The sequence below is a fragment of the Lepidochelys olivacea genome, assembly GCF_965140295.1.
Source record: "Lepidochelys olivacea isolate rLepOli2 genome assembly, chromosome: 9".
In the NCBI taxonomy this organism is placed as follows: domain Eukaryota; kingdom Metazoa; phylum Chordata; order Testudines; family Cheloniidae; genus Lepidochelys; species Lepidochelys olivacea.
The window spans coordinates 61,360,853-61,475,330 of record NC_140419.1 but is presented as its reverse complement, the minus strand read 5'-3'; the positions used below and the strand labels follow the sequence as shown (position 1 = coordinate 61,475,330).

The following is a 114,478-nucleotide window of genomic DNA, read 5'->3' as shown; positions in this document are numbered from 1 at the left end:
CCCCTCACCCCCTGTCCCAATGTTTTACATTGTTGTCTGGTCACCCTATCCAGCTGATCCAACACAGCTGGCTTCCTGGGGAGGGGTGGGGGGGTGGGCCATCCATGGTCCTTGGTTGCTAGGTACCAAAGTCCCAGTGATTGGATTTGCCATTGTCTGAATGGATTCTCCATTTACATTGGGGCCAGACCGAGATGGGGAGATGCCATTCACACCTGTGTCAGAGCCTGCCTGAGCTTTTCCCAACCACCAAATTAACAACACAGCATATAGGAGAAAATGAGGCACACACAGTATTCATACAAAATATTGCAGAAAATTCCCACTCCGTCACAATCCTGTAGTTAGATGATTATATCTTTTAACATTCCTTCTAAGAATACAATATACAATACGATATCTAACTTCTAGAATACAACACCATTTCCCAAGAAAACAAACTCCCTTAAAGTCTTCTAAATCTAGTGGACACGACCCACACCTTCTTTGATTATATCTAATAATTTTCATTTCATACCTTTTGTCACGGAGTTCCCGGGCAATGCTCTGGAACTGCTCCCTACGAAGCCAGTCAGGACTCTGGGGAAGTCTCCTTTCTGTGAGCAGACTGTCTGCAAGACAAACAGCTCACACAACTTCCACCTTCCTGGGTCTGACCTCAGAGCATTCAGCATCCTTTGCCCCTCCGTGTGCTTCCCACAGCGAGTCCACCCAGGTGGGCTCCTGGGGAAGCCAGAGGGTCCTGCACCCCAGCTTTGCAGTCAGACATGACTCTCAGCCAGCCAATAAAACAGAAGGTTTATTAGATGACAGGAACATGGTCAAACACAGAGCTTGTAGGTGCAGAGAACAGGACCCCTCAGCTGGGTCCATTTTGGGGGACAGTGAGCCAGACAACCACATCTGTGCTTCACTCCATGTCCCCACCCAGCCCCCAGCTGAAACTCTCTCCAGCCCCTCCTCCTCAGGGCTTTGTCCCTTTCCCGGGCCAGGAGGGCACCTGATTCCTTTGTTCTCCAACCCTTTAGCTCTCACCTTGCAGGGGGGAAGGGCCAGGCCATCACTTGCCAGGAAACAGGGTGTTGGCCATTCTCTGTGTCCAGACCCCTGCACACACCTGCCCTCTAGGGCTCTGCAATGATCATACACCCTTATCCCACCACCTAGATACTTAAGAACTGCATAGGGGAAACTGAGGCACCCCCACAATATTCAGAGGAAACATTAAGAACAGTCCCGCTTCATCACACCTTTCAAGGCTTATCATAGGATATGAGACATTACATTAGGAACAAGATAGATTATTTACATAAAGAGATGTATATCTGGTTCATAACACAAACAAATGCACAATTTCTAAGTTGGGGTGAATAATATATATTCTTCTTGTGGTAGCAGGAGGACCTCTGGAACGTTCCGGTTTTTGGGGCACCAACCAAGCTGTTTAGACCTACATTTTGTTTTCCTCTCTTCTTATTCTTAATTAACATATAAAATACAAGTATCAGAGGGGTAGCCGTGTTAGCCTGTATCCACAAAAACAATGAGGAGTCCGGTGGCACCTTAAAGACTAACAGATTTATTTGGGCATAAGCTTTCATGGGTAAAAAAACCCACTTCTTCAGATGCATGGAGTGAAAATTACAAATACAGGCATAAATATACTGGCACATGAAGAGAAGGGAGTTACCTTACAAGTGGAGAACCAGTGATGACAAGGCCAATTCAGTCAGGGTGGATGTTGTCCACTCCCAATAACTCATGAGGAGGTGTCAATACCAAGAGAGGGAAAATTGCTTTTGAAGTGAGCCAGCCACTCTCAGTCCCTATTATAACCCAAATTAATGGTGTTAAGTTTGCAAATGAACTGTAGTTCTGCAGGTTTATTCTGCAGTTTCTCTTTGAAGTCATTTTTGAAGTTTTTTGTTGTTGAAGGATGGCTACTTTTAAATCTGCTATTGTATGTCCAGGGGGATTGAAGTGTTCTCCTACTGGCTTTTGTATGTCACCATTCCTGAGATCTGATTTGTGTCCATTTATCCTTTTAAGTGGAGACTGTCGCGTTTGGCGAATGTACATGGCAGAGGGGCATTGCTGGCACATGATGGCATATATCGCATTAGTAGATGTGCAGGTGAATGAGCCCCTGATGGTGTGGCTGATGTGGTTGGGTCCTATGATGGTGTCACTAGAGTAGCTATGGGGACAGAGTGGGCAATGGGGTTTATTACAGAGATTGGTTCCTGGGTTAGTGTTTCTGTGGTGTGGAGTCTAGTTGCTGATGAGTATTTGCTTTAGGTGTGGGTGGCTGTCTGTAAGCGAGGACTGGCCTGCCTCCCAAGGTCTGTGAGAGTGAGGAATCATTTTCCAGGATCGGTTGTAGATCGTTGATGATGTGCTGGAGAGGTTTTAGCTGGGGGCTGTACGTGATGGCTGGTGGTGTTCTGTTATTTAACTTGTTGGGCCTGTCCTGTAGTAGGTGACTTCTGGTACCCATCTCGCTCTGTCAATCCGTTTCTTCACTTCTCCAGGTGGGTATTGTAGTTTTAAGAATGCTTGATAAAGAACTTGTAGATGTTTGTCTCTGTCTGAGGGATTGGAGCAAATGCAGTTGTATCTTAGGGCTTGGCTGTAGACAATGGATCATGTGATGTGTCCTGAATGGAAACTTGAGGTAAGTATAGCGGTCAGTAGGTTTTCCGTATAGGGTGGTGTTTATGTGACCATCATTTATTCACACCGTAGTGTCCAGGACATGGATCTCTTGTGTGGACTGGTCCAGTCTGAGGTTGATGGTGGGGTGGAAATTGTTGAAATCCAGGTGGAATTCTTCTTCTTCCCATAGGTCCATATGATGAAGATATCATCAATGTAGCACAAGTAGAGGAGGGGTGCTAGGGGAAGAGCTGAGGAAGCATTGTTCTAAGTCAGCCATAAAAATGTTGCAAAAAGAAAAGGAGTACTTGTGGCACTTTAGAGACTAACCAATTTATTTGAGCATGAGCTTTCGTGAGCTACAGCTCACTTCATCGGATGCATATGCATTCGATGAAGTGAGCTGTAGCTCACGAAAGCTTATGCTCAAATAAATTGGTTAGTCTCTAAGGTGCCACAAGTACTCCTTTTCTTTTTGTAAATACAGATTAACATGGCTGTTACTCCCATACAAACTTGTGTTACTAATGTAAACATGTTAAGTGGAAGCCATTAAGGGTGCTTCAGAATCAATGAACTGTGCATGGGCTTGTTTACCTGCAGGCCTTCCTGTGTACGTGTATTCCAGCTACTAGTAATGAAGAAGGAGGTCTTACAGTGACATGTGATCATGTCACCTGAACTGGAATCCATCTTAAACCTGGTGCTTTTCCATTTAGAAGGAGGGCTGGGGATTCAGAGAGACAAAAGATTCCCGCCTTGTGACAAAGCTATAAAAGGGGGTAGAACAGAACAAAGGGGGCTGCCAGTCATGAGAAATCCCCTAGTTACCACCTAAGCTGGAACTAAGAAGAACTGTACCAGGGGAAAGGATTGGGTCCAGACTAAGAAGGGGTCTAGTCTGTGAAAGAAGCTTATTGAAACATCTCTGAGGGTGAGATTTACCTGTATTCAGTTTCTTAAATGTATTAGGCTTAGACTTGCCTGTTTTGTTTTATTTTGCTTGGTAACTTACTTTGGTCTGTCTGTTATTACTTGAAACCACTTAAATCCTACTTTTTACACTTAATAAAGTCACTTTTGCTTATTAATTAACCCAGAGTAAGTGATTAATACCCGGGGGAGCAAACAGCTGTGCATATCTCTCTATCAGTGTTATAAGAGGGTGGACAGTTTATGAGTTTACCCTGTATAAGCTTTATACAGAGTAAAATGGATTTATTTGGGGTTTGGATCCCATTGGGAGCTGGGTCCTGGAGACAGGAGTACTTGCTGACCCGTTTTCAGTTTAGTCTGCAGCTTTGGGGGTATGGTTCAGACCCTGGGTCTGTGTTGCAGCAGGCTAGCCTGTCTGGCTTAACAAGGCAGGGTTCTGGAGTCCCAAGCCATCAAAGAATACGGGCTCAGAGGTAATCTCAGCACATTAGGTGAGAGTCCCAGGGGGTCTCTGTGACCAAACTCGTCACACTAGGCAGGGAGCAAGAAGGCTTCTGCAGGGTCCTGAGTCTACAGGGAGAAGCTCAGAGCAGGACAGGAAGCTGACAGGGAAGAGAGTGAAAAAGGAAAGCTCTCCAGGCAGGGAGGACTGGGAGAAGCCCTGATAAAATGGGGAAGAGCCTGGGAGACCCACAGGGAAGGAAAGCTGAGATAGGAAGTGGCCCAGGGAAAACTGCAATAGAGGTATAAGCAGGGTCTGTATTAGCTTCCACCTGGCTTCAGGGTTATATGGGTAAAGGAAAAACAATGAGGAGTCCTTGTGGCACCTTAGAGACTAACAACTTTATTTGGGCAGAAGCCACTTCATCAGATGCATGGAGTGAAGAATACAGTAAGCAATGTAGATATATACAGCACATGAAAAAATGGGAGTTGCCTTACCAAGTGGGGGGTCAGTGCTAACAAGGCTAATTCAATTAAGGTGGAAGTGGCCTATTCTCAACAGTTACTTTTGTAGTGCTAATGAGGCCAATACAACCTTAGTTATGCAGTGCAGGGCCCTGGGCCAAAATATGGAGTCCAGGGTGGTACTGGGGTCCCCTGCTGTCCCCAGGAAGGGGGTGCACAAGCATTTTTGAGTCCAGCAAGGGGGCAGCAGGTGGAGGTGAAGGTTGGTTGAGGAAGAGCCCCAGAGAGGGTGGAAGGATTTTTGTTTCTGTTGATGACATTTTTGGACTCTTAATTTGGGACAGTTGGGAGCCCAGCAGGGGTGGACTAAAGATGACCTGGCCAGAGGGCTGAATTCCCAGGCAGACACTGCTGGAGTGACTGTTGGTTGGGGGCGCTAGCCCAGCAAGAGATCTGTGAGGCCATGCCCAGCCATGAGGGGGCACCTAGCAGTGAGTAGATTTGGTTACAGGTAGAGAAAGACGTTGTCAACAACATAATTTCAAGGAATATTTTCATGTCTGTACATCTTACAGGGCCAACTGCCACAGTTTCCACTCCAGAAACCTGGTGGTAAAGGACTCTGAGGTAGAGGGGATGGAGGGTGGGTAGTGGACTTGTTAACCCTTACAGATAAAGCAAGTAGAGAACAGCTACCGAGAGGGATTTTATAGCTAACTGACTGGGTTGTACATAAAAGGGAGCTACCCCTCCATTTATCACATCTGTGCTGTGTTTCTAGGTGACACCCCAAGACAGATTGCCCTTGATGGGCCATCAAACAGGCTAGACAGTGCTGATGCCAATTAGCTGTACAATGAACTCATTGAGAGAAGCCAAGGGCTATGCCTAGGAGTCAGCAGGCTATGCCAGGACATGCCTGTGGACAGGGGACTCCAAGAGTTTTTCCATGCCGCTGTGCTGTGAGCTTGTGTGTGGGGCAAAGGATATAAAAAGGCAGCTGCATCTTCTCCATTTTGTCTTCAATCCTGCTTCTCACCTCTGGAGGAACTTCTCTGCAAACTGAAGCTTTGAAGAAAGGACTTAGACCCATCCAAGCTTTAGATGTGTTCTAGAGGGACTTTCCAAGCCAGCAAACTCTCCAATGCTATTAAGAACCTGATATATGGACTCTAAAGTCATATGTATGTATCTGATTGCTTTGGCCATTGAACTAATCTTATTCTATTCTTTTCTAATAAGCCTTTTAATTGGTGTGACGGGGTGCAACTCACCACTGTGGCATCTCCTGCTGGCTCTCTTGGAAATTAACTCTACACCCTCTTCTTGGCATGTCTCACCCACCATCATCTCTGCTCCTAGACGCATGTCACCCCAAGGACCATGGCAACCTCTTCAGGACACAGCCCTCTGGCTGTGCTACAGTCTGTGCTCCCCCCTTCTGCAGGAACAGCAGTCCACGGTTCAGCCACTTCCTCAGTGGCGTGTGGGGATGGAGGGATCCAGGCCTACCCACTACTCAGCATTCCAGCCCAGGGACCCTGTAGACAGTAGCCACGTGCTGTGTCCCCTCCAACCCCTCAGTCTACTTCCCTGGGCCACTTCCCAGCACCTTCTCCGCTAGCATTCTTCCTCCTGCAAGGCAGTCAGTTCTCTCTCCTTAAGCTCCAGGGAACTACCAAAGCTGCTCTGCATCCCTTCTTATATGGGCAAGCCCAGCCCTGATTGGCTGCTCCTTGCAGCCCATCTCTAATTGGCTGCCTCCTGCACAGCCTCCCTAGAGCTCTATTAACCCCTTATGGGCCAGTGTGGGGCAAACACCCCATGAAATTTAGATACTAAAGGATTGGCTGGCAGCATGGTATTTTGGGTAAGATCCAAACTAGTATTGATCTGGTAATGTGGCTGGCCCTTTGGGGATCAGAAGAAGATTTTGTACAGTGAGCAGAGTTTTTAAATAACTTCTCACTTTACTGGACCTATTTGCTGATTGCATTCCAGTCTCTGGCTCCCAATAAAGAGGGCTGTGTGCTTTATTTTTTTCAGCTTCTTGATTACCAGTGTGGGGGATCAGAAGCACAGTTTGTGACTGTTTGGTGAATCTAACTACAGAGTTAACTACCCATTTGGGGAGAATCTGCTCTCCTTTTTGCAGCCTGTCCTGACCTTAGCATTTTCAGTGTGGGCTACCCTAGGCACCGGGGGTCAAAGGTTGTATTGTCAGTCATTAGCTGGACAGGTTGACCTCGGATGGAGAAAGTGTGGATCTAAACCTTTCATATGTTGAAGGATTCTAATCTGTCTGAGAGCTGAATAATTCTGACCTTCCAAAGGGCAAGTCGTCCACCATGTGAAACCAGATCCCTGAAGCCACAAGGCCCTTCTCACCACTGCTGTAGCCACTGATCTTGAAGAGGTGTCTGCCACATTTAGAGCGGCTTGTAGGCTGGTCTTGGTGACCATCTATCTTTCAGCCACCGGTGAACAGAACTCTTCCCTCACTGGAGGCAGTGGTGAGCTGGAGCTGATTTGCACCGGTTTGTTGGAACCGGTTGTTAAATTTAGAAGCCCTTTTAGAACCAGTTGTCCCTTGCAGCCGGTTCTAAAAGGGCTTCTAAATTTAACAACCGGCCAAAAGTGGTGCCTTAGGTGCCAACTCCGTGGGTGCTCCGGGGCTGGAGCACCCCCGGGGAAAATTTGGTGGGTGCAGAGCACCCAGTGGCTGCTCCCCGCCTGGCCCCAGCTCACCTCACTTCTGCTCCGCCTCCACCCCGAACGTGCCACCCCGCTCTGCTTCTCCGCCCCCCCGCCCCCGCCTTCCCACGAATCAGCTATTTGCGCGGGAAGCTGGGGGGGGCTGAGAAGCAAGGTGGTGGCTTCGCGCTAAGGCCCAGGGAGGCGGAGGCGGAGCGGAGGTGAACTGGGGCGGGCAGGGGGGTGCGAGGAGGGCCGCCCGTGCCGCAGCAGGTAACCCAGGGGGTGCGCAGGGGAACCGCTCCCCACCCCAGCTCGCCTCTGCCTCCCTGGGCCTGAGCGTGAAGCCGCTGCCTGCTTCTCAGCCCTCCCCGGAGGTGGTGCGGAGGTGAGCTGGGGCTGGGTGCACGGCGGGGAGCTGCTGGTGGGTGCTCTGTACCCACCAAATTTTCCCCGTGGGGGGTCCAATCGGTGCCTTAGGCGCCACTTTTGATGTGATCAGTGGGGGGAGTGGCCGCTCCCCCTGCTCCCCCCCAGCTATGCTCCCCCACCCCTAGGAGCCAGAGGGACCTGCCGGATGCTTCCTGGGAGCCGTCCCAGGTAAGCACCTCTGGGACTCCCTACCTCGCCCCCCGGCAGGTGCCTTTGGCTCTTAGGGGTGGGGTGGGCACCCACTACGGTGGCCCACGAGACCCTCCTGCCCAGTTCTGGGGGCAGTCAGCAGAGGGGGGTGGACAGGGCAGGGGTTCCGGGAGGGAGGGCATCAAGGAACGCGGGGGGTTGGATGGGGCAGGAGTCCCCGGGGGAAGGGGTGGGCCACTACCCCCTCGTGGGGTGAGGAGGGAATCGGTTGTTAAGGTTTATGGCAGCTCATCACGGACTGGAGGCACCTTATCAGCAAACACTGATTTTTTTCAGAGCTCTCAAAATCATACCTGGCCAAGGGAGCCTGACAACTTGCAATTTTAGCATGACAAATTTAAGTGATGAGCATGATTTATGGCCAAATAAATCCAACATTTGAGGCTTCTCTTCCATTGGTATGGTCTTATTGTATTGCTGCAACTTTTCATTAGCAGCTGTCACTACTAGCAAGAGTGATATAGGATGTGTGTAAATTAGATGCCTGGGGTGCGTTCCTGGACTCTTCCCCAGAAATCTGCAAAGAGTCTGAGACCTTCTTAAGTATTCTTGAGACCACTTAAAGTCATCAAGCCGAGGTTGTGACATTCCCCTCTGGTGTTATCTGGACCCGTGGTCTGCTAGGCCTCTCCAATCCTTGACTCTGGGAGCCAGCCTTACCCTGCTCTGTTGTGAGAGCCCCCACTCCTGGGCTGTTCACGCACAACCTCTGGCATGTAAGCTGCTCCCAGCTACCTGCAAGCGAATGACACTAGCCAATATCTCCGGGCCCAGAAACAACCCTAGGAACCTCCGTCTTGCAGTGTCCGGTTGTGCCCGCTGGACCCTGCAAGCTTCTATAAGTTCATCAATTTAACAAAGAAATTGATCTGTACCAGGGTTGTTCTCCCAAGGGGACCCTCTGACACACTGCAAACCAAACGCACTGCTTCAGGTAGAATAAACAAACAGATTCATTAACTATAAAGGTAGATATAAGTGATTATAAGTCAAAGCACAAGAAGTCAGATTTGGTCAAATGAAATAAAAGCAAAACGCATTCTAAGATGATCTTAACACTTTCAATGTCCTTAAAAACTTAGATGCTTCTCACCAGAGGCTGGCTGGTTACTTTTCAGTCAGGGTCTCCCCTTTGATCAGCGTTTCAGTCGCTTGGTGGTGGTGATGTCTGTAGATGTAGGTGCAAGAGAGAGAGCATGGCAAAATGTCTCTCCCTTTTATCATGTCCTCTCTTTCCTCTTGGCTTTGCCCCCTGCTTCAGAATCAGGTGAGCATTACCTCATCACAGTCCCAAACTGCCCAAAGGAAGGGGGTTACTCCCTCGAGGGTCTAACAGATTCTTTTGCTGCTGCCTAAGCCAGTGTCCATTGTTCCTGTGAGGCTGAGCTGGGTTTGTCCCATCCATGCCCTGATGAGGTGTGAACTGCCTCTGTTTTTGGAGAGTTTTTGCATGGGCTTGCTTTAAGCCATGAGGATACATTTTCAGCCTCATAACTATATACATGAAATTATAACCTTACCGTAACAATTACTATAACATCACTATAACAACCATGTTCAGTGCATCATGAGCCTTCCGAAGACACCCAACATGACAAACTTTGCACTGGATACCACACAATCTTGACAAGCTGTCAAGAACAGTATCCCTGATGAGGCAACAGCACACCTGGTGGCTGAGCTTTGTGACTTTGTCCACACCCACAACCATTTCAGATTTGGGGACAATTTATACCTTCAAGTCAGTGGCACTTCTGTGAGTACCCACATGGCCCCACAGTATGCCAACATTTTTATGACTAACTTAGAACAACGCTTCCTCAGCTCTCGTCCCCTAGCACCCCTCCTCTACTTGCACTACATTGATGACATCTTCATTATATGGACCCACGGGAAGGAGGCCCTTGAAGAATTCCACCTGGATTTCAACAATTTCCACCCCACCATCAACCTCAGCCTGGACCAGTCCACACAAGAGATCCACTTTCTGGACACGACAGTGCAAATAAGTGATGGTCACATAAACACCACCCTATACCAGAAGTCTACTGACTTCTATACTTACCTACATGCCTCCAGCTTCCATCCAGGACACTTCACATGATCCATTGTCTACAGCCAAGCCCTGAGATACAACTGCATTTGCTCCAATCCCTCAGACAGAGATAAACACCTACAGGATCTTTATCAAGCATTCTTAAAACAACAATAGGCACCTGGGGAAGTGAGGAAACAGATTGAGAGAGTGAGATGGGTACCCAGAAGTCACCTACTACAGGACAGGCCCAACAAGGAAAATAACAGAACACCACTGGCCATCACGTACAGCCCCCAGCTAAAACCTCTCCAGCACATCATCAATGATCTACAACCTATCTTGGAAAACGATCCCTCACTCTCACAGTCCTTGGGAGGCAGGCCAGTCCTCGCTTACAGACACCCCCAAACCTGAAGCAAATATTCACCAGCAACTACACACCACACCACAGAAACACTAACTCAGAAACCAATCCCTCGAGGTAACAAACCTCGTTGCCTACTCTGTCCCCATATCTACTCTAGCAACACCATCATAGGACCCAACCACAACAGCCACACCATCAGGGACTCATTCACCTGCACATCTACTAATGTGATATATGCCATCATATGCCAGCAATTGTTATGCAGACAAAGCCACACAGGATCGTTTCAGGGCACAAGACAAGATGTCACATTTATTATAACACAATTTAATTTATGGCCAATAACTAATATCTAATACCAATGTATATACACACACATCCAATGTTCTGCAGCAGCTAGATAGTTACCAGTCCTGAATGTAGCTTGAGTTCGTGGCTTGGGTTCGTAGTTTGTTGCAGCTAACTGTCCAAGAAAGCCAGGCACAAGGAAGAGCTGGGTCTCTGTTGGGCATGCACCAATGCCCTTCCATGTTGGCAGCAGAATGTTACCCTCCAAAGTCTTCCATCTCATCCATCCTTTTCGTAGGCTTTAGTTTGAATCCAGAGTCTATAGGTCTTGCTTTGTCACGCTGCCTCTGCGTTCAGTGTGATTGATCACCTATCAATTGCAGACATAACTTTCAGCCTAGGACCTGGCTTTGATGTTTCTTCAATTGTACTTTTGTCCTTTTCTTTTGAGGGTGGACTCCTCTTACTTTGTCAGGGCTGTTGTCTGCATCTTCAGCTGTTGGTGTTTACACTTTATTTCATCAGGACAGGCTGGGGCTGGAGGTTGATTCCATCATCTATAATACCTCATTCACACATCTAAACTATACTAATAAGATTACATCAGGGTTTTGCAAAATGAAGGCTGCAGCAGGGTTTACAAAATGGAATGAGCATTTTAAAATGGAGTTTGAGTTACAATATGGACAAGTATAAGGAATGGCAAACAGTGAGCAGAAGTTACAATGTGTAACAAACAGTGTAAGTTTCAGCGATTTAAGCAGCAATTGGATTGAAAGTGACAGAAAAGGACAAGGAACAGGAAGTCATTCCAGGATCACTTTGCTTCTGAGGCTAATGGGGAAGTACACAAGAGATAAGTGCCAATGCACCGATCTGTCCATGTGGCTGAGCTGCTCCCAGCCTAACTCTCCCTGTTCCAGGGGTGCCCCTGAGGAAGTGAGCTGTAGCTCACGAAAGCTCATGCTCTAATAAATTGGTTAGTCTCTAAGGTGCCACAAGTCCTCCTTTTCTTTTTGCGAATACAGACTAACACGGCTGTTACTCTGAAACCAGTCCTTCCAGGGAATCCTAGCCCTCCAACAGCAGTTCCACTGATCACAATACATCATTGACAGCATAGCCAACAGTGAAGCTGGCATAGAGGTAATCCCTGGCAGGAACCTCGCATCCGATGAAGTGAGCTGTAGCTCACTAAAGCTCATGCTCAAATAAATTGGTTAGTCTCTAAGGTGCCACAAGTACTCCTTTTCTTTTTGCGAATACAGACTAACACAGCTGTTACTCTGAAACCCCCTCAGGTTCACTCTCAGTGGGACAAGTCTCCTTGACTTCAATACCTCCTGGGAACAACCTCAGAGCCTTTAGCCCCCGTTTCACGCTGTCATGCTGGGAGCTCCCTGCAGTGAGTCCATCTGAATAGGATACCTGGGAAAGCCTTGCACACCCCCAAAGGGGAGCAATGCACCCCCCCTTCCTCAGTCAGCAGCAACTCTCAGCCAGCATTGTAAAAACAAAAGGGTTTATGAGTTGTTTGGAACACAGTGTAGAAAATTCTTTGTTAGCACAGAAAGCAGGAAGTTACAGCAAAGTTAATTTGGGTTAGTCCTGAGCCCAGCCGCTCTCTCTCCTGACCTAGTCCGGAAGCTCTGTACAGCAGCCCATGGCCCACCTGTTGCCTCTTGCCTCGCAAATTGCCCTAACCCTAAATATTGATGCTAATTCTAATCCTCACTATACCCTTGATGCTAACTCTAAACTGTAGCCTAACTCTCATCCTGTCATTACACCTTGCCCTAGGCTTAAATCTAACCCTAAATTTAATCTAACTCTATCCCATAACTCTAACCCTGACAGTAACCCCATCACTCCCCTTCACCATACTCCTTAACCTGACTCTAATTTCCTAAACTAGCTCTCAACCATATCCCCTACCAGCTATTGCTAACCCTACCCCAAAGCTTACCATTCCCCCCACCCTGAAGCTAACCTCAGTGCTAAACCTTCCCCTAGCCTGAAGGTAGGGACATTGTGGGTACAGACTGAATTTATGACAATGTCAGAGGGAACAAATACTTCTCCTCACATTTGAAAAATCTGCCAAAGAGGATCCTTGCAGATCAGAAAGGCAAATGAATCCCACGCTTGAGGAGCTGCCACAGAGAATGCTCTGCTGCCCACCCCATAACATCTAGCTGGGGCACAGACGTCAAGAGCGCTGCAGCTGGGGAGCAGTGGGGACAAAAACCTTAATTGGCTTCAGGACTGAGCGTGATAAGTTTATGGAGGGATTGGTATGACTAGACTGCCTACAATGGTGTGTAGCCGATCTGCAACAGCTAGCGGCAAAGATCTCCAACAGCTGCTGATGGGATACTAGATGGAGAGGGCTCTGAGTTACTACAGATAATTCTTTCCCAGGAGGCTGACTGCAGGGTCTTGCCCACATGCTCAGCGTCTAACTGATTGCTATATTTGGGGTCATGAAGGAATTTTCTCCCAGGTCAGATTGGCAGAGACCCTGGGGTTTGTGTCTTCCTCTGCAACATGGGCAGGGATCACTTGCTGGTTTGAACTAGAGTAAATGGTGGATTCTCTGTAACTTGAAGTCTTTAAATCATGATTTGAGGACTTCAGAGTAACTCAGCCAGGGGTTAGGGGTTTATTATGAGAGTGGCTGGGTGACGTTCTGTGCAGGAGGTCAGACTCCATGATCATGATGGTTCCTTCTGGCCTTAAAGTCTATAAGCTGAGTGGAATTAATGCACAGAGAGTGAGGCAGTCTCCGAGGTAGCCAGGTCCCAAAAAGCCATTTTGGGCTTTCTAGATAATTATCAGCTCCTGGAACTACACCTGGAACTAGATGGGAAGCCAGAGGAAAGAGCCCAGGAGTTGTGCACTCATGGCCACCACACTCATTTTAACCCTACGTGGACATTTGGCACTAGTTGCAGCTTCTGAATTTTCTCCCAAGGAAGCTGTAAGCAGAATAAACTGCAATATTTCATCTTGCAGAGAACAAAGGTTACTTCATTTCCTGAAAAATCTGGACCAGTGACCTATACCAAGTGGTGAGCAGTTGAGTGAGCACAGCTCAGAGTGAGGTTTTATTTCCGTCTGCTCTGTGGATAAGCTAGCTCAGATCTATTAAATTCTCTGTGGCACTGGGGACAATTCTGAAGCAGAAAGGGGAAAATGGGCTTTCTTTTTTTGTTTGTGTCACTCAGGCTTACTGATGGATGTCCTGAATGTGCTGGGGGAGGACTGCTTGGCAGCAACCTTTTTGTAACAGTCACCAAGCTTCAGGCCCTATGGCTGAGTTTTCACAGGTGCCAGGGTATGACTTCAGCTGGGTAGTAGAATCCTTGCCCCCATGCCAGTCTTATACAGGAGGGTGGTCTTGGTGTTTGATCCTTTCCACATTGGGCAGGGATACCATATCTTAGCCTTTCCAATCTCACTGTGTGCTGAAGACAGGGAGATGGGAGAAAGGAGCCCACTGGCTCCACCAGAAGATTCATAGGGTAAGACAGAGCTGGAATCAGGGGGTTTGATGAAGGGCAGGGTGGCAGCAACACCTAAAGGAAGGGAGGTGGGAAAGGGGGCAGTACATCAGGCAGGGGCACATGGGAGAATGGGGACATCAGCCATCCCAGGGGAGCTGGGTTGTGTAGGAGCCTCAGTGGCCAGGCCCTGAGCACTCCGGTGAAGGGACAGAATGGCAACATCTCCACCCCTCACACATGGGGATGGGGAAAGCGGGAGGAACCAGAAAAGGCTGGGAGCTCAGCCTGCTACAACTGCTGGGGGAATGGACTGTCCATCAGCCTGGGCAGCAGCTCTGATTGGCTGTCTGTTTTCATAAGGCAGGGCAATGGGGAAAGGTAGCCTATCAGACAGGGGTTCCCTGCAGGCCCCAGAGTTGATGGCTCTGAACTGCATGGGGCCTGAGGCATGGCATGGTGCTCAGCCCAGAGCTTTGGGGGCCTGCTAGGTAACTTGGGCCCAGGCTTTTGGGCACCTTCAAGATGCAGACCAAAATCTCTGCCCCCAGGCCTGCCCCCGTCCTTAGACCCCATGCCCCACCCCCAGACTCCTGCCCCCCATCCACTTGCCCCTATACCCAGGCCTAGGGTGACCAGACAGCAAGTATGAAAAATCGGGATGGGCATGGGGGATAATAGGTGCCTATATAAGACAAAGCCTCAAGTATTGGGACTGTCCCTCTAAAATCAGGACATATGGTTACCCTACCAGGCCCGTACTGCCAGGCCCTATGCTGCACTGCCCAGTCCTGTGCCACCCCCCCATCCCCTAGGCTGTGCCTCCCTGACCCTGTGCCCCCTAGCCCCGTGCCCCCCATCCCTGAACCCCTGGGCCCGTGGCCCCATCCCTGTGCTGTACCACTTGGGGTGCAGGCCCTGGGCCCGTGCCCCCGATTTCCTAGTCCCTAGGTCGCACCCCCGGACCCGTGTCCTGGGCTCCCCCATCCCTTAGGCCGCGTACACAGGCTCCCTAGTCCCTGGGCCGCACCCCCGTCTCTAGACATTTCTCTCTCTAGGACCCAGTAATGTAGGAGCGGGTCGGAGGTGAGAGTGACACACGTCTCAGCCAATAGGAATGCGTTCCAGTGGTTGGGGGCGGAGCGACATGTCGAGTCGGGCCAATGGTAGCCGCTGTCGTGCCCCACCTCACCGAGGTGGCCTCTCCCGAGTCCGGACGCCGGAGGGAGTGAGCGGCCCGGCTCGGCTCGGCCTGGCCTGGCCTGGCTCGGCTCGCGGAGCCGGTAGTGTGACCGGCCGCCAGGTGAGGGGACCCTGGGGCCGAGCGGACCGGAAGGACGGCAGCGGGGTGGGGCGGCTCCTGGTGCCTGGGGAGGTGTCACGGCTCGCGGGGAGCGGAGTACGGGGAGGCGGGGGGCGTCGTGGCTCGGGGGAGGAGCGGAGTCGCGGGGGGGGTCACAGCTCTGGGGGGAGGGGAGAGGCGTGGGGCGGGTCACGGCTCGCGGGGGAGAAGTTGGGGGGTCAAGTCTCGGGAGGAAGCAGAGTCGGGGGATCACGGCTCTGGGGGGAGGGGAGAGGCGTGGGAGGGGTCTTGGGTCGGGCGGAGGGGAAAGCTGTGGGGGGGTCACGGCTCGGGGGGAAGCGGTGTGTGGGGGGGTCACGGCTCGGGGGAGAGGCGGGGGAAGGGTTGGGGGGAGGGGAAAGGTGTGGGGGGGTCACGGCTCGGGGGGAAGCGGTGTGTGGGGGGGTCACGGCTCGGGGGAGAGGCGGGGGAGGGGTTGGGGGGAGGGGAAAGGTGTGGGGGGGTCACGGCTCGGGGGGAAGCAGAGTCGGGGGATCACGGCTCGGGGGAGGAGGGAAGAGGCGGGGGGGGTCTTGGGTCGGCGGGGAGGGGAAAGATGTGAGGTGGTCACGGCTCGGGGAGAAACAGAGTCGGGGATCACGGCTCTGGGGGGAGGGGAGAGGCGTGGGGTGGGAGTGGGGTCATAGCCAAGTGTACCCAGTTGGGTGTGGCTGGGTCTGGGAATTCCGATTTGGCTCCTTAGACGGAGCAGCCTGGCCCGGGGTGCAGTAGAGCCCCAGTCCCCGGACTCCTTGGCTCAGGGCTTAGAGGCCATTAGTGTGAGGCCTAGAGTTCCCCGTTCCAGTGGAGAAGGTATTTAGCTCCCACCCCCACTTTCCGCTCCCCACCCATTGTGCTCCTTTTCTCAGGTGAAGGGCTCTGCGAGGGCTGAGGTGTGTGCTGCCACTCTCCCTGCTCTCCTTTGGATCTAGCTTGCCTGCCATGCGGTATCTATAGATGCCTCTGTACTATCCTGTCTGGCTGTGCAGAAGAAAAGTCCAGAGATCCCTGTGGGATGGTGGGTTGTCTCTCCTTGTGAGCTGGGGATAACATTCTTCTCCTCTGTTCGTGAGCTCCTATCTCTGTTGTCTCACCCACCAAATCTGTGGTTTTTGTTTTGCTGTTTTTGTTTGTTCCCTTTCTCTGTTTTTCTTTGCTGAAGGGGCTTTGTGCAGATCCTGGATTTGCACACGTCCGAGTCCATGTGTAATGTAGCTACATAATTGTGCTCTATCTTTAGCTTTCATTTAAAAACAAATTCTCCACCCAAGATGAGCGAGTGACATCTGCCTCAGCCCACAGTTATTCTGATGCTATAGGAGAGGTGTGAAGTGTTCCCTTCCCTTATCTGGGTGGGGGATGGACCTGAAACCTAGTGATGGCAGCTTAAATGTAAACATTGTTAACTGTTTCTCTGCCACTTAATGTACTTAGAGAGATTGTCTGCTGCAGTGAAAGATATTTGGGTAGGGAGGAGTCTAGTGCAGAAACTGCTTATTATTGAGATGAGAAACTAGAAGTTGCAACCCCTCAGAGTTACTCCTTTCAGACCTTTCTCACAAGAGGCAGGGAATGAAGGGCAGCATCTCCTCCCACATGCTAGAGGCATCCCCAAACATGTTTTACAAAGCAGTTTTTATTGGTAATATCAAAATAATGCTGCAAACTAAAAACTTGGTGGTGATGTAAAATAGTAATATATTTTTAAGAAACAGGAGGAGGATGCTATACTGATTGTATTTTCATATTGAATTAACTAGAAACCTCAGTTGTACATTTGTATGAATCTGCCCCAGAGTGTCCAGGGTGCAACGCCAGTCTGCCCTGCAAACCAAGGGGCCGTGTTTCTAAGGTGGTTGGATGTGAGGCTCCTCTCCTGCAAACTTCAGGAGGTCTGCAGTGCTGTAGTTGGCAGAGAATTAGAAAAGCAGTAGATGAGGGAAGAATGGATAGACCAAAGAAAATCCCACAGTTCCACCCCTTATGAGTTCACTGTGTAAATCTTTGTGACTAAAGTAGCTTTAGCTATGGGGCGCATGCTTGTCTTTATTCCCTCTATGCACCCTGCATCTTTAGCAGTTGAGGAGGATAGTTGTGATGGGAAGAGAACTTGGGGAGGGTCTTTGCTGCATGAATCTAGGGTTTCTAACACATAATTTAGGTCTAACATGTTGCATGGGGATACAGGGTCTGAGTCATCTTAGAGGGGCCATAATGGACCCATGTTACCAGGAAACCCCATCCCAGACTGTAAAGTGTAAGTACTGTGGTCTGCTGTCAAGGGTCCAGAAGGTGGGAGTCGGGAGGCCTGGGTTCTAATCCTGCATCTGCAAAAGCCTAACTATATGTGTGACTTTTGTTAAGTAATGTGAGTTCCATGGCTGAAAGAGGGAAGAGAGAGAAGGGATGGTTTGATGTTTAGGGGCATGGGACTTGGACTCAGGAGACCTGGTTTCTATTCCTGGCTCTGTCACAAATTTCCTGGATGGCCATGGGCAAGTCACTTAATTAGTCTGTGACTCAGTCCCCTTTGCAAAATGAGGATAATACATCCCTACCTCCCAGGGATGTTGGATATAACTTCACTAATGTTTGTGTGACACGTGTATTCTAGTGATGGGGCAATATAAGTACCCAGACAAAGTGCAAGATATTAAGATTTCTCTACAAAAATATGCTGTGTGCCATGACCTCATGAGGGTGGATATAAAGGCGGAACTCCAGAGCTACAAAGGCTGTCCTCTCCCCATTAGGCAAGGCTGACAACTCCTGTTAGCTGCAGATATCCTGCATAGAATGACTTAAGCTGTGAGAGCTGGTTGTGTGTGGAGGAGCTGGATTTGAGGTGGTGGGAAGAATGTTGTGCCTCTAATTGTAAATTGGACAGCTCCCTTGATCCATGTGCTGTTGGAGGGCACTGCTGCATAGCATCCAAGCCCATGGTAATGTCCTTGTCTCTGATCTCTTTAGTGGCCGTGGCTGGACTCTTGATGATGCCGTGTTTTTCAATGAGGGTGGAGCAGAAGCTGGACTTCACTTGGTTGCCCTACGCCCTCTGAAGGAGCAGTCATGTCGGTGATGGTGGTGAGGAAGAAGGCGATGCGGAAATGGGAGAAGCTGCCAGGCAGGAACACCTTCTGTTGCGATGGTCGGATCATGATGGCCCGCCAGAAGGGCATCTTCTACCTGACACTCTTCTTAATTCTTGGCACCTGTGCCCTCTTCTTTGCTTTTGAGTGAGTTCGTGGTGGGCTGAGATCACTGCTTTTGGAGGGGTTTATGGGGCTGAACTAATTGCCATAACTTGAGGGTGAGAGAAGGAATTTGCCCCCCATCCTGGGGGCATGTGGGTTGGGATTTGGGTTAAGGAAAGAAGGAATTTCCTGCCAGCCTCAGGTTCTTATTAGGGCTAGCTAGTATATTGGGATCTTTGGTGTAGCTCACCAGATTAAAATCCAGTTTTTGCAGGGAACCTGCTGGGTTCGGCTCAATCCTTTCTGGAAGCTAGAAATCTCTTAGGGAGTCTCAACCTGTGACATGAGACCATTCATTGGAGAGATAGAACCAGTAAGTATGTGAGGTTTTGGGCTCATCAGGGTTGTGTCTTTGGTCGTGCATTACACCATATTACTGTGCTACTCCTCTTATGATTAGTATAGACACAAAAGTTTTGCTGGTTTAAAAATGTCTCTTGGTTAAACCAGTGTAACTTTCAAGTGTAGACATGGCCTTGATTTGTTGTCATTGCATTTCTCCCTCCTCTCCCAAGTTGAGAGTGGACTGGCACTCTGGTCTGGTGTGAAGAAGGTTGCTGGAGGTGCCACCTCTTTGGCCAGTGTGGTGTACTGTGTCACGGTTACTGTGAATGGAGTGAAAGTTAGTTGATCTTATGTGGCCTGCTTCAGGGGAAGGAGACTTAATGAAACAGGGCTCAGTTTGTGAATGGCCTGTGACTGTCTCAAGATTGTTACAACTCTGCCATCTCTTGAAGGCTTATTTACAGCTGCTTTCTGGGGGACCAGCTTTGCTGAGCCTTGCCTCCTTCAGGGCATTTGTGATGCTGGCAGGTATCTGATTGTCCTGAATGATACTCTGGGTAACATGATGGGCTTTCCAGATATCTCTGAGCTGATGGGCCAGTACATGCATTAGAAAGCAGAGGAAGGGGACCTCTCTTGAGACCATTTTCTGCAAACTAAACCAACTGTTGCCACTTCTAAAACCTGCTTGTTTGCTGCAGATGATGTATGGTGTTTGGCAAACAAAATTGCCACTCTGGTAACCCAGGCATTTATGGCTTGCTCATTCACTGGACTTCTAGAAATGTCACCCCAGTTAGGTATCTTCTTGACGTCTTCCTCAAAATTTTATCTGAACCTGGCTTGCTTGTCTAGATAAAGGATATGGCTGAAACCCCATCAGTGTTGAATGGCCTTTCTGGAACATTCTATAGAGAGATTTGCCAGATCTCATGTGTCTTAGCAGTAGCAATGAAGGGACTGTCAGATCATAGACAAGCTTGGACCTGTGAAACTAGGGTGACCAGATGTCCCAATTTTGTAGGGATAGTTCTGATATTCGGAGCTTTGTCTTATATAGGCACCTATTACCCCCCCACCTCTGTTCCGATTTCTCACTTGGTATCTAGTCACCTTATGTGAAACTGGCTTCTCTGCTTCATTGACACTGTCTGTTTCTGTATAAGGGGTGTAGTGTAAGTATGACATTGGGAATCGGGACTTCTGAGTACTAATATTGGCTCTGTCGCTGACTCAGTCTGTGTCCCTAGGCAACGATACTTACCTCTCTTTATTCATTTCCTCCCCTGTAAAATGGGCTAAGACTTCCTGCCTCGCAAGGTGTTGTGAGGATGAATGAATGTGTATAAAGTGCTGCTGTTGTGTAAGTGCTTATTATGATGGATCCCTACAGAGTCTGGCCAGCAGTGGAAGAGCAAGCCATGTCACTCTGCCTCACACAGTCTGCAGGCAGTCATTATTATTGGTGATGGTGTATTGAGGCCGATTGAACCAAGCTTGCGTTTGACTTTTAAATGTGTAAGATGTGTGATTACCTCCCCTCCATGCACTCAGGTGAGCAAAGGCTTCTGGAGGGCTCCCTTCAATCCCTCCCTGTCAAGAGAATCCATGAGACACACCTCTCAAGGGGGGAAAGGAGAGAAATCTCTCTCTATCTAAAGATATAATCTCTCTTGTGTGAGGTTTCAGAGTAGCAGCCGTGTTAGTCTGTATTCGCAAAAAGAAAAGGAGTACTTGTGGCACCTTAGAGACTCACCAATTTATTTGAGCATAAGCTTTCATGAGCTACAGCTCACTTCATTGGATGCAAGTGATGAAGTGAGCTGTAGCTCACGAAAGCTTATGCTCAAATAAATTGGTGAGTCTCTAAGGTGCCACTAGTACTCCTTTTCTCTTGTGTGAGAGGCTCAGGGCAGTCTAGCAGCGTTAACCTTTCCTATGCTCTGGAGAGATGCTGGGGGCATTTTTCTTTTTCTGCAGTAGTTTGGAGTTTCTCTCTTAATGCCATAGCTTCTGAAGGAAATTCCATCTGTTACAACTGATTGTTTTTGAAGAGAGGGGATGAATGTCATGGGCGGAAGTGGCTTTTCTAGTATCTCCTGACCAGACCCACTCTAATGAGGGGTGTGTATGTTTTGAATGTTTGTTTCATTCAGCTGAAGCATTTGTTTGGTCACATCTTAGCTGGGAGGTAAACAAATCTTTGGAATCCCTGGAATGGGGAAATGTCAGATGCAGTTTTTGAGCCAGCAGTGCCTTGTGAACTTTGTCCTGCACAGGCTGTCCCTGGGCAGAACCTGAACCCGTCAGCTTGGCTCTGATTAATGCCTCTGACTTCTGGGTTAATGTTTTCAACACTTCCCTGTTTTAGGGTCTTTGTTTTCCTCCTGACCCCCAGTTTGGGATTGGTTAAATCCCAAATGCTGCTGTCTCTCTGGTCAGATGACTTGGGGACACATCACCCCCGTTTGCAAAAAATTTTTTGCATTCTTCCACTCTGAGGACCTAAGTGTTCTCTCTGGAATGACATAGGAGACTGGCATTTGGGCTACCCAAAGTGTCCTTTTGAAATTGTGCTGAAGCAATGTAAGTGTTCACTGTAACTCCTCAGGCAATGACCTGATTGTCATTGCAGACAGCTTTGTGAAAATCTCCATTCACCATGTAGGGATGGCGAAAAAAGCAATGTTAGGCTGAAAGGGATAGACTGAGATCCTGAAAACAGTATTGGAGGCCATCCCTTTGAGCGATATGGCATTGTGATATATTCAGAAATTGGGGTCCAGAGAAGGGTGGCATGGGAATCCTTCTGAACAAAGAGCGGTTTAATAAAGAAGATAGAGAAATAAAAGGGGAAATGAGATGTATACAAACTCATGAATAGGATAGAGAAGGTAAATTGTGCACTTTTATTTATCCTTTTTCATAATATAGAAATAAAAGGACATCCCACATAATTGATAGGCAGTAATTTAAAAACTGTTAAGGATGTAGATTTTTACACAATACATTGTTAACCTGTGGAACTCATTGAGGCCAAGCATTTAGTCAAATTCTTCTGTTAATTTTGCTGTCCTATAGATTGAGAATATTCAGAGTTACATTAGGTGAAAATGTGTAAGGAATGCAAACTCTCCTGCTGCAGAGGCTGGTCTTGATGATTGTCATGTATTTCTTGTACACGGTAGGTTGCAACGCTGCTACTAGGAGGTCAGGCTTCTGTACCAGCTATGGACTGGCCACAGAGCTTCCTTCCCAGAGAGAGATACGAAGGGCATTCACTATAAGGTCCTTTAATGTTCTGCTAGGTATGGCTGAGGCTAGCTTAATAAGGTGTTACACACAGGACCACCTTCTGTCTGAATAATATAATAAGTCTTAACATTCCATCACATCTCCCCTATTAAGTTCTACATTCCTACCATTTACAAAATTTTCACTATTACACTATCTTTGAAGTTCAGTAAGGATTAGTTTAAGTGTCTCTAAATTGTACTGGTTTTCTAATTACATTACCTGAATGCATAATAACTTCGTCATTGGACTATCCATTAGTTGGAACAGCTGGCAGTGGTAGGTTTCGAGTCCTTGAGACTTCTTGTTCTGTAGAGTTTGCTCTGTTGATTGTTCTTTCTGAGGGACAGTCTGTAGCCGTTGACGGTTTCTGTTGAACGCTCCATTTTTGGTTTTGGTCTCTCATGCTCTGAGTGCTGAATTCTTTTTCTTTACAACCATTGGAGTTGACCATCCTTTCTTTTTTTTTTTTCTTTTTTTTTTAATTGCATGTGTAGGTTCCTTGAAGCTACCTCTGGAGGATGGCCTTTCTCAGAGGTGGGATACTGGCTTAGATTACTCTCTAGTCTGGCAATTCCTGTGGTTACACAGGGAGGCCAAAGCCTAGGGAAACATTGTCTTCATTAGGGAAAAAAGGAGTTAACTAACTCGAGGTAAAATCAAACTATAAATTGACTTATCTTCACTGGGACTTTTACCTCATTAATTACCGTGTTAGCTAACACAATTAAGAACTATATGTCTGCTGATAGCCCTCCAGGGATGCAGGCAGGTAACCAGCCAGAATACAGAGGTCCAGTGCAGTCTGAACTGAAGGACAGCCCAGGTGCAATAACCCTCCAGTATGGCACTCCAGGCTAACCTCAAGGGCTGTGAAGGGTATAGGTAAAGGAGTGAAGTCTTGGATGGAGGTGCCCAAGAAGCTAGGGTAACTTGGGGCCAAACCTGTATGGGCAGATCAAGATTGGGGGCACCTGGACATCAAAAAGGGGCCACCCCACTGGGAAAAGCCTCACCCACAACTTGGGGTATACCTCTTGTCTAGTCCCTAGGGTCTGCTTTTCATGTGCACAACCAGGACAACTACACCGAGATTGCCTCTTTATCAACTGTAGCTATAGTCAAGTCTGGAGGGCAGAAATCCAGATGCAGAAAAGGGCCCCTGCCAACCTATTTGAACCAGTATGGATTGAATGGATTGATGGGAAGGCAGTCATTGGGCTGGTGGACTTGGGGTATAGCCAGATCCTAGTGAAGGACCAATTAGTTGGTTTGGCGACATCCTGAAAGAATGGGGTGGCTGGCTGGCTACCTGATGGAACAGCTCACTTTCACAGACAGAAGCACTTTTGGAACCATCAAAACTGGTGGTGATAGGGGAGGGAGGGGACTTCCAGCCAAATCAGGGAACCTTCAACTCCCCAAGCGTCAGGAGCTTGGGAACTCTCTCCTGCTGGAGGCTGACATTCTGGCCCAAAACACCAGTTTTGTTCAAGAGCAGTGAGCTAATCAGATGCTAAGCTGGGCTGTGATGAATGGAGTTGGTGGTACATCCCCAGTGGCTAAGGCAGTGACTGCACTTTGAGGTCAGGGATGAATGGATTTACAGCCTTGAATGAAATGGGCAGATGGGAGGTAAGAACTCAACTCCTAGCCCCTGGGAGTTAAAGACAAGAAGTCTTACAAGTAGCCCATTCAATTCCCTTTGCAGGACACTTGGGGAGGGGGGGAAAAAACATCAGTTGGGTAGTGGTCCAGGTCTACAAGCTCAGTGTATGCAGAGAGGTCGGACTACTGTTCCTCATGCCAATTAGCCATTCTCACAAAGCACCCCTTGTCGTGCTCCCAATAGTTGAGGACCCTTTTGAGATAATAGGGATGGGCTTCATGGGACCCCTGAAGAAGAATGCTGTGGGGGTATCAGCACATTCTGGTCATCTTCGACTACGTGACCTAGTATCCTAAAGCCACCCCCTTGCACTCTACAAATGCCACTACCATCATGGTGGAACTCATGTAGCTCTTTGTCCAGATAGCAATTCCACAGGAGATCCTGACCAGTCAGGGAACTAACTTCATGTGCAATCTGATGAAAGAGCTGTGAAACCTACTAAAGGTCAAGTCAACAAGGAAATTAATATACAGCCCCCGGACAGATGAGCTGGTAAATAATTTCATCAAATGTTGAAGGAGATGAAGAAATTCATAGCCTCTGGTCATAGTCTCTGGAACCAGCTGCTTCCTCACTTCGCCATACAGGAGGTGCCCCAAGCCTCCACTGATTTCCCCTCCCCAACCCCAATCTTTCAAGCTCCTATACAGCTGGCTGTATAGGAAGAGCAAGGCTGAGGGAAGAGCAAGGACCACAGACAATGAACATAGTACAGTATGTTCACCAGCTAGGAGAAATTTAAGACTTTAGGGAAGTGGTGTGCAACCTGTGGCATGCAGGCTGGAGCCCGCCAGCAGGTTACCCTGATGGCCTGCAGGTTGCCCACCACTGCTTTTGCCCAGCGAAAACCTGCTAAATGCCCAGCAGGCCCAAAAAAGCCTACAACTGAGGGGCCTGATTGTGGTGTTCAAACCAAATGATTGGGTGCTATTATAGCTGCTTAGCTCAGAATCTAAATTACGGGCCTATGGCAATGGTCATTTGAGGTGGACAGGTTGGCCCCAAGGTCCAGCAGCCAAAGAAAAGACAGGAAAAAAACAAAAACCCACAGATACACCACCAGAATCTTTTTAAAAGCCTGGAAAGTCTTCAGGGGGCTTCATAGCCCGTTTATCCTTTGGATCCTGAATTAGGACCCCAGGCACCCTTGACCCAAACAGTTAAACCTGCACAGATGGGAGAGCGACTTCAACCCAGATAAAAAGCTGAGGTACAGCAGCTAGTTGACTCATTCCCCACTGTGTTCTCATCCTTACCAGGACCAGCCAACTTGGCATACAACCATATCGAGATGGCACCATGACAATGTGCCCGGGAGACTCCCTGGATGCACCCCTGTAAAATGTGGGACACAGTTTGGGATGAACCATAGGCTATGCTTACCCTGCGAAGAGTCACACAGTGCATGGAGAAGCCCCACTGTGCTTGTGCCAAAGCCAGAAGGCACAATATGTTTCTGTATCGATTTTTTTGAAAGATCAGTGCAGTATCAAAATTCGGCACACATACAATGCCAAGGATAGATGAGCTGTTGGAAAGTCTGGGAGCTGCCAGATATATAATTGCCTTAGATTTCACAAAAGGATATTAGCAAATACCCTGGACACCAGGATCCTGGAGGGGGGTGGGAGGGACCTTCTTTTTCCATGCCCTTTGGCTTATATCAGTTAAGATCCCTGCCCTTTGACCTTCATGGGGTAGCAATAACTTTCCAGAGGCCGATGGACCACATTCTGCAGCCATACAGACAATACACACTAGGATGATTTTACAGCCAAGACTGGGTTAGCCATGTAAGGCCAGTCTCAGCAGTCCTTTTGTCCCTCACAGATGCAGGTGTGATGGCAAACCCAGCAAAATATAAAGTGGGGAACCGCAACGCCACATATCTAGGCTATACTATTGGAGAAGGCCGAATACAACCACGGGTCAACAAGGTGCAAGCTTTGGCAGCCTGTCCCAGTCCCACAACAAATAAACAAGTATGGTGCTTCTTGGGACTGGCAGGGTATCAGCTGAGGTGTTTGTCACTGTTGTAGCTCCGCTCATGCATGTTGTAAAGGATGGATATTCAAAAAAGGTTCAGTGGTCTGAGGCCTGCGACAAAGTCTTTAAGACACTAAAGAATTGTATGGCTCAGGAACCAGTTCTTTATAATCTAGACTTCTCAAAAAGAGTTTTATACTACAAACACAGGCCTCAGAGGTAGGGCTAAGGGCAGCTCTTTGTCAAGAAGTTGAGGGAGAACACGTATGCTCTACATATGTCAAAAGCTGTACCCTAGAGAGAACCTATTCTGTCATTGAGGAAAAAGGCCTTGGCAGTGAAGTGGGCCATGGATCCCGAGGTATCGTCTGCTAGGGAACCTTTTTCTCTGACTGTAGACCATTTAGGTGGTTGAACACCATGAAAAACACCAGTCCAAGGATAAAGTGTGGGTACTTGTCCCTACAATCCTATAGCTTCCAAATAGTCCACTGGACTGGCAAGGTGAATCGAAATGCTGAATTTTTTTTATGTGATGGAGATCTAAACACCAGCTAGCAGCACCCTGGCCCTATTTCAACCCTCTTCCCCCCTCCCCGCGCACCCCCCTTGTTCTGGACTGGCCCCACCCCACTGCATCTGCAAGTTATGTCAAAAATGGAGGAGTTCAAGAGTGGGGAAGCTCAACTGAGCAGTGAGCAGCTCTGAGTGTAGGTCTAAGCTGTGAGCTAGGGATGTGATTCCTTTGCTTGTGTACACATACATTAATGCTGCTTGAACTAGCCTGAGTATAAAGAGTAGTGTAGCCACGGTAGCACGTGTAGCAGCAGCAAAGGCATGGCTGAGCCATGCTGAGTACTTACCCACCCGTTTCAGGCTGGGCTGTACTCAGCACAGCTGACCTGTGCTTTCCGCTGCTTGTGCTACCATGGCTACACTGCTATTTATACTCTTGCTAAATGTATGTGCTAATGTATATGCATACACGCCCCTATCTTGTAATGTAAATGCAGACTGAGAGCAGGGCAGAGTGCTGGGCCTCCCTGCTTTCAGGGAGAAGCCTGGCAGAGGACAGAGCCTACCCCCTGCCTAAGAGGAGGCCTAAGACCTCTGAGATGAAGGAGGTTGTACCATATTCCTCTGTTGCTGGCACAGCGGGCTTTGAACTAGTGTGCAGCCAATCCATGTCCCCTCTGAAGGAAGAGAAGCCGGCAGCCCAGCTTGAACTGGTTGCATGTTTTTGTTTGTTTTCCTACTCCTCAGTTGCTTTCTGAGCATCCAGAGGGAAGAGGCTAGAGGGCTGAGGCTGCTTCCCTTTTAGGGTGCTACTGGGCACCCCCACGTGAGCAACTATACCACCCCCATCAATACTCCAAGGGGGTACTGTTGAAGGACCAGAACCCTAACAAGGCTAGTTCATGTTGTCTGTCACTCCGGGGGGGAGGTTGGTAATGTGGGTATTGGTGCCCTTCATTACACATATTCCCTTCATTGCTCCCCAGGTGACCTGGCTGAGAGTGTCTATGTCTGCTCTGTGTTAAAAGGAAACGCTGAGTGAACTCTTGCTTGCTGATACTCTGAATCTTGCACTCTCTGCCCTGTGTAATTAGAAGCAACGGTGACTGGGCTGCATGAGAGGATGAGCTCTCCCATTGCTCGCTGTACTGCTTTAAACCTGAGGGGAGAATGGCCCTGACATTACCGAACACTCTCATTCTTCCTGCACCCATCTAACCATACACCCAGAGCAGATACACAGGCCTATCTCCAGTGGGGAGATTTGCTTCAGGCTCAAAGTGCATATAGATAGGATCTTGGCTTGTGGTGAACCAAAATGTGATGAAATGCTTCTCACTTTTGTAGCAGAATCAGGCCACAATAAGTGGAGTTTGCATATGGATCACTTTAGGTATCATACTTTCAGCTTGTTGGCCCTTCTACTGAGGTTTTGGTTTCATTCTCCATGTGTCATGCATTATTGTGAGGGGGGAGGAACCTATGGGCTTCCTCCTGTGGCCAAAATAATCCCTCTGAATTTCCCCAGTGAAATAATTAGATTGCGTAGCTGAGTGGATAAGGTATATTTCAAAGTGAATTCATATCCTGCTGAGGTGAAGTCTATATAACTTGTTTCCATTCTCCCTTACCCCCATCAATGAGATATAAGTGAAATCATACCAGTATTATAAAGCAACAAACAAAAATCTGGTCTAAAATAAGCTGTTTCCAAAGGTAGCTGTCTTTCTGCACGTCACTTCTCCATGTGCCTGAATGCTTTCATTTGGCATTTTTATGTAGGTGGTGTTTTGGAGCCTTTGAAGGGCATGCTACAAATTCACCTCTGTCCCACATGTCGTAGTTACCTTTTGGCTTCTTCCATCATATCTCCTTTCTGTGGTGGTTTATCTATCAGGTGTTGCTCTGACTGCATTTCCGCTCCGCAAAGTACCAGTAACAGTGATGCTGCAGCAGCACGGGCTTTAATGTGAGCTGCACAAGCCGGCTTGGGACCCATGGCACTTACTTGAGTGGCTAGTCTGTGCTGAAGTCTATGCTGCTACAGCTCCAAACCTACGAGTACCCCGAGCTAGACAGACTAAAGCTAGTTTGGGTATGTCTACCCATGCTGCCAATCACACCTTTATTGCACTTTAGACATACCCATGATTCCTATACTGAAATCATGCAGGGGAATTAGCGATTCTAGAGCTCACGCATCAACAAGGGATGAGAACCATATTCTCAATAGAAACCTTGATATGGCTTCATTACGCAGAAACCAGCCTATCATCTGTGCAAGCTGTCACTTTTTGGGAATCCAAAATAAGATGGTGGCTTGGCTAAATAGAGAAAATATAAATCCAGCAACTAGCCAGTAAACAGGTGTCTAAACAAATTGCAGACCAGCTAAGAATCCCTCCAGTGCTTTCTAAGGGACTCTTAGACAGTAGGGACAGATAGTAACATACAAATACTAAAGGCCTTCTCTACCTTTCCTCTTATTCGGGAAAACAGTTCAAGCAATAAACCACTAGATGGCAACAGTGTAGGCTGTTTGGAGCTGGTAGCTATGGTAGAAGCACAGGTCACTCTGGCAGACACATCACCTATTGTCATGGGTCAAAATCTATCTGGGAGACAGGAAGTAAAGAGTAGGAATAAATGGTCAGTTTTCATCAGGGCAAAAGGTTAGAAGCGGGGCCTTGAGTTTCCATACTACAGCCTATGTTTAATATATTTACGATCTGGAAAGCAGTGGGTGAGCAATGAGGTAGCAAAATTTGCAGATGACACAAAGTTACTCAGCAAAAAGAACGAGCAGTACTTGTAGCACTTTAGAGACTAACAAATTTATTTGAGCATTATTTGAAACAAGGATATCCACCCTCTTCTATAAACATCCAGTCCCTCTCTGAATCTTACTAAGCTCTTGGCCTCAATGACCTCCTGTAGCAGTGAGTGCCCAGTCTAATCACACAGCATGGGACAAAGTCTTTCCTTTTATCAGTTTTGAGCTTGTCACCTTTCAGTTATTTAACATCCCTTTACTCTTGTGCTATGAGACAGGGAGAGCAAACTTTCAGATATCTCTTCTCATGAGTTTTTCCAGACCCCATCTCATTCTCATCACTCCTCTCTGAACCCCGTCTAGTTCTGCAGTCTCCTTGTTGAGATGGGGTGACCAGCGCTGCTTATAGTAATCCAGATGAGGGTCCACCATTAATTTATAACCACTCTATAATACTCTGTATTACTTTTCATCCCATCCCTCGTGCCTCCTAACAGCTTGTTTGTTGTTTTGACCACAGCTGCACATTCAGCAGAAGTCTTCACAGTGATGGCCAGATCCCTTTCCCAAGCCGATACAGTTAATTTAGAACCATGTAAGATGTGAGAGTTCAAAACCACCAAGCAGAGTTTTGAACTTGAAAAGGGAGAAGTGCTAGAGATTCCATGAAGTCCTCTAGGAACTTTGCTTCTGATTTTACATGGAAGGCGCTCAGATTCTACAGTGACGCACGGAAGTATAAAACAGACATTCTTCCCTCCCATATGCATTACTTTGCACTTATCAATCATTAATTCACTTGCCATCGTGTTGCTCTTTCCCCTACCTTGGTTAGGTCCCTCTGAAGTTCCTCATAGTCCTCTCTGGACTTGACTAACCTGAGTAACTTTAGAGTGGTAGCTGTGTTAGTCTGTATCAGCAAAAAGAACGAGGAGTACTTGTAGCACTTTAGAGACTAACAAATTTATTTGAGCATAAGCTTTTGTGGGCTAAAACCCACTTCATCGGATGTATGCAGTGGAAAATATAGAAGGAAGATATATAAAATATATACACACACACAGAGAACATGAAAAAATGGGTGTTGCCATACCCACTAGAACGAGAGTGATCAGTTAAGCTGAGCTGCTATCAGCAGGAGAAAAAAAAAACCTTTTGTAGTGATCATCAGGATGGCCCATTTCCAACAGTTGACAAGAAGGTATGAGTAACAGTAGGGGGGAAAAATAAGTATGGGGAAATAGTTTTACTGTGGGTAATGACCCATCCACTCCCAGTCTTTATTCAAGCCTGATGTAATGGTGTCCAGTTTGCAAATTAATTCCAATTCAGCAGCGTCTCGTTGGAGTCTGTTTTTGAAGTTTTTGTTGTTGTTGTATTGTGACTTTGTGCCATGGCATGTATATTGGCCAAACTGGACAGCCTCTACGTAAAAGGATAAATGGACACAAATCAGACGTCAAGAATTATAACATTCAAAAATCAGCCGGAGAACACTTTGATCTCCCTGGTCACTCGATTACAGACCTAAAAGTCACAATACAACAACAACAAAAACTTCAAAAACAGACTCCAACGAGACGCTGCTGAATTGGAATTAATTTGCAAACTGGACACCATTACATCAGGCTTGAATAAAGACTGGGAGTGGATGGGTCATTACCCACAGTAAAACTATTTCCCCATACTTATTTTTCCCCCCTACTGTTACTCATACCTTCTTGTCAACTGTTGGAAATGGGCCATCCTGATGATCACTACAAAAGGTTTTTTTTTTCTCCTGCTGATAGCAGCTCAGCTTAACTGATCACTCTCGTTCTAGTGGGTATGGCAACACCCATTTTTTCATGTTCTCTGTGTGTGTGTATATATTTTATATATCTTCCTTCTATATTTTCCACTGCATACATCCGATGAAGTGGGTTTTAGCCCACAAAAGCTTATGCTCAAATAAATTTGTTAGTCTCTAAAGTGCTACAAGTACTCCTCGTTCTTTTTGCTGATACAGACTAACACAGCTACCACTCTAAAGTTACTCAGGTTAGTCAAGTCCAGAGAGGACTATGAGGAACTTCAGAGGGACCTAACCAAGGTAGGGGAAAGAGCAACACGATGGCAAGTGAATTAATGATTGATAAGTGCAAAGTAATGCATATGGGAGGGAAGAATGTCTGTTTTATACTTCCGTGCGTCACTGTAGAATCTGAGCGCCTTCCATGTAAAATCAGAAGCAAAGTTCCTAGAGGACTTCATGGAATCTCTAGCACTTCTCCCTTTTCAAGTTCAAAACTCTGCTTGGTGGTTTTGAACTCTCACATCTTACATGGTTCTAAATTAACTGTATCGGCTTGGGAAAGGGATCTGGCCATCACTGTGAAGACTTCTGCTGAATGTGCAGCTGTGGTCAAAACAACAAACAAGCTGTTAGGAGGCACGAGGGATGGGATGAAAAGTAATACAGAGTATTATAGAGTGGTTATAAATTAATGGTGGACCCTCATCTGGATTACTATAAGCAGCGCTGGTCACCCCATCTCAACAAGGAGACTGCAGAACTAGACGGGGTTCAGAGAGGAGTGATGAGAATGAGATGGGGTCTGGAAAAACTCATGAGAAGAGATATCTGAAAGTTTGCTCTCCCTGTCTCATAGCACAAGAGTAAAGGGATGTTAAATAACTGAAAGGTGACAAGCTCAAAACTGATAAAAGGAAAGACTTTGTCCCATGCTGTGTGATTAGACTGGGCACTCACTGCTACAGGAGGTCATTGAGGCCAAGAGCTTAGTAAGATTCAGAGAGGGACTGGATGTTTATAGAAGAGGGTGGATATCCTTGTTTTTAAAAAAATGTTTTTATTTAAATCATATTTTTAAATTTACATACATTTTAAAAAGTTATATCCTCTGTTAAGTCAAGCTTACTATAATCTATTAAAATCACTTAAATGAAATTTTAATAAATCAAGCAGTACATGTTTACTGCTGAAGTTTTAGAGAAAGTCAAAGCACTGAATTAGTGGAAGTTACTGGCTGAGCACCTGAAAACTAGAGTTTGTTGAAGTGCTAAACCAGCTTTTGACAGGAGTAGTCTCTTCTGCAGGTGCAGAGAACACTTCCTTCATTTCAGTTTATTCAACTAGTTCAGTTCAGTGACTGGTTATTCAAAGTTGAAAAAAGCATTGTGAAAACAAGGAAATACAGAGTCAAGGTAAAGGTCCATGCAACTCTGCCCTCCTGGAATTGGCGATAGCCACTAGCTGCATGATCTCCTGCTGCATTCACGTGTAGCTGCATTGAATGGTAGAGAAATTAGTTGGAGCAGATTGGAAGAGGTGATCTGGATGTCTGTGGCCCTATGTGGGTATATTTGAGCCCCTCTCCTTGACCCCCTGTGTGTGTGTGACAGAAGGAAAGAGGTGCATCTGTACCATGAGAGATCCAGGATGTCTCATATCAGCACTGTGTCAGTAGCAGGGCACGGGCCTTCTTGCCATGGGGGTGTCAGCAGTTAGTGGGAACATATGTGGCCCGTGGGTTTAATGATAGCAAGTGAAAGTTCAGTGTGTTGGTATGTGCATAAGGGTAAAGGATTTGAAGGAGTTGTATAATTTAGGTTACTCCATGAAAAGACCCCCACATCTACTAAGTGTATGAGTGTAGGAAGCTCCTGTTCAGTACAGGGCAAAGGCAGAGTGTGAGTGTGTGTGTTCTGGGCTTATTGAGACATTGTTCAAAGAGGGTAGAGTTAAGGGTTGCACCTTGACTCTGTACTTCCTGGTTTTCATAAGTTTGAGTTTTACTGACCTAGATATTCTGGAAGGGCATGAGCTATCACTGGGCAACCTTCGCTCTGCATTAACAAATTATTTTGCCATATAATTTCCTAATTTTTTTTAACAAAGAGAAGGGTTGGGTGGAGGTAGTGGTCATGTAGGCAGCTGTAGTTATCATGTAGGAGTGCAGCCCAGATGTTTCTGTGGCCAGGTGATGATAATACCTAGATCTTACTTAGGGCTAGTAGCATTAAGGAGGGAAACATCATTATTTTCATTATAGAAATGTATGAACTGAGAGACAGAGAGAGGAAATGACTTGGCCAAAGTCATCCAGCAGGCCAGTGTCTGAGACTGGGACTTGGGTGGTTGTGCCTAGGGGTTGGATCAGGAGTTGGTAGCCAGGAATCAGAGCCCAGGATCGCAGAGCCAAGAGTCAGAGATGAAGTCAGGAATCTGAGCCCAGGGTTAGAGCCGGTAACCCGGAGTGAGGCAAGGCTGGGGGCAGGGCTGTGTCGGGCGCAGGAAGAGGGCTGGAACAAGGTGGGAGCAAGGCTGGGAACAAGCAGGCACAGGAACTGTCATAGCCATGGGTGAAAACAACAAGGAGTCCTTGTGGCACCTGCCAAACTGCTTCTGAGCTTGAGAGCTGGTTTGCTGACTTCCACCCAATCAGGCAGTGTAGACAGTCAGGCAGCCTACTACAGGCTAGTTGCACTTGTTAGGTTGGCCAGAGACTGGCTCTGCTGCAGGACCTGATTCCTGACAGTACTCCCCCCACCGAAGGGTGCCTCCTAGGGGCCTCGTGACCCCGTTTCTCGGGGTACTGCTAGTGGAATTCTCAAATATGTCCAGGGCATGGATATTCCCTCCCAGTTCCCAAGACTGCTTGCCTGGACCATAGTCTCCCCAGGCCACCAGTTAGTGGAGGCTTCCCCTAACTCGCCAAGAGTCAAGGATTTGGTGGACCAAGTACTCCTGCTGTCTGCAGATTTGCGTGGGGTGAGTTAATCAGTTTGGGTATAGGATCCCATTTTAGAGCTTTAACAGGTAAGGTGTGAAAGATGGGTAGATTTTCAAGGACTCTGGCAGCTGTAACCTGAAGGCTTTTGGGTTTACCCATTCTTTAATATTTTAAAGGGTCCAGGTATTGGTAGTCTAGTTTGGCAGATGGGCAGAGAACCATATCTTGTCCCCTATGGCCAGATTGGGGCCAACCTAACAGTTTTGGTCTGCCTGGTGTTTATAGGCTTCATTGGTGGACTGAAAGTATTCCTTGATCTCCTGGTATAGGTCACTTGGTATAGGATGGAGGCTAGTTCATGGCAGTTGGTACTGGGGAACTTACCATTAAGTCTGAGTGGAAGCAGGGGTGAAAGCCATAGTTTGCAAAGAATGGGCTACGTTGGACTGAGGTGTGGATTTCATTGTTAACAAGCAAATTTGGCGTAGCACGGTAGGGGGAACCAGTTGTCCTGGTGGTAACTCAGAAAGCAGCAAGGATACTGTGCCAAGATTTGACTCTCTCTGTTTGCCCATGAGTCTGTGGGTGATAAGTGGATGGGGCAACGGATTCAATGCCAAAGAGTCAGAATTCTGCCAAGAATCAGGAAATGAACTGGGCTTCCCAGTCCTATACAATATCTGCTGGTAACCTGTGGCTGCAGAAGACATTTTCCAGGAGGAGCCAAGCCGTCTCCTATGTGGTAGGAACAGTAATGGTATGGAATGAAAGTGTGCCATCTTTAGTAGGAGGTCAGTGGCAACCAGGATTACTGTGTGTGCCTGGGAGTGTGGCAGTTCTACAGTGAAGTCTATGGGGACCAGGGGGTTTTGATGGTGCAGTCTTGGTACAGGCACAGAGGCTGCAGGACTTTTTATATAATCCTTCATGTAAGATCATTGGCCTGGCCACTAGAAGCAACTTGAGATCAGATTCCAGGTCTAGAATTGGCCAAAATGGCTCACAAGTGGCAAATCATAGCATGGCTTCCCTACCTGAAGCATAGGTTGTCCCTCCAGAACATAAATACAACGGTTGCAACAGAGGGGGCTGTTCTGTTGTTGGAACTTGGCATTAGGTCTGGTACCTGCATAATTCAGGATCTGGTGGATCTGGGTTGCGAATGGGTCATCAAGGAATGGAAGGAGGATGTCAGAGTGCTGTTGATCATCCAGTTGACAAAGTTGGACACCTTGAGCATAGTGGAAGAGGGCTCTTCACCAGGTTTGAGATCTTTCTCTTTGTGGGATAGAGCATCTGCCGTCCTGTTTCTTGTTCCTGGGCGAAAGGTTACCGCAAAGTCAAAGCGAGCAAATCTGGTGTTGGTGAAGGTGTTTAGTAGGCATTCCAGGTTCTTGCGAGCTGTCAGGAGTTTGGACTGGGAATTGGGCTCCTTGTAGTAGGTAACTCCATTCCTTGAAAGTCACCTTGATAGCCAGTAGCTCTTGGTCCCAAATGTCATAATTTTTTTAACTCGTGGGGTTAGCTTCCAAGAATAAAAGTCTCAGGGGTGGAGTTGGTTGTGGGGGCCCTCATGATAGATAAAACTGCACCAATGGCAAAATTTGAGGCTTCTGCTTCGATCCTAAATAGTTTAGTTGGATCTGGGTGAATCAGGATTGATGCTGAGGTGAACATCGTCTTCAGCCAGTCATAGGCTGACTGAGCTACTGTGCACCGGGTGAACTGGTCCCCCTTTTGCAGGGGTGTCATTATGGGTGAAACCAGGTTAGAGACTCACCTGTAGAAATTGGCAAATCCCAGGAATTGCTGCACCCCATGTACATTCTTGGATGAGGCCCAGTCGGATATTGCAGCCACCTTACGCGGGTCCATGGTGAGTCCCTCAGGCATGATGAGATAACCCATGCATTCCACTGTGTCCTTATCAGACTTGTATTTCTTAAGCTTCACATAGGTATGGTTTTGGCAAAGTCTCTCCAAGACCGTGCAAACATGATGATTGTGGAGATGCAGAGAAAATGGGGACATCATCCAGCTAAATGACAACAAATTGATCGGTTTAAGAGTAACAGCCGTGTTAGTCTGTATTCGCAAAAAGAACAGGAGTACTTGTGGCACCTTAGAGACTAACCAATTTATTTGAGCATAAGCTTTCGTGAGCTACAGGTCACTTCATCGGGTGCATACTGTGGAAAGTATAGAAGATCTTTTTTACACACAAAGCATGAAAAAATGGGTGTTTACCTCTACAAAAGGTTTTCTCTCCCCCCACCCCACTCTCCTGCTGGTAATAGCTTATCTAAAGTGATCACTCTCCTTACAATGTGTATGATAATCAAGGTGGGCCGTTTCCAGCACAAATCCAGGTTTTCAGGTTTGTGACAAATCTTAGGAGACAGGCCAGTCCTTGCCTACAGACAGCCCCACAACCTGAAGCAAATACTCACTAGCAACCACATACCACACAACAGAACCACTAACCCAGGAACCTATCCTTGCAACAAAGCCCGTTCCCAACTGTGCCCACATATCTATTCAGGAGACACCATCACAGGGCCTAATAACATCAGCCACACTATCAGAGGCTCGTTCACCTGCACATCCACCAATGTGATCTATGCCATCATGTGCCAGCAATGCCCCTCTGCCATGTGCATTGGTGAAACTGGACAGTCTCTATGTAAAAGAATAAATGGACACAAATCAGATGTCAAGAATTATTACATTCATAAAGTAGTCGGAGAACACTTCAATCTCTCTGGTCACGCGATTACAGACATGAAAGTTGCGATATTACAACAAAAAAACTTCAAAACCAGACTCCAGCGAGAGACTGTTGAATTGGAATTCATTTACAATTGGATACAATTAACTTAGGCTTGAATAGAGACTGGGAGTGGCTAAGTTATTATGCAAGGTAACCTATTACCCCTTGTTTTTTCCTACCCCCCCCTCCTCAGACATTCTTGTTAAACCCTGGATTTGTGCTGGAAATGGCCCACCTTGATTATCATACACATTGTAAGGAGAGTGATCACTTTAGATAAGCTATTACCAGCAGGAGAGTGGGGTGGGGGGAGAGAAAACCTTTTGTAGTGGTAAACACCCATTTTTTCATGCTTTGTGTGTATAAAAGATCTTCTATACTTTCCATAGTATGCATCCGATGAAGTGAGCTGTAGCTCACGAAAGCTCATGCTCAAATAAATTGGTTACTCTCTAAGGTGCCACAAGTACTCCTTTTCTTTTAACAAATTGATCCAGCATGTCCCAAAAGATGTCATTTAGGAAATGATGGAAGGTCGCCAGGGCATTACACAACCCAAACGGCATAACTGAATATTCCAGGTGGTCATACCTGATCCATTCATCATATTCTCCTTTACCAGGTTATAAGCTCCACAGAGGTTCATCTTTGTGAAGAACAGAGTCTTTAGAACAGTTCATTAATAAGTGGTCAGGAGTATTGATTTTGGGATTGTAATCTTGTTCAGAGCTCTGTAACCCACACAAAGCTGGAGGGAGGTGTCTTCACCACAAAGAAGTTTGAGGCCCCTCCTGGGGTTGTGGAAGAGTGAATGGATCCCTTTTACAAGTTTTCCTGCAGATCGCACCACGAGTGACAGTAAGTTTGAGTTTGGAGAAGGAGTGAATGCGCCCCAGGGAACCTCTGCTCCTGGCTAGAGGTCAATGGGGTAGATGTAGCTGCAGTGGGGTGGTAGAGTGTCAGATTTTTTTTATTGTCAAACCTGTCAGCATAATGTTGATATTTAACAGGTTTGCTGGGGTCCCCTTTATATTGTCTTTGTGTCTCTGAATTCTTTGGAGGATTGTGTAAACTGCAAAGGGTTGCTGGTCCCGGCTTGGCTCTTGGCAAACAGGATTATCAGCAAGACGGGGAATCAAAGTATACTGTGCCTGATCACCAGTGGATGCCAGATATCAGAGCCAGGTTACCTGGTGTGGGGCAGGAACAGGGCTGGAACTAGGCAGGAGCTGGACTGGGAACAAGCTGGCACAGGAGCTTTTGCAGTTGTGGAGGAATGGTTTGAGCACCCGCCAAATTGCTGCTGCTGCTGGGCTTAAGAACTGGTCTACTGACTCTTCCCACCAGTCGGGCAGCCTACTGCAGGCCAGCTGCCCTCCTTGGGTTGCCTGGTGACTGGCGCTGCTGCAGGCCCTGCTTCCTGACAGCCAGTGTCAAACCTGGGAATAGAGCCCAGGTTTTAGGAGTCCCAGTCCAATGTTCTCTCCACTAAGTCACACTGCTGCTATGTGATTCTTAAGTGCCCCCTAATCTCCCAGGTGTATGGCTACACTATGGAGACTATACTGGCATTGCTATGCTGCCCTAACCCCTTAGCATAGATGCAGCCTATACCGGTGGAAGGGGTTTTTCCAACAGTGTTGAATGAAGTTATCTAGGTCGATGTAAGCAGCTATGCGGATCTAGCCTGTGGCATAGACTGTGTGTCAGGGCCAGGGGTGTGGTGTGTCCCACCCCTCCCCAATGTAGCTATCTCAGCCTAGCTTTTAATTGTAGATATCAAGCCCTAGTTGTAGTGGGATGGGGAATAGTGGTTGTGCTTTTGGAGTGTGTAGTTGATAGCCGAGTCTGTGGGAAATCTCAGGCATGGTGTGTGTGTCCCAAGAACTTGACAGTTTCATTACTGGTGGTTACAGTAACTTTTAAGCATGTGAGAGAAGACTCTCTCTCTCTCGTCCAGTTCAGCCTCTCCTTCCCAGCCCATTAAGCCATTAGCATTTTAGAAGCTATGTGTACAAAAAAGTTGGTGGAATCTATGAACTTCAAGAAAAGCTGTTTGGGGGCAGTGAGGGTTGGGGGGGGGCTGTATCATAGGTACCTCTTGCTCAGATGACCTCTGATTTGGATCACTAAGCCTACCCTGCACCACCACAAAGCACAGCAAATTTCAAGACTAGCCAGGTAAGCATACAGATTTTAGAACACTTAGAAAAAATACCTTTAAACAGAAAGATCCCGCCACCTTAACTGAAGCAGAGAGGTTGTTCTGCTATAATATTTATGAAATTAATCAGCAACTGCTTTGCTATAGTCAAAGCCCCAGCCCAGGATAATCCTGAAAGCATGGGAGTCTCAGAGATGTGACATAGCCCATTCACCTAAATGTGATGGTCTCAGCTGAATGAGAACACTCTCTATAGCCTGAAACAGTAGCTCTGAGATGTGTGAACTGCTCCATTCTTAGCTCCTCACCCCAGCAGTGATTCTCAGACTTGTAGGGGTCAGGACCCATTTGTAAATGTTTACGGTCTGTCTTGACCCAGTAAATAGTCTGGGGTTGGAGGCCCTAGAGTGGTTTCGCTTGGGTCCTGCCCCACTGGCGGGGTTGGGTCCTGCCCGGCACTCACCCAACGTTGGCAGCTCCTGGCTGGGCTTATGTCTCTGCTCCGGGAGTTGCAACCTCTAGGGTTGCTGCATCGCTAGGTTCCGCCCCTCCCCGACTGGACCAAATTTGTGTGAGTGGAGTTGTGACCTGGCCCATAAGATTGCAGGGCCACTCACTCAAATCCAGCCTACCTGGACTCCCATCATCATGGTGGCAGGGCCAAACCTGAGTGGTGCTGGGACCCGAAAGGTTGCAGTGTCTGGAGCAAGGAGGCGAGCCCAGCCAGGTCCATGGGACAGTAGCTGCCATGCCACCCTTTAAAATATTCTGGTGACCCAATTATGAGTCCCAACCCCCAGGTTGAGAAACCCTGTGCTTGTGCATGTTCCAAATATGCCTGACCTCAGCTCCCCACCCAGCAGGGTAGGGCTTCCCCAGATCCCAGCTCACATGGGGGTATGGAGAGAGTTCAGTCCAGTCCAAAAAGGCAAGCCCCTCCAGAACCGGTGCACATGAAGGGCAGCCATGGGGGTGGGTCAGAACCCAAAGATGGCAGGGCCACCCCAGATCCTGGCGTATACACAAAGACTTCGGACCCCCAGATTTTGGCTTGCACACTGTAGAGAATGTGGGGCTGAAGCAGCCCTTGCCCCTATTCTCCCCCAGTTCCCCTGCCACTTACTCCCTTGTCCCCTTCCCATGTCCCTCCCCATCCCCTCTTTACCTCCCTTACCATCTATCCTTATTTATTCCCCTCATTTCAGCCCCATATGCCTCTTACCCCATTCCCTCCCACTCCTCTGGCCCCTAAAGTCACTCTCCTCCTAGCAAGCATTCACATTTAATTTTTTTCACAAAAACACTTTGATTACGTGCCCCCCTCCCCCCCCAAACAAACAAAAACCTTGCCAGAGAGTTTTTAGTAATATGTCCTTGAACCTTTTGCCCAACTTGGGGCTTGAATTGACACTGGCTGTGTGGGTCAGGTTCGAAGCACTGCTGCTTATCCCCTTGACCCATCCAGTTGTGTGAAACTTTCACGACTACAAACCCTGATGGCTTCTCTGTCCGGGCATGGTCAGTGTAATCAGTTTAGCGCAAGGACCCAGGTCTAGTGCAGCAGGCTGATGTCTCAGCAACACTGCCTTTTGGACTGAATGTGCCAAATCTGTGCTTGGCTAGTCTGTCTGTCTAACCAGCAGACCACCCTTTTCTTCCAAAGTCAGGTGTAGGGGTCTGGAATCTCAACCTTCTACTGCGATCTAGCAAATGGTTATGTAATGCACTTGTAGAGTACATTTAGCCCAAGTGGTAAGAGAGTCTGTGGTGTAGAGCTGAACGTTCCGTGTCAAATCGTGCTGTCAAACCATGTTGGGAACGTTGTGGTTCCATATCAGATAATTTCTGTCTTTCCAGTTCAGTTAAAGTTGCAGTGAAACTTCTTTTTAAAGTCTTCCCCCAAAAGTCAGATCAACCTTAACGTTGATAGGTCAGGGGCTTGACACAGGTGCCAGAGTATCACTTCAGGCAGAGCTACAAATAGAGTTCAGGTCCCTCATATCACAACAAACTATTGTCCGCTTAGCTTTCGGAGAGGCAGCATTGCTTAGGCCAAATGTGTGTGTTCAGCTAAACTGTACAAATGGGCTACTCCTGCGTCTGCAAAGCACTCTGAGACACACAGGTGAGACTGTCTAACAAAGAGTTGCATGTGATGACGTGTGTGTAGGGAAAGACGGGAACTGCAGGAAGAAAAAGGATGGTCAAGACATTGGGCTAGCACTCAAAGCTAGGTTCTGTACCGACTCCTGCCACAGGCTTCCTATGCTTCCTATCGTGCCAGGTCACTGACACTAGAATACATGGAGGTGGCCGCTAATTTTTCCTTATTTGTTCGGTGCCTCAGTTTCCCCATCTGTAAAAGTGGATCATACATTCCACCTCACAAGTGGTGTAAGTTCACTAATATCTGTGAAGCAGTCCGATACTGTGCTGAGGGAGGCCATATAAGTTCCTAGTTAGATCATTCGCCCCTTTTGTGAACAATTGGGGGCCACCCCAACCCTCCAGCCTTGCACTCATTGGGGACTCACCAGCCCTTCTGAGCCTTAAGAAGCTAAAAAGAGCCAACTCTCCATGAGACTTAGGCCATTTTGATGCTTTGGGTGAACACTAGTCTTTCTTGGCACCCCCTAGAGATGGCAATAGGAACTGGAGGCATCATTGTACCTTATCCCACTCTAACCAGAAACAAATGTTATTTCCGCTGTACCCAACGCAATGACAAACCAGACTCCTATTCACAGGGTCCAGCTGGGTCTTCAGTGTGGCCTGTGCAGCAGCATTGATACGGGAAGTACTTGCAGCCAGCTACCAGATATGACCCTGGATTCAGTGAGCACCCTCTCCTTGGTTTCTAGCTGCATGATCCTAAATACAGAGGCTAACGTGTGTGGCGGAGGGTGTCCTACAATTAGGCCATGTCTACATTGAGAGAACTTGCAGCTGAGTAACTGCATCATTACTGAGCAGCTTCACTTGCCTAAATCCTGCTGTGTTTCAGTATAGCCTGTCTACATGGGGAGCTTGCACTGGTGTAACTAAACTGATGGCATGACTCTGGTGCCGATTTTCATGTAGACAAAGCCTTAGTTTCCTGCAGCTTAGGCAGACACTGCCTACTCCAAAATCCAGTAGCAGGTGGTGGCATCCCAACAAGGGGAGAGTTAAGGTGTTACTCCACATACTTCACAACCTTAATTGTGCCACTCCTGGTTTTGTAAGCTTGTGGCTTGTGTGTTTGACAAGAAATTGCAATCTTTGGGGGCGGGGGGATTGTAAGGAGATGTGAAGAGTCTTTCCTGCTTTTCTCTTGTTTGAGTGTGACGCCTGATGTCCCGTGTCTCAAAAAGGTACGGGGGAGCAGAAGGCCCTGTTGTGCAGCAACAGCCCTAACAAATTCCTTTGTAAGTGACTCTTCCGATAACGAGTGGAGGGCTTGGGAATATTATTGCAGTTACTTTTCAAGGTTTGGAATAAACTCTCTGGGTGGTAAGCAGGAGAGTTCAGTGAAGCCAGTCCCCTCCAACCTTGCCCATTCTGTCCTGAAACTTTTGGGCTCCACTGTTTCACTCGCCTCTTAAAGGGATAGGGCCCCAGGAAGCGTTCTCTTTAATATTTCTCTCATTTTAGTCATACTCTTTCTGGACAGCCAGTGCCTTCTGATTGCATTGCACTCCTTCACAGGAGAAATTCCCGGGCTGATTGGTAAGGAGCTGGCTGGTCACAGGGTTCTGGTTGTCTTTGGTTCCGGCTGAGAGAAGAGATGGAAGTATTTACTGCATTAAAATTGACTAAGAATACGTTATCACGCTTCCCTGGTTATACTTTCCATGGTAACACTTGCTGTAGCTGCCCCAAAAGTGTTATGCCCTGGTGATTGGGATGGGAGATGAACATCAGACAGTCTCTCCAGATGTGATCCATTGGAGAACTCTGGCATGGCTGCGTCTGGGCTCTGAGACCTTGCCAGGCTTTGAAGAGAGAGTTTTGCCCGGGCCATTGTTTGGTTTGATTCAGCACCTCCTTGCTTCTCTCCCTCTGTAGGTGTCGCTACCTGGCAGTTCAGCTGTCTCCAGCCATCCCTGTCTTTGCAGTAGTTCTTTTCCTATTCGCGATGGCTATGCTTCTGCGGACAAGTTTCAGTGATCCTGGTGTGATCCCCAGAGCCCTGCCTGATGAGGCAGCCTTCATTGAAATGGAGATTGGTGAGTGAAGAGGCTCTTGTCAACAGAATCTGTGCCAGAGTACCTTCCCTGAGGCCTTTGTGAAGGAGTGTGAGTGTGCGTTAGAGCCTGGGTTGGTGTGGGCAGTTTGCTGGGGAGCATATCTTCCCTACTGACTCTGTGAGAGGAGTGAGTGTGCCTGGAGAGTGGCGGTGGTGCCCTGCATGTCCCTCAGTTCTGGAAGGTGCCCCGCCTCCCCAAAGTACCCATCCATTAGCTCACATGAGTTCTTTCTCCTCCTGCAGTGCTGGGTTTACCCAGGGAATTCCCCTCTCCCTCCCCAACACCCCACTCACTCCCACGCAAGACCATGATTGGGAATGGGAGCAGTCTGGGTCGTTCTCTCCCTTTCTGGCAGGTGATGTCGGGCGCAGGTACATCCTAGCAATGGTTTGCCCCTGTTCCTTCACTCAGCAGAGTTCTTGGCGTCTCTTCACCTGGCCCCAAGTTCTTAGAGCTGTGAACAGAGCTGCTGCCGATGGCTCTGAGCATTGCAGGCTCTCCTGGTCTTGGTGTTAGTGAGATGGAACAAGCAGTTATTGCTGAAATGGAGTGGACTTGGATTAACAATTCTGGTGTCTGATTGGCTATTGCTTTCAGAGGCCACCAATGGAACTGTGCCTCAGGGTCAGCGCCCGCCTCCACGTATCAAAAACTTCCAGATCAACAACCAGATAGTGAAGCTGAAGTACTGTTATACGTGCAAGATCTTCCGGCCCCCCCGTGCCTCGCACTGCAGCATCTGCGACAATTGTGTGGGTGAGTTAAGACAGCACGATGCCCTTGCCATGGGGGAGACCTCAATCCAGCACTCATGCCTCACACGGTAGCATTTGGGACATAGGAACTGCGAGATGGGATCGGATCAAGCGTACATTTAGTCCTGTATCCTGTCTCCACCAGTGGCCAATCCCAGATGCTTTGAAGGAAAACCCCACAACAGCAGATGGGGGATAATCTGTCCCCTATGAAGGCCTCATTCTAATCCTAAATAGTCAGAGAATGGTTTAAAATCTGAAGCTGGAGGCTTTATCTCTCTTCCAATACATTTTTTTAAGCATTACTATTTTAGCTCTGGATATTCTTGTTATCCATGTAATTGCTCAGTCCTTCTTTGAGTCTTGGTAAATTCTTAGCCAACAACTTTTTGTGGCAATGAGTTCCACAGTTTGTGTTGCACAAAGTATTTCCTTCTATCAGTTTTGAATTTGAGATTGGATGTGGAGCCCAGTGACGGAGGCTAGGACTGGGAGGTATTTTGTGTGTGTGTGTGTCGGGGGCGGGGGGAAACAGATCGGATGCAGTGCGGGAAGGGGAAATGGGACTGGTGGCTGGGCAAGGAGACTGGGACTCGGCTGAGAAGCCTGAGGAGTGGAGAATGGGACTGGAACAAGGTGCCAGGGATGGGGAAGAGACAGGACTGTGACAGAGACAGGTTGCGGAGGACAGGGCAGAAGGCGGGAAGCTTGTGAGGAGTGGGCAGAAGACTTTGTGCCCGCTAGAGTGCGCTCTCCTCCTGTTTCTGGAGTAGAATCCAACATTCCTGAGTCTCACCATTCTGCTGCTGTCAGCAAATATCTGTGAAACTCACTGGCAAAGTGCATATTTGTTTTCTTCCCCATCTAGTGGTGGGCCAAATAGAGGATAACAACCTACTATTGCTATCAGTTACTCCATTAGCTCAAGCAGCAAAGGTCTGGGGATGGATTTAAAGCTTCCAACCCTGCTGAAAACCCATGTAGGTGTCAATGTGATGGAACTTATTTTCAGATTGCTTTTTAAAAAAACCTAGGAAATTATACACACAACTGTGTTAAAAGAACATTAAGGTTGCAAAGTCAAGCAGTTGAAAGATAGGAAATGCCACAATTTAGGTCACCTGTGTGTATGCATTATGGTAGTTTTTAATACTATTTTGGGTGCAGGTTCCCTGCCTCATTCAGTGCACAGGATGGATGGATGCTCGCTTCATAGGCAGCTATTCAGTAGTTTTTCTCATTGCTTAGTGAGTGTCCCCTGTCTTTTTTACTGGATGCTATTCAAACTCTGCTTTGGAGATAGAATTACTAATTTTTGTGGGGGCTTTTCTGTTGCACTCATCACTACAGTATCGGAGTGTTTCGCAACCACTGGTTTGACTTCCCCACACCCCATGAAGTGAAGGGGTGGGATTATCCTCATTTTACAGATGTGGCTGAGGCACAGAAAGATTAAGGTCAAAGGTGTCGGCTAATTTTGGGTACGCAATCTGAGACATCTAGGGCCTAATTTTTGCCAAGTATTTAGCACTGCACTTTTTATTGTTACCTCCTTTTGACTGGAGTGGCTAGTCAAACTTTGGGGCCCTGTGGGTTTTTCCCACTAGGAGGGAAAATCTTGTTTATTTACAAAGATTATACATAAAGTCTCATAGATTTATAGACTTGAAGGCTGAAAGGGACCATCATGCTCATCTAGTCTGACCTTGTGCACATCACAGGCCACAGAACCTCACCCACCCACTCCTGTAACAGACCCAGAACCTCTGGCTGAGGTACTGAAGTCCTCAAACCTTTATTTAAAGACTTCAAGTTACAGAGAATCCACCATTTACACTAGTTTAAAGCTGCAAGTGACCCCTGACCCATGCTGCAGAGGAAGATGAAAAGCCCCTGGGATCTCTGCCAAGCTGACCCAGGGGGAATTCCTTCCCAACCCCAAATATGGAAATCAGTTAGACCCTGAGCATGTGGGCAAGACCCACCAGCCAGACACCTGGGAAAGAATTCTCTGTAGTAACACAGAGCCCTCCCCTTGTAGTGTCCATCACTGGCTGTTGGAGATATTTGCTGCTGGCAGTCGCAGATGGGCTACATGCCACTGTAGGTAGTGTAGTGCGACCATTGCCTCCATACACTTATCATGCTCAGTCCTGAAGCCAGTTAGGTTTTTTTTATTCCCCATTGCTCCCCTTGGAAGGCTGTCGCAGAACTTCAGTCCTCTGATGGTTAGAAACCTTGGTCTTATTTCAAGCCTAAACTTGTTGATGACCAGTTTATATCCATTTGTTCTTGTGTCCATATTGGCACTTAACTTCTCTCCCTCCATGGTATTTATTCCTTTGATGTATTTGTAGAGAGCAATCATATCGCCCCTTGGCCTTCTTTTGGTTAGGCTAAACAAGCCAAGCTCTTTGTCTCCTCTCATAAGGTAGGTTCTCTATTCCTCAGATCATCTTGATAGCCCTTTTCTGAACTTGTTCCAGTTTGAATTAATCTTTCTTAATCATAGGATACCAGCACTGCACACACTGTTCCAGATGAGGTCTCACCAGTGCCTTGTATAACGTTACTAACACCTCTTTGTCTTCACTGGAAATACCTCAGCTGATGCATCCTAGGACTGCATTAGCCTTTTTCATGGCCACATCACACTGGCAACTCATAGTCATTCTGTGATCAATCAATGCACCATTTCTTTCTTCTCCTCCTCTGTCCCTTCCAACTGATAAGTCCCCAGTTTGTAGCAAAGAATCTTGTTCTTAGTCCCTAAGTGCATGCCCTTATACTATTAAATTCCATCCCATTTCTATTACTCCAGTTTTCAAGGTCGTCCAAATCTTCTTGTGTGGTATTCTGGTCCTCTCTATTAGCAACACCTCTCAACTTTGTGTCATCTGCAAATTTTATTAGCACACACCCACTTTTTGTGTGAAGGCCATTAATAAAAATGTTAAATACAATCGATTTGAAGACCAGTCCCTGAGGAACTCCAGTAGTAACCTCCCTCTGGCCTGACAGTTCACCTTTCAGTATGCAGTCTCCCCACTAACCAATTCCTTGTCCACATTTAAATTCTCATATTAATCCCCATCTTCTCCAATTTAACTAATTATTTCCATGTGGAACTGTATCAAATGCCTTACTGAAATCCAGGTGGATTTGATCTGCCTCAGATCCTACCCCATTTACACTGATGTTCACTGTTTGTTATCCAGTCACTGTTAACTTTTTTGGTGAAAATTGAAACAAAAAAGGCATTTAATGCTTAAGCCATTACTGTCTTTCTTTCCTCATTGAGTAATGGACCTACCCTGTCTTGGTCTTCCTCTTGCTTCTCACATATTTGTAAAATGTTTTCTTGTTACCTTTTGTGTCCCTACCTAGTTTTATCTTGTTTTTTGTCTTGGCCTTTCTAATTTTGACCCGACATGCTTTTTTTAATACTCATAATAATTTAATAATTTGACTTAGTTTCTACTTGTATCACTGTTTTTTGGGTTCGAAGATCTCCTGGTTAAGCCAAAGTCATCCCCTACATATTTCCCATCTTTCCTATGCATTGAGATGGTTTGCTCTTGTGCCCTTAATAATGACTCTTTAAAATGAAGTGGATGTTCTCTTGGGGGAAGAAATAGTATGTGATCATGGAATTAAAGACTGTCATAATATGTGGCATACAGGAGGCAAATTAAGGTTGCATGGGAAAGCTTAATTCTGGCATTTCCTATCTTTTGAGTGTTTGACTTTGCAACCTTAATAACATTCTTCTAAAGTTGTGTGTGTGTGTAATTAATAAATATATCCTCCACCTTTATCTGCAACAGCTGTGAGCTGCACACTGTGGGAAGCTAAGAGGATGAAGGGGAGCAGTTGCTGATTTTTGTAACTGAAATAGACATTAGGTTAATGGGGCTGAGTGGGTTATATCTAATACCAGAAACAAATAGCAGTGCACTCTGGGAGCAGGAACAGCAGTGCTCAGTATACTTCCCATAGAGCTGAATACCCCACTAGAAGTGACCTCAGTGCTTCAGGAGCACTCTGCTCAATGGAGGAGCTTTGCTAGCCCCTTTGCCTGGTTCTGTAGGAGGATGGGGTCTCTACCTGGGGACACGCTCAGGCTCACGTATCAACCACGCTCTCTGTCTTTGTGGTAGATGGAGGGGGTCCTCAAACTCTTCAGTTGTGGCATGGGGTGTTGGTCTGGAAAAGGCCAGGTATCTCCACGCTAGAGGCCTTCCTCTTCCAGGGCTGCAGCATGGTGGAGTGTTTCCTGTGCAGAGGAGCAGGGTAGGAAGTGTTCTTCCCACAAGATCCTTCCCCCTGGAGACTTAGCCTGGTACAATCTGGGAGCGCTTTCTGCTGATGGAGGCACAGGAAATGGAAGCCCCTTGCCTTGGGCTTGGGCTAGGGCTTCCCCAGCTGTGCTGGTGGGATGTGTTGGCAGGGCTTGGGTGCCCCGCCTCGCCCCACGCTGCAGGTGTGCTGACATCCTTTTCTTGCTCCCCCAGAGCGCTTTGACCATCACTGCCCCTGGGTTGGGAACTGCGTGGGGAAGAGGAACTACCGCTACTTCTACCTCTTCATCCTCTCGCTCTCACTCCTCACCATCTACATATTCACCTTCAACATCGTCTACGTGGCGCTCAGTGAGTCCTGCCGGTGGGGGGAACAGCATGGGGAGCTGTGCTGTCGGGGTGGGGGTTGGGTCAAGATCAGCACAGAAATCAATAGATTGGAGGAGGCACGAGACCTGTCTTCTTGGACAGCGCTGTACATTAACCTCTCTCATTTGTGTTGCCCAGAGTCCCTGAAGATTGGCTTCCTGAACACGTTGAAAGAGACCCCTGGAACATATCTTTCCCCGCCGCATGGAGCATACCTGCCTTTCCGACCCCTCTGCCCTGGTGGGGGAGGGAGGTGTGTGACTTGTGTGTAGCGTCTCCCCACAGGCTTTCTGGAGGCTTTCTTCTTAATTGGGGGGTGGGAGTGGCTATAGGCTGTGGGGCGATGGGAGAGGAGACGGTCCATGTGTTTAGGGGGAGCAGAGGGGAGCGACACAGAGTGTCATGAAGCAGGGTCAGTGGAAGATAGGTGCTGTGCCATGGGGTTCTGAATCCTTAACCAGCTGCTCACGGTCCTGGAGGTGCTTATCTGTTTCTTCACCCTCTGGTCAGTGGTGGGGTTAACCGGATTCCACACCTTCTTGGTGGCTCTGAACCAGACGACCAACGAAGACGTGAGTGATGTTCCCCACTCTCTCCTATCTGTGTGCTTGCCTCTCCCCAGCTCCTCTTCAGAGCCATCTCCTCCCCGCCCCCCACTTCTCATCAGTTCATCACTGGGTGAATTCCCCTCACACACAGCAAGGCCAAACCCCAGGCACAGGCTGGGGTGGAGGGAGGGCATACATCCAGGGCAGCACACGGGTTCAATGCTGCCACAGGCCCCAGAAATGCAATTTAGGTCAACCCAAGCTTATTCTGAGGCCTCCTTAGGCCTGCTGCTCAAGAATGGGGAGGGCCCAAATCCCCTCTCTTCAGCCCCTGCCCAGCCAGTGGATGCACAAGGAGTCTGGGACCCCACTTTCAGTCCCCAGGGGGCTAGGTTCGTGCTAGGACTGATGGTCTCCATGTGTCAGCAATGGAAATAACAGGGTCCAAGCCCTGCTCTGAGAGGCAGCCAGAGCCCATGCAGTGTGTAACCGTGATGAGGGGCACCTGTGCAGTGCCCCAGTGCATCAGTCAGTGGAGCTGAATGCTCGAGAGCCGTGATCTGGCAGGGAGCTCATACCCAGTGTCTTTGGAGTATTCTCTGCTTGCAGATTAAGGGGGCGTGGACTGGGAAGAACCGGGTGCAGAATCCCTATAGCCATGGGAACATTGTGAAGAACTGCTGTGAAGTGCTGTGTGGGCCGCTGCCCCCCAGGTAAGAGCTGGGGAGCAATTGCAGGCTTGCATGGCACTTGGGGCTGGAGGGGCACTGGGTCACAGATGCAGATGTCTGTGGCATAAGCCCTTGCCTTGCCAGCCCATTACACAGTGGGGGGCTGTTCAGCCATGCATGGCTTCCTCTAGGGGAAAGGGGAGTGGTGTCTGTACTCAAAACCTGAGGGAGAGGGGGCCTTCTGTATGCGCTTGTAGCGAGGCAAGCTTGTGCTGCCCTTCATCCTTCCTTAGCCAAGGGGCAGCTCCTCTCCCTAGGGGCTTCGGCCTGGCAAGAGACTTTGTCCTGGGGAACTGGCCTTTGCTCCTGGCCTCCCAGCCTTACCTCGAGGTTTCAGGCCTTTGCTCAGGAGTTCGGTGCACTGTCTCACATGGGGCTCTGGTGCTGACCGGGGAGCAGAGGAGCTTCTGTTTCTGTGAGCCATGCAGCCAGAACAGACACGTGCCTGTGGCGTTTGCCGCATTAGTGCCCCTCCCCTGGCAGTCGCCTTGTTCCTGTCCTCGCAGCAGGGATTGCCTTGGGCGAGGCCGGGCTGTGCTCTCAGGCCCTCCCCCGCCACCCCCTCCCCAGGCCTGCCTCGGGTGAGGGAGGGCTGTGCCCTCAGCCTCCCCACTCTGTTCCTTGCAGTGTGCTGGACAGACGGGGCATCTTGCAGCAGGAGGAGAGCGGTGCGCAGGGGGACAGCAGCACGCGGGGGCCCAGCACTCAGGAGCCCGGCGCACTGGAGAAGAGCAGCACTCAGGAGCCCGGTGCTGCTCAGGTGCTCAGTGCGCAGGCAGTGGGCAGCACTCGGGAGGGCAGCAGCAGCCCCACGCGTCAAAGTGCAGTAAGTGACCCTCTTCCCCATGCAGCCAGATGCCCTGTACTCCGCTCCGGCTGGTGATGGTAGCCATAAGCTCCAGCTCTAGTCAGGAGGACAGACAGGGGCTGAGAACAACCTGCAATAGGGAGAGTGAGGCAGTTGTCCTTGGAGTAATGCTAGGTCCTGAGCTGAGGGATCTCCTGGAAGGAGTCTTGCTGCAGAGATGATGCTGGCAAGGGGGTGTCCATGAGTGGGGGAGAGCAGGGCAGCTGCAAAGCATCTTCCAAGCAGCTGGGCTCCTTTGCACTCGCTTGTGGCACCATGAAGGCAGGTGTGGTCAGCTGGGGGCTATCATCCTGGGAATCACCGCCTGCCAGTGTTGGCAGTAGCTGGCCCAGGTCCGGGCACTCACTGCAGTAGGAGGAAGCCGTGGTGAGTGAGCAGGGGGCCCAGAAGCCTGGGCCCCGGCCTGATTTATCACTCGCTGTGGAGCCCTTTTTCCTCCCCATGTTTCCATCTCTGGGTGAGGGTGTTATGGCAGCACCTGTTTCTGCAGGGCAGCTCTATCTCTTGGAAGCCTGAATAATCCACTTGTTCCCGGTTCCCTGGGCCCCTTTCCCCCTCTCTGATCTGGCTCCTCCACTCGCCCTACAGCAGCACTCGGTGGTGCCAAACCTGAACTGGGAGTGTAACCTCATGAGAGAGAACAGTGGCCAAGGGGGCTGCTGGGCTCGTTGGAAGGAGGGGGGTAGGCAGGGGCAAATAGAGAGTTCCCTCTTCCACTCTTCACCCGGCCCCTCTAACCTTGGCCTGCAGGTGAAGAAAGGCAAGCAGGAGCCTGAAGCCATTGCTGGCCATGGCGGAAGCAGCAGGGAGAGAGAAGAGGTGTTGAAGCTATAGGACAATGTTGGGGCAGGAACAAATAGGGATAAATTGTCCTTGAACAAACTGAGTTTAACAAGCAGAGGAAGGAGGCTCTGCAACAGTCTCTCAGTAGGAGCAGTGGGGCAAACAGCCTAGCCTGATAAATCAAATAGGATTACATGACAGGATGGCCTGCAATAGCTGGGACTGAACTGAGTGATGCAGGAGGGTCCTTCCCGTCCCCTGTTCCCATCCCTGCTTGACCTCAATGGGCGGGGTTGTCGAAGGCAGACTGCTGTTGCCTGTGGTTTTGGAGGGAAAGACACACTGTGGGTTTGGGAGTGTCTGCTCCATCCCATTACTCTCTCCTCTTCCCAGGTCCCCATGCTGCCGCTGAGCCCTACTGGGATGCCAGAGGAGACTCAACCTTCTGCTGTGGAGCTCCCAGCACAGACCCGGGACGATGGGCCAACTGAGCACTAACCTCTGCTCAAAAGGAGAACATTGTTTGTTCTGTCCAATCAATGCCAGAAGTGATTGCCAGGCGGAGAAGGCCGGCTGGCTGGCAGGCAAGCAGACCACCCCTCACTGAGGGGAGCAGATGGGCTGGCTGGCAGGCAATTCCTCATGGCCATTTTGCTTTAGTCTTTATTCACCTTGATTGTGGACAGGAGTGCGCCTGGCCCAGGTCATTGCCAATGGATTCAAAGAGTGAGCAGAGCATGTCAGTCATTGGTACAGACCTTTACCCTTGCAGCTGGTCTCGGAACAGGCTGAAGTAGGACTTCTCACTCTGCAGTTGGTCCTTAGTGCTAAATGCTAGCCTGGCCATGGCCCTCTCTTTCTGCCCCAGCAGTCATCTCTGACGTCGGCAGCTGCCCTGCAGTGGAGTGGCAGGATTGAGGAATCATGATGGGAAGGTGACTGTGACCATGGCAGTGTTCGTCTCTCTCCCTCCCCCTTCTCCCTCCGTCTCTGGCATTATTTTATTGTGTAAGGTGGTGGGGTGGCCAGGAAATACTGTCTTGGTGCCAACAGGGCCAGAAACACCTGGGCAGGCAATCCACCTGGAGATGGTTTTCTGTAGCTTCCTTCCCAAACTTCCCCATTAGTGACTAGCAGGCATTAGAGGTCCTTGAACAATCATGGAGTGGGCAGCCTCCTTTGCCCTTTGGGGAGTGCACCTTTCACTGCAGGAGTGTCAGGGGAGAGCAATGCCAGGGCAGAGCTCGCTACTCTCTGGACCCTGCACCAGCTGCAGAGCAGTTGCACCAGGGAATCACGAGGGAAGAGCCCTCTTGGGTCATTTGCACTCTGTTCCTGGGGCCAGGGCAGGATTTGTTCCCTAGTGCCTTGTCAACTCTTGTGTTTGCTGCCCCAGGCAGTGGGGCTTCCACCCCTTGGCTGGGGAGGCTGTGCCCCCATTGAAGTAAATGGTGAAAAGCTCTTTCCCTCTCTCTGCCCCGGTTGGCTCTGAACTCCCTTTGTCAGGAGGAGCCTAGGCCTCAATGCAGCATTCCAGGGCCCCCACGTGCTTTTCCACCTGGAGCAGCTCTGGCTGCAAAGGGTTCCGCCAGCTGGGGCAGGGGACAGGCGGGCCTTTCACGGGGGCTGTTGCCTTGGGAGAAGGAACTCTATGGAGTCTGACTCCTTTCTCCTCCTGTCTGCATGAGCGAGGCTCCTGGGGGCTCCCAGTCTCAGCTCGAGGGCTGCTGTGAGGCAGCTTAGCCATCTCCTTTGTGCCATCTTCCCTCCCGTCTGCCACCAAGAGATGTTGGGTGTGGCTAAAAGGAGGAGCCCTTCTGTGGCACCCCCCATGCGTCCCTGGGGGAGGGGTGTCCCCTTCCCGTCTGTCTGTTGTAATTCTCAGTCTCTGCTTAGGGGAAATGCCTGATTCTGCTCAAGAGGGCACTCTTATTCCGCGCCACTTGTGGTATGTCCTAGGGTGAGACCCTGGCGTGGAGGGAGGGAGGAATTGGGGTCACTGAGGCGTCTGACCTGCTTCCCCCCAAGCTTGAGGCAGGAGCCCCCCCATCTTGACCCACATTTACTGGCCTGTTATTAACTAGTTCTCAGAACGGTCTGTCTCAGCTGGCATTGGAGGTGATCCTAGCATGAGAGACCTGCACTGTGCCCTGTCTCCCAGCACTCCCTGTACAGCAGGTGTGTGCTGAGAGTCCTGAAGGGCAGTGCTCTGCAGAATAGAGGGGAGGTTGGAGCTGCCCTACCTCTCTGGCTTGAGGGCAGCACTGTTGAGATCTGGGGGCAGGATCCTTCCTGTTCCTCCCTTGGCTGTGTGGCCTGGCTTCTTGTCCCATTCAGCCTTAAAGCTCCCACTCTATGCTGGCTTGATGCAAGTGGGATGGCCAGGGTAGAAGGCACAGAGGCATTCCCACTTACCCCCCCATCTCTATAGTTGAGCACAGTTCAAAATTGCTGCCTCCCTTAGCTCCAGCTGGAGTGTGTTGTCCCCTCGAGAACTGTCCCCTCTTCCCCTGCTGGGAGAGCACAGAGGAGGAGCCTTGAGTCTGGCTGGCCCCTCTGAGTTCACCCACCCTGTGCCAGGTTCTGGGCTCTCCACATCCCTCCCCACGGAAGCCTTAGTCCTGTGGGTGGGACTTGTCCCGGCTGCATAGGCTCAGCGCTCTGCCACTCCAGTGGTGCTCCACTCCCTGCCCATGCTAGTGCCCCCTGCCTGCTGGGGACTGTGTTGGAGGCTACAGCCAAACTTTTCCACCTGCCCCCAACATGCTACCGACCAAATCTCAAACTTGTTGCAAAAAATGTATTTTTGTTTTTACTAATCTATTTTCTGATGTACTGTGTCAAACTCTGCCTACTGGAGGGGCCCTCTGGTACCTCTTGCACGGTGGCTCCTTGTCTGATCCGTTAAGTTTCTCAATGAAGGAAGTTTTTTTTGTTTTTTGGATTTTTTAAACAAATGAAGGAATCCTAATCAGTTCGAAAGCCTCTGAACTGTGGTCTCTTCCTGTGTATGTCTGTCAACTCTCTTTCCTGAGGCATCCCTTACTCCGGAGAGCCAGAGGGACTGGGCCCTGTTTGTAAAGAACCATATTTTCAGATTTTACTCAGTGTGTTTTAATGTCACTGGGGCAGCTCCGCACCCTTGTGGGGAGCTCTTGGCAATACGTGGCTGAAGGGAAAGTCAACTGGTTGGGTGAGCTTGTGGGGTGGGGATTGAGAATGATCTTGTGCTAGCTGCACACGGTGGGATTGTGGGGGAGAAAATGGAGCAGGTTTAAAAAAAAAAACCTGTTCTGAAGAGAGGAAGAACAAAGGCTCCTGGACCTGCTGTAGAAGTGGGGAGCCCTTTTGCCAAGAAAATCTTGCATGCTGGGGGATAGGAGGGAGGCAGCATCCTCTCCACCTGGGGTCTGTCTTCCAACTGGCTGAAGCACAAGGAAAAATGGCCTTGTACTAACTTCCCCCTGAGAGAGGGGAGATCCCAAGGGTCCCAAGCCCTTTCACTAAGCCTGTGGTGCAGGCAGGAGGCCAACACACAGAGTTGCAAGTTAGAGCATGTTTTATTGGGGTCAAGCACAAGGGAGTGAATTCAACACCCAAACCTACATTACTGCAACAGAAAGGCAGAGATTTTATGGGCACAGGAGTCCTGGAATTCAGGGCTAAGCTTGCCACAGACATGGTGCCAAAGGTGACTCTGCTGTAAGCAGATGTATCTCCCATCAGCATTAGTGGGTGTTGTAGCCTTTTACTCCAGGACTGGAATTGGCCCATTTCCCAGTCACTCAGCATATTCTGTGGGTAACAGCATATGGGTGCAGCTCCAGTGCAAGACTATTTCCTGCCCTTTTAACATAAGCTAACCGAAGAACTCTTGGTGCAGCCACATTGTGCCAAAGCTGGTCCAGCCCTTTTGCCCTGGGACAAGCCCCAATAGAACCCAACCTGCTTGCTGTCTAAAGCTAGGTGGGCTCTTGCTGCTCTTAATGCAGCACCCTCTTGCATCCATCAGCTGCATCCGTAATCGACGTGCCCCAACGCTGCAGTGTTAGTCTGTCAGGGACAGCCCTGAACAGGGGTGTGAGCTCTGTAGGGAACACATGAATTCACATTGGGGGTGCCCCCATTCTCTGTTGCACAGGGGGCTCTTGAGCAGTTGTGGGCCCGGGGACTAAGCACCAAGGATCACTTCAAACAAACCAAGTCAGTATCGGCTTCCTCGGTGCACACGCAGTGTGTGCCTTCCCAAGGCAGCTGTTCCAATGCACAGCGCCCGCTGCAAAGCGAGGACTCTGCCCACACGAAGGCAGAATGGCCACACACTGGGGAATGTTGCGAGCACAATGCAGGGCCTTTCCAACACAAGGTGCTGTCTTTCCTACCAGCTTCCCAAACAAGTCTGCTGGCCTGAGCCAGGTTGGCCTCAGTGGGCATGTGTGGCAGGCTGGAGCGATGGCCTGGTCTGTTGCTGTAGTGAGCTGGCCCGCGCCTTTGGCTGGGGGAGCTGCTGCAGCCTGGCCGTATTTCTAATAACTCAATGTCCTGTGACGAGGAATGGCAAAGCCCCTGGAGCCAAACCCTCTGCTTTCTGGCCAAGCTGGTCGCCACATGGCTAGGCTCTGCCTTGCAAGGGACTCGCCCCTTTCTGAGGAATGCCAGCTTGGGAGGCTACAGACTTCGGCTCCCAGCGCTTGCTGAGTCTTGATGGCGAGGATCCTGTGTGGCACCCATCGCCCTGCTCTGCTGTCTGTCCCCCTCCACCACCCTGAGAGTTGCATTAGAAACACAATGGTCTCACTTCTTGTTCAGTTCCCGGCTCCCTCACCCTGTTAGCACCAGCTCCTAGGTTACCTGTAGCCTCCCTTGCAAAGAGCCTTTGATGCCAGGGAGCTTCAGCTGAAAGTGGGCATCTCCCATTGCATAGCCTCAGACACCCTCTTGGATAAACTGTGTGGCTTTGCATTGCCCAGGAGCTTCCTGGATCCTTCCCATTCGAAGGGTGTCCTGCTGACTGAGGCCTCGGCCATTTGGTAAGGCCAGGCAGAGGGTGTGAGCAGACCACAGTGGGTGCCAGGCAGAGGGGCAGGAAAACACCTGTTCATGGCTAATGCACAGGCTCTGAGGCTGGAGTTTCTAACGGAGATGCTGGAGGCTGAGCTATTTGCAGAAGCAGGTCCTTTGTCTTTGATAGGAGTGCAGAGAGGGGTCCCGTGCAGCTCCCAAAGGGGAGATGTATCCTGGGGTGGGGACCTAGGCAGCTGCCCCATGGAACCATAAAACAGCCCCAGTGTCTTCCCCTGCAGGGCTCACATGAGTGTTCCCAGCATGGGGGTGGTCATCTGTGGTCCAGGAATCTCCCCAGATGTTGGTCAGGGTAGAGTGTGCCCCTGGGGTGTCATGTCCTGTCCTCCCTGCTCTGCAGGCTCAGTCCCTGATGTGGTGTAGTGCTGGGAGGACAGTGCTGGGGCAGGGAGGGGGCAGGCTCAGGAGGACTATTCTAGAGAGAGGGTCTGAAGTTGCTCCTCTGTGCTGTTCAGCTCCATCTCATCCCGGCCACTCTCCAGTGTCTCAGATCCTTCGAAGCAGCCCGAGTCGCGGGGAATGTCCCCTTTGGGGTCTGAGGTGGAAGGTTGCGGCTCCGAGCTCTCTCCTTCCTCAGCCTCACTGGCCGCTGCAGGGGGGAGAGAAGCCAAAGCGTTAGAGGCTAAAGGGCATGGGCTGCTTCCCAGGGAGCTCTGAGCAGGGCCCAGCCTGCCCTTGGCTGGGCCAAGCTGGGGGTGGGAGGGTGAGGCTGCTCCCTGCATGCTTAGGGGCTGTGCAGAGGCATTCTGGGTAATGAGATATGACTTGCTCTAAATCTAGCCAGCTGCACTGGGTGAGGCCCCCTGGCTTATTCTGTCACTTGTGCTGCTTCTCCCCCAGGTGCACAGAGCAGCTTGCAGCTAGGATGTCTCCTGGTGGCTCGCCCTTGCTTGGCACTGGGGTGGCTCCTTGGCAGAGCAGTTGCCATGTGGGATGTAATTTGAACACTGGCTGTGGTAAAATGCAGGGCACTCCTGGCTCTGGCTGCCAGCTGGGGCCCTGTAGGGGAAGTCTGTCCTAGTGGCTAAGAGTCAGTGGATACAGCCCGCCTGCAGACTCCTCTGCTTCCCATGTCCTTGAACAGTGGATGTCTGTGCCAATAGCAGCAGGTGGATTCCAGGGAAGGGCCAGACCTGGCCTGGAGCTTACTGGCTGTTATAGAGCAACTGCCCAGAGGGGAGAGGTCTCTGGGTGCAGGAAGGTAGCAGAGCGGGTGTTTGCCTCTTACCGTCATAGTCCAGCAGCAGGTCAGCAGCTGTGAGCAACTTGGCACGATGCTGGGGGTCCATGATGTTTAGCTCATTCAGGTGGGTCTCCCGCAGCTCCTTGAAGTCATCCAGGGTCTGGTAGCCATTCAGTAGCAAGGTGGAGATGTGCTCCTGGGGACAGAGACAATCAACCTCACACAACAGCTAAGCCTGTAGAGCGTATATCCTTGGAGACACTCATCTAGCCTTTGCATCCCTCAGCTGAGAGCTTCACCCTGGGCAGACTTGGACTACAGAATCTCAACTTTCATTTAAAAACCCTGTTCCTAGCACATGAGGCTGCAAAAATCCCTGTGCAAAGAGGAACAGTGTGACCACTGCAGTGAGATCTGCCAGCTGGGTATTGAATGGCCCTCTTACTCCAAGGGCCAATGCTAGTCTTATCATGGCCTTTAACCCTTGTCAGTATTAACTATTTTGTTGTCAATTTGATTAACAGGAACAGATGGGGCCAGATTCCAAGGCCAGAGGGGCCCACTGTGATTGTCATAAACATACAGCTAAGGGTAGCATAAAATCCCTCCTTTACCTGAAAGGGGGTAAGAAGCTCAAATCACCTGGTTGGCACCTGACCAAAAGGACCAATAAGAAAAGAAGATACTTTCAAATCTGGGGGGGGGGGCGAGGTTTTGTTTGTGCTCTCTTTGTTGTTCCCCCTCGGAACAAAGAGAGAGACCAAGCAGGTAACCCAGCTCCTACTGAAATGATACATCTAAAATTACAGAAATTGTAAGTAATAGCAAGGAAATCTTTTGTTTTAGCTTGTGAATTTTTCCTATGCTAAGAGGGAGGTTTATTCCTGTTCTTGTAACTTTGAAGTTGAGCCTAGAGGGGAATCCTCTGTGTTTTAAATCTTTTTATTATCCTGTAAAATTACTTTCCATCCTGATTTTACAGAGGTGCTTCTTTTACTTTTTTCTTTATAATAAAGTTCTTCTTTTAAGAACCTGATTGGTTTTTAGTGTCCTAAAAACCCAAGGGTCTGGTCTGTGCTCACTTTGTTAACCTATTGGTTGGTATATTATTCTCAAGCCTCCCCAGGAAAGGGGGTGAAGGGGTCTCGGGGGGATATTTTGGGGAAATAGGAACTCCAACTGGCCCTTTTCCTGACTCTTTGTCTAAATCACTTGGTGGTGGCAGCAATACCGTCCAAGGACAAGGAAAGGATTTGTGCCTTGGGGAAGTTTTTAACCTAAGCTGGTAGAATTAAGCTTAGGGGGTCTTTCATGTGGGTCCCCACGTCTGTACCCCAGAGTTCAGAGTGGGGAGGGAACCCTGACAGTGATCATCTAGTCTGTCTTCCTGTACAGCACAGACCAGAGAACTGCCCCAGAATAATTCCTAGGGCAGATCTTTTAGAAAAACATCCAGTCTTGATTTAAAAATGGTCAATGATGGAGAATCCACCATGACCCTTGCTACATTGTTCCAATGGTTAATTACTCTCACAGTTAAAATTTACAACTTATTTCTAGCTTGAATTTGTTTAGCTTCAACTTCCAGCCATTGGATCATTTTAGACCTTTCTCTGTAAGACTGAAGAGCCCATTATTAAAGATTTGTTCCCCATGTAGATACTCAGACTGGGATCAAGTTACTCCTTAACCGTCTCTTTGTTAAGCTAAACAGATGGAGCTCTCTGAATCTGTGACTCTAAGGCAGGTTTTCTAAGCTTTTAGGGTATGTCTACACTGCAATAAAATACCCCATGGCACTGAATCCCAGAGCCCGGCTCAATTGATTCGGGTGCACAGGGCTAAAAATAGCAGAGTAGACTTGGGAGGTGAAGAGGCATCTACATTCCTCTTTTTAGCCCCACAGCCCCAGTCAATTGGCCGGGCTCTGAGACGTGGTGCCATGGGTCTTTTAGCGCAGTGTAGCTATATCCTTAGTCATTCTTGTGGCTCTTCTCTAAACCTTCTCCAGTTTTCCAACATCCTTCCTGAACTGTGGACACTAAAACTGCACACAGGATTCTAGCAGCGGTCGCACTAGTGCCAAATACAGAGGAAAAATCACCTCTCTGCTCCTACTTGAGATTCCCTGTTCATACATCCCAAGATCACATTCGCTCCTTTGGCCACAGCATCATCATGGGAGCTTGTGTTTAGCTGATTAGCTGCCACAACTCCAAATCTCCTTCAGAATTCATGCTTCCCAGGCCAGAGTCCCCCATCCGGTAAATATGGCCAACACACTCTGTTCCCAGATGAATATAACACGTATTGTTTGCTTGTGCGCAGTTTACCAAGCAATTCAGGTCACTCTGAATCAGTGACCCTTCCTCTTCATTATTTACTACTACCCCTATTTTTGTGTCATCTGCAAACTTTTTCAGTGATTTTTATACTTTTTTTCCATGTCATTGATAAAAAGGTCAGATAGGAAACACACCTGCTCAATGACGATTCCCTGTTTACAGTTACATTTTGAGGCCTATCAGTTAGACAATTTTTAATCCATTTAATGTGTGCCATGTTAATTTGATGATATTCTAGGGCTTTTTTTAAATAAAAATGTGTGGTACCAAGTCAAATCCCTTACAGAAGTCTATTACATCAACACTACAAGTTTGTTGATCAAGATAATAATCTCATCAAAAAAAGATATCAAGTTAGTTTGACAGGATCTATTTTCCATAAAGCCATGTTGATTTGCATTACCCTACTTTAAATTTCTATTAATCAAGTCCTGTATCAGCCACTCCATTATCTTGGTGGGATCGATGTCAGGCTGACAGGCCTATAATTACCCAGGTCATTCCATTTTCCCTTTTTAAAAATTGGAACATTAGCTTTCTTCCAGTCTTCTAGAACTTCCCCAGTGCTCTAAGACTTATTACAATCAACATTAACATCCAGTGAGCTCCGCAGCCAGTTATTTTAAAACTCTTGGATGCAAGTTATCTGTACGTGCCCATTTAAAAATGTCTGACTTTAATAGCTTCTATTTAATATCCTCCAGAGATACTACTGAAATGGAAAGAGTGCTATTGTCATAATATGATGAGACTATATCATTATTTTTCCTTAGATAATGAAACCTTTTGCCTTTTATACATTATTATTGATAATTCTACCATTTCCCTCTAGTATGGACCAATACTATTATCGGGATTCTTTTTGTTCCTAATGTATTTGAAAAATTCCTTATTGTCCTTAATTCTGAAGGCAATTGAGTTCACCTTGTGTCCCTTTGCTTCCCTTATCAGTTTTCTACAACACGTAACTTCTTATTTAAATTCATTTCTATCAACTTCCCCTTTCTTCCATTAGTTATATATTATAGATCAAGCTGATGTGTTTATTCCACAATCCCAACTGCCTCCCATTCTTTCTCAGGTGCCAGAATTTCCAGCTGTCTCTGCCTGGCTACCCAAACCTCCAGCTACCTCCTAGCAGTTTCTACTGCATTGTTACTCACTATCAATATAATTGCTGGTGGCAGCTTTAGAGCTGAAAATGTGGGGGCAGGTGAAAATTGAATTTAATCTAAAAACTAAATAAACTACTTAATCAGTTAATGCAGAGATGAGGCTGCCTAGTGTCCCCCGCAGTATATCAAGAATGGTTAAATTGAAACCTCTATAAACCAGCAAATGAAGAGTTAAGGTAACACAAACTTAAACCTCTGAAAATCAGGAAATACAAAGTTAAAGGTACACCGCCCCCCATCCCAGGCCACCTTAACTCTGCCCCCTGGAGCTGGCAATATCCACTGGGGAGGGTTTAGTAATGGGGCATGTGTGATGATAATAATGAGGAACAAATGATTAAGCAGACATGCCATAGTTTGTGTTGTGGTCTATAGATAAGAACTGCAGCATTCTGACGCCTTGCACTGCAGCTTCATTCCCCGTGTTCGCTGTGGCTGCACTGAATGGTGCAGGGATCCTATGGAGCAGGTTGGCAGAGCTGTCACTGGTATGAGAGATGAACGAGGCTGGGGCTGGTGTCAGTACCGCTGTTTGAGCCCTGCCTCCCTCCCTGGGCGGGGCTGGCATACCCGCTTGCCCACCCTGTTCCTGCGCACCCCGCTTTTGCCAAAAAAAGTCAGGGTGGCCGGGACAGGGCTTAAAAAAAGAGACTGTCCCAGCCAAAACAGGACGTAATCTCCATGCTGGATTTTAGCACTGAGAGGGAAGAAAACAAAGTAAGAAGGGATACAGCCGTGGGTAGGAGAATGGACATAAGGAGGAAGGGCAGTGTGGATACCAGTCTAATAGGTCATACTGGCTGTAGAATGTCCAGGCCTAATCGGGTAAAGAATGTGAGCGAGGCCAAACAGCAAAATGAAGATGTTTGTACCCCAGTGCGAGGAGCCTCGGTAACAAAATGGAGGAACTCGAGCTACTGGTGCAGGAAGTGAAACCAGGTATTCTAGGGATAACAGAACCATGGTGGAGTAGTTGTCATGACTGGAGTTCAGGTATGGAAGGGGATGTGCTGTTTAGGAAAGACAGAAATGAAGGCAAAGGTGGCGGAGTAGCATTGTATATCAATGATGAGGTAGAATGTAAAGAAATAAGAGGCGATGGAATGGATAAGACAGAGTCTGTCTGGGCAAAAATCACAATGGGGAAGAAAACTACTAGAGCCTCCCCTGGGATAGTGCTTGGGGTGAGCTGTAGACCGCCGGGATCTGATTTGGATATGGATAGAGCCCTCTTTAATGTGTTTAATGGAGTAAATACTAATGGGAACTGCGTGATCATGGGAGACTTTAACTTCCCAAATATAGACTGGAGGACAAGTGCTAGTAATAATAATAGGGCTCAGATTTTCCTAGATGCAATAGCTGATGGATTCCTTCATCAAGTAGTTGCTGAACGGACTAGAGAGGATGCCATTTGAGATTTGGTTTTGGTGAATAGTGAGGACCTCATAGAAGAAATAGTTGTAGGTGACAACCTTGGTTCAAGTGATCATGAGCTAATTCAGTTCAAACTGAACGGAAGGATTAACAAAAATAAATCGGCGACTAGAGTTTTTGATTTCAAAAGGGCTGACTTTCAAAAAGTAAGGAAATTAATTAGGGAAGTGGATTGGACTGAAGAACTTATGGATCTAAAGGCAGAGGAAGCCTGGGATTACTTCAAGTCAAAGCTGCAGAAGCTATCAGAAGCCTGCATCCCAAGAAAGGGGAAAAATCTCATAGGCAGGAGTTGTAGACCAAGCTGGCTGAGCAAGCATCTCAGAGAGGTGATTAAGAAAAAGCAGAAAGCCTACAGGGAGTGGAAGATGGGAGGAATCAGCAAGGAAAGCTACCTTATTGAGGTCAGAACATGCAGGGGTAAAGTGAGAAAGGCTAAAAGTCAAGTAGAATTGGACCTTGCAAAGGGAATTAAAACCAATAGTAAAAGGTTCTACAGCCATATAAATAAGAAGAAAACAAAGAAAGAAGAAGTGGGACCGCTAAACACTGAGGATGGAGTGGAGGTTAAGGATAATCTCAGCATGGCCCAATATCTAAACAAATATTTTGCCTCAGTCTTTAATGAGGATCTTAGGGATAATGGTAGCATGACAAATAGGAATGAGGATATGGAGGTAGATATTACCATATCTGAGGTAGAAGCGAAACTCTAACAGCTTAATGGGACTAAATCGGGGGGGCCAGATAATCTTCATCCAAGAATATTAAAGGAATTGGCACATGAAATTGCAAGCCCATTAGCAAGAATTTTTAATGAATCTGTAAACTCAGGGGTTGTACTGTATGACTAGAGAATTGCTAACATAGTTCCTATTTTTAAGAAAGGGGGAAAAAAGTGATCCGGGTAACTACAGGCCTGTTAGTTTGACATCTGTAGTATGCAAGGTCTTGGAAAAAAATTTGAAGGAAAAAGTAGTTAAGGACATTGAGGTCAATGATAAATGGGACAAAATATAACATGGTTTTACAAAAGGTAGATATTGTGCCAAACCAACCTGATCTCCTTCTTTGAGAAGGTAACAGAATTTTTAGACAAAGGAAAGGCAGTGGATCTAACTTACCTAGATTTCAGTAAGGCGTTTGATATGGTGCCACATGGGGAATTAGTTAAATTGGAAAGATGGGGATCAATATGAAAATTGAAAGGTGGATAAGGAATTGGTTAAAGGGGAGACTACAGCGGGTCATACTGAAAGATGAACTGTCAGGCGGGAGGGAGGTTACCAGTGGAGTTCCTCAGGGATTGGTTTTGGGACCAATCTTATTTAATCTTTTTATTACTGACCTCAGCACAAAAAGTGGGAGCATGCTAATAAAGTTTGCGGATGATACAAAGCTGGGAGGTATTGCCAATTTAGAGAAGGACCGGGATATCCTACAAAAGGATCTGGATGACCTTGTAAACTGGAGTAATAGTAATAGGATGAAATTTAATAGTGAGAAGTGTAAGGTTATGCATTTAGGGATTAATAACAAGAATTTTAGTTCTAAGCTGGGGACGCATCAATTAGAAGTAATGGAGGAGGAGAAGGACCTTGGAGTATTGGTTGACCACAGGATGACTATGAGCCGCCAATATGATATGGCCGTGAAAAAAGCTAATGCGGTCTTGGGATGCATCAGGCAAGGTATTTCCAGTAGAGATAAAGAGGTTTTAGTACCGTTATACAAGGCACTGGTGAGACCTCACCTGGAATACTGTGTGCAGTTCTGGTCTCCCATGTTTAAGAAGGATGAATTCAAACTGGAACAGGTACAGAGAAGGGCTACTAGGATGATCCAAGGAATGGAAAACTTGTCTTATGAAAGGAGACTCAAGGATCTTGGCTTGTTTAGCCTAACCAAAGAAGGCTGAGGGGAGATATGATTGCTCTCTATAAATATATCAGAGGGATAAATACCAGAGAAGGAGAGGAATTATTTAAGCTCCGTACCAATGTGGACACAAGAACAAATGGATATAAACCGGCCATCAGGAAGTTTAGACTTGAAATTAGAGGAAGGTTTCTAACCATCAGAGGAGTGAAGTTCTGGAATAGCCTTCCAAGGGAAGCAGTGGGGGCAAAAGACCTATCTGGCTTCAAGATTAAACTCTATAAGTTTATGGAGGAGATGGTATGATGGAATAACATGATTTTGGCAATTAATTGATCTTTAACTATTCATGGTAAATAGGCCCGATGGGATGTTAGATGGGGATGGGAGTTACTACAGAGAATTCTTTCCTGGGTATCTGGCTGGTGAATCTTGCCCACATGCTCAGGGTTCAGCTGATTGCCATATTTGGGGTCAGGAAGGAATTTTCCTCCAGGGCAGATTGGAAGAGGCCCTGGGGGTTTTTCGCCTTCCTCTGTAGCATGGGGCATGGGTCACTTGCTGGAGGATTCTCTGCACCTTAAAGTCTTTAAACCATGATTTGAGGACTTCAATAGCTCAGACATAGGTGAGAGGTTTATTGCAGGAGTGGGTGGGAGAGATTCTGTGGCCTGCATTATGCAGGAGGTCAGACTAGATGATCATAACGGTTCCTTCTGACCTTAATATCTATGAGTCTGTCTATGAGTATGGTCACCCTACCGCTGGTGTCTGTCTGTGCAGGTCGCCTGTCCTCCCCTTCCCCAGAGCCCGTGGCCAGACTCTCACCTCCAGGTTTATGCGCTCCAGCAGCTCGTGTAAGGTCTTGGGCTTGGGCCGCTTGCTCTTGCTCTGCCCCCGGCTTTTGCGAGCTGGCATTGGCTCTTCGGGGATGATGTCCACGTAGATGAACTTGAAGGAGCCCACTCTGTTGTTTAGCACCCCCGTCCAGGTACCCACGGGGGGCTTCTCTATGATCCCGATGATGTCCCCTTTCTGGGCCAGACACAAAGAGGAATCCCTTTGAGAATCTCTACCCCTGGCAGGTGGGACAGGGCTGCGCTTGTCCCACCTGTGCTGTTGTTGCTGGGTCTGTGCCCACGGGCTCCCCTAGCAGAGGCACTGGTAGGAGCTGGGTGGGGCCTGGCCCCCCACAGGACAGCTGATGTGCTGCGGGGGACAGCCAGGCAAAGGCACTGGCATTTGTTCCCTGGAGCCCGTCTGTAGCCATTCCCACGGTTGGGGGTGGGTGTCGTCCTCTCTCGTACCCCTGCAGTGAGGAAGGCGAGGGCTGGGGCTGCCTTTGCCAAGCTTTTTTGCCCCACATTTTCCCTACTGGCACCCGCTGGGTCAACTCCTCTAGTGCTGGTTGGGGCTCAGCCAGGTGCTGGCGTTTTAGTACCCTACCAGCCAGCTGCTCAGGGGGGTGGGAGCGCCAGGGGAGACCTGAGGAGCTAAGCCAGTGGGAGCACACAGCAGAGACTGAAGCAGAAGAGCCTTGCTGAGGCCCGGTATCTGTGGGTGGGAGGTGGCTCTAAGCCTCCTCTCTGCCTTTGGGAGTGAGAGACTGGTTTGGGGCTGCTTGCCCTGATGCCAAGGCTGCAGTGTTCCCAAGAGTCCATGCAGCACCCTGGACTAGACTGGCCTAGGAACTGGGAGCCCCTGGTTCAATTCCCTGATCTGCCATAGAGGCCCTGTGTGACCTTGGACAGGCCCATTAGCCTCTCTGGGCTTTGATCCCCCCATGTACACTGGGGCTATGGCCCTGCTGCCTGGAGGGTGGGAGGAGAAACCCATGAGGCCTAAACCCATGATGCTCAGGTGCTGTGATGAAGGTGTGCCCCTGACCCAGCCCCTCCCCCCTTATTCTGGGCACTGGGAGGACGGGGAGAGGCTAGGGTAATTTCAGCAGCTCTGTGTGCCTGGGGAGCCAGCTGTTCTCTGACTCCGTTGTGCTGCAGGATTGATATAGCGGGGCCTGGCTGCAGGGCACAGGGCTGGGTGCTGGGGCTGCTGGCCCCAGTCTACAAGGCTGAGCTTTCTATAGCCTGTTAGCCAGTGGGGGTGGCTGGTGGGGCTCTGGGCTGGTGGGGGCAGCAGAGCCAGCACCAGAGCCAGCCTCCCAGCAGTGGAGTTCTGCTCTGCCCAGGGAGCTGCCAGGAGGGGCCTGCCACGGGGCACAGCCTGGGCTTGTGCCTTTGTGATGGCTACAGTGGGCCTGGGGGGTGATCCTGCTTGCTGCAATGCAGGCCCCGGTGAGGCTGGAGAGGGCTCTCCTAGCAGCTGGGCCTGTCCAGCCCCTGAGCCATGGGGTGTCTATGCACTGGGCCAGGCCCCGGAGAGCAGCTGAGCCGGGAAGGGGGTGTTAGTCCCAGTTCACGCCGCCTGGCGCCTTGTGGCATGACCTACACCTGTGCAGCATGGGAGTCATGTCTCGCGGGAATGACACACGAAGCACTGCCAAAGGAGTCTTGGGCCCTTCCTGTACTCTGTTTCCATTTGCACCAGGAGAATGGGCAGCTATGGTAAAGGCCCAGCCCCCACCCACTCAGCTGAGCTGCCAGCAAAGCCAGCAGCTCATCCAGCTGAGCCGGGGGAGAGCTGAGGCCAAGTGCGTGTGGACCCGGTGGTGTGTGTTCAGTAATAGATCGTTCTCTCTGCACCCGCCTTCCTCCTGCCCCAGCCGGTCGGGCCTTACTCACCCGCAGCTTCAACGAGTCCCTGTCGTAGGGGCTGGGTGTGAAGTCGGTATGGACCCGGGCTCTCCCGCAGAAAGGGCCACTGTAGGGCAGGCTGGGCTCCTCCAGCCTCATGCTGTCGCGGTTGCTGCCTGTGGTGCAGGGGCTGGTGCAGCCCAATTCACTTCCTGCAGCAGGGGCAAGATGTCAGCCTCTCCTGCTGTGCCAGCCAGGCCAGGGGTTTTGCTTCCCTTTCCTGAGAGCTGGCCCCACCCAAGGGCAGCCTGTGACTAGGTAAGTGACTGTGCCTCTGTCCTTTGCACTGGGCTGAGGAGTTTGTTTCCGCTGCGCCTGCCACAACCCTCCAGCTGCCAACGAGCAAGAGCCCCAGTGACACGTGTGAGATCCGCACCTAACACAGGCTCAGGGGTGCCCCTCCCCCACGGTGGGCAGAGCTGGTTCCCCCTGCTCCGCAAGGGACCGTCACCGCCGGGGCACTGCTGCTGCCTGTTCTCTGCACTGTGAAGGAACACGCAGCTACTTCTCGCCACACCGGGTCAGGAGGCAGGACGAGGCTGCTGAGGGCCTGAGGTGAGGTTCTGCTGCCCGACATCTCCCCCACAACCCCATGAACAGTGTCTAGGGCACGGAGGGTTGCCAACTTTCTAATCACACAAAACCGAACACCCTGCCCCTTCTCTGAAGCCCCGCCCCTTCTCCGAGGCCCCACCCCCCGCTAGCTCCATCCCCCTCCTTCCGTCGCTCGCTCTTCCCCACCCTCACTCACTTTCACCAGGCTGGGGTAGGGGGTTGAGGTGCAGGATGGGGTAAGGGCTTTGAGCTGGGGGTGGGCTCTGGGGTGGGGCTAGGGATGAAGGGTTTGGGGTGGGGGAGGGGGCTCCAGGCTGGGGCAGGGGGTTGGGGTGGGGGTGAGGGCTTTGCCTGGAGGTGGGGCCGGGGATGAGGGGTTTGGGGTGTGGGAGGGGGCTCCAGGCTGGGCCAGGGGTTTGGAATGCGGAGGAGGGTGAGGGCTCCAGCTGGGGATGTGGGCTCTGGGGTGGGGTGGGGTGGGGTGGGGGATGAGGGGTTTGGAGTGTGGGAGGGGACTCTGGGCTGGGGCAGGGGGTTGGGGTACAGGAAGGGATGCGGGATCCCGGCAGCGCTTACTGCGGCTCCGAGGAAATGCTCACCAGGTCCCTGCAGCCTCTAGGCGCATGGGCAGCCAGACAGCTTTGCCTTCGCTCCTGCAGGCGCCATCCCCCACAGCTCCAACTGGAGCCACAAGAGTCCCTTTTCAACCAGGCGTTCTGGTTGAAACCAGACACCTGGCAACCCAAAGGGCATGTACACGCGCTGCATTTACAAACCCCTGCCACCAAGTCTGAGCCCAGCTCTGTACACAGCTCTAAGGCCACCTGTGTGCATGGACGGGTGCCGGCTGCAGCCAGGGTGCTGCAGTCTGGGGGTAGTGAGGGAGCCGCAAGGTCTAAATGCGAGCCTGAGCGCGTGGCTCTGAGCCTGGTTACAGCAGGTTAAACGCATGGGAGATGCACTCTGTCCAGATGAACTGAGCCAGCCCCGAGCCCCTGCAGCCATGGTAGTGTGAAGGTGGCTTCTCCCACCTTCGCCTAGGGCAGCTCCCTGGCCAGGGCTCTGCCACAACGAGGCTGAGGCCAAAGTGTGGCAGAGGTGCTGGCAATCACTGAAGCCCTGTCGGCCCTTGTGCCGCACTGTCCCTGGGGCAGGCAGCATGTAGCGTGACCAGACAGCAAAATGTGAAAAATCGGGACAGAGGGTGAGGGGTAATAGGAGCCTATATAAGAAAAAGACCCAAAAATCGGGACTGTCCCTATAAAATCAGGACATCTGGTCATCCTAGCAGCAGGGGCCTGGGGCTGCCCTCTGAGCTGGCAGGGAAAGGGGGGAAGAACAGTCAAGAGGATTCACCCCTTCTGGGTTGGGAGCACAGTCAAGTGGCAACGCCAGAGGGCGACAGGGTGCTGTGTCCATGTGGGCTAGGCTGAGACTGCTCCAGCCTCTGCCCTTCCTGCTGGGGGTGGGCCCTCTCCTGTCTCCAGAGGTGCCTGGAGAGAGCTGGCCCTGGGAGGGGAGCTGGGAGGATGGTGGCATGTGAAAATGCCCCTCCCTGCCCGCTCCCACTGAGCGGCACGGCCCCTGCGCTCACCACTGGATGTCTGGCGGCTGAGCGGCGTGTGCACGTCCTCTTCCAGCTCCACGTACGACAAGGGCATCTTCTCGAGGCTTGGCTCCTCCAGGCTGCTGTCCAGAAACATGGGGGACATGGACCCCTCCTCCCCCACTTCTCCCTGCAGGCAGAGGCCAAGGCAATTAGTGCAGGCTGGGGCAGAGGGGCTGCAAGGCTGCAGCATGGCTGTGTTAGAGGGGCTGGTACTCAGACCGTCACAAAAGCAATGTAACAAGGGCCCAAGCTTGGCTCTCTGTGTCCAGTGGGCACAGATGCTGGGTGCCGCCTTGAGCACATGGGCTAGCTGCTACAGAAAGGAGCAATGGGAGAGCTCCGAGCATGATCACCATCTGGAATCCACAGACCTGGGACTCCTGGGTCTGAAAACTGGGTCCAGGTATATCAGAGGGGCGTTCTCCTGGCAGCAAGTGATGCTGAGTGGTGGAGTAAAGAGGAGCCAGGGGCTCACTTTCCTGTTTCACTTGCTTGGAGGGGGGGGGTCTAGGTCAGTGGATGGGAAGTGTCCACCTAGAGCTGTCAGCCCCCCTTCCCCACCTTCTCGTCTAGTCATTCCATTTCCTCTGCCTTTGTTTGGATTGCTGTGGCCTGGCTGCTTCACACTGTCCACCCAGCCTTCAGTGGACACGGGCTAGTCATGCGGGAGATGAAGAGTGCTGGGGTAAGTTTAAAATCACTTTGCTACAGAAGTTTGAGCTCACCTTTGTTGCTTATGGAAAGGGACAGCGAGGGGCTCAGAGAAGGCCTGATAAGAACTAGTCTAAAGTTGCAATGAGCCGGGCGAGTATCTCAGGGAGGGGATGGCTGGTATGGGGAGTGCGCGCTCCAGGATGTAGAGACTGCTCTCAGAGTTGGAAGAATGGCTTAGCGAGCGGAACCCCAACCTGATCCAAAGCTAGGCAGAGAGCTGCAGGAAGCCAGCCCAGGGCAGAGGACAAAGGTGAAAAGGGGCTGGCATGAAACAAGCTCCAGAGGTGAGGGCAGAGGTTCCGACCCCACATGGGGAACCTGCTAACCCTAAGCCAGTCAGGCGAGCCCGAGGAGGGGAGGGGGGAAAGCCAGCTCATCTGACGGGTGCTTGTCCAGTGAAGGGTGGCAAGCAGCAGAACCTGAGTGATCAAATAAACTGTTGCACTCTCTCTGGAAGGGGAGAGTCAGACCCCGGGAACAGCTACCCTGTTGCCATGCAGCCACCAGCCCGTGCCCTGCCTCAGAGGAGCTGGTGGGGTGAATGAATGGGACACTGGTTCAGGAATGGTGAGATACAGGCTGGCTGGAGCACCCTCTGCCCCAACTACAGGATAACTATGTAGCCTGAGCCAGCGGGGAGTCCCCCGCCCACCACCACCTGCATGCGGGTGCTATCTGTTCTCATGCACCAGGGCAGGGCAGGCGTTTATTTCCACATGCCTGCACTAGAGGCATAACTAAGAGAGGAACCCCACCCGCAGGGGTTTAGAGGTCAGACAGGCAAGAATGTTCATACTCAAGTCTCGCTCAGGATCCCACAATTCCTAAAAGGAGCAGCAGTGAAAGTGTTGCCATCACACTGTCGTCGGTAGGCACCAGAGTTAACTACCGTTGGGGAGGGAGTTGCTGGGTGGGCTGCCCCCTGCAGGCTCAGGCAGGCCCTAGCACATCAGGTCATGTTCACAAGATTTTCTTTGCAATCAGAAGGGCTGGGAACTCTGCTTTGGAAAATGAAAACCTCGATTGTACAGGAGCCACCAGGGAAGAGCTGGGCTGGCAGCCAAGCTGGCACCAGCTCCATCTTAGCTCGCTCTGGGCACTGGTCCTTTCTGTTCTGTGGATTCTCTGAGTTCCAGGCCTTTGTCCTGTGCTGACACCCTGGGATCTGAGCACAGAGACTTGGCACCCTGCTCCTTACCTTCCCCTCGGCCAGCGCCTTCACCACCATCTTGCCCATCTTCCTGTTCATGGTGCGGGAGATGACGGCTCTCCACTTCTTGCCCAGCTTCATGCCACTGCTCTTCCCAGTGTCATCGGGAGGTGCATTGGCTGGGTCATCCTCAGGAATCTGCAGGGACAGTCACAGCCAATTGGAAGTGTGGGGGGGGGGGGGGACAGAGCCAGAGAAGTAAGTGCCCTGCACTTCTCTCTGCTCCTCAAACCAAGGGAGGATGAGCCAGCTGGGCTGCCGCATGGGGGTTGGGAGGATGCCCTGAGCAGAACTCTCTACAGGGAAACCGCAGTGCCCCACACGGGCGAGCCCAAGCACTTGATTGTGGGGAAGAGGCATGTCTTCGGTGAGCACCAGGAGTCCACCTGTGCCACACACTGTCCCTGTGTTGAGCTGAGAGATGATGGGGGTGCGCCGGCAGGTGCGTGCCAGCCTGGGGAACAGTGCCACGCAGAGAGCAGTCAGTGTCGTGGGCACCTCTGACTCTTCTGAGAAGCTGTCTACCTAGAACAGGGGTGCAGTGGATGGACCATACACATCTGAGTGTGGAGCGGTGGGTGGAGCTGGGGCTGTAGGAGCCCAAGGGGCGAGTGGGTTGTAGGTGGGGTGAGGCCGGGCTGGGGCTATGTGGGCCTGGGTCAGGCACGGACTGGTGTGGAGCTGGGACTGGGCAGGAGCTAGTCCCCCTGTGTGAGTGGGGCTAGAGGGGTTTCCCTGAGGGCAGGGAGCGGGCACGCCGTATGGCTAGGGTGGGTGCAGTCAGTTGCTCCCTGCGGTGCAGTGTGCAGATACTCACGTTCTCCTCCAGGTTAAACTCCTTCTCGCTCACCACGGGGGAGCTGGGCTTGGACTTGGCGAAATCCTTAAAGCTGCTGGAGCGCTGCAGGGAGAGCTGTGGGGAAGCAGGGACAGCATGAGCCAGCAAGCCCCATCCCGCTGAGAGCCGCCTGCTGGCTAGGGCCTGCCCCCTCCCGCTGAACGCCGCCTGCTGGCTAGGGCCTGCCCCCTCCCGCTGAACGCCGCCTGCTGGCCAGGGCCTGCCCACCCTGGCATGACACTCGGCAGGGGCCTCCCCCTCCTTTACACTCTGCCCTTTCTCTGGAGCCTGGCCCCCAGCACAGGGCGGGAACAGACCACAGCTCAGCACATCTGTCCCCATCATGCAAGGCCCTTTCCCACCTCTGGCATGTCGTCCCTCCCCTTCCTGGCCCCACCCTGGCTGGAGGGCTTTCCCTTCCCGCAGGAACTGCTCAGACATGGGGGTAGCAGGGCCATAATTGGCTGGTCTGACTGGTACCAGATACAACCTGGCCTCAGCGCTCCCTTTATCGGAGGGCAGAGGCACTGTCTTCCAGGCCAGCCCGCAAGGCGCGGCCAGGTGCAGTGGTAGTGTGCTCAGATACGGCATGTGCCATGGTGCCACCTCGTGGCTGCGCAGTACAATACGGGAGATGACGGCTCTCCACTTCTTGCCCAGCTTCATGCCACTGCTCTTCCCAGTGTCATCGGGAGGTGCATTGGCTGGGTCATCCTCAGGAATCTGCAGGGACAGTCACAGCCAGTTGGAAGTGTGTGGGGGGGGGGACAGAGCCAGAGAAGTAAGTGCCCTGCACTTCTCTCTGCTCCTCAAACCAAGGGAGGATGAGCCAGCTGGGCTGCCGCATGGGGGTTGGGAGGATGCCCTGAGCAGAACTCTCTACAGGGAAACCGCAGTGCCCCACACGGGCGAGCCCAAGCACTTGATTGTGGGGAAGAGTTAATGTCAATTCTGCTGTCCCTCCAGCCTCAGCCTCCCTCCCCTGGCTGATCACTGCTTCCCAGCTGTGACCGCTAGGCCAGACTGCTTATACCTGGTCCCTTACACACTGGGGCAGTCACAAGTTACTGGAGCTGTGTTGTAGCTCTGTGTTTTCAACAGGTGTCACTGGTGTAGTATGTCCTGCAGAATGTGTGCTCAAGAGCTGGTTTACATGTCAACTCCAGGGATTGCTCTGAGTCACATCTACCAGACAAGGCAGAGGATCAATCTGTGATGTGTCACTTCAAGTCTCCATCAATTATTATAGGTGTTTCTTTATGGAGATTTTTTTCTCCCATGTGAAAACTGAGCAGTAGGATGTGACTATGTGTGCCCATTTGATCACCCTATTCCTTAGGAATGTTTGTCTGTAGATTGGACTTTAAGAAGTCCAGGCTAGGGCATAAATTATGCCCCATAAACAACATTGCTGATGTCTGATTTTAATAGCATCAGCTGCGTTCCTACAGGACAACAGGAAATTCATAATCTTTGTTTTGTCAGCGACCTTTATACAGGGGCATAGCATGACGCAGTTATTTGAATGTCTGGATAAACCTTCCCACTAACCCGTTTATGGCAGGATGGTGATGAATTGATGTGACAAGTCTGATACCATTTCTTTGGGGGAAAAAACCCAAACTCTTTGGCTATGAACTGAGTTCTGTTGTCAGTTACAAACTGCTTGGGAACTCCTGTAACTGAAAACAAAAGTTTTAACACATCCACCATCTGTGCTGAACTACTTGGATTCATACAGGATATGTCTGGCCATTTAGGATGGGCATCTTTACTGCAATCACTGCAAAAGGATCTTGAGACAGTGGGAATGAAAATGTTAAGATGGATGCTTGGAATTTACAAGGATGGTGTGTTTGGAATAAACTAATTACTGCACTCAATGTGCAGTGGCAGTCAAAAAGGCGAACATAATGTTGGGAATCATTAAGAAAGGGATAGATAATAAGACAGAAAATATCATATTGCCTCTATATAAATCCATGGTATGCCCACACCTTGAATACTGCCTGCAGATGTGGTCGCCCTATCTCAAAAAAGATATATTGGAATTGGAAAAGAGCAACAAAATATTTAGGGGTATGGAGCATCTGCCATATGAGGAGAGATTAATAAGACTGGGACTTTTTAGCTTGGAAAAAAGATGACTAAGGGGGGATATGATAGAGGTCTATAAAATCACGAGTGGTGTGGAGAAAGTAAATAAGGAAGTGTTATTTACTCCTTATAATACAAGAACTAGGGGTCACCAAACGAAATTAATAGGCAGCAGGTTTAAAACAAACAAAAGGAAGTATTTTTTCACACAATGCACAGTCAACCTGTGGAACTCATTGCCAGTGAATATTGTGAAGGCCAAGACTATAACAGGGTTCAAAAAAGAACTAGATAAATTCATGGAAGATAGGTCTATCAATGGCTATTAGCCAGGATGGGCAGAGATGGTGTCCTTAGCCTGTTTGCCAGAAGCTGGGAATGGGTGACAGGGTGATCACTTGATGATTACCTGTTCAGTTCATTCCCTCTGGGGCACTTGGCATTGGCCACTGTCAGAAGACAGGATACTGGACTAGATGGACCTTTGGTCTGACACAGTATGGCTGTTCTTATGTAATTAGGGGAAGTGTGAAGGTGATCCCAGTTATAGAAAAGCTGAGGGAATCCAGACTTAGGTGGTTTGGGCATGTGACAAGAAGAATAGAAGAAAATACAGGAAACAGGGTATTAAACTGAGAACTGGAGGTTGGAGAAGGATTGAAAGACCCAAGACTAGATGGATGAACATTCTACAAAATGATTTGATTAACGGTGGAGTTTCCGAGGAACTGCTTCAAGGCAGGCTGAAATAGAGAAGAAGGATCAAATAACTGACCCCATATAGAAAGAACTAAGGTTAGAAGATGACATGATTTACTGCAATCGCAAACGTATGCCCTATAAGTGATCCAGCATAGTCAACATGGAATCACTGCCATGGCATAGCTGACGACTTCCAAGGATGCAGTGGGGCATGTTTAGACATCTCGCCGTGTTGCCATTTCCTCTTTCTGTGCATCAATCCCCAGCCACCACACACTCCTGGCCAAGACTCTCCTTTACAGTCCTAAATGGCCTCATGTAATTCTTGGAATACACAGGCCCTGAGCTTTGTAGGAATAACACTCTGGTGCCACACATTAGGCAACCTTGAGATACCCTTAACTGTTCCCTGCAAGCAAAGAAAGTTGGACACAGATGTTTCTGTGCATGAGTCCATCTACCCATTGTAATGTCAGACACTTTCCTGCTGTACCCTGGCATTTGTCGCAGGCAAGGTTTCACTTTTGGTATGTTTAATAGAACATACCAACTGTCTGGTTCAGTTCGTTATCCCTACCTGCAACTTCCAATCGCCAGTGTGAACCACAGTCGCTGAGTTTTTTTTCACCAGCGGATGCTGCGCCCCCTCGCCAACCCGAGACCACACTCCGCCCCCTCCACTGAGGCCCTGCCCTCGCTCTGCCTCTTCCTGCCCCTGCTCCGCCCCCTCTGATCTTCTCTCAAATGAGAAATCCCTTCTCCTCTTTCGCGTAGGGAAGCGTCACCAGCTGATTTTACAGGCAACGATGCACACCACTATGGAAGGGCCCTTTGGATACTAAAAGCTTTATGGCCTCATCAAAAGCTGTGGGGCAGTCTGGGGACCAGCACCTTCTCTGTCCATTGTGTCAGAGTGCACTTAGGGGTTGTTGCTCTGTCAGGCATACAGCGCAGGACCTCCTCCTAAACTCAGCAGTTTCGCGGATGCTGTTTACAGTAAGCTGTTACCTTCACTTTAATAACATCCAAGAAATGAGGATTTCCCCCTGTGTGTTTTTAGTAGCACCGAGATTTCCTACAACTTCACCTCTTTAAATTGTCACTAATAATCCTGCTCTAAAATTAGACACCGCGGACCCCTGTACCAAGCTCCATTTCGAGTCCTATTCCTTCCACTTGTAAAGGAATCCATCCTTTATGGTCTTCCACATTTAACAGTTGTAGTGATGCTATAGCATCCTCACTGGACTCCAGGCTGTCATTTGCAAACTGATGAATGTTCAAATCTCTGGCATTGCCCTCAGGAGGGGGCTGTTGTGTTGACCTGCATATTTTCTCTGCGGAGCCCAATTTGTTGCAGTTTTTGCAAGATTTGTTCTTGACCCAACAGTCACTGAAAGACTCTTTCACACAAAGAAATAATGGGTCTGGGTGCTCTTCAGGTTGTACTTCCTCCTTGTCCCCCACTTTAGTTGCTGCATAGATGATATGAGGCTGTCGCAGCTCCTTGGCATCCTTGTAGCTGTGCCCATTCATACAGTAACTTTTACTGCAGGTTTTAGGGTTAATTCAGTCTCCGTCAATAGCTGTTCTCAGATTGCTTCATTGTGCAACCCACACACTAGCCAGCCCCTTAATGCATCATTGAAACTCGCTCCAAAGCAGCAATGCTGTTAATAGCCTTTATTCAGCCATGGAATCTGGAATCATTTCCTTCCCCTTTTGATTCTGTTAATAAAAGCAGAGACACTCTGCAATGCCCAGTGGCTTTGGGGAAAGGGGGATCTTGTAGAATCTCAACCACTGCTTTGGCTGCAGGCTTAAGCGGAGCTGTTAGGCTATGCAGCATGTGATATGTTTTGGCCCCATTGCACTCAGTGAAACCCCCACCTTGTTTCATCAGTTATCCCATGAGCTATGCTAGGCTGTTCCAATCTCTCATTATAGGTGGACCAGGACTTTGCTGAGCTCCCAAACAAGTCAATTTTCCCCAAATAGCCTTTAACCCCTACATGAGCCAGTCACTCACAGTCACAGTAGCTGCAATTTCACTGTCACTCAGCCCCTAGTGCCCTGTGTTCCTGGATTAGGGTCCCATCCTCACCACCAGTCATTGCGGGTTGTGCTCTTTATACAACATCGGTCATAAGAACGAGCCAGCTGGGCATGGTGGGCTCCAAATGGCCACACCATGCCAGGCCTCCCTACACACACCTCGCAGCTCTGGCTGGTGACTGGCAGTTTCAAGAACATAGACAGCAACAGTAGAGAGCAAAAACTATTTAAAGGGGTATGACCCTATTCCCATATGCTCCATTAGCCTTCTTGGTTATAGAGAAAAGCTTGAAAACATGATTCCCAAAGGCCCAAAAACCAGAAAGGGAAAACCACAGACATACACGTCATAATTTTTAAAAAGTGTCAGAATTTTTAAGCCTGTCTCATGATTTTGGGGTCTTGCTCCCTGATTTGGAATGCGTGGGGTTGGCAGCACTGCAGCGGCTATACCTGCAAAGTGACACTGGATTGCCAAGGGAGTTCTTGTTCTCTAGCGCATTGTATGCGAGCCCCGCACTGTACTGAACCCACCTGGCAGAACAGACTGTGGGAATGGCAGGGGAAGGCACATCCATGGGGAGAAAGGGAGGGTTGGGCTGACTCAGGTGTCAGGCCACGTCTCTGCACGACAACAGAGTATGGAAGGCTGTCCGCAGGGGAACACAGTGATTTTGTTCAGATTCAGCACAGGGAAAGGGCTGGTCACAAACGCAAGCACTTCCAAAGAGGCTGGTGCAACAGCTGCTGCCTTAGACCCGTCCCACTTGCTGTCACTTCCGCAGGCATTGAGGGGACCCCGTGGAAATCCTGGCCGCAGGGTGGTTGCCTTCACAAACCACAGGTTCGTGTGATGCCAGTGCAGTCAGTCAGTTGGTTGCTGTAAGCCCGCACTTACTGGTCTCACCCCTTGGACAATATCTGCATTGGTGATCTACAATGCCCAAAGCTGCCTGATCTGTCCTGATGTTCCGAGATCCTGCCTGTTTGGGAGCACCTGGGAAAGCCAATCTGCTGGGCTGTCCCCTCCAATGGCTGGCTGCTGCGATCAAAAAGCCCACAATCCTGGCAGCTGGCAATAAAGGGCTTCGGTCCCTGGCAGGTGTGAGCAAAGGTCCTTGTTCCCTTCTGTAATGTGTATGTACTGGAAAACAAGACTTTGCCAGCATGTATGAGGGGCTGGAGGTGAGCCTGGAGTGACGATCCTGGCTGTATAGTGAGCCTCCTGGCTGACAGCTATGCTGTAACCCCTGGGTTTGCTCAGCCCGTTGAGCATACCCAGCAGTTCTCGCTGAACTTTGCTCCTGCAGGGAGGTAGTGAAGACAGCCTGGAGGCCATGGGTTTCAGATCTCTCACCACTACAGTGCCTCTTCATGGCAGGGCATTGTGTAGCAGTTCTCTCCCTACCTAACGCCCCCCTGCAGACAGCTGCCCTGGTCCTCTGATACTCTGCCTCTTCCTGCCACTCAGCTCTTCGGCCAGGTCACAATTCAGTCCTCTCCTTCTAGAGTAACAGAAAGTCCAACAGTCTAATGTCCTCACCGAAGGGTCTTTGGCTTACTCTGGGTTGCGTGGTGCTCACAACCTTCGCCACGGTTTATCCCTTCTCAGGACTCCCAAGGCTCTCCTCTGGTCGCCTAATGAAAATCCCGAACTAAGCATATAGACACAAACCAATTTCAGCCCTCCTGGGCCTTGTCTCCCTCTCTGCTGCGCCATTCCTCCACTGGGCACCTCCCAGGGCTCTCTCCCTAGTTGTCCAAATCCTGCTGCTGGGGCTGCTTTCTCTCTCTTCTGGCCTCCTGCCAGGCTTCACCCCCTCAGGGGAGGAGCCCAAGGTCACCCCACTGGCCCCATGGAGTGACTGCAGAGTTCCTCACTCTCTACTGCCCCAGCCCCTTTCCACTCTCACCTTCCTGCCTGTGTGAGCCTAGGCCAGCTCCAGGTGCAGCCAGATAACTGGCCTAGCATGCCTTCATTAACCCTTTCAGGGGCAGTGTGGGGTACATGCCCGATCAGCGCAACCATAAAGGCTAGAGACTTGCTTTTAACACCGGCGCCCCCCAAAAAAAGGGAAGGGGACAGTGGTGGTGCATGGTGGTCGGGCCCACCCTGCAGCCCAGGAGCAAGCCCATCATTTCTGTAGAATTTAAGCATCTAATGGGTGATGGGGGGGACCAGCAAATAGCATTTCCAGTTTATCTGCTTGCAAAAAAACCATTCCTGTGTTACACTAACACACAGCTGCCTCCTGGAGTTTGTGGATAGTCTTAAATGAGAGCTCTGAGAGGAGGGAATCGCCCCATTCATCTCAATGGGGTTTTAACACTGAAGCTAGAAGATAACAGTTTCAATCACATTGGCTATTTTACAGCCCTCTTTTTAGCAAAAGTATCAAGCTAAGGTGCCTCTCCATCATTGCTGGAAGGAGTCTGTGTGTGCTGAGAGCACTGGAGGCATTTTACACATTGGACTAAACAACCTGAGCCTTAGAAAGTGAAAACCAGCGTAGTGAGTAGCTGTATTTTCCTTTGAGTGCACTTCCTCCAGCAACTAGCACTTCCTGGGAATTCATGGCCCTGCAGCCTCATCTGGCTTTGTTTGTGGGATGTGGTGAGTGAGTAGGGTTGGGTCAGGCCACAGTTTGATTATGGTGACAAGAGTTTAAGGTCTAGCCTCCTGGGCTGAGCAGCTCCCTATAAGCTGGGCACTATGTGGGGCCAGCACCAGGTGACATACCTGTCAGCAAGTCAAAGGGGACACGCACGGGGTCGGTGCTAGGGGTCAGCATCTGTCAGGGAGTCAGATGGGACGTGCCTGGGGTGGCACTAGGGGACAGTGGCCATTGCTGAATTGGAGGGGATGCGTGCAGGGCTGGCACTAAAGGGTGGTGTCTGTCAATGAGTTGGAGGAGACACATAGGAGGACAGCGCTAGGAGATGGTGTCTGTCAGTGAGGCAGAGCAGACACGTGTAGACCAGTAGTTAGGCAGCCCATCCGTTGGTGAGTCAGAGAGGACAAGCACAGAGGCAGTGGTAGGCAACCCATCTATCGCTGAGTCGGAGGCGACGCGTGTGGAGCCGGCACTAGGTGACCCGTCGGTCGATGAGTCTGTTAGTGAGTTGGAGGGGACACATGGTGCTGGCACTAGGCTACCCGTCCGTGAGTGAGGTGTGGGGGTGGGTGCTGGAAATATCAAGTGCCCGGAAGAGCAGCGGGAGAAAGCCTTGGCAGGGGTTGGCGCTCACTGGAAGTAAAGACAGGTCAGGCAGGAGTTTCAATGCCAGTAGCAATGGGGAAATGGAAAGTGACTGACTAGCGTCAGTGAGAGGCTGGGCGGGGGTGGTGGAACGCAGGGTGTCAAGAGCTAGAGAAGGAAAGTAGGGCCGGAGGACTAAGAGCCCAGGCCCCAGAGAGGAGGGGAAGTGAGAGTGGAGGGTGGGGCAGTGAGAAGGGAGGGGATGCCCAACGATGTCTGCTGCTATAATGCTGCCTTGGCCTGCCCTGCCTTCCTCAGAGACGGCCTGTTTCCATGGTGAGAGGAGGAAGGATGTGGTACTTCCCAATGTCTCATTCACTCTGTGCAGAACTGTTGCAAGGGCCTGCTGCATCAGACTGGAGGAACAGAGCGCCCCAGAGGTAGCAGGGGAGTCTAGCACATGCAGGGGTGGGTTGTCATTCCTGGGCCAGGACAGCAGTGGGGGGACACATATTTCCAAGGGCTGCTGATTGCACGAGGCTTGTAACCTCCCATGCCATGTGGAAACCAAACCCTCATTCAGCCCTTCACAGACACCCCTGAGCCCACCGCATGTCCTCAATATATCACCTCCAAAGTGGGGCGATGCCCACATTCAGCTGGCTGAGGTCACCACGGTTAGTGGCTTCCTCTTCCTCATCCTCTCCCTGGCAGAGCTGCCCACTCTCACAGTGTTGGGGGAGGACAGATTTGGGTTCTCATTAGCTCCTGATTTGTTGTCTTCAAACTTGTGAAATGTTGCCCTTATCCAAAATGGCCGCCTTCTTCTATTCCTCTCAATGGGACTGAAGCCAAGCTCCCCTCAGCCAAGATAGCTGCCGTTTCCTTACCGTCTTTGCCGATGACAGAGAGGCTCCTACAGGGGTTACAGGGAGGAGGTGGATGTAGTGGGTATTCTACCAAGCTCCGCCCAAACAATAAGTCCCACCCACTCACGATGCCAGAATGAGACGCTGCTCTCAGAAGCTACCAAAAGGTGATAATGTGAGCTCTCTGCACTCCATGGGACCCTTGTGCTGGGCTCCCTGGTGGCAGGAGGAAACAAGAAGTGGTAGTATCTCCCAACCCAAGTGGGGGAGGGAAAACTCAGTGGTTTGAGCATTGGCCTGCTAAACCCAGGGTTGTGAGCCCAATCCTTAAGGGGCCCATTTAGGGATCTGGGGCAAAAATTAGGGATTGGTTCTGCTTTGAGCAGGGGGTTGGACTAGATGATCTCCTGAGGTCCCTTCCAACCCTGATATTCTATGATCTATGAACCCCACCTGCTCCTAGCGCCAGAATGAGCTATCACGCTGCACAAGTCTCCATACTGGACTGGCTGCTCTCCTTGCATGGGCATTGAAATAGTTCAGTGTTGACGCTGACATCTGACTTAGCACCCGCTGAAATAAGTGGGGCAGATCATACTTCAGAGCTACTGTCTCAGGCTCTTTGCAGACTCCGGCAGACATGGCTGCATTGGGTATGTTCAGGTCAATTTTTATGTCACAACCATAATTGCTAGAGAGGCACTGTTGTTTAAATTGAAAGCTGAGACTCTGAAGAACAAGAGGGAAGACTGGGGAAGATGGACACACTGCAGTACCATGAACCAGCCTAATGCTAGCCCTGGACTTCCCCTAGTAAAGATGGCCACTATCCCCCATTGTTTCCAATGGAGCTGAAGCCAGGCTGCCCTCAGAGAAAATGGTAGACCCTCAACGAGGGCCAGACAGGAGACATAAAAATATGGAGGTGCCAGGAATAAGCCTGTGATTGCAGCCAGGAAGTGGGAATGCATTAAGAAATTGGAGGTGTGGGGAGTAGGAGGAAGACTGAGGGAGATTACACCTTGGTGGGGGTGCGGTTCCTGGGGAGGTTGGTTGGGGTTTGGGGTTCCTGGGAAGCATAGTCGGACTCAGGGTTCCTGGGGAGATTAGATACAGGTGGGGCTCCTGGGGAGGTTAATTGGCGGGTTGGGTTCCTGGGGAAGTTACTTAGGGGGTGGGTGCCTAGGGCAATTAGATATGTGCTGGGTTCCTGGAGAAGTTTATCAGGGCCAGGTTCCTGTGGAGCAGGGGTTCTCAAACTGGGGGTCAGGACCCCTCAGGGGGTTATGAGGTTATTACATGGGGGGTCGCGAGCGGTCAGCCTCCACTCCAAACCCCGCTTTGCCTCCAGTATTTATAATGCTGTTAAATATATAAACAAGTGTTTTTAATTTATAAGGGGGGGGGTTGCACTCAGAGGCTTGCTGTGTGAAAGGGGTCACCAATACAATAGTTTGAGAACCACTGCTGTGGAGGTTAGATAGAGGACAGGTTCCTGGGGAAGTTAATTGGGGGAGGGTTTCTGGGGAGGTTAGTCGGGGTTTGGGGTTCCTGGGAAGTGCAGTTCGGGGCAGTGTGTCTGGGGAGATTAGGTAGGGGACAGGTTCCTGGGGAAGTTAATCGGGGTCAGGTTCCTGGGGAGGTTAATCCTGGAGTTAGCTGTGGTGTATTGAGGACTGTGTTGGAATTTCAAATGATCACTTTAAGAGTGGAGGTTTTCTTGCTATTGCTTGTAGTCTAACGGGCTCTCTAGGGAAGCCTGTGCTCAGAGTCACTCTGGAAAAAGCCAGCTTAGAACAAGGTGGGGTAAGTAGTGCCTCCTGCCTTAGGGAGCATCCTGGTTTCTTTCTTTCTGGTTTTGATTACCGTGTGTGATCCTTCTGGCATCTAAGAGTAAAAGTAGTGCTACACTGCACCCTTCCAGCAGGAGTATTTAATGTCTTTATCTAACTTCTCTGTGTGTAGGTCATGAACAACACTGGGGAGGTGTGTACTGGGGAAAATCCTTTGTATCACTCTAATGGCTTGTGGCGATGCTTGTAGCCGCCCTTATGGAGATGGGTCTGGTGCTGTGTATGTGCTCTAGGCAGGCCCTGGAGCCAATATGAAAGGCCTGTGCTGGCTGCACAACAGGCCCCCTGGCCTGTCCTCATGACCGGCCTAGCATGGCTACTGCATCCCATGGGACTCTGCTGCTTGACCCTGAAGTGTTGGGGGAGGGGTCCAGGTGCCTATCAATGGCCAGACCCAGGAGTCCGGTCTCCTTCAGCCTCCTCTTGCCTAAGGTTACTCAGTGCTAGTAGCTGGTGTTGAGTGCTCGCTGGAGCCAGTCCTTGCAGGCTGCCAGAGGAAGTGGTTAGCAGCATGTGATCAGCTCAGCCTAGAATTGCGTGAACCACAAACACCTTGAAGGGCTTTGATCCATGAGCTAAAACCCTGGTGATGTTTCTGTACAAGTTTCTCACCAGCCTGAGAGCGGAGCAGCTACTGCTCTCTGCAGACGCAGCCCAGCCTTTCAGCACCCTCACAGGAAGGAAATGACAAGTGCCATCACCCCCACCCACAAATGCACAAGCAGGGGGTTTTACACCCCTGTACTCAGTGCTGGGCCGGAGCCACATTCCAATGCACTCTTGCCAGGATCGTTCCAGGATTGGACTCTGCTCTCACTCACCCAGGGGATCTCCGTGGACATCAGCGACATTAGGCAGCTGAAGTTGGGCCCCCCCCAGCCTTGAAATGTGGCAATGCCTACAGCACAATGCACTAGTGCTGGGATCTGCTAACTCCCCGATCCAACTCGTCGTACGATTCACCCTCCCAGCTCATCTGGTGCCAGTGGCCACCTCCAACCAGCAAGGGAAGGCAAACTCCACAATCTAGGGCCCCAGCAGCAGGATTCATCCTCCTGCATCACTGTCATTGTGGGATTCCAATGCCAGGTCACTGGCCCCTGGAGCAAGAAGCCAAGCGTCGGATTTTCACCCTGCACCGTTGTCAGTTCTGAGCTCTTCAGCCCCATGCAGGTCTTGGAAAATGAAAGTGAGCTCAGAGAAGAGCAACCCCAGTGATCAGGTGGGGTTGGGAAATCGGGGGTGGTGGCCAAGGAGACACACAGTGCAGCTAAGTGCTACCTGATGGGGAAGGGAAGGGTGGGGGAGGGGGATCTAGGGAGGTGCGCAGAGAGCAGCTAAGTAGATGCAATGGAGAGACACAAGCAGAGGAAATGTAGGCTGAATATCAGGAACCTTTTGCTGGCATTGGAATAGTGTTGTTCCCCCAGAGAGGTGATGGGGGCCATGGCTTACCACTAAGCAGTCTAGGCTGGACCAAACTTGCGACATTCCTGCAGCGCCCAGGGAGTGGGATGAGTGGCACCAAGGGCCAAGAGGACTTTGCCATTTCTAATTCCTGTAGCTCCACAATACGCTGCCAGCCCCAGACATGGCACAGGGTCTCTGTCCAGACTAGTCACCCTCCCACCCACCATCAGGGGGGGGTCTGCTCTCAGCACAGTCCTTCTGGGGGGGCGTAGGCTGGCGCTGTCCACCCTAGCAGGGCCTGATGAGAGACCATCCTTCTGTGGAACTGGCTGGATCAGTCAGCTCTGCCAGCGTCTAGTGTCTGGGCCATGAACCAGAAGGCAGCACGGAGCTGCTCAGAGCTGGGACCTGGGGGAGGGGAGAGACTGAGAGAGCCTGCACCTGGTGGGCTCGTCACAGCTGAGCTGTGGGCCGCCCTTTGCTGGAGTGGGCAAGGGCGCTTCTCACACTCACCTTCTTCTTCTGCGCCTGCTCCTTGTCGCTGGCGTTGGACGGCTTGCGGCGCAGCATGGTGCTCTCTCCAGAAAGGCTGGCACACGACAAGCAAGGGGAAGGCTGAGCCGAGGAGCACAGCACCCGGCGTGTCACTTACTGCACCCGCAGCCGAGGTAGACACTGGGAAATACACAGGAAGCCGTGGCGTCACATGAGTTGCACTTACGGCAATTGCTGCTCCAGGGCAGCTGGTGCTGGGGGAGGAAGAAGGAAGTAGCTGGGGAACGGTCTCCCTGCCATGGAACCCGGTATCCTGTGTGCCAGGGAGGGCACAGCCCACGTGCCTGGACACAGAGGATCCTTTGCGGGCCCTCTCAGCAGACACTGCTACAGATATTCACGACCAGTGCATTCCCCACCACTGGCTGCACAGATCCCTCTGGGGGGTGCCTCCCCTGAACTGGCTCCAAACTGGTTTATACATTTCTCCAGAGGGGCTGGAGGTAGCCTTCACGCAGTGGATTCCTGGTATTGTCCACATGAGCACCAGGCAGTTGAATTCTGTCCACAACCATTGCTTGGGTTCTTGCAGGGTTTAACCTTAGTCACCTTTCAGCCTGTGAGACAATAACCACCTGCCTCACAGCTATAGAACATTCATAGACATGAATGCAGACAATCCTCCCCGTGTTCTGCACAGTGCCGTTTTGGCCACCCCCGGTGTGCGGCTTTGTTCCTTGCACAGTGGGAGTGCCTCCTGCACACACTCCTGTAGGGCCACTGTGCATGGAAGGGGCAGTGATTCAGAGCACGTGTCCTGCCTTGCAGTCATCCTGCCCTCAGGACTCCTGCAGTGGTCTCGTCCATGCCAAGAGTGGGGCAGCTGGTGTAAGGTCTAGCACCCAGGCCTGCAGAGCTGCCAGGCAGCAGACACTCAGCAGCAGCTGTAGCCAATTTGCATTCCACTGCTATGGACATAGACATGGGAAATCCCGCCTCAAGGAGTCTGACAGGCAGCAGCCTCATGGCTCCTGATTGGCTCCCTGCCCTATATAAATCCCAGGGGCAATCCAGAAAGTGTCCCAGGAAACTGTGTGGCTCATAGGTGCCCACTCCATGGGTGCTCTGGGGCTGGAGCACCCACAGAAATAAAATAGTGGGTGCTCAGCACCTACCAGCCACCCGCCAATCAGCTGTTCGGAGGGCCCTGAGGATCAGTTGTTTGGCAGTGGGTGGAACGTGTGGGAGAGAAGGGGTGGAGTAGGGGTGGGAAGAGGCAGGGCAAGGGTGGGCTCTGGGGGGAGGGGGGCGTGGAGGCGGGGCCTCAGGGTGGAGCAGGGGTGGAGCACCCACCGGAAAAATGAAAGTTGGCGTCTGTGGTGTGGATCTCCTCTTACGCTGCCTACTTTTAGTGACTAGTCTCCGACACAGTGCACTGAAGCAGCCCAGCTCTACCAGTTCCAGTGGGGACTACACAAGGAGATTAAGCTCGTGCGGAGGCCCTGACCAACCTAGATGCCTTTGTCTACCTTGTCATATGCATTTGACAATAGGCTTAGCGAACAATGCGAGGAAAGTAAGGGGTCTGTGTTACCACCTGGCCGGTGCCCCTCAATACTTGTCTTCAACCCAGACCTCAAACCCATGTAGCCAGATAGAGCCTGCCGCCATGTGGCCCCATGGGCTGTGTTTCTACTGTGTAGGGTCCAGCCATACTCTTGCCAACTGGCCACCTCTAGCACAGGAGCTCTGGCACAGGAAATCACCATGCCCAGGCCCGGTACAGGAGGTTGGCCTGGGTGAGCCCCAAGATAATGCCCCCCTAATCCTCACCAAGGCATGCCATGTATGGTGAGCACTTCCTGCACCTTCAGGTCCTGGTCTGACTCCATGTTCCGGGGAGCCTTGCTGAATTGCCCCACAGTGGGCACTGGTAGATTCTGGGGCAGTGGACAACTTCATAGATGCCGATACGGCCCAAGCCCTGGTATTCTGGTTCAACCAAAGATTGTCCCCAAACTAATGGAGACTGTAGATAGCTCTCTCCTGTCATCAGTGCCAGTGACACAGGAAATGGTTCCTCTGGGAGTTGCTGTTCAGGACCATCAGGAGGTCCTTCAGTTCGGAATGATCTGCTCACCACACTTCCCCAAAATCATTGGCATTTCATGACTGGTGACTGATGATCCACACATCCTTTGGCATGAGCATGAGGTTAGCTTCTGCTCCAAGTTCTGCCAGCAAGTCTGCCTACCTGCACTGTCTGATGAACCCGAGAACCAAGACATGCCCCCGTGGTCCTGGCCATGGGTCAGGCGGGCAGTCACTAGACTTGACTCCAGCGCTTCTCCCTCCAGTACAGAGAGTACAGTGATATTGTTAAAAAGAAGAATGCTGAGACTCGATCACCACACCATGATTATGACTGCCCAACTGAGCTGCAACAAGGGGCCAGGGTGTTGTTTGGCCATATGTGTTGTTTGGCCATATTTGGCAAAGTTAGAACCAGAGCTGGTAGCCCTGCGTTCCTATCCCAGGAGAATCTGCCCAGGGGTTTCATACGGCCATCTGCCTCTCCTGCTGGGGCCCCAGGTCTGTTAATTAAAATAGAAAGATGGAATCTTGTGCCTATATGCATGGATTACTGGGCCCTCAATGAGGTTAGCATCAGGAATCAACACCCATTTCCACTAATCCTGGAGCTACTGGACTGTGTATGATTGGCCTAGGTATTCACAAAACTCGACATGCAGGGGCCCTACAATCTGGTTCAGATCTGAGCTGGGGACAAGTGGAAGATGGCTTTTCAAACCTGGTACAGTCACAACCAATACCTGGTAATGCCATTAGGCCTTACAATGATACCTGCAACATTCCAGCATTTTGCGAATGAGGTCTTCCATAGCATCCTAGACCAGTACAATCTACCTGTAATATCCTCATCTTTTCTGAGGATCCCAAACAACATACTCAGCATGTCCAGTTGGTCTTGGAATGGCTCTGTCAACATGGCCTATAGGCAAAGCTGGAAAAGTACAGCTTTGACCAGTGTCCATCATGTTCCTGGGCTATATCCTGTCCCCCGATGGCCTCTGAATGGACCCCAAGAAGGTGGAAGCGATACTGACCTCGGTGTCCCCCCAAAACATCAAGGAGCTACAATGCTTCCTGGGGTTTGCTAATTTTTATAGACACTTCATCTCAGGGTTGTCAGGCCAAATCTCCCCATTTACAGAGCTTCTCTGCAAAAACGCCACCTTCACCTGGTCTCCGGAGGCCCAATAAACATTCAGCCAGCTCAAGATGACCTTTACCAGTGCCCAAATCCTGGTCCATCTTGACCCAGCACGACCTTTCATTGTCGAGACCGATGCTGCCAATGTGGCAATTGTGGCCATACTCTCTCAAAGGCATGGTTCTCAACAGCACCTCCACCCTTGTGCCTACTATTCACAGACATTCACTCCAGTTGAACAGAATTATGAAATTCTAAATAAGGAGCTTCTAGCCATCAAAGTGGCCTTTAAAGAGTGATGCCACTATCTGGAGGTCCAGGATGGCTTGCTCTGTGTCAAAGGCCCCTTGTATGTTCTGCCAGGATCCCCACAGTTAGAGATACTACAGCTCTGTCATGACTCACCATTAGCAGGCCATCTGGGCACCTCAAGACCTTCTGTTTGGCCATCTGCTCCTTCTGGTGGCCCCGAATGCACATGACCATGCACTCAGATGCTGATTCCTGTAAGACATGCACCTACACCAATAGACTGTGCTCGAAACCCCTGAGCACCCTAATGCATTCCAAAACCCAATCTAGACCCTGAATGGCCATTACCCTAGAGTCCATAGACAAGCTTCCCATCTCTAACTGGCACATTCTAGTGCTCACTGTGGTTGACCAGTAGACAAAAATGGCCCAACTCATCCCCATTGCACACCTGCCCTGTGCAGAAGAAATGGCCCAGCTCCTGGTGACTCATGTCACCTATCTCCATGGACTCCCACAGCAAGTCACAACTGATTGGGGTCCACAGTTTGTGTTGCAGTTTTGGCATGAACCCCTATGATTGTTTGGGGTCCGGACTTACACATCCATCGCACATCACCCACAAACTGACGGTTGGTCAGAACGAGCAAATCAAGTGTTACAACAGCACTTGTGCTGCTTCAAGAATTTCCACCAGGACAACTGGTCGAGCCTCCTACCCCAAGCAGTGTTTGCTTACAACAACACTGGCCACATCCTCACTGGGCAGTCTGTTCTATGAAACCTGTGGCTTCCACCCAGCCATACTTGTCATCTCCACCAATCCCATGGCTGCTAATTGGGAGCAGCAGATCCACGAAGTCCAAGAAGAACTCAAGCCCCATTTGGACAAGGATAAGGAGGACTACGCATGGTGTGCCAACTGCTGGTGCCAGGAAGGCCTGGCATTCACCATCTGGCAAAAAGTGTGGCTTTCAGCCCAAAACCTTTACACCAACTGCCCGTATTGTAAACTGGACTACTTATACCTTGGCCGTATTCCATCAGCTCGGTAATCAACCCAGTGACCAGAAAGCTTTGGTTAACCAGATCTCTCAAAATACACCCAGTGTTTCACGTACCCTTGCTAAAACCCTACATCAATGGCACCTTCACTCACTGGGCTCAACCACTGCCTCTTCTGGTGTGGATCCAAGGATGAGTATGAGGTCCATGAGATACTGGACTCAAAAATCAGATGTGACTCCCTCTTGTACCTCATTGACTGGGAGGGCTACGAAGAGTAAACATGGGAGCCTGTGTCCCAAGTCTATGCACCTAATCTCATGGTAGCCTTCTATGCAATCCATCCAAACAAACCCAGGCTGGCAGGGGGCACTCCTGGGGAAGGGTGTAATGTAAGGCCCTGCAGGTCTAGAACCCAGGCCTGCAGAGCTGCTAGACATCTGACATCACCAGGCTGCCATCCAGAAGGAGCTGTTTGTGCTCCACTGCTTATGATCTGCTGTGGACACTAACCAGGGGAAGTCCCGCTTCAAGGGGTCTTACAGGTAGCAGCCTCCTGGCTCCTGATTGGCTCCCCTCCCTATATAAATCCCAGAAGTATTCCAGGAAGTGTCTGGGCAATTGTGTGACTATCCTGTAGCAGCCATGACTATGCCTGCTCTTGAACTCCTGGCTTTGACTTTGCCTCCTGACCCAGACCATGAAATCTGACTTGGACCTTGGCATCAAGCCTGATTATGAACTCCTCTGCTACTCCCAGAATCAGGTTTGCCCCTAGTCCGACCTTTGGCCCTGACTGCCCTTGTTGGGATCTTGACACCTGGGATGGAACAATCACAAAGCAAGGCAGGCATTTCATATCACTGTCCTTTTGTGTTGCATAGTTAGTGATGGCTGGGCTCAAGGGGTAAGACACCACAGGGCCAAAGACTGCATGGGCTTGTGAAGGGCACAGGAGAGCACCTTGTACAGTTCCTTGTGGCCACATGTGAATGCTTGGGAAATCTGCTTGGACAATCCATGAATCTTGGATGAGATTATGAGTTCTCTGTATGTATCTTTACTAAGATGCAACCTCCATTTCAAATGTGCAGCCCCTTTGCCTTCTGCATTGTCTGTGTGCCTCCCTGTTGGACTGGAATCCAGAGGTGGGTGGCAAAGGGTTAGTGATGGAGGGGTGTTAGCTTAAGTGTCTGACCACTGGAATGTAATCACTCCAGAAAAAAGGTCCCTTCTGGTCTCTTCCCAAAGGACCCTTGCTTAGCAGGGGAGAGGTTGCCTAGCAATGGAGTCACTTGGTAGGACTCCCGTATGTGTTGAGGCTCCTAGGGACACACCTGAATGAGGGACTGGATGGCCATTGTAGCACCCGCTATCCACTGAATTACCTCCTTTAGCGCCAATCTCCTTACGGGTTCTTCTGGATCCTGCCTCCCTCTCCGCAAGGTGTAACTTCCTTATTTTCCTCCCATATGAATTTATGTGGCGGTACCTCCACCCCCCTTGCTCCTTCCTGGCAGTGTCACCAGGGCAGCTGGGGAGGAAAATTCTGACCATAGGGTAACCCCCACTTAACTTGCTGGATAGTTGGAGACTCCCAAGAAATAACCGACACACACAATATATTAAACGCAGTCATTATATTAAACAGGAGATAATTATAACTGGGTAAAACACTACTCTCAGGGTTACCGGTGCCCATGCTGATAATACCTGTGAAGTTCCCCAGTCACATGACCTGATATAGCAAACATACCATTAGTGTCCTGCTGGTACATTCACTTTGTAGGGGGCCCTTTGATGGTCTGTGGCCATGAATCTTTTGTGTGTAAGCGGGGGAATGGTCCCGCTATTGTGGGGAACTCTTCTGGCTTATACACTACCCTGGTGAAATGGGCTAGCGAAAGGATCTGAGTCCTCACTCCCACTTCCTTTGCCCAGAGGCCTGCCTGACCTCAAGGGCTCCCCTTCCACTCTCCTGTGTGGCAGAGTCCTCGTAACCCCAACAAGGCTGGGCTAGGGTGTCGCCACACCAGGGTGCTCTCTCTGCACTGGACACTTCCCTGACCCACTGATCATTACGGACAATTCAAAGCAAATACAATTTATAAAACAACAATCAATTAAAAAAAGGAAAAAATGGGAAAGGTTAAAGGAAAACACATAACCCTGCTTTGCAGCATGGGGACATCACAACCAGCGTCTCTGGAATGTAAGGGAAGTTCAGTCTGTTCCTCACAAGTCCCAGGCCTCCTTCTCAGGCCCTGGCTGTGCTGCAGGGATGCTGCGAGTTGAACACTTGCTCTGGCGGTGGCCACATGCCCTCAGGTTCTAGGTGGCATGGAGTGACTTCTTCCCAACATCAGCCCCCCGTGTCGGGGTTACGATCCCCCTCCATGTCTGGCCTGCCAGACGTCTTGGCTGGGGCGTTTCCCTGTGCTGGGCCCACGCCACTGTGCCTCAGCTCCAGCTCCATTCTGGCTCAGCATGGCTGCTGCTCTGCCCCCAGCTCCCTGGGCTTCTTTTCTGGCCCCTCTGGCTCTGGTTGCTGCAGCTCTGCTCCCAGCACAGGTCTGCTCTCTGGGCTGCCTCTAACTCTGCTCCCAGCACTGACCTGCTCCCTAGGCTGCTTCTCTGGCTCTCTCTGGCTGGCACGGCCCTGCCCCCCAGCTCAGCTCCAGACCCCTGCTGTCTCCTTAGCTTGGCCCCACTTTGTCTGACCCAGGCAATTCCAGCTTCTACCGAGGATGGGACACGCCCCCCTCCCCGACCTCCTGACTCCCTCATTAGCCTGCCCACCCTGTCAATCAGGCTGACCCAGAGCATTGGCCTCTCCCCATTGTTCCTGGGGACTGTCAGTCTCAGGGTCCTGGTTTCCCATCGACCCTTCCCCTTTCTTTTGGTACTGGGAGCTAGCCAAACAAAACACCTCCACTGAGTTTTAGTAAGGGGCCAACAGTCCCCTTACATGTGCAGCAGTTAACGATATGGCTGACAGGGTTCAGTACAGCACAATAGACTCAAACGGGGGATAAGGTGGTCAGTCCCTCCACAAGTTTAATAAGCAGCAGGTAACAAAATCCCCAAACCTGCACCCCTGGCTTGAGGACAAAGTTCAAGGTGTGGGGGGCTCCCGAACAATCTCTCGGACTATCTAGCTGAAGGATGGTGAGTCACAACTCAGCGACTGATCCTCAGGTTCAGAGATGGCTCTGGGCTCCTCAGTCACTGCAGAGGGGCTGATCTCTGCTGGCAGGAGTCAGGCTGCTTCTGGTGCCAGGATTTCCCCTCCCCACAAAGCGGTGCAGGGCTCAGGGTGCAGGTTACAAAACTCTACTAAAATCCTAGCATTAGTCTCCTACCCCAGCGCTCAGACACTCGCAGCCAGAGCAGAGCTCGCCATGTGGTGACTGGTCTCGCCTAGGGAGCTGCAGGGCTAACCCAGCCGGGCTGGGCAGGGGAAGTTTTCCCAACAAAGCTTCACAAACTGGGAGTCATCTTGGAGAGGGAAGCGTCCAAGCTGAGGGATGTTGCTGCCGGGCCCCAGAGGCTGGTTCCCAGGGGGACCCTGCAGGCAAGCCTGGGCCTCACCAGCCCCCACAGCCAGCTCTGTCCATGCGCTTTCTGGGCCTGGCTCCAGCTCCTCCAGACTGACTTCTCCCCTCTCCGGAGCTCCCAAGGCAGGCATCTCACTCCCTATTGGTCAGACTAGCTCTTCTTCTCAGGCTTTCCCTTGTCAGTCATTAGACTCTGTCCCCTCCTTTCTCTCAGGCACTGCCCCTCCCTGGAACGGGTGCCCTGCGATCCTCCCCATGCCAAGGGGACCCTGATTCTCTGAACAGTGTCTCTCCTAGATCATAGAAGATTAGGATTGGAAGATACCTCAGGGCTTTAAAAACCTCTAAGGATGGAGATTCCACCACCTCCTTAGATAACCCATTCCAGTGCGTCACCACCCTCCTAGTGAAATAGTTTTTCCTAATATCCAAGCTAGACCTCCCCCACTACAACTTGAGACCATTGCTTCTTGTTCTGTCATCTGCCACCACTGAGAACAGCTCAGTTCCATCCTCTTTGGAAGCCCCTTCAGGTAGTTGAAGGCTGCTATCAAATCCCCCCTCACTCTTCTCTTCTGCAGATTAAATAAGCCCAGTTCCCTCCGCCTCTCCTCATAAATCATGTGCTCCAGCCCCCTAATAATTTTCGTTGCCCTCCACTGGACTCTCTCCAATTTGTCCACATCCTTTCTGTAGTGGGGGGCCCAAAACTGGACGCAATACTCCGGATGTGGCCTCACCAGTGCCAAATAGAGGGGAATAATCACTTCCCTCAATTTGCTGGCAATGCTCCTACTAATACAGCCCAATATGCCATTAGCCTTCTTGGCAACCAGGGCACACTGCTGACTCATATCCAGCTTCTTATCCACTGTAATCCCCAGGTGCTTTTCTACAGAACTGCCGCTTAGCCAGTTGGTCCACAGCCTGTAGCAGTGCGTGGGATTCTTCCGTCCTAAGCATAGGTGCTGACTTCCCCTCTTTCCAGTGGGTGCTTGATGCCCACCTCTGCCCCAGCCCCGTCCCCACTCCACCACTTCCCCAAAGTCCCTGCCCCAACTCCACCTCCTCCCTGACCCTATTCCAACTCCTTCAACAAATCCCTGCCCCGGCCCTGCCTGTTCCCCACTTCCTCCCCCAAGCATGCCAGGTTCCCGCTCCTCCCCCATTCCCTCCCAGAGCGTGCTAATGCTGCCAAACAGCTGTTTGGCGGCGGCTGGGCGGGATACGCTTGGGAGGTAGGTGGAGGAGTGAGGACGCGGCCTGTTCAGGGGAGGGGGAGGAGGTGGAGGTGGTATGGGGGGTGAGGGGAGCTTGGCTGCCCAGCAGACTCTGAGTCTGCCCTTGGCCCCTTCATCCCAGGGACAGCGCCCCTCCCTGAGTTACACCCACACAAAGCCCCAGAAACTAGGTGAGCTCCTTGGGAGTTACACTACGAAGGGCAGAACCTGATCTATTTGCTCTCTTTGGCCATTTCCCCCAGTTTAAGATGTGAGGCTGCTGCAGGAGCCAGATGAGGCAGGCCAGCTGCTTGGCCCACTGACCACAGCCAGGTGCTGATCAGTGTGTGGCTGGGTAAACTGTTCTCCAGGACTTTGCCTGGGGTCACAGGACCATTCACCTCTATTGGGAAATGTCATGGAAGCTGGAGCAGGCAAGCTTGGAGCAGACTCCAATCCAATGCTGGAAATGCATCAAGCACTTGAGGCTCCTGCACAAGAAGGCCAAAGACTCAAACAGTTGCTCCAGGAGGGCTCGTTGTACATGCCCATTCTGTGGTGAGCTGGATTGGGTGCTGCCAAGTGCTCCCAGCATAGAGCCTGGAGTGGTTCATATCCTCCTCCTCAACCCGACTGGCCTGATTGTCCAATGGGAGGCCAATGAAGACCAGTGTGAGGATGCAGCAGGGACCATGGAGGATGCCCCAGAAGACCCAGAGAATGAGAAGCATGTAATTCTGCACCTCTGCCCAGAGCAGTGGTTGCAGAAGCCTCCTTGACAAACCCGAGGACCCTGAGCCTCAGCAGGAACCGGAACTCCAGGATGGTAAATTACAATGAAACCCCACCCTACCTGACAATCTCACTCCTCCAGTGCCACATCCCTGGTTTGCAGCCAGCCCCTGCTCCATTTCAGCCCTTAAATGGCTTCTGAGCAAGGCATGGCTATAAATCAATGTTTTTTATTAATTTCTGATGAGCCACTATTATGCATCTGGCAGAGGCTATAAAACAGATCACCAAGCAATCTCTGCCCCTCTGTTTGCATTTATTGTCCGGCTGGCAGTGATGGTCCCATGGCCATGCAGACTGGAGGAAGGGAGGGGAGGGGTTTAGAAAGGCCCCAGCTGGGAATGGCACAGCTGAAGAAAAGTTTTTTATAGTTTTGTCTAAAGTTAGTAATAGCTGTCTCTTGTTCCTTGGAAGGTTATACAATTCAGTGATTCTTTCCCTCTCCCCACCCCAGCGATCTTACTGAGAGGAGAGGAGGGATGGGAGGGGGAGAGAAGAGGAATTTAGGTCCAGGAAGAGGGGAAGGGGGAAGGGGAAGGGAACATTCAGTTCTGAGGAAAAGTTAGTCTCATCTGTCCTTTCTCCCTTGGAAGATTAAAAAATTGTTACTGTCCCTTTCCCTGCTGTCTGGCCTCTCCCCCACATTGAGCCATGTTGCACAAGCTGTGGCAAGTGGGGGTTGGAAAAGAATCCAGTCTGGCAGTTGGATAAACACAGTGTAGTGTTGTGACATTGTTTTGGGGGTTACCGGAGGTGTCTGGAGTGAATTATTACCAGCTGCTTACAGCAAGAGAGCCCTGTCTATGCCCCTGCAGGGGAAACTCTCCCATGCCACCAGCTACTGGCCACAGAGGTGCTCAGCTTCAAGCCACCACAGTTTGCCTTTGCAGGCTAGCAATGTACACACTTCATGTGGTTACACTCCAAGCACCCAGGCCTCTGTCTTCTGGACACCTGCTGTCCACTGAGCCACTGCATCAATTCACTTGTTTCCCCTCATTCCAACGCTCTCCATAGCACATGTCAAGGTTCCTTCCCCACTCTGAACGCTTGGGTACAGATGTGGGGACCTGCATGAAAACCTCCTAAGCTTACTTTTACCAGCTTAGGTTAAAACTTCCCCAAGGTACAAACTATTTTACCCTTTGCCCTTGGACTTTCGCTGCCACCACCAAACGTCTAACACTGGTATTATTATTATTAGGAAAGAGTTCGTTTGGAAACGTCTTTCCCCACCAAATCCTCCCAAATCTTACCCCCTTTTTTCTGGGGAAGATTTGATAAAAATCCTCATCAATTTGCATAGGTGACCACAGACCCAAACCCTTGGATCTTAAGAACAATGAAAAAAGCATTCAGTTTTTTAAAAGAAGAATTTTAATAGAAGAAAAAGTAAAAAGAATCACCTCTGTAAAATCAGGATGGTAAATACCTTACAGGGTAATTAGATTCAAAACATAGAGAATCCCCCTAGGCAAAACCTTAAGTTACAAAAAGACACAAAAACAGGAATATCCATTCCATTCAGCACAGCTTATTTTCTCAGCCATTTAAACAAACAGAATCTAACACATCTCTAGCTAGATTACTTACTAAGTTCTAAGACTCCATTCCTGTTCTGTCCCCGGCAAAAGCATCACACAGACAGACCCAGACCCTTTGTTTCTCCCCTCCTCCAGCTTTGAAAGTTTCTTGTCTCCTCATTGGTCATTGTGGTCAGATGCCAGCGAGGTTATCCTAGCTTCTTAACCCTTTACAGGTGAAAGGGCTTTTCCTCTGGCCAGGAGGGATTTTAAAGGTGTTTACCCTTCCCTTTATATTTATGACAGCACGACACTTAGGCCCTGTCTACACTGGCAAGTTTCTGCGCAGTAAAGCCACTGTCTGCGCTGTGATTCCCGAGGTGCACACGCTGCCAAGGCACTTAGTGCGCAGAAACTGTGCAGTTCATAGATTCATAGATTCATAGATATTTAGGTCAGAAGGGACCATTATGATCATCTAGTCTGACCTCCTGCACAATGCAGGCCACAGAATTTCACCCACCACTCCTAAAAAAAACCCTCACACCTCACAGTTGCAGCGCTGTAAAAAAAAACCACCCTGACAAGAGGTGTGCAGCTCAGTGTAGACACCCTGGTTGATTACAGCGCTGTGATTGGCCTCCGGGAGGTGTCCCACAATGCCTGTTCTCGCCTCTCCGGTAATTGGCTTGAACTCTACTGCCCTGCCCTCAGGTGACCAACCATCATCCCCACCCCATACATTCCTTTGGAATTTTGAAAGTCCCCTTCTTGTTTGCTCAGTGATGCATGCAGTGGTCTCAGCACATCCTTCCAGGTGGCCATGCCTGCTCCACACACCAGGCGATCCCCCGCTTGGAGCAATGCTGAGCAGCTGGACCTCATCGGCATTTGGGGAGAGGAGGCTGTCCAGTCCCAGCTGCGCTCCAGCCATAGGAATTATGATACCTACGGACAGATTTCACGATGCATGACAGAAAGGGGCCATGACCAGGACACATTGCAGTGCAGGGTCAAAGTGAAGGAGCTGCGGAACGCTTACCACAAGGCAAATTGCCACTCCGGTGCTGCACCCATGAGCTGCTGATTCTACAAAGAGCTGGACGTGATACTCAGCGGCAACCCTACCTCCACTGCAAAGACCACTGTGGATACTTTGTGGCTTGCGTGCCAGTTGAGAGTGGACTGAGCCAGGAGGAGCAAAACTTGGACGAGGATGTGGAGGGGGAGGGGGACCCAGAGGCAGAGGATGACTCGGAGGTCAGAGATGCATTCAGCTAGGACCTCTTTTCTACCCCGGAGGAGGCTAGCCAGTCACAGCTGTCGGATGTTGGCAAAGTGCAAACAGGGGAGGAGGCGCCAATAAGTGGATTTGATTTGGGGAATTGCTGAAGCAAGTTGTTGGGGGCAGGAGGGTTGCAGAAAGCAGGCTTGTGTCCCACCGCATGCCGAGTCTGAGCAGCGGAACAGGCTGTTGATTGACTCCCTCACTTCGCGGGAATCTGCCTCAGATCTCCAGGAAACTGTCATGGAGATACTGGGCAATCCACTGCTGCAGATTCTTTGGCAGAGCAGCTTTGTTTCTTGCCCCATTAACAATAACTTTCCCGCACCACTGTGCCATCACGGAGGCATGGGAGGAATCATTGGTGCACACAGGTGAGCCACACAGGAGCCAGGGCGGAAGCTGCAGGCTTGGAGAAGACCCTCCCTTGATTCCTGCTCACCCTCAGCAGCGAGATCTTCCATAATGATCACATCCTGTGGAAAGTGTGGGGACAGGAATGATTATCAGGCCCCCTACAGTGCTGGCTCTCCCCAAGAGCCACATGCCCAGTGTACAGCAGGGTTCGGGAAGACTGATTTACCCTGCCTCTGTGGCTACTCACCATTTTGGGGGGCTTGTGGCTCATGTGGGTTCAGCCAGTTAGTGACAGGTGTCTGAGTACTGGCTGTGTTTTAAATCACTGAATCAGTGTTCTGTGTGTTGCAAACAATACTGCTTCTGTAAAATGTTGCGTTTAAACTTCACAGAGAAGACCTTGGGAGCCCAGCCTCCCTCTTTATCAGTGGGACAGCGAGAAGAGGGACCAAAAGGAGAACATGGCACACCAGAATGAAGCCAGAGTGGCTCTTAAACATTATGGAGTGCAAAGCAGACTCTCTCCTCTGGTTGTTGTTTTTTAATAAAAGAATTGTGCTGGTTTGAAAGCAATCTTTATTCTATTAATTGAAAGCAAACAGAGCCCTGAAAAGCAACAGACAATTGTTAAGCATTCATATTGCACTGTCTGCATCAATCACCTCCTAGCATTACAAGCACTGCACTCCTGAGCATAGCAACAAATATTCATGGCCTTCAGTTTAAAATTCCTGCCTCAAGGCATCCCTGATCCTTATGGTCCCGCGCTACGTCCCTCTAATAGCCCTGGTCTCTGGCTGTTCAAACTCAGCCTCCAGACACTGAGCCTCTGCGGTGCAGCCCTGAGTGAAGCTTTCACCCTTCCCTTCACAAATATTATGGAGTGTACAGCACACGGCTATAAGCATAGGAATATTGTCATCGACCAGGTCCAGCTTCCCATCAAGGCATCGCCAGCAGGCCTTTAAACGGCCAAAAGTACATGCAACAGTCATTCTGCACTTGTTCAGCCTGTTGTTGAACTGCTCCTTGCTGCTGTCAAGTTGCCCTGTGTATGGCTTCATAAGCCACGGCATTAAAGGGTAGGCGGATCACAGGATCACAATGGACATTTTGACTTCTCCTATAGTAATCTTCTGTTCCGGGAAGAAAATCCCTGCTTGCAGCTTCCTGAACAGGCCAGTGTTTCAAAAGATGCATGCATCATGCACCTTTCCAGACCAGCCTGCGTTAATGTCTGTGAAACGCCCATGGTGATCCACAAGCACCTGGAGAACCATTGAGTACCCCTTGCAATTAGTGGCGAGGTGGTCTGGTGCCAGAATTGGAATATGTGTGCCATCTATCACCCCTCTGCAGTTAGGGAAGCCCATTTGTGCAAAGCCATCCACAATGTCACACACATTGCCCAGAGTCACAGTCTTTTGGAGCAGGATGCAATTAATGGCCCTGCAGACTTCCATTAAAGCGAGTCCAACAGTCGACTTTCCCACTCCGAACTGGTTAGTGACCGATCTGTAGAAGTCTGGAGTAGCCAGCTTCCATGATGCAATCGCCACACGCTTCTCCAACGGCAGGGCAGCTCTCATTCTCGTGTCCTTGCGCCGCAGGGCTGGGGCGAGCTCATCACACAGTTCCAAGATTGTGGCTTTCCTCATCCGAAAGTTCTGCAGCCACTTCTTGTCATCCCAGATGTGCATCATGATGTGATCCCACCACTCAGTGCTTGTTTCCTGAGCCCAAAAGCCGTGTTCCACTGTGGTCAGCACCTCCGTGAATGCCACAAGCAATCTCGTGTTATAGCTAGTACGCGTGGCAAGATCAATGTCTCACTCCTCTTGCCTTTGAAGTTTAAGGAATAACTCCACTGCCACCTGTGATGTTAGTCAGAGCGAGCAGCATTCTGGTCAACAGCTCGGGATCCGTTCCTGCAGCCTGAAGAGGCAGGGCAGGGCGCGCAGGACACAAACCATTGAAAGATGGCGCCAAATGCGGACAGAAGCACAGGGATTTCTGGGATGCGAAGCAATGCATCACAGGACATTGGGACAGGACCCAGGATGTCCCACGACTCCCTCCCTCTTCCCACAACTCTTAGTGGCAGAAGAGAAAGAGGGGCTCGGTGGGATAGCTGCCCAGAGTGCAACACTCCGAATAGCGCTGCAAGTGCCACAAGTGTGAACATGCTATTGCGCAGGCAGCTGATAGTGTGAACACACAGTGTTTCCCTTCAGCGCCCTCTCAGTAGCGCTGTGACTCCCAGTGCTGTAACTCTGCCAGTGTAGACATGACCTTAGGTGGGTTTATAGTAAAACCGAATTGCCCACATTATAGCGTGGCTGCGCTGTGACGTGGGCTATGTAGTCACACTTTGTCAGTGCGGGAGAGCTCTCCCAGCGATTAAAAAATAACCACCCCGAACGAGTGGTGGTAGTCTATATTGGTGCTTTTCAGTGCTAAAACTTTTGTCGCTTGGGGGGTGTTTTTTCACACCCCTGAATGACTAAAGTTTTAGCACTGAATGTGGCAGTGTAGACACAGCAGGAGCTTGAGATAAAGATTCAAGTAAAAGGATTTGGAGACCTAAGGTTAGAGGTAAAAGAAAAGCATAAAATGCTCTCTATGGCCTGTACTTATTAACAAGTCGAATAAGGCATTTCTCACCCCCTGGTTAGTTCTTGCAGCTCTTGTCCAGTTTAGAGAGCTGGGATCCACTGTTCATGAGACACCCCCACTGGCAGTCACTCCTCTGTAATGGATAACCATTTGGGCTATTTCTTCTCCTCTTATGCAGTCACAAGCGACTGTCTCTTAGCCCAGGGGGCCCCCTCTTCTGAGAACTCTGCTGGGGTTTGTTTGTCTTTGTAAATCTCCAGTCTGCATCTAGTCCAAACAGTAAACTTAGGTTGTCTCTGAGGATGTTCATTGTTCTTATGTTGATTGGGTCAGCTCTCAACTCTCCCTCCTCAGGTTTCCCTCCCAATAGATGAGGAACAGAATATCCTACATGTTACATAGCTCTTAACTTGTTTCACATACAAACATCTCACAATAACCATGACAATCAGCTACTTCGTAGCTTTCGGCACAAATCTCACGCGGCCCCTGTGGTAAAATACTGTGAAGATGGTCGGACACAAGGCTAATATGCCTGCCTGCCTGCCTGTGTTATAGGTGTCATGGACACCCATGCAGTGGACAGATGTGGGGCTGAATGAAATAAAGTTGTGATGTGTCTCTTTCATTCCCTATATGTGTCACCGTTGTTAGGCAGGCACAGGGGCAGGGTTTTCTGGTGCGGGTACGGTGGGGCTGTTTTCTGGTTTGCATCTCCCTTTGCCTAGGAACTCCATCTGCTAGCTGAGAATATTGTCAGTCTAGTTGAATTACTTCCCAGTCCTGTGAACAAATTTCACAGACTTTAAGGTCAAAAGGGACCATCATGATTATCCTGGGCACGTCTCAGGCCAAAGAATCTCACCCACCCAGGGGTGGCAGGTCTGTAGAAATTTTGGTGGTGCCCAGAATGCCCAGAGCCTGCCCCCCACAAACTCCACCCCCCACACCTGCCTAAGGCTCTGGGAGGGAGTTTGGGTGCGGGAAGGAGGTCTGGGGTGCAGGCCCTGGGCTGGGGCAGGGGATTGGGGTGTAGGAGGGGTGCAGGCTCTGGGAGGGAGTTTGGGTGCAGAAAGGGTGAGAGGTTGGACTCTGGGAGGGAATTTGGGTGAGGGAGAGGGTTTGGGGTGCAGGATATGGGATGGAGTTTGGGTGCTGGGTGCAGGCTCTGGGCTGGGGCAGGGGCTGGGGGTGCAGGAGGGGGTGAGGGGTGCAGGATCTGGGCTGGGGCTACAGCCTCTGGGAGGGAGTTTGGGGATGGGAGGGGGTGCAGAGGGAGGCAGTGCAGGCTCTGGGAAGGAGTTTGGGGGTGTCATAAATATAAAGGGAAGGGTAACCACCTTTCTGTATACAGTGCTATAAAATCCCTCCTGGCCAGAGGCAAAACCCTTTCACCTGTAAAGGGTTAAGAAGCTAAGGTAACCTTGCCTCCACCTGACCCAAAATGACCAATGAGGGGACAAGATACTTTCAAATCTGGAGGGGGTGGAGGGGACAAAAGGTTCTGTCTGTCTGTGCGATGCTTTTGCCAGGAACAGATCAGAAATGCAAGCCTTCCAACTCCTGTTAAGTTAGTAAGTAATCTAGCTAGAAAATGCGTTAGATTTCCTTTTGTTTAATGGCCAGTAAAATAAGCTGTGCTGGAGGGAATGTATATTCCTGATTTTGTGTCTTTTTGTAACTTAAGGTTTTGCCTAGAGGGATTGTCTGTGTTTTGAATCTGATTACCCTGTAAGGTATTTTCCATTCTGATTTTACAGAGGTGATTCTTTTACCTTTTCTTTAATTAAAATTATTCTTTTAAGAACCTGATTGATTTTTCGTTGTTCTTAAGATCCAAGGGTTTGGGTCTGTGTTCACCTATACCAAATGGTGAGGATTATTATCAAGTCTTCCCCAGGAAAGGGGGTATAGGGCTTGGGGGATATTTTGGGGGAAGACGTCTCCAAGTGGTCTCTTTCCCTGTTCTTTGTTTAAAACTCTTGGTGGTGGCAGCATAGGGTTCAAGGACAAGGCAAAGTTCATACCTTGGGGAAGCTTTTAACCTAAGCTGGTAAGAATAAGCCGTGCAAGTCTTTCATGCAGGTCCCCACATCTGTACCCTATAGTTCAAAGTGGGGAAGGAACCTTGACAGGGGGCAAGGGGGATGTGTGGGAAGGAAGTGGGGGTGCAGGCTCTGAGAGGGGGTGTGGAGGTGCAGCACTTACCTGTGGCTCCTAGGCAGGGCAGGCCGGGGGGCCTCTTCACGCAGTTACCCCCGTGCACTGCCCCCGCAGCTTCCTATTGGCTGCAGAGGCGCTTGGGGCGGAAGCAGCGCGCATAGACACAGATCCACCCTGCCCAGGAGCCGCAGGGAGGTGCCAGCAGCCACGTGGAGCAAGCAGGCAGGAAGCCGCTCAGCTCTGCTGTGCTGCCAGAGGTGGGTAGGGGCCCCAGGCCATTTTAAATCACCTGGGAGATGCGTGGGGGGGAGAGCCCAGGGGCGGAAGGCAGGGCTGAGGGAGAGACCCGGCCTCAAACATTGCTGGAGCCCTGCGGGCCAGGAATATTCCTAGTGCCCAAGCACCACGGGCTCATAAAATTCGCCACCCTTGCATCCACCCCTCCTGTAATAGCTCCTACTCTCTGGCTGAGCACCTCTAGTCCTCAAAAGTTACTCTAGTTACCTCTAGTCCTCAAAAAGTTACCTCTAGTCCTCAAAAGTCTCATAAAGTTACTGAGAATCCACCATTTACACTAGTTCAGATCTGCAAGTGACCTGTGTCACATGCCGCAGAGGAAGGTGAAACCTCCCTGGGATCTCTGCCAATCTGACTTAGGGGAAAATTCCTTCCAGACCCAAATATGGCAATCAGTTAGACTCTCCGCATGTGGGCAAGACCCCCCAGCCAGACACCTGGGTAAGAATTCTCTATAGTAACTCAGAGCCCACTCCCTCTAATGTCTTATCTCCAGCTGTTGGAGACATTTGTAATAGCAATCGTGGATGGGGCACATGCCATTGTAGGATGGGGCACATGCCATCCGCTCCAGGAAGTTATCAAGCTCAGTCTTGAAACAAAGTAAAGGTTGTTTTTGTGGGGTTTTTTTTTTGTCCCTGTTCACAGGCGCTGACTTTCAGCTTTCCCCAGGGGTGCTCCAACCCCGCTTGGCCCCGAGGCCCTGCCCCCACTCCACCCCTTCCCCCAAGGCCCCACCCCTGCCCCACCTCTTTCTGCCCACTCCTCTCCCTCCCCCCAGCACTTCCCCATGCTGCTGAACAGCTGAGCGGTGCTGCGTGAGAGAGTGTGACACATGGCTAGAAAGGGTTAAACATCATGCAGAAGAAATAACCCTCAAAAGACATGTGGGGAGATAATGTTTGTGGTTTTGGATGTTTACATATGTGTGAGTAGGGTGGACAATGTAATCAACAGTCCCTGTCTATGCTGTATTCTGATAATTCAGACGTCAAAAGAACATCATCATGTAAATGAATTGTAAACAAGGGATATCTTAGTATTCATCTCACTTTGAAATGTACTGTGAATGGTGGAGGATGAGCAAATGGTCTTATGTTAATTCATATAGCTAAGTACCGGTGATGGACCTCCTTCAAAGTCATCCTAATTACCTTTTGTTCCCTGAGGAATTCCAACTTGTCAAAAGACATGAAACTGTATAAAAGATCCTTGGGTCCTGATTCTGTCGTCTCCAATCTGCTTAGGCTTCATCAGGGGAAGTTTGAGTCGCAAGACTGAGGTCCCAGTTATGCTGGTACGCCCTGAATATGAGATTTGGACATTGGACTGTCACCTATGAACTGAATTCTAAATGAACTCTTTGCAATTGCAAAGCTCACCATCTCTACTATGAATCTGCACCTCAATGAATTGAACTCATGTCTGTAGGTATATTGATATTTTAACCATACTCTCTCTCTTGTTTTTTAATAAATTTTAGTTTAGTTAATAAGAATTGGCTGTAGCATGTATTTGGGTAAGATCTGAAACGGTCATTGACCTGGGAGGTCATGTGTCTGATCCTTCGGGATTGGTAGAACCTTTTGTTTTATGTGATGAAATAAGGTTTACAGAAATTTTCATCACATTTGACGTGGGTACCTGGATGGAGGCCTGAGGCTGGATCACTTTAAGGGAACTGTGTTGTTTGGGTTTCTGAGTAACCAGTAAGGTAATAAAGAAGCTGTTTTACGCTGGCTTGATGAATCTAAGTATTGGAATATCCACCAGCTTTTGGGGGTTTGTCTGTCCCATTCTTTGCAGTTCACCCTAATTGAGTGACCACAGCTGGCTCCCCACTAGGACCCCGGTCACAGTGGTGTAGTTGTGCTTGGATACACATTACCACAGGTAACTGGGTTTTTGTATCAGAACCACACACTTGTCAAAATTTAATTTTGATATTGGAGAGTTTAAGGGTTAAAAATCAGTTACAGTGAGTGACCCATGATCAAGATCCTGACAAAAAGCCTGGAAGAATTGTGCTCACCGAAGGGGTTGTCTTTTAAGAAAAACGCCCCAGAGCAGGAACTGGAAGATCTGTTAATTGCTAGTGATAAGGAAGCAGACCCAGCGAAAATGCTTGCAGTGAGAAATCAGCAGCTAGAACTTGAACAAAAGCAAAAGATAGCTGATATGGAAGGAGAAGCTGCTGAAAGAGAACCCCTGTGTTTTGAACATGAACAAAGAATGGCATATATTTGATTGCAGGAACTAGAAGCTAATGCAAAAGTGCACAGATTTAAGTTCCAACTCAAGAGAATAAAGGAACAACAGGAACTGTATCATCCTGAAAAACCAGCTCATCTCAACAGCAAAGATGGAGATAAAATCTATCTAGGTTGTAACAATGTTGGTATGTTGTTTGACTCTACTTCTGGAAGTGTAGCCATGCCCTTAGAGCGCTTTGAGTTAAACCCACCTTCGGAGAGCGCAGTAGGGAAAGCGCTGCAATCTGTCCACACTGACAGGAACAAGCGCACTGGCATGGCCACATTTGCGACACTTGCAGCGGAATTGGGAGCGGCGCATTATGGGCAGCTATCCCACAGAGCACCTCTTCCCATTCTGGCACTGTGGCTTGTGAGAAGGGGGCGGGGGCTGCGGGGCCTTGTGGGTCCTGTCCCAACACCCCATGATGCATCGGTTCGCATCCCAGCAATCCCTGTGCTTCCATCAACATTTGGCGCCATCTTTCAATGTTTTTTGTGCTGCGCGCTCTGGCTTCCCTTTCGGTCTGCGGGAATGGAGCCTGAACTGCTGAGGAGTATGATGGTGAGTCTTGCCAACACATCATGTTTGGCAGTCGAGTTGTTCCTTATGATCCAAAGTGACAGTGAGGACTCCGATGATGATATTGACTTGAATAACACATATGACATGAGTGTGCTTGTGGCATTCACAGACATGCTCACCACCGTGGAACGCCGCTTTTGGGCTCAGGAAACAAGCATTGAGTGGTGGGATCACATCGTGATGCACGTCTGGGATGATGAGCAGTGGCTGCAGAACTTTCGGATGAGAAAAGCCACTTTCATGGGACTGTGTGATGAGCTTGCCCCCACCCTGTGGCGCCAGGACACAAGATTGAAAGCTGCCCTGAAGGTGGAGAAGCAGGTGGCTATTGCAATCTGGAAGCTGGCAACTCCAGACAGCTACCAATTGGTCGCTAACCAGTTTGGAGTGGGGAAGTCGACCGTTGGAATTGTGTTGATGCAAGTTTGCAGGGCCATTAATTGCATCCTGCTCAGAAGAACCATGACTCCGGGTAACGTGCATGACATTGTGGATGGCTTTGCACAAATGGGTTTCCCCAGCTGCGGAGGGGTGATAGATGGCACACATATTCCAATTCTGGCACCAGCCTACCTAGCCTCAGAGTATGTTAATCGGAAGGGGTATTTCTCTATGGTTTTCCAGGCGCTTGTGGATCACCATGGGTGTTTCATTGACATTAACACAGGCTGGCCTGGAAAGGTGCATGACGCACGCATCTTTTGGAACACTGGCCTGTTCAGGAAGCTGCAAGCTGGGACTTTTTTCCCAGACCAGAAGATCACCATAGGGGAAGTCAAAATGCTCACTGTGATCCTTGGAGACCCCACTTACCCTTTAATGCCATGGCTCATGAAACCCTACACAGGGAGCCTTGACAACAGCAAGGAGTTGTTCAACAACAGGCTGAGCTGGTGCAGAAAGACTGTGGAGTGTGCTTTTGGCTGTTTAAAGGGCCGCTGGCACTCTCTGTATGGGAAGCTGGACCTGGCCGATGACAGCATGCCCATAGTTATACCTGCATGCTGTACCCTCCATAATATTTGTGAAGGGAAGGGTGAACGATTCACTCAGGCATGGAACTCGGAGGTTCAACACCTGGAGGCTGAATTTGAACAGCCAGAGAGCAGGGCTATTAGAGGGGCCCAGCACGGGGCTGCAAGAATTAGGGATGCCTTGACGGAGCAATTTGAGGCTGAAAGCCACCAGTAATGTCTGGTTCCCTGCACGGGAGTGAAGTGCAATGGTTCCAATGTTAGTAGGAATCTGTGTTTTGCTATGCTGACTTGCAGTGCCTGTTTCTTTCCTGGGCTAAGGTATCTTTTACTTCATGCAATAATAAAGAATGTTTTCAAAGCCAAAAAATCCATTTATTGAAAAGAAACACAACTGCTTGGGAAACAGGGCAAGGGGGTGGGATGGGGAATGATACAATCACAGATTTGCGTATGTCCTGTTATCATACTCGGCCTTCCTGTCTGGAGTGCTGTGCAATGAGTGCTGCACTTCAGGATGGCTATACTGCATGGTGATGGGGGTTGAGTGCAGTGGGTAAGGGTCGTAGTTTCCAGGGCTGGGTGGTGAAGCTACAGGTGTTGGAGGCAGTTGGTGGCAGTTAAGAACCCGGATGTTGGGGAAAGTGGGTTGGAGATGATATGGGGGCACAAGGGAAAGAGTTTTGGGACCAGAGCTGCAGGGGGGCTCAGGCACGGTAGTGCTCCGCCTGCATGGCTACGAGCGCCTGGATCGAGTCCGCTTGGCGCTCCATTATGCTTATCTGCTGATCCGTGCTTTGCTGCCGGAGCACCACGCTTTTGTGCCGGCGCTCCTCATTCTGCTGGCAGATCCTCCTTTCACTGTTCCGCCACTCCTGCACTTTTCAATTTTCATTACTTGAATGCTGCATGACTTCATGCAACATGTCTTCCTTGCTTCTACGTGGCCTCTTTCTGATTCTTTGGAGTCTTTCGGCTGGTGATAATACAGACGGCTGAGATCTCAAGGTTGCATCTGTAAAGGCAAAATGCAACACTTAACAGAGGCAGCATTGTTCACATCAGACAGAGCAATGATTCCCCTGTACTTAAGGGCAAGCACAGTCTACACAATAGCATAATTTGCCCATCCCAAAGCGAGCACACATAACCCATGGGAGCCCCAAAATGGTGAGTAAGCACAGGGTCAAGCGTGATTGACTGTTCCACAGCTGTACTGTCCTCTGGGTTTCTGTGCCTGGGGGAGAGCCAACAGTGGCAGGGGGCCCCTATACTGAACACTGTCCCCACATTTTCCACAGGAGTTCATCCTGGAAGATATCTCGCTGCTGAGGGTGACCTGGGAAGCAAGGGAGGGTCTTCTACCGCAATGCAGATTCTGCCATGCCCCATATGCAGCTTGCCTGTGTGCAGCAGTGGTCCTCTCGCCCCTCAAGGCACAGTGGCGTGGACACGGTAGCCTTACTGGGACAAGGAACACAGTGGCTCTCCTGAGAAACCTGCGCAAGCGCATTGCCCAAGTTCTAGATGAGACCTCTGAAGAGATCACTGAGGCCGATTACCGTGATGTGAGAGAGCACATCAACGCCCTATTCCGCATCTAGGCATGGATGCAGCTCATACCCTCCTCACCCCAAGAGTCCGTACCAAATAACTTCCTTCCCAAAATAAAAGCCGCTTACCGGGAACCTCCTCTGGTGTTTGTCCTTCCCTAAGCACTGGCTGCCGCGACTGGCTACCTTCCTCCTGGCTTGAGAACAGTTCCTGGCTGCATGCATCTATGGATTCTGGGGTGTCTTCCTCCGCCTCAGCACCCTCGCTCCTGCATTGCTGCTCCTCCTCTTCCTCCTGCCTTGTTGAACTGGGCTCTGAAGTGTCCATGGTGGTACTCGGAGTGGAGGTGGGGTCGGCCCCAAGTATCATGTCCAGCTCTTTGTAGAAAGGCAGGTTGCAGGGGCAGCACCGAAGTGGCTGTTTGCCTCACGGGCTTTGCGGTAGGCATTCTGCAGCTCCTTCACTTTAACCCTGCACTGCAGTGCGTCCTGGTCATGGCCCCTTTCCATCATGTCCCTTGATATCTGCCCGAAGGTATCATAATTCCTACAGCTGGAGCACAGCTGGGACTGGACAGCTTCCTCCCCCGAAACACTGATGAGGTCCAGCACCTTGCCATTGCTCCATACTGGGGATCGCCTCGCATGAGTACTCATCTGGAGTACTGTGTCCAGTTTTGGGCCCCACACTACAAGAAGGATGTGGAGAAATTGGAGAGAGTCCAGCGAAGGGCAACAAAAATGATTAGGGGTCTAGAACACATGACTTATGAGGAGAGGCTGAGGGAGCTGGGATTGTTTAGCCTGCAGAAGAGAAGAATGAGGGGGGATTTGACAGCTGCTTTCAACTACCTGAAAGGGGGTTCCAAAGAGGATGGCTCTAGACTGTTCTCAATGGTAGCAGATGACAGAACGAGGAGTAATGGTCTCAAGTTGCAGTGGGGGAGGTTTAGATTGGATATTAAGAAAAACTTTTTCACTATGAGGGTGGTGAAACACTGGAATGCATTACCTAGGGAGGTGGTAGAATCTCCTTCCTTAGAGGTTTTTAAGGTCAGGCTTGACAAAGCCCTGGCTGGGATGATTTAACTGGGAATTGGTCCTGCTTCGAGCAGGGGGTTGGACTAGATGACCTTCTGGGGTCCCTTCCAACCCTGATATTCTATGATTCTATGATTCTATGAGGAGGCATGGTCACCTGGAAAGATTTGCTGAGAGCACTCCATGTCTGGCTGAGCAAATAGGAAGGGGATTTTCAAAATTGCCAGAGAATTTAAAGCATGGGTCTGATGGTTGGTCACCTGTGGGCAGGGCAGTAGAGTTCACAGTGATGACGAGAGTGGCTAGAACAGGCATTGTGGGACACTTCTGGAGGCCGATCAGAGCACACTAACAGACCAGGGTGTCCACACTGATGCCGCGGCGTTCCAGTGGGGGCGCACAGAACATTATTTCACTCGCCGACGTGGAGTACCAGAAGCGGACCAGCTGCGGAGTCAGAGCGCTCTATGTGCCTTGCCAGTGTAGACAGGTAGTGAGCTAGTGCACTCGGGGCTCCTCTAATGCACTGTAACTCGCAAGTGTAGCCAAGCCCTAAGCAGTTGTCTGTGTGTAACAAAATTTACCCCAACAGTGCCACATTTTATGTAAATGCTTTTACTGTGAGCTCAGGTGAAGGTAACCCCATAACTTATGCAGAGAATGTAAAAGTCAATGGTAAAAGCTGTTTAGGGCAAATTACAGCTTCTAACATCACTCTTGTTAAAGCAGATTTTGTCAAAGAGGAAGATTATTCATCAAATCAGAGTATGAATATTTTAATCCTTGTGAAGCTCTGTACCTCAGGGGAACACCCAGCACCCCCCTGTTCATCCTTGTAAAATGATTGTGTGATATCCAGTACAAAGTTTGTCATGTCAGGTGTCTTCAGAAGGCTCATGATGCACTGAGCATTGTTATAGTGATGTGATAGGTCATAAATTCATGTATATAGTTATGAGGCTGAAAATGTGTCTTCATGGCTTAAAATAAACCCAGGCAAAAACTCTCCAAGAGCAGAGACGCAGTTCTCACCTCATCATGGCATGTATGAGATAAACCCAGCCCAGCCTCACAGGAACAAAGGACGCTGGCCTAGGCAGCAACAAAATGATCCGTTTGACTCTCAAGTGAGTCACTCCCCTTCCTTTGGTCAGATTGGGACTGTGATGAGGTAATGCTCATCTGACTCTGGGGGGGGGGGGGTGCAAAGCCAATAGGGAAGAAAGAATATGATAAAAGGGAAAGAAGTTTGCCATGCTCTCTCTCTTCCACCTCCATCTACAGACATCACCACCAAGCAATTGAAGTGCTGAACAAAGGGGAGAGCCTGGCTGAAGAGCAACCAGCCAGCCTGTGGAGAGAAGCATCTAAGTTTGTAAGGGCACTGAACGTGTTAAGATCAGTTTAGAATGCATTTTGCTTTTATCTCATTTGACCAAATCTGACTTGTTATGCTTTGACTTATAATCACTTAATCTATCTTTGTAGTTAATAAATGTGTTTGTTTATTCTACCTAAAGCAGTGCATTTGGTTTGAATTGTGTCATTGACTCCCCTTGGGATAACAAGCCTGGTACATATCAATTTCTTTGTTAAATTGATGAACTTATATAAGCTTGCAGCATCCAGCAGGTATAACTGGACACTGCAAGATGGAGGTTCCTAGGGTTGTGTCTGGGACCGGAGATATTGGCTAGTGTCATTTGGTTGCAAGTAGCTGGGAGCAGCTTACATGACAGGGGCTGTGTGTGAACAGCCCAGGTGTGGGAGTTCTCACAGCAGAGCAGGGTAAGGCTGGCTACCAGAGTCAAGGATTGGAGTGGCCTAACAGATCACTGGTTCAGACAACACCAGGCAGGAACGTCACAATCCTTTGAGTTTACTGTAAGTGTGCCTTTAGTCAGAATCCATCTTGAATGGAATGGTGTTAAACATAAAGGTATAGCTGGTGTAAGGAAGTTATTGCCTAAGGATCTTTTGATTGGGGATGATATTAAAACTTTGTTCAGTCAAGTTGATGACATAAACCAGTCTCAGGAAAGAAATAATCCTGAACCTATGTCTACTAGGGGCAAGGATTTGCCTATGGAGGGTTTCTCCAAATGTTTGTATGAGGAAGATAGCTGTGCAAAGAAGCAGTGCATATGTGGAAGAAATTTCTGAGTGCCTGTCTGGTAGAGCAGACAGAAAAAGCCTGTCAGCCTATGATGGATAAAAATTTATCAGTTGACCCAGAGTTGATTCTGGACACAACTAAAGCCCAGGAAGGAAGTTGTTCTAAATTTGTGTCTGCTAGGGATGATGACATTGTAACTTGGTTGCTTCCAGTCAATGTCATAAGTAATTTCCAGAGACCAAGCGATTGTGGTGCTTCTATTTTGCCTGTTGCTAGTATGTTGCTGGGTAAAGATATGACAACCCTTTCTGATCAGGGTGATATCATAGGGGGAAGGGAGTCCAGGAGAGCTGGCTGTATTTCAAAGAATCCCTATTGAGGTTACAGGGACAAACCATCCCGATGTGTCGAAAGAATAGTAAATATGGCAGGCGACCAGCTTGGCTTAACAGTGAAATCCTTGTGGATCTTAAACATAAAAAAGAAGCTTACAAGATGTGGAAGATTGGACAAATGACTAGGGAAGAGTATAAAAATGTTGCTCAGGCAAGTAGGAATGAAATCAGGAGGGCCAAATCGCAACTGGAGCTGCAGCTAGCAAGAGATATTAAGAGTAACAAGAAGGGGTTCTTCAGGTATGTTGGCAACAAGAAGAAAGCCAGGGAAAGTGTGGGCCCCTTATTGAATGAGGGAGGCAACCTAGTGACAGAGGATGTGGAAAAAGCTAATGTACTCAATGCTTTTTTTGCCTCTGTCTTCACTAACAAGGTCAGCTCCCAGACTGCTGCGCTGGGCAACACAGCATGGGGAGTAGGTGGCCAGCCCGCTGTGGAGAAAGAAGTGGTTAGGGACTATTTAGAAAAGCTGGATGTGCACAAGTCCATGGGGCCGGATGCGTTGCATCCGAGAGTGCTAAAGGAATTGGCGGCTGTGATTGCAGAGCCATTGGCCATTATCTTTGAAAACTCATGGCAATTGGGGGAAGTCCTGGACGACTGAAAAAAGGCTAATGTAGTGCCCATCTTTAAAAAAGGGAAGAAGGAGGATCCTGGGAACTACAGGCCAGTCAGCCTCACCTCAGTCCCCAGAAAAATCATGGAGCAGGACCTCAAAGAATCAATCCTGAAGTACTTACATGAGAGGAAAGTGATCAGGAACAGTCAGCAGGGTGAGCCCTGCACACCCCCAGCCCTGCATCTCCCCCCAGAGATGTATGTCCTGTACTGCCCAGCTTGATTACCATGCACATTGTAGGGAGAGTGGTCACTTTGGATGAGCTATTACCAGCAGGAGAGGGAGTTTGTGTGTGTATGGGGGTGGGGGGGTGAGAGAACCTGGATTTGTGCTGGAAATGGCCCACCTTGATTACCATGCACATTGTAGGGAGAATGGTCACTTTGGATAAGCTATTACCAGCAGGAGAGTGAGTTTGTGTGTGTGTGGGGGGGCAGAAACCCTGGATTTGTGCTGGAAATGACCCAACTTGATGATCACTTTAGATAAGCTATTACTAGCAGGACAGTGGGGTGGGAGGAGGTATTGTTTCATGGTCTCTGTGTGTATATAATGTCTTCTGCAGTTTCCACGGTATGCATCCGATGAAGTGAGCTGTAGCTCACGAAAGCTTATGCTCAAATAAATTGGTTAGTCTCTAAGGTGCCACAAGTACTCCTTTTCTTTTTGCGAATACAGACTAACACGGCTGTTACTCTGAAACCTGTCATTATGTAGAAGCAGAGGTTGGTAATGGAAGGACAAAAGAATCTTGGATGGTATCTCTTTAAGACAGCCTTGGAATTGGTAAAGCTTGAGGATTTGAAAACTAGTAAACAAGCTCGTGTTTGTGTTGATGCAAATTACCTGACTCACTGTGGGGAGAAAGACTTGCCTGTAGCTGTTAGCAAAGAGGATGCACCCAGCCAGTCAATGGATTCTGTTACACAAACGAGTTCAGATTTTGACCCTACTGGAAAGGGAGGAAGGGAAGGATTAACCCTTGCAAATGAAAACCACATGTTAACCCTAAAATACCAAAACACCAAGGAAGGGGTTAAACTGAAAGCCTTTGTTAAGGAAGACCCTGAGGTCAAGAAAAAGCTACAAAGATTCAAAAGGGATATTGAACAAGCTGACCTAAAGAATGATTTGTCTAAACCAAAGGCTTGGCATGACAAAAATAATTGTAAATGTACACTTGTGATAGAACTGATGTTAATGTTATTGCTAATGATTGAAACTAATTTGTTGCTGATACCAAGAACTGTAAAAATGTACAATGTGCATGGTGGTTTGGAAAAGTACTTGAACATGTTAAGAGTGGTGTATATATATATAATTTTGGGGGGAGGGATAGCTCAGTGGTTTGAGCATTGGCCTGCTAAACCAAGGGTTGTGAGTTCAATCCTTGAGGGGGCCATTTAGGGAGCTGGGGCAAACATTGGGGACTGGTCCTGCTTTGAGCAGGGGGTTGGACTAGATGACCTCCTGAGGTCCCTTCCAACTTTGATATTCTATGATTCTATGGTACATAATAGAAACCCTTATGATTATGCTGTTTGGTTCAACAAGAACACACTTTGTGTTAAAAAGCCTAATGATGTTGAGGCTTCACAGCTAATGAATAGACATATTTCCAAAACTTTCCACAGCAGAAAAATCAATACAAGCTTAAACTGCTGTGCACAAAGGGAAACTGAGGTACAACACCTAACAGCCTTTATGGCTGAATGCCAGAGTAAGTACTCTCTGAAGAACGTTCATGGCTATGTTAAGTTAACACATAGACC

At 49.8% G+C, this 114,478-nt stretch overlaps 2 protein-coding genes across 3 annotated transcripts; one reads left to right on the top strand and one right to left on the bottom strand.

Moving 5' to 3' along the window:
* Positions 1–15,204: 15,204 nt before the first annotated feature.
* On the top strand, positions 15,205–54,511 carry ZDHHC9 (zDHHC palmitoyltransferase 9). 2 transcript variants are annotated; one of them, XM_084639647.1, is made up of 11 exons: positions 15,214–15,335; positions 16,244–16,392; positions 18,345–18,610; positions 42,872–43,032; positions 43,651–43,809; positions 48,323–48,460; positions 48,617–48,665; positions 48,948–49,050; positions 49,636–49,739; positions 50,385–50,583; positions 51,802–54,511. In XM_084639647.1, exons 3-11 carry the CDS (start codon positions 18,444–18,446, stop codon positions 51,904–51,906), a joined length of 1,185 nt encoding a protein of 394 aa, XP_084495773.1. In that variant the 5' UTR covers positions 15,214–15,335; positions 16,244–16,392; positions 18,345–18,443; the 3' UTR covers positions 51,907–54,511. The 2 variants fall into 2 exon arrangements, with proteins under 2 accessions (XP_084495772.1, XP_084495773.1); XM_084639646.1 differs by lacking the exon at positions 16,244–16,392 and having other exon boundaries at positions 15,205–15,335.
* Positions 54,512–54,949: 438 nt separating this feature from the next.
* Positions 54,950–84,978, bottom strand: SASH3 (SAM and SH3 domain containing 3). Its single transcript, XM_084639648.1, has 8 exons — positions 84,887–84,978; positions 72,167–72,262; positions 71,338–71,487; positions 69,411–69,552; positions 67,250–67,413; positions 65,337–65,543; positions 57,719–57,869; positions 54,950–57,079 (listed from the first exon to the last, which is right to left on the bottom strand). Exons 1-8 carry the CDS (start codon positions 84,941–84,943, stop codon positions 56,901–56,903), a joined length of 1,146 nt encoding a protein of 381 aa, XP_084495774.1. The 5' UTR covers positions 84,944–84,978; the 3' UTR covers positions 54,950–56,900.
* Positions 84,979–114,478: the final 29,500 nt, after the last annotated feature.

Coding starts and splice junctions, on each gene's coding strand:
- ZDHHC9 (XM_084639646.1), top strand. CDS start 18,444: ATGTCGGTGATGGTGGTGAGGAAGAAGGCGATGCGGAAATGGGAGAAG. Junction 43,033..43,650: donor CTTCATTGAAATGGAGATTG/GTGAGTGAAGAG, acceptor TATTGCTTTCAG/AGGCCACCAATGGAACTGTG. Junction 50,584..51,801: donor GCCCCACGCGTCAAAGTGCA/GTAAGTGACCCT, acceptor TCCTCTTCCCAG/GTCCCCATGCTGCCGCTGAG.
- SASH3 (XM_084639648.1), bottom strand. CDS start 84,943: ATGCTGCGCCGCAAGCCGTCCAACGCCAGCGACAAGGAGCAGGCGCAG. Junction 72,263..84,886: donor AGCAGGCGCAGAAGAAGAAG/GTGAGTGTGAGA, acceptor GCTTCCCCACAG/CTCTCCCTGCAGCGCTCCAG. Junction 65,544..67,249: donor GGGACTCGTTGAAGCTGCGG/GTGAGTAAGGCC, acceptor TGTCTGGCCCAG/AAAGGGGACATCATCGGGAT.